This window comes from Polypterus senegalus, chromosome 15, assembly GCF_016835505.1.
Source record: "Polypterus senegalus isolate Bchr_013 chromosome 15, ASM1683550v1, whole genome shotgun sequence".
Classification (NCBI taxonomy): Eukaryota; Metazoa; Chordata; class Cladistia; order Polypteriformes; family Polypteridae; genus Polypterus; species Polypterus senegalus.
Window position 1 is genome coordinate 70848366 of NC_053168.1, and position 144179 is coordinate 70992544.

Consider the following 144179-nt stretch of genomic DNA (forward strand, 5'->3'; position numbering starts at 1 on the left):
ACCAAAAATGATTAGTCCTTCATGTGCTGTGTGGTAAATTACAGCCATCCTCTTTTCTGGGTATACAGCCTGCTGTGTATGGAAGCATTTGACTGTAAGTAATTATGTGATTTATTGCAGTGGTTATTGTCTAGTTATCTACAGGACAGAGACAGTAGCTAACATCTGGTATCAACTTTCAGTGATGCCAATAACAGAACCTGAAGATCATTTTATGAGGTGAAAAGTATAAGCTATAGAAGAACACTCCTGTGGGGCTAAAAGGTTGCTCTGGAGGAAGCACACAGTTTGTCTCCTTTTAAATTGGCTGTTTTTCTGCTTCCTTCTTCCTAAAATGGTACGGATACATTGTTTTGCCATATGTGTGAAATCCCAGTCAATAAACAATAAAACTCTTCGCTTAAGAAATTGGTGTATTTTTGAAGCTTAAGGCTTTTGTTTTCAACTTTGGACCCTGGTAGCCTTCATTTCCATTTTAAAGCACAAAAGGCATGCTAGGCTTTTTTTTACTTTATAAAAACATGTTTTGCTTTTACAATACCAAACTTTTCTTTTAATTACCAGAGAAAGAAAATCTTAATGCTACAGAGGCATATCTAGGTACAGAATTAATTTCTGTCCCAAGAACCTCAGAAGTAAATCCATCTTTCATACATTTTCTAATATTTACAGAGCATTATGAGCAGAGATTACCACTGTTATCTTTCTATTAGCAGCATTTTCATAACACAAATGACATAACTGCCATTTGTGACTTGCCAGGCATTAGATATTAAAAAGTAGGATGCTATAATAAGATAATGAAGTAGACAGCAGTGCCACTCAACAGCTTTCTTTGAACATTTCCATAAAGCAATCGGTTCAGTGCAAAAAGTCTTAAGTAGGTAAACACAATTAAAGGGACAAAGGGAAAAAAGTAAAATAGTAAAATAGTTCAATGCACTGTAGGCGTAACCAGAAATCAGAAAGGCCAGCAGTTTGGTGTAATGGCATTTGACTCTAAACACCAAGACTGCCTATTCACTACTCACCTCTGACACAGTGTGTGACCATAAGCATGTCACTTAACCTGCATGTGCGTTAATTGTAAAAGACAAAAAAATTTGTTCTAAACGACAAGTATACTATATTTCCAAAGTTATTAAGTGCTTTGCAGTGGTGTTTCAATATATAAAACAGTAAAAAGTTGTTTGAAGTTGCCAGAAGCTTTGAACAAAAGCATGCAGCTTGACAAAGTATGAATAACCCATTTTAGTAAAACTCATTATTACAAGATAATAAATAAAAATGGTATTTCTGTATAAGCTTTCAGCCTTGCAGCCTTTATACATGATTTGTATAATACATTATAAATCTATTGTGAATGTAAAGATTGCACAATATAGCAATCTGGTGAAAGGTCTGTATTAATTACAATAAGCTCACAATTAGTTATTAAATAAGTATTTCTTGAAATGTATGGTACGTTTTTAAACAATATTCATCAAACTCCGGTTTCCTCCCCACAGTCCAAAGACATGCAGGTTAGGTGCATGCGGGGTGTTTTTCCTGCCTTGCGCCCTGTGTTGGCTGGGATTGGCTCCAGCAGGTCCCCTTGACCCTGTAGTTAGGATATAGTGGGTTGGATAATGGATGGATGTTTTTGTATAAATGCCATGATTTTTGTGTTTTTTATTTGCTTACCACTATTCCACATGTTAATTGTAGTTGCACTTTCATATTTGTTGTGTGTTTAACCCTTTGGTGCCAAATGTTTTCTTCTACTGGAGTTGCAGTCCCCTTGTGGATTTTCACTCACCAGTCTCTCTAAAGTCATCCAAGCTGCAGAGAGCAGTTATTTTGAGCAGAATGGTCAACTTTCTTGGCTCTCTTTTGGTTTTGTTTGTTTCGGCTATACAGCAGTAGTATTGTGCTGTACTGTAGTCCTTATCATTTTTTTTTAGTTCTTTATTTGTCTAAACAGATGTTGAATTCAAACTGTTTTCATTTGTCTTCATGCCAGTCAATCCAAGTTTTGGTCTGCACAGCTGACCAGTCCCTCCAACTGTCAGCTGCCTATCTATCAGCCTACTGTTGGCTATTATAAGTAGTCCACTGATTTTATCCAGTATAATCCAGCTAGTTTTCAGTTTCTGGTGGCTAGCAGCTCTTTATCAGCAACAGTTTTTGTTTATTTCGCCTGTGGCACTGATTACAGAACTTCATTGAAAATTGAATGTAATAGTAATTGACAAAATAAAAGAAGATTTTTGTAAATGAAGGATACAAATTACATTGAAAGTGGGTCAATTTTCAAAGGCATGATCATTGATGCAATTAAGCATTTGATATCTGATTATGATTGAAGGCATGTAGGAAAATACTCATTATGTTGGTTACCATACCTGAAATGGTGATTTTGAAAAACGTGACTGGTTTGGCAGTAGTTTCAGTGGCTAACACTTCTTAAATCACTGATATTTTATGAGAACCAAAAGGAATGACAGAGAAAGGTATTGAGTAGGGATACATGTGGACTTTTAGGTGTGATAGCTGACTAATAGCTTTTGGGGTTCAAGATGCGCAAGACACATGGGGTGTCAATGTGGCAACTGACACGGCCTATGCATGTGTACATCCAAATCAACAAAGCAATGGCTTCATCAAAGGAGGATCAATGTTCTGGAAAGACTCAGCCAGAGCCCAGACCTTAATAACATTGAAAATCTGAGGGATGACCTGAAGAGAGCTGTGCACAGGAGTTACCATCGTAATCTGACAGATGTGGAAATCTTTTTCAAGGAGGAGTGGGCAAAAAATTGCCTCGTCCAGATGTGCCAAACTGATAAACTCTTACCCAAAAAGATTTGAGTGCTGTAATAAAATCAAAAGGTGCTTCAACTAAGTATTAGTTTAGGGGGTCTGTACACTAGTGCAGCCAGTTTTTTGTATGTTTTTTATTTTTTCCTTTTTTCACTAAACAGTTTCTTATTTGTTTTCCCTTTTTTATATAGATTGCAATTTTGCGAAGCAGTAGTGCTAATGTGTGCTATTGAGCTACCCATTGCAAAATATTCTTGACTTTTGCTTTTTTGTACTCACGTATTTCAGTTCAGAGCACTGGAGCTGGGGCCTATTCTAACAACATCAGACAGAAAGAAGATGTGAATACTGAAAGAGGCACCTTCCTTTTACTGACCCCATTCATGCAAATACCCACATGGTCCTACCATGCTAAATTGGAGTTCTTCATTAACTTATTTGGTGTGATATAAAAGGAAATACAAAAAAGCACAGGAAGAACATGCAACAAAAGAACACAGAAAGCTTCTTGAATGAAATGAAAACCTAGGCTCCTGGAACAGTGAGAGAGGTTCAATGATAATTGTGCCACAATGCTAAATAAAAATATTTTAAATGCAATTATTTGAAATGTTTTTTTGAAAATGATGGGTGTAAGACACAGTAATGGCTAAAATAATAACTTAAATGCTCCCCAGTCTTATCTGCACTAAAATTGATTGAAGCAGACCTTGCTAAATAACCCTTTGTTCTTTTTTGCTGCCCTTTTTTCCTGTCCCAATTTTAGATGACTAGCTTGTCATTTACATAGTCACTCTTTCCCTTTGTAAGAGCGAATTACTCTGTATGAGACAATAAAAGTGCCAAGTGTTAAATTGAAAAAAAAACCCCATAAAAATATTAGTCCTGTTTAAAGTATTTCCGTGTGAGAATATATTTGCACAGCAAATGTATGTGTAACATAATATAGTAACACATCCATTACTAACTAAAAATCAGACCAAACAAAATGTGCAAAAGCATTTCTTCAGAGCACTGAATCAATATCTTGAATCTCAAAACCCAAGTATTTACAGAATTACTTTTTTTTTGAGGTCTAACTATAATTGCCATCCCAGTTGGCAGCACTACTGGAAGATTCTGGATCAATTACCAATCTTTTTGCCTTTCTTTTAATGCAATGATAAATCTCTCTTTCCCTTCAGTGATTTGTCTTCACACCAGTCTTTTTTCACTGACCTGCCAAACCATCCAGGCACTGTGATAATAAAGTGTTGGGAATTTCCTATTGAATTGGCTCAAGAGAGGAAGTTATGGCCTTAAAGCATTCATCAATCATATGACTGACAGTAAACTGAGACACTGAAACCCTGTACCTATTTAGCACCAAATGCCTTACGACAATGGTGTGTAATGACAAGCTCATGAGGACTGCAGCATAATACTAAAGCTAGGATGTAAATAGTGTGTATATTTGCTCAGCTGTCTCTAGCATATCCACAATTTACTGTAAGCATATTAAAATGAGCTCCTAACGAGCATTGCAGGCACTGCCAAGAGACAAAAAAGTTATGTGTTTGTAAAGCTATAAGTCACATAGACATGACTTAGTGCTTGGCAGGTTTAGCAAACACCAACTCTGATTTTTCTCTGGCAGTTGAAAACAAATGAATCCTTGCAAAATAAGTCTATTTCAATATTGGTCTTTTAACACCAAAACAAAAACAGTGTTTCCAGCCTTAAAGAGCCTTTTAAATTAAAACAAATGCATTTATAATCTGTCAGGTGTTATACTTATTCTGTGTTTGATGATCAGTTCTACATTACATCCACTTTAATTGATAAAACATCTGAAAAACAATTTTTTTTAATAAAATGGATGTCTCTACTAGGATTGTGGCCTTGGCATGCTTGGGAGGACCTGTGAACCTCAATGTTGATCTGTGTTGCCTGTGGTCCTATTACAGTTACTCATGGTAAAAGGAGAGGGACCAAGAACTATCCATATGGACTCATCCTATACTGAGTTAGCGATACAGAGACAATATGTGAAATCACCACCCACAAGGCAAAGAGACAGGGTCAGGTAAGAGTGTAATAGAATCATATATATTAGGCATTGGTAATGGAATGTTACTTCTTATGGGAAAGGAGCCAAAGCTTATGCAGAAGGATGGAAAATAATGAACAAATATTAGGGGTGTTTCAAAAGTCCATTCATTTTAATAGAAATTCACACGTGTGAATGGGAGTCAGCTAACGGGCTTGAATGGTTGTAATTACATGCCAGACCAGGGGACGGCAGTGTTTTACTACCCATTTCTTTCCTCTGCAGACCAACTGAAGAAAATCCCACTTCAGTCTAAGGACTTCACTTACGGTTTTGGTACTAATGACATCACTTCCTAAACCCTTCTATGTACATCTTTTCTTGCCTCTGTTATCTCAGTTCTGTTGTTAACTTATGCCTGCAAAGACCTGCATTTTTGATCATTCATGGCTTATTTTCAGGTGTATAGGGTGGCTACCCCAAACCTTTTTCCGTTTTCTATGTCTTTATTCCAAAGTTGGCATAGTTAGTAGGATTTGCTCCCAAGTTGAGCCAAGAGCAAGACCTCAATACTATCCTAATGAATGATGCATCAGAGCTCCATACCCTGAAACTCCAGGTGGGAGAATACCGCACACAGTTTACTGAGTCTGAGCGCGGGCACAAGCACATGTGGTTGTACAACAGGACAAAATGCAAGTTCTGTCCCAAGTATTTTTACCTCTACATGATGTTGATATCAAGACTTACAGCCCATAGGCACCACTGGGGGTGTGCAGAATGGATGAACAAAATACCACCGTTCCTAAAGGAGGAGTGTAGAGGACTTATTATGTTCTCTCGGAGGAGAATGCCACTATTTAGGAGACCCTTAAGGCTGAGGTCTTAAATAGGTATGGCATCTCCCCGGATCAGCAAGTGAAGATCTGTCATGAGTTATATTTGACCCAGAGCAGTGAAATCTCTCACAGTAGTTTGATTTATGGGGAAAGACAGGGTGCTGGATAAGGCCAGATGTGAATGACTCTTGGCAAATTGTAGAACAGGTCGCTTGCAATCTACTCATAAACGCCCTCCTCAATTATCTCGCCAAGGCAGTCCTGTTGCAACCTTTTAAAAACATAGAAGCTAGACAACATAAAGCGACATAAAGCAGCTTCGCAATCTGATAGAGCAGAACGGTCCACTCACCAAACTTGGACAGGATGTGTTGCTAACCAAAAGCCTGTCTGCTGCAACACAAAGGCAGCAATGAGGCCGAAAAACAAACACATGGCTCCCCACACTTGAAACAGGGTACACCATCCCCCACTGTTTTCTGCTTGGCAAGCCCATGGATTGCAGCTGGGTGAAGGAAGAGAGGTGTTGTGCACTTGCTAACCATCTGTCTCTTCCCTGTGGAAGAATGGTACTTATTAATGGCCATAAGATGACGGCTTTGGTAGATTCTAGTAGCAACATTTCTATTGTTGCCCGCTAGTTTGTGTTATCACGGCAGTGGTTGGATAATAATACCAGTGTGACCTGTATCCACAGCGAAATCCGCTGGTATAAGTCTACCTCTTATTTCATCAATTACAAGGGCTCACTTAGAGCAATTACGGTGACAGTCCTCCAGAATCCCCCTTTTCTGGTGATACTGGTCTGACAGTAAAAGCGGTTTAACACAATTTACTCCTAAGATATGTTTGAGCCTAGTAATAGACAGATAATACATCCCAAGCTGTCTCCATGCTGTGTTTACAGCCAGCATTGAGGGGTCATATGGCCATCCAGTGTAACACAGTGCATCCCGAAACATCACAAGACACAACATCCTCAACTCAAGCATCGATGTCTTGGGATGAAAGAACATCCACTGAGGTCTGCCCTGACCCTCGTTTTGTATTACAATTTCCATTCCGGCAAACTCCGGCCTCCTTTAAACATGAGCAATGATTCCGTTAAGTCTGTGAAAACTTCAAAAATTCTGGTTAATGGCCAACTCACACAAACTTTCATGCCACAGAGCCCCCACTTTATCTTGAATAATGACCTTCTGTATCGGGTAGCAGAGCATGAAAGGAAGGTCTGTACATTGTTGTCTGTCCTGCAGTCCTACCGATGGCAGGCTTGCAAACTAGCACACACCCACTTTTTAGGTGCCCACTTGAGTACCAAAAAAACTCTTGAGCGCATTTAGCTCTTATTCTATTGGCCAGAGATTAATAAGTAGGTTCAACACGTTTGCACTTCTTTCCTGGAGTATCAACCGTGACAAAGTCCTAAGAAGGACCAGGCTCCTCTGGTTCCAACACCTCTTATTGGCATTCCCTTTAAACGGATCAGGGTTGATGCACTAGGGCCCCTAAAGCCCTCTGCTAGAGGACATAAGTATATCTTAGTTGTTGTTGATGACTTGATATCCTGTAGCACAAGAATTCATAGGGGTATTTGCGAAAGTCAGTATCCCTAAAGTAGTTTTAACAGACGAAGGCACACCTTTTATTTTGGAGACATTCACAAAATTGGCTGAATTTTTCAAGATAAAGCATTTAAAAACCTTGGTTTATTATCCTGAAATCAGTGGTTTAGTTGAGAGGTTTAACCAGACCATAAAACTATGCTGCACTAGGTTGTCAGCGAGGATGGGAGGAACAGGGACCTGTTACTTTCTCTCATTTTATTTGCCTATTGGGAAATTTCTCAAGTCTCTATGGATTTCTCACCATTTGAATCATTATATGGGCAATAACCCTGTGGCATATTACATCTAAAAAAAGGATGGGAGGAAGAGGCACTTACCTCCACAAACATATTCAAATATATTGCACAATTATGTCACAGATTCGGGAAAATTTGATTCATTCTTAAAGAAAACATTGAAAAGGCGCAAGCAGCACAGGCCTGTTATTACCACTGAGATACATCTCTTCGGGAGCTCCTACCAGGAGATTGTGTCATGGTCCTCCTCCCCACCTCCCACTCCAAATTATTGGCCCATTGGCAAGACACCTATGAAGTTAAGGAGAGCTGCTCGTTGATAATTTGGTGAGACAGCTTAATCGTTGATTGAGTGAATTATTATAGCATGTAAACCTGCTGAAACTTTGGAAGGATAGGGACCCTGGTCCTTCCCCCATACACCCTGATCATATTTTAAAATGAGGATGGGGTAATCCACACTCACCATGTACCTTCAAAGGTATTATTACTTTTCCTAATCAAAACATTCTATTGATGTACACTTCATCAGTTTTTTATTAAATTGCTTAGTAAACTTTTTATGCAGTTACAGGGTTGATATTTCTGCTCAAGAACAATAGAAAAGAAAAAAGAAAAATATAGACTTATTTTAAACAAAGCGGTTTTGTTCCTTTTAACAAAATAGCCTTAACATCTAAGAAAAAAATTAAGACAGTAAAATTAATTCACAAAAACTCTCATTGGTAGCAAAAAAATTATTCATTTTATTGAAACATTTTGAAAAATAAGGAAACAAGTTAAACATCATTATTTCACAAAGCAACAAAAACCCTTTTTCATCCAGAGGGATTTAGGATAAACATGAGCTTCTAATTCACTAGCGCTGCTATTCCTACTAACATGTATGTTCCAGCTCTATAGCTCTTTCTACTCATTGTCTCCATGTTGAAAAGATAGTTGTTTACTTTTTAAGTCACCGGTAAATTTCCATTTGCATTTGGTATTTAATCCTAATGTGGTTCTGCCATGTCTTCCTAGATGCTGGCTCTGTCAAATTGCATGCATTTCTTTAAACAAACGCCTCCACATTTCCTAGCAATATGTGATTTGCAGTACACACAATACCAAGTTACTCTGCATGCAAGTTCAAAACATCTAGCTGTAGTGAATGGAACAAAGAAAAACATGTAAGTGTATGTTTCTTTACACAGAACAGATAGCAAAAGAAAGATGGGAAGTAGTAGATATGTTTGAAAAATAAATTACATATAGTCATTGATAGTAATGAGATTAAGGATACCTGGAAAAAGTACACAGAGAAGATGCTGAATGAAGAGAAAAAATGGGATAATGATTCAAGATTCAAGGTTTATTCATCAAACACACAGCTTACAGGTACAATGTGCAGTGAAATGAAACACTAGCCTACTCCAAGATTTTTCAAAACAAAAGTAAACACACAATAAAATAAATAGGAAAATTAAGAAAAAATAATGAAATGAACTAAGTTGAATTCAATTAAGTTAAGTTAAACTAGATTAAAATTATGTTAAAATCTAAAATCTGAAACAGTAGAACGTATAAAGTGACTGTGCGGTTTTATAAGTTTTAGGTTTAAATTATTGTTGGCATGTCAGAGTTCTCAGTTATTGCTATTAGGCTGTGCAGCCACTTGCCTCAGTTGAACAGACTGAACAGTCCATTGCTGGACTAGGTAGAGCCCATAATTATTTATATTGCCCTAGTATTACAGTGTTTGGTGTAGATATGCTGCAGAGAAAGCAATGTTGAACTTAAGATGTGCTCTGCTGAGCGCACCACTCTCTGCAAGGCTTTGCAATCTTTGACTGAGCAATTCCCAACCATGATGTGCAGCCCTGTGTTAGGATGCGCTCTGTGGTGCTAGTGTAAAACGTTTTCAAAATATGGGTGGAGACTTTCAATTTCTTTGGCTGTGATAGTGGTTCTGTCATACCTTCCTGACCTGAGTTTGTGTGTGCTGGGTCCATGTCAGGTCCTCGGTGATATACACACCCAGGTATTTGAAGCCACTCACGCAAGTAATAAGGTTGGCAGATGACCATCAGATGTTCCAGTTGAGCATAACACAAGTACAAAAGAGTCAAGATGTTCCTGCGATTGCACCATTTATTGTTTATCATAAAACAGACAGCTCCACCCTTTACTGGATTCTGCTGTTCTGTCTATCTGAAAGAATGAGATATACTCAGATGGGGTTACTGCTCAGTCCAGTATTGCAGGTTAAAGACATATTTGAGTCAAACAAAAACATTGCAGTCCCTGATGTCCCTTTGGAATTTAATCTTGGCTCAGAGATCATCCATCTTGTTTTCAAGTAATTGGACATTTGTGACTAGGGTACTGGGCAGAGGAGGATGATGTGTTTTTTCCCTTAGTCTGTTCCGCACACCAGCTCTTTTGCTGTGGTGTTTCTTTCTCCATTTCCATGGTGTATCTCTTGTGGTGCCTTTGTTATTGTTCCCCTCATCATGTAATATCTCATGAAGAATGTCACCTGAACACAACAGGTCAATAGATAGATTGCCTCATAATAGGTGAGTAGATTGGTTCCAAATGTTTAAAAGTGTTCCCCTGTCATAAATAATCAAAGCAGTGATAGTTTGTGCAAGCATTGTGATGAAAAATAACCATAAAGTTATGTAAACGCACAATCTTAACAGTGACAGGACATCAGCCAAAGTCAGCAGCACCATCTTTTCTGTGGTTTCGTATTTAATTATAATGTGGTTCTGCCATGTCTTCCTAGCTTATCAGCTAAGTCAAACTGCAATGTTCATTTTTAAAAGAAGTTGCAAAACCCCTGAAAAAAGATGAAGACAGACAAAGCAACATGTCCAACTAGAGTGGTTTTGTAATTGCTGAATGTGTTGGACTTGAATAGTAGGGTGTTCAGGGAGAACAAAATCTTTCTAGGGATTCTAGTTTAACGTCTGCAATAATGTCGTATGAACCAACACAAATATGGGTCAGAACAGAATATGGTGGTAGGGAAAAAGCAACTGAGATCCGTTCTGTGTTCTTTCAGTCAATTATAGTTATGGACATGGTAACTACAGTAGTGTGCATGCATGAACATGCTTTGAGTTTGAGCTCAAACATAATGACCTTGTTTCTGCTTTGCTCTGTGGCCAGTAGGGGTCACTGTTGCTTCCAGGTACCTAAACCTTATATCACACATTAACCAGATTACTACAACTGCATTTTTTCAATTAAGGAATACAGGAAAAGTTAGACCTCTTATAACTTTACAAGGCACTGAAAAATGAATTCATGCTTTTGTTTTCAGTCGGATAGACTACTGTAATGCACTCCTAACAGGACTACCTAAGAAAGACATCAATCAATTGCATATAGCGACGAATGCAGCAGCCAGAATCTTAACTAGAAATATTCTGAGCACATCTCACCAGTTTTAGTGTTGTTGCATTGATTACCTGTGTTCTTTAAAACTGACTTTAAAATACTACTAATGGTATATAAAAGCCTTAAATAATATTGCACCTTCCTATATTTTGGATTGCCTGTCCCCTTCCACTTCAAGTCATAACCTTAGAACTTCTAATGGTGGTCTGCTTATAATTTGAAGAGCCAAGCTTAAAAGAAGTGATTGGGTGGCTTTTTGCTGTTATGCACCTAAAATCTGGAATTCTTTACCAATAAAGATATGCCAGGCTAATACTGTGGAACAATTTATAAAAACTACTAAAAACCCATTATTTTAATTTGATGTTTTTATAGCTACATTTTAGTTGTAGACATTTGCCTCTGAAAACTATACCATAATTTATTGGGTTATTGGTTTTTTTTTAGACAAATGAAACAAGTGACTTTAGGTTTTAATTTTCTGCCTTGTTCCACATTCCCTTTTCTGGTTATTCCCATTAACTCAGGTAGCTTTACAAGGTGCAAGACATAACACTGTCTTTTTAAAGATATCTCTAAATATATTTTAGATATCTTAAAATAAAATTCCTGATATCTTGAAATTCAAGATAATTCAGAGCAGAAACCCATTTTAAGAAACCAATTGTAAGATATCAGGAAATGAACTGAGATTTCTTAAAATGCATTTTAGATATTCTGAATGTGTGTCAATGTGAATATGCATAAGACACATCTCCAGTTATTTTAAAACAGATTCCTATACATTTTAAGATATCTTGAAATCTTGTGCAATTTTGAGATATTTGGAGTTAATTTCAAGAAGAATTAAAATTACTAGAATTCCAATTTAAAGCCGGAGCAATTTTAGAAGAAGTCATTTTAAAATATCTTAAATTACTACTCACAAAATGCACACAGTGACATTTTAAAATATCATGAAATATACTCAAAAGTATGTTAAGGGCAGAGGAACTTATATCACGACATCCAGAAATGTATTTGAAATATCTTAAAATACACTTCAAATATGTATACGACCAGGATGTCATTTTCTTGCATACATTATATGCATTTGAAATATTTGAACATATAGTTAAGATATATTGAAATGGATACATTCTCAGATACCCATAATTCTTTGTTATAATCTTAAAATACACTTTAAGATACCTATAAATGTTAATTTGGCCTGCCATAATGTCCACTCCTTTTTTAATATATGAATGATCTAGATAAGAATAATTCTTTACATTTATATAGCGCTGTTCTAGGTACTCAAAGCTTTACCACACAGGATGTACCCGGGACATGACCCAAGATCTCATTACTAGGAAGAAGCAGTGCTACCAATTTGCCACTGTGCTACCGGTATGGTAAGAATATTAGTTGGTGCCAACTAGGATCAGCAAGATCATTACAGGTTGAGCATTTTGAAGTTGGATAGATGTGAAGCAAATGTATTTTAATTAGGGAGGTTATGCTAAAGTGCTTAAGTTTGGTATGGTGTTTACCAGGAAGAAATTAAAATAAGTATGCTCTATATAAACTGTTACTTTACTATTATGTTGGGCTTTATTTTTCATTTACTAAGGACAGACTTGCCTAGTACCTTTACTCATTCAATGAATCAAACATTTAAGCTCCAGATTTCCATAAGGAAGACTAATATTAAACTCATAATAAAATACATGTATTCTGAAAACATTATTTTCATGATCAGCTTGAGAATGAGAATGTCAATAAGCATTTTAATAAGCTAGGAAGCAGATGTTAGGCCACATGGAATACACAACGATGTAAACACTGGGCCTGGCAAACACTACATTCTTTTGAAATTTATAATTTAATTTATACATTTCCACTAATTTTTTATGAGGGTAAAGACATGAAAATGTCAGACAAAATGGGCTGATTTGTTTCCACTGCACCTTGTGGCTTTTCAGTAATTATTGATAGGCCTATACTAACAAGCAATTAAACTCCCAGCCTACATTGCAGTCTACAAAAATCACAACGAAACAGGTCTGTCTCCACAAAATATTTTAAGTTAGTCGAACCTCATTCATTACCTTGTGATGTAGTCCTAAAGACGATCTCCTGCTTGTACGGTGCTATTCTTGGAACACCACAACTGATTTCTGGAGTCCTGACCACACACTGTTGGCTACACTACAAACCAATCTTGAATGGGCCACCATGTGTACAATCACACACATACAAAGGCATTTTAACCCAACATACATATCCTTCTGGTTTATGGGAGGAGAACCTGGAAAAACCCTTGCAGATTTGAGAAGATTCAAGATTAACAAGGCAAAGTGCTATCACATCATGCAATATAATGGTCAGATATTCCTAAATTCTAAAGCATAATAGTGACAGCATTTTATACATTGGAAGAAAGTTACATGTTCTTTAATATATGGGTTATGACTGTTTCTGTGATGCGACTCATGTAAAAGTCAGATTTTACATTTTATGTAAAGAATGTTATTTAAAATTGAATTTGAGTTGTGAATTTTTTCCCCCAAAGTTTTAGAAATAGAACCTAAATTTGAAATAGCCCCAGTCTTTTGAAAATTCTGTACTGTAAATTGAACCCTACTGTGTCACAGTCAAAGGATCCATGCAATACCTGAGGAATTTAGCTGAAAACAATTCACTTCTGCAGAAAAAAACCTACCATACAAAATTAAATTTGAATCACTCTGTTTGGGACATACACACAGATTTATAGCATAGACTGACAATATTATAATATTTCTTGATTAGCTGAACAGTTACTAAGTGTGGTCCCCGGCCGGGACGCCCAGGAGGACGTGAGGAGGGCTTGTGCCTCCTCCAGACCGCGAGGGGGCGTCCGTCCTGGTTCTGTTGGGAGCAACGGGTCGAGGGCATGGAAGCCCTACCCTGTAGGGGCCCATGGTCACCGCCAGGCGGCGCCCCGATGCCGGTTTACCCCGTGTGGTCTTTGGCCGGGGATGGAGCCCGGCCCGGACGCCTTGGAGGACCAGAGGAGGGCGTGTGCCTCCTCCAGACCGAGTGGGGGCGTCCGTCCTGGTTATGCAGGGGGCCTCGGGTAGGGGGCTTTGAAGCCCAGTCCTGTAGGGACCCGTGGCCACCGCCAGGCGGCGCCCCAGTGCCTGTTTATCCCGGGAGCCCGGCACTTCCGCCACACAGGGGTGTGGCCACCGTTAAGTGCCGGGAAGCAGCTGGAGCCCTTCCGGCTCCCCATAAAAGGGGCCGCCTCCCTCCAGTCAGCGGTGGAAGTCGGGAGGCAGTATTGACGGAGCTGGGGAGAGGACTGGAGGCGGCCAGGAACAAAGGCACAGTGACTGTGAGCCCTGGACTTTTGGGGAATCGGTGCAAGAGGCACTGGGGTTTTGTGAGTGCACGATAACTTGCTGTACATAGTGTAAATAAAAGTGTGATGGGTGAAAATATGTTGTCCGTCTGTCTGTGCCGGGGCCAGCGTTCACATAAGTCAAATGATTATTTTGACATTTATAGAAAGTTTAAGAGAATAAAACAATCCAGGGTGACTCTGATCACATACTTTCTCCTGATTGATTCTTTGCATCAGGATATTCAATTAAAATGTCTTAGAGCTTTTTGGTCAAGTCCTGGTGTTGTATTGTTACTTGTTTCATTTTCTGGAGATACCAGTGGATGGTGCCTTCCAGGTTGAACTACATGAGACAGTACTAGAAAAAAATGAGGGAAGGAGAAAAACATATTTTTGAACAAATAAGTTCAATTACATGACCTTTACCGTTTTCCTGTCTGAACTGAAAATAATCAAAGTCTGTCTGCTCTGTTCCTGGCTGATTTAAGCTGTTTACCAGAGAATGTGTTATGCCAGCTAATATCTTTAAAGATTTACTTTTCAAGTCTCAAGGTGTAGACTGAACTTACAGAAAGAGGAATGCATACCACTCTTTATAGCTGTTTCTTAAGTATTGCTACAGTATACCACATAATGGTATAAAAGATCAAAACATCTTAATTATCAGATGTGTAAATAAGTTCTATTACTTCTGATAACACTTTTTTTTTCTGAACACAATTTTCACTGTCTTTGCTAGCATTGGAGATGTGTAGGGCCATCTGACATGGATTAAATGCATCAGACTGATTAGGAATTTGCATTATCTAATGAGGAGCTTTTAATCTGGATCTGAGTTGGTAGTGTCAATGGGTCTGTTTCCTAACAATTACGGAAAACACTGTCTCCACTGGGTGTGAAAACAGATCATTTTGAAGTTTGGTGAAACACAACAAAGAAAAATAATAAATAACCAGCAAACCTTATTATAAACAAATGATACAACCTTTATTGTCAAAAGGGTGTGATCATTTAAATTTCTTGGCAGAACTGTTAGTCACAGCCTGAGCTGGAATGGAAACATAACTTATCCTATTACAAAAACATCTCAACAGCATATTTTTTCTCAGTTAACTTAAAAAGTCTAGTCAGTGCTGATCCAGTCATTGAAAGCTACCTCACTTTTTTCATAACAGTCTGGTTTAGTAATTTTTTGTTTTTGGACAGCAGAAAGGACTATAGGCCTAAAACTGAACCTTATACAGTCAATACAGTATGTATATCTCAGGTAATGAAGTAAGAAAGTAATATAAGTAAAGACCACGCTCACCTGGTAAACCATTTCTTTCAGTTATTACTATTGCAAAAACATTACCAGTCTCTCTGGACAAGAACTGTTCAAGAATAACTTTACCTTCACCTTTGTCTCCCTAGTGCCAGAATTTATCAAGTATCGCAGAGTAGGAAAATTGTCCTAAGTGGCTTAAAAATCTCAGAGTGATGCAAATTTGATCCTATTCTTAGGAGTACAAGTAATAGCATTTTAATAATTTTCCTAATTTATGAAACTACTCCTAACCTAAGCATGACTTAGGAACTCACAAGATGATGTCCGGACAGAGATCTGTATACACATTCCAGGAAAGGCAGAATGTTTTGGAAACAGCTTACAGCAATGAAAATGTAAAAAGATATCAGTTTTACATATTTTGTCTGTCACACGCTCGCTTCATCTATATATGGAGAATCCATGCCAACCAAAATGAAAGTGTTGGTAACATTATGCTTTTTGGCCATGGGAAAAATGCAACTTTGCATTGGGTATGGTGCAACCAACCATTCCTCTAGTTTTACAGCAAACTTTTAATGCCCTTACAACATTGGAAGTAATACACAGATTTATACATTGCCTCACCACTCCACTTGAGGTAATATTAAATCAAGCTACACTCATGCAAATTATTGGTATGAATGATGGCACACACATAAAGATCATTGCCCCAAGTGTGGATGAGCATGTTAATGTGAATCACAAGTGATAGCACAGTATCAACACACAGGTAGTCATGGATGCAAACTGTTATTATATAGATTGCATATTGCCCTTTAGATAGACAGGGCTGGTTGTGTGACTGACTGAAAAATGTAATGCAGCTATGCTGAGCTCTGCATTCTACAAACCCATGGAACATTTGTGTTATGTTTTGCAAACCTGGGAAGGTTCAAGAAGGCAGGAGGAGTCTCTCAAGGCATCTGATAAATTGAGCCCCACAGAAGATAAGGGGAAGTCATGGAGAAAGGCAAGGCATGTGAATCTGGAAGATGATCGGGAACAATGGAAGAGTGAATGTGACTTCAGAAACAGTGCCAGAATAGCCATGGCTAGTTTCAATAACTTATTTTATGAGGCACTTTCTGTGACCATAATATCAGGAAAGTGATTCTTCCAAAGGTATGGCTATGAATTATTAAAATAACATTATCATTATCAGGCTTTGTGTGTATTGCGGTCTTTCCATCTTGGTGCTTGATACAATATTATTCTTTTTTGTTTTCCTCCTTCTTATAATGTGAACACGCCCCCAAGGGGTCGCTTCTACAAAACTCCCTCTTAAACAGTGATTCAATGGGAAACAAACACCGCTTTTTATCTTCTCTTTCCGGGATCAGCTACTAGCCTGCCGCTTGCTGCCATGCCGCGCAATCTGCATCTCGCATAGGGCTCCGAGCATTTAAAAGACCGCGCTATGGCCATCCTAGTGTCTTACTGCCTTGTCTCTCTTCCCCCACACAGCCTCTGCTCCAGTTGGGGCTCTCGCCCCTTTAAAGAGGAAGATTTTGTGTTCTTTTGTCAAAGAGTGGCGACCAGTTTGACGGTTGTCCTTTGTGCAGCCAGATCACTCCTGAAAGAGACTTGTGTTTATTACGCCTGTACTGGAATAAAGTTTCTGTCTCTTGGAAAATGCTGAGTGGTCCTGTACAACTTTGTGATCCAAGCGTGACAAGCCTTATATGTCTTATAAGTCATATATATATATATATATATATATATATATATATATATATATATATATATATATATATATATATATATATATATATATATATATAATTCTTTTTTATATGGCTATTCTTAAAGCTGAAACCATATCTTTAAATGGAAGAATGTATCAGTCTATTAAACCTAATAAGAAAAATCCTAGTCATAGAAATCAACACAAATCAATGAATATACACAAGCCTGGTCTGCAAAAGAAATAAAATCTTGTTCTACTTCTTTATATGCACTATGTGCCCCAGAAAATACAAATTATCATCAATATACTAATAATCCAATTGTCCATCAGTCACTCAGAATATGGAACCAATGCAGGATGCACTTCAAGGCAGAGCTTTATTCTGTTGTACCTTTACATGATAATCACCTTTTGCAAGCCCACACAGTATGTAATCTTTAGTCCAGGATTAAAACACAGTAAAGAACTGTATATAGATAATGTTTTTGCATCTTATGAACAATTACGCTTCAAATTTAACTTTTCATCATTGTAATTTTACCACTACTGTACTTTCTAATGAGAAAAAAATGAACATGCCCAATTTTCCACACCTTCCACCAATTTCTATTCCAGAGACAATACTGATCAGTCTTGAACATTCAGACAGCATCTCAACAATATATAAAAACACGTTAACGTCTCTCCCTTTTAAAAGATTCCAGTGAGGAAAAGACCTTTCACTTAATATTTCAGAGAAGGAGTGGAAGGCCGCCATGTATAGAATACACTCTAGTACCATATGCACAAAGCTTTCAGTCATTCAATTTAAAATCTTTCATCAATCACATTTATCTTGTCTGAAATTCTCCAAAATGTATCCAGGCCAAGATCCAACCTGCGAGCAATGCAGTTGAGCTCCAGCCTCACTGAATCACATGTTTTGGGTGTGCACCAAACTAACATCATTTTGGACAAAAATCATTAAATGTCTATCAGACAGCCTTGGTGTCACAGTCCCTCCTGATCCATTACCGGCTGTGTTTGGTGTACTCCTGGATGGGCTTAAATTGGAGAAGAACAATTTGATTGTACTTGCCTTTACCACAATACTAGCATATAGACTTACCTTGCTCAACTGGAAGAATCCCAACCCACCTTTTATAATTCAGTGAGTAAATGATGTTTTATACTATATAAAATTGAAAAAACTCAAATGCATCTCTTACAGTTAGGAGCTAATATTTACTTAAGAAAGACGCAGGTTATAAGAGATTTTAAGCTGAATTGGACAATATCCCAAACAGACGTGTTTTTTGTGTAGGACTGACATTAATTCATTGTCTAAAAATTTAACTATAACATCCAGTTCCCTGAACTGTTTTCGATTATGTATAGATGCAAATCACAGAACTGTTTCACAAACCTAGTAAACAGTTCTAACTTTTGTATTCATTTATTTCCGTTTTTCAGCTGTTTTAAAGCACTTGTACTACTTTCACCAGCAGATGGCACCTGGGTTTGCAAGTAACATCAACATGCTTAAACAAAACTGCGTCATGGGAACCATGCATAGAAAGGTGTAATGCACATTGTGATTGCAGATTCAATAGAACTGGATTTGGACCATTTTAATATTAATATTAATACAGAGACCTTTTGTTGGGCAGTGGTTCAAAAGTGGATAATGGGCACCTTCTGGGGCAGATGTTATTTTAGATTAGAATGTTATAGACACAAATCTGTGCCTTCTTTCTACAGTAGTCCTGTTTTTTTTTAACAGATAGTTTGAATATAACGTCAGAGGAATTCTAATAATCACAACCCGATGTCTTCACAAGAATGGAAAGAAAACTTCAGCCTAAATGATAAAAACAAATTTGAAACCTAAACACGATTTGGTCAGTGTCCTTATTTGAAAGGAAGTAAACACACATGCATACACAAAAAGGATTCCAGATGTGGCATTGCTGTGCACTGCTGCTGGAAACCTACCAACAGATGCCAGGGCCCACATCCATAAGACTATTAACTTGATATCAGCTATTTGATGTTTATTTATGTGTGTACTCAAATACAGGGTGAAATGTGCAAAATCCATAAAACAGACAAAAGTGATAATACCAGTGGGAAGGAGGGGCTTCAGAGGCTTAATCCCTTAATATATTGTGCCAAGTCCCTGATGTTAAATTTATTTATTTCCCCTCCCTAGCTCTCCACAATAGTGCATTAATTTTACCACTCCTAAACGAAAGAGACAAATCTTTTTAAAACAATAAATGTGATGGACGGCCGGGGATCGTGCCCTGTTGGAAAGCCTGGGAAAGCAGGGGACCAAGAAAAGGGCAAGCCATTCCCCAGGACATGAAAGGACAACCACCCTGGGTTACATCGGGGCCATGAGCATGTGGCAGAAAAGCACAAGCCTGCTGGGTTACCTGGCCACCACCAGGGGTTGCTAGGATAATTCCAGAGTCACAGTCTGCAGCACTTCCGCCTCAACCGGTTTTTGTTCGATGAATCTTGAATGCACTGTATCATGTCTAACTTGGCTAATCATGTGAGTGTGTGCCAGGTCAAGGGTTCTCAACATGGGGCCATATGGCCTACTGGGGGACACACTCAGACAGTGGGCTACGACTCGCCTTTTCACGGGGACTTTTATATCTGACAACCTCTTTTTTATTTTGGGCACTGTGCAACTTTGTGAACTTGAGTTTTCGGGTTGCTCCGACACGCTATTTCACTCGATCAACTTCCTTTTGTTGTTTTTATTTTTGTGTTTATTTTTTCCTTGCCTGCACTTGGTATTTGCTGAAATTCTACTTTCCCTCGTGGTTTTGCCATTGCCTTTTCACAGAACACTGAGCTTAAGGGCTATTTATATTGATTTGCATATTCAAAGAGGCGTAATTCTGGGAGGAGTTGGGATGGGGCAACAGGCATGTTCATGTACGTTAATTTTCACATTGACTGGAATTTTTGTAGCTTAAGAACGTGGAAGCTGGCGTTCACACAGATTTATGCATCTGGATTTTTTTCTGCGTACGCACATTTCTGCTTTTGTGCTTACATCATGTTATAGTGCGAATTCTATGCATGAGGTCCCAAGTCTGTAAAAACTATGAACAGTTGTGTAGATCTGAACTCTTCCCCAATGCATCAATTAGGATGGACCTGAGATGAAGTGAAGTGCCCAAGCCCTTGTAAAGTCATACATATTGTCACAAAAAGCATTATGAGACATGAAAAGGTTTGGGGCAGCCACACATATATTATATCCTGGCTGCAAAGTTACTCATGCGAGTCCAAAACAGAACTGAATTGCTGCCTAAAGGTGTCAGCTTTTAAAGACAAGTGGAGGAAGTGACGCCATCAGGGCCGGAACCGGAAGTGACATCATTGGCAGTGCCAGGACTGAAAGTGATGTCATCGGCCACACCGGAACTGGAAGTGACGTCATCAGTGGCACCGGAACCGGGCAGGATTTCCCAAGAATAGTTTGTAAGGGATTGAGAGAGACAATTAGTGCACCTCGCCAACCCCTAGTCAGGTATGGAATTACTATTATTCAGGCTCTTTAGTTGTCTCCTAATCGCACATGTGTGACAATATGACATAATGAATTGGGTTCCCATACTTTATTTTTAGTCTTAGCAGTTAAGATTAATTGCATCTATGTACCATTTTTGTTTGCTCAGTATTGTTCTATTATGGGTGTGCACACTACAAAGACAGCATATTTATTGGTAGTGCAAAAGATGTAGGTCATTTGCTTGACATGGAAAATGTAGTATAATGTAGTTGCCCCATAGGTTACACAAATTATAACAATGCAATATAAAAATTACTCAGTTAATGGCCAAAAGTAGCCCATGCAAAAATAGTCAATTTAATTTTACCCATCATTTATTTTGTACATCTATTTATAACCCTGCTCATGAAGACATTGACAAAGCACAATACTTCTGCATTAAGAAACACATGACATAAATAAAAGTGAGCAGATTTTTCTCAGTTCCATCTACTGCATTCTGTGAATAGAAAAGAAATTGCAAAACAAACTAAGAACAGAGAATCTGCAACTGCAAAAAAGATTCTGACTTAACAATGTCATTGGTACTGTAACGCCACTATCCCATTGAAAAAAAGAGAAAGTGATAAAGAAACTTCTCTTGAAAATGTTATTGGAATGTTTAAAGGTCCCTTAGGGGTACAGAGATAGGAATTTCACTTCACCAGAAGAGAAAACAGAGAAAACAAGTAGAAATCCATTTTACCAAAAGTATATTCTCACTATGACAAATTCCAAAACATTAACACAGACTGAAATAATTACAGATGACATGTTGTTTCTAGAGTAAATAAGTACAGTAAACAGACATTATAAACTAAACTAATGAAGGTAGCCCTAAGATTTCTATGTAGAATGTGTATTTGAAAGTCAACAGTGCAGCACCTTAGCTCTTTTACCAGACAGTGCTGTTGCCATGTTAAATAATAACAGAGCCTGTTAATCAACAGAAAATTGTGACTGAAAATAGATCACTTTAAATTGTACAGATCCTTACAAAAATATAAGAGATCAATTCTCTCAAGTAGATGTTATACTAAAACATAACTGTGGACAAGTTCTTTCTTTAGATGTAATCTTTTAAACTAGTAGTCTGAAGGTTATAGAATATATCCTGAATGAAGTAGATTGTCATCTTGATTCACCTAATAGGAATCTCTTATAAGACACGTGTTTTAATCTGAATCAACAACACACTGAAATTATCCCAGCATTCCGTGAGCTTGCACAATCCTTGGAAAAACAGATTTAATTTGTTGGCACTTGTTAGGGAGTTTTTCTAGTTGGCAGCCTTTCTGAAGCTGCTGAATTACAGCCACAACGCTTATTTGAAAGGTATGTTTACAAAGTATACAGTGTAAGAGAAAGCTGCTGGAGCTTCACGGCACCTCCAAATCAGAAGGCACATAACCTTCCTTGTCAGACGCAACACATTTTGGCAGGCTGGATATATATTTCTATAAATTAGCAAAGCTTTCCAGTTGAGAGCCTTCTTGTTCAGATCTAATCATTCAAGACTTTGTCCTTCATTTCATCTGAATTTTGCCTATGGCTTTCCGTACTAGTTTGTAAGTGTTACATTTTTATTTGTATGTTTATTATTGTTCAGTTCCAATTATGGAATACTTGGATTGTTACCTGATGATAATTGAGAAGCTTTGAAACTGAGCCTTGTGTGAATTCATTGTTAGCTTTGTTATTAATTTGTATCTTTTTTTGCCAGAAAGACAGAAACACATATAAAAATACTCTACCTATAAACACCACATGCTTTGGACAGCTCAGGCTTTTAATGGCTTAATGGACCCATTTATTTTTAAAGAATTAGACAAGTAAACCAAATAAATTCATCCACTATCAAATGGAAAATATTTATCTTGTACAGATAAAAATAAAACTGTATATTAGAGTCTGTTGTCTGTTTCTGCCACATTCTGTTCTTTTTCATCTTATAGAAAAATTCATTGCTGATTAATCCATGTTAATGAAGATTATTTTTTATGTGAAGCTACATTTTATTTTATTTTTATTTTATTAAACACATTTCTTATTATCAATCCATTATCCGTCCATTAAGTGAACCCACTAAGCCTAATTTTTAGAGTCACAGAAGCCAGCAAATATTTTGCGAAACTCTACAGCCACCATTTAACCTAACACGTGCACATCTTTAGGATGCAGGAGAACAAAAGAAGTATCCAAAGTAAAAAACAATCCTGACACAGAGCAAACATACAGGCTCCTCAGAGATGGTGACCAGACCCGGGAATGAAGCTCAGTCTCTTGGAGTTATAAGGTGGAATCTCTGACTGACATGTCATTCATATATCATGCTAAATCAATGAAAAGTCTGATATTTCCACTTCAGTTTATTTTGTCACACATTGCCATTATGTCACATTAAGAGGTACAATAGCTAAAACCATTATAAAAGCAAAGAGGCATTAAGAAAAAAAAAGCAATTGAAATGCTATACTGTGTTTTCTACAGATAAACACATTATCCACATGGGCTCAAAAAATCAGCTTATTCAATCAATAATCTACATTACTACTTATCTTTTTGATTTGAAACCAAACGCGGTGAAGCCAGGATATGTTTGTGTATTAGGTAAGCCACTCTAAATCAATAGTCTGAGAATAGATGAGTTTTAAAACAACACTGGCCTCCTTTTGTGGTTGAGTGTTCCATTATGCATTGATAACAGTCATTTGTACTTCATTTGCAGATGACACTTCACTGTTGCCATTTTCCCCTGTAAGATCAAAATGTCCTTAGTGGCTCACTCTGTTTTGTAACAAATACTGAATCTAAATTTTTGTTAGGAGATGAAAGCATTCTTATGAGAATAAATCTGGCTGTTTGCTATTTATTTGATAAGGGGTTGCTTTCTGATTTTCTATTAAAGATGAGTTAATTCTTATGCAAATTAGACTGTCATTCTGTAGCATTTTAACAGTAATTACACTTTTTTATATTCCCAAGAAAATCTAAAAGAAAAATGAAACTGTCTGTTAAATTTTTTTTAAAGCTGTATAAGCCTTAGAATACTTCATTACTATAAAGATGGACTTTTCTGTTAATGGCAGTCATTTTTTTATTACTTCTTTAGAGACATGGAGGACGACTGCTTAAATATGTCACCTCTTGGACTTGAAGCACAAGACAAACTGGGTACAGTGTGCATTTTTGGAACAGGAGATTTTGGTCGCTCTCTGGGATTAAGATTGTTACAAGCTGGCTATCTTGTAGTATACGGAAGTCGCAATCCTGAAAATTCCAGCCTTCTCCCCAAAGGAGCCAAAGTCCTGTCTCATAAAGAAGCTGCAGAGTATTCACAGGTGATTTTTTTGGCTGTACATCGGGAACACTATGACTTTCTCTCAGACATCTCTAATCAAGTAGAAGGGAAGGTTTTGGTGGACATTAGCAATAACTTAAAGAAGAATCAGTACTCAGAATCCAATGCAGAATATCTCAGCAAATTGATGCCAAATGCCAATGTGGTAAAGGGTTTTAATACCGTGTCGGCCTGGGCTCTGCAGTCGGGAAACCTTGATGGAAGCAGACAGGTGAGACGATCAAAAACTTTGATTATACGTCACAGAAATTTTGGTAAAAAGAATAATAAACTGGATGAGTGTTATACCGACATTACATGAATTATAAAGTGTTCATTATCTACACGCAAAATATCAAACTAGTAATAATTAACTATGAAAAATAAGTGGTGCTTTCATAATGACCCCAAACCTAGAGTGAAGAGAATCGGGCTAAACTATTAAACAATAAAGTTCTTGTTACAAATAAGGAATGGAAACATGCAAAAGGCAAGTAAGTTAAACAGTAACAGAGAGAAAACAGTAAAGACCTACTGCCTCTTTGTTCTTTTCAAAAATGCATCTCCTTGGGCGCCCTGTCCACTTTCTAACACTTGAAAATCTATACTGATATACTAGGATGTGTGCCCATTTCTTCCTCCATCATTCTCTATGGCCTGAATTCTTCCTGTCAATAGAATGTTTTCCAACTGTTCACTCCCCTGGATTTTGTCTCTGAAGATGATTTTAAAGCCCTTCTTGGGGGCACTTCAACTCATGTTGTAGAATCAAGGATTGGCCAACTTTGTATTTGTTTCACAAACCCCAGGTTAGAGCTCCTTCGCTCTCACTTTGATTTCTGAATAGCAATTAGGCTTTGGTGCAATAGGTTTCATCTTCTTGGTTTTGACTATGTTTCATCTCCTGGTCCTATTCCAGTCTTCAGGAGAATACTAAGCCCTAGGAAACGTGTGCTTAATGCTACAACAATTTTCCTTCCCTCCTATGATACTGCCCCCGGATGTAGCCCTTCAGAGAGACCTCCAAAACAAATAAGGGACATAAACACACAAATGTTAATATGTATGATGCAAGAAATTTGTAAGTAAATTAGCAAAATATATGAGTAAAATAAAAAATCCTGCTGACATAAGTTTTCAAAGAAACAAACATCAAAAAGGTTTGGGGCAGCCACCCGTATATTGTGCCTTGGCTGCAAATGGATTGAATCGGTTGTGATGTTCACAGGTTTGAGTCCAAAATAGAACTGATTGTAAAATGAAAAGATGGTGGCTATAAAGCCCGAGACAGGATGTGACATCATCGGGACCGGGACTGGAAGTGACGTCACCCATGGTGCAGGGACCTAGCGAGATTTCCCGTAGATGGTTTGCAGAAGATTGAGAAAGAGAGTTAGTGCAGCTCAACACCTCCTTGTCTGGTGTGGTAGTACTATTCTTAAGGCCTTTCAACTGTCTCTCCCAATTGCACGTGTGTGACAGTATTAACAATCATCTTTGATCCTCAGTATATATTCTTCTGCACTAGTCTGGCAATTTCTAAAACTGTTCTAAATATTATGTCAGACCAACAAATTTTATGAAAAGTTAAAATACTGTAACATCATTAAACCAGACCTGAGAGAGAGAGAGAGACTGAGAAACAATATTCATACTGCTCATACACAGTATGGAAGGGGAGGATGGGAAGAGTATTACTTGTAAGGATGCCCTCTTTTACAAAAATTTAGCAGCCTTGGCACCTGAGGCCTGCTGTGTCTCAATCCTGGCATGGATCGGCTCAAGGAGATACAGAAGGTAAAGCACATGTGAGCAGTGGGAGACTTCAGATTGGTGTAGGGAAAAAGTTTGGAAGAGGAGAATGAGACCAGGTAGAAGAGACAAAAATGAAGCGTCCATGAGCACCATGAGATGAAGCAGTGGAATTGCAACAAAGACTCAAGTTTGGCTGCTGTATAACCAACAGTGCTTTTAAGGTCCACTATTTTCTCCACTTTTATTTGTGTTCTCTTACATACCACCAGTGATATACATACCACAGGTTGAAAACCACTGGTCTAGGCCGCAGCATAGACAAACAAAAGTCAAAGCAAGCAGAATTAAAAAATAGTATTAAAAGGGAAAATGAGAATATAATTTGAAAACCTGGAGAGGATTCAAGAGCTCAAAAGTGTGAGAGAGAGACAAGAAACAGAAATGCTTGAATACAAGATTCAACTAACCTTGAGTGTTGTTTAAAGCCTTAAATACATAGTCTAATAATCAATGACCCTAAGGTGAGTGGACCATGTATATCGTTGTTAAGCAGCAGAGCTGTCCATTTCAGAAAAAAAACCTATTGGCAGCAGGAGGGAAGGGAGACTCACATGTCTCCAAGTTTAACACTTCAGTACCACTTTATTTGCCTTTCAGTTTTTAATTTCTTCAAAGCTGCTAGAATACAATAACGGGAAGGAAATTATGTTTTCTGTGAAGTGTGTGTGATTAGTTTTTTAACACTGATTTTTCTTTATAGTGCTTTCTTGAAAAAAGCTAGCCTGCTGTCAATGTAAAAGGCCCAATTAGTAAAGAGAATTGACAGTCTTGTTGCAGTAGTGTGTTGGCTACCCTTGTTCATGGCAGCCCTACGGTTTCAGCACACTATAGCAATACATGGTGAAACTGGCAGATTATTTTCAGCCAAATATAAAGCAGTTTTTAATAAACATGCTGCAAGTAAAATAGGAGAAATCTTAGTGCAAGGCTAATAACAGATTTATCAGTACTGTCTGGCATCCCACGTGCCATTTCACCATATTCTGTATTTTCCATTCTGTTACATGGTTTCTTTGGACAATTTGAACCAGCAATAAAACACACAGTATATACTAAATATATACAGCTTTTATTGTTGCAATTAAAATGAAAATTATTTTAATTTAAAACAGGAATGCATCTATTCTCATTTTGTGTATAGTTAGATTAAGCAGAAGTTATTATCCCAGAGGGAAATTTGTTTGCAACAGGAAAGTACGAAACATAAGACATTGTCAGACAGATACAAGAAAATAGGCCAAGACACAACAACTGACATCCAGTGTTACTGTATATATACACACACTCAAGATTTAAAGAATATAAAGAAGAACAATTACAATGCACTAAATGATAAGTCAGAATTCAGCAGCATCTTTGCAATTAACAGAATTCAAAATCCTTCAAATTAAAGAGTTCTTAATCTGTTGCTCTTTACCCTAAGGAGCAAAAGTTTGCAGCCTGATGGCTACAGCTGAAATTTATGAAAATGGCTGTTGTGTGTCAAAACGAAGTCAGCTTTCTAACCTATCTGTAATGCAGCTCGGTGACAAAGGTCTGCTGCAAAGTAATAATTGTTTGTTGTTCAGATAGTTTCTGTGCATATTGTTGAAGGTGCCTAACCAACACATAAAAATAAATGGAACAACAGGCCATTCTGTTTCTTACACCTCTGTTAAATCTCAATCCCAGGTATTTTCTCTACTTCCATCAAACTAAACAAACCTTTATATGATATAGTACCTTTCTATAGTGAACAGCATTCTGAGGTATTATACAAGTACAGAGGCATGGTATACAATAGTTTATAATTTTTATGTTTTTTACAATTGTCAGGATGATTAAGAAATTTGATGAGCATCATAAAGTCAGACAGGGTTTTTGAAATGGTTAGAGGTTTTACCCACACATTTCTTCTAGGGAGTTATTCTTCTGTCTTTTACTCTGGCTAAAGTTTACTGATCCTGTGGCTAATGGCAGCATTTAACTGTCTGTGTTACTGACTGTCGTAATTAGTCAGGTGGTCAACACTTGTATGGGGTAAGTACATCATTCAGCATGGACCCCATGAAAGTGGAATGGGCTGTGGTGACTTAGATTCTGACAAAGTTTGTCGGAGAATTTAGGAAAGGTATTTTTCCAAGGGTATTATTATATTTTCTTTCTGGAAACATTTTATTTTTTTCTTTGATATGTAGATAATAATGAATTTATCACTTAAAACACAACACTCAACCAAATGTCATTCATATGTGTATCTCCCCAGAAAACTTTCATAAGGAGACAGTCCATTAAAAAATTCTGTTTTTATTCCTAATGCTGAAAAGAAACACTTCAAATGTTTACAATATAATATACAGTAATAGTAATAATATGATACAATTTCAAAGTACTGTATTTTTCTTTCGCTAGTTTCAAATTCTCATTCTTCATTTAATTATAATGTCTTTTTATACCGCCCTGCGGTGGGCTGGCGCCCTGCCTGGGGTTTGTTTCCTGCTTTGTGCCCTGTGTTGGCTGGGATTGGCTCCAGCAGAACCCCGTGACCCTGTAGTTTGGATATAGCGGGTTGGATAATGGATGGATGGATGGCTTTTTATGCCCCCCTATTAGAATTCTGGATTAGTCACTTGAGTTTTCTCATGTCTTCAAACATTTAAAAGTAGAACTTTGTTCTATGAAGTCACTTCATGTTGACTGCTCCTTTGAAAATCATTTCATTGGATTTTGTTTTTATATTCATCAGGCTGTTTAGGGGCTTTTTTTTGATTTCGGACCCCTACGTAAAAACTTGTATTGTCTGATTTTTGCCAGCCTTAACCTGTATTAATTCTGACATTTGTCTTTCTCGACCAATATGATCCTCTATCATCTGGATGGAATGCTTCAATGTGCTTTTTCCCAATGGCAGCATTTTTGTTAAATTCTTCCAAATTAAACATCATTTTTGCTTCTGTCTGTCAAAGAACAATTTTATTATGAGCAAATCCCTGTCACTACAACTTTCCTGTTACCAGAACTCAAAATATGACAATAGAATTTCTTGATTAAAGACTTACACTCTGAAGTGTAATGTGGCTGCAAAATAAAGTGTCAATCATAATTTAATCAAGTCATACTGAGCCATCCATCTACATCAAAGTTGATTAAATTTTTAACATCAAATTATCAAACTGAAATGATCTGTCAGACAAGAATGACTAACATCTCTGAACTATAATTGGTTCATATTACAACTTATCTATCCAATAAAACTCTTTTTTTGAGGTGGAATTTTGGAGCAATGATTAGGGCTGCTGCCACACACAGGTTTGGAGTACCAGGTTTGACCTGGGTGCTGCTTTTATGATGTTTCTATATTTGCCAGTTCAACCTATGGACCACTCATACATAAGCACATACCTTCACTTGACTAATTTATTGTAGATAAAAAAACAACTTAAAATGCAGAAGAAACTGTAGTGAAACCACACACAGAAATGAGGAGAACATACAGACACCTAGACAGCAAGTGAGCCTGGGAAATGAAATCGTGCTGCTTCTTATATGGTAAATGTATTATTTGATTAAAGGTGACATACCCTAGTATAGCCAGTAATTTAAAGGATTACATTTTCTTTCTGCGCCTTAATGTTATAACTAGTGAGTATATCCTTTTGCTGAATAATCAAAAAAATGAAAAAGCCTCTTTATTACAGAACAATAGAGCAGCATCCTGGGTTTTAACATAAGCCTGGATGAAGTCCATGTGGAGATTGTATGCTCTTATATATCTGCGTGAGTTTTCTCTGAAGTTTCATTGATTGCTGATTACAAAGTGGCCCCTTCATGAGTGTGAGTGGGCACTCTGGTGAACTGGAGCCTATTGGGCTCTTTCCAGCCTTGCACTCTGTATTGCTTGGCAGGCTTGGACCCCCTGTGACACTGCTTTAGATTAAGCATTTTTGCGATTGACTTGCCTTAATGTAGAAGGTTTTATTTGTTTAAGGTGAGGTGTTTTAAATGCTTCTACAGCAAAAAGAAAAAAAAAACTGACAGAATTACAGTATTGAATGTATCATAAAGAATTTCATAGTTGATAAAAAGTCATTAAGGTAGAGAAACTATTGTAGCTTATACAATACGGCTGATTTAATCAAGCCAGCATAACAGAGTAACCTACTGTTGCTGTACAGCAGTAGCTTTGAACATTTTTTTCTCACAACCCAGTTTTGTATTTTGTGTGTCTTTGCAAATCTCAGTCATTGTGAAGTGTTATCAAGGGGATCCATCCCCATTCTAGAATTGCCCGCAATTGCCCCTGGTGGTCCACAGTAGATAAAGTCCAAGACCATTAAAGTTAGACCTAGAGGGGTAGCAAAATTGTTGTTTGCCCTTCTATTTGTTTGCCAGGTTTTGTTCACCCAGTGCTAATTCCTCACTTGTATTCAATAAAAAGTGTAATTTTGCTAGACGTCTCACTGAATAAAGACCCAATTTTTGTGTACTTTCAAGCTTCATTTGTGTTATTCAGGCTATGGACAGACTGAGGGCCACTTTTAATCATAATATAAGGAAATGTTAAATCTACAATAAGTTTGGCAGCATCTCTTTAAACTGCTATTAAATTTGCTCTGTCTTTCTCTTTTATACTTGGAAACAGGACCATCTCCACCATCTATTTGAAAATAACACATTTATTTTATTGGGAATGAGTGACATCTTCAATGTTTTCAGCTAATATCAGTAAATTAAGCTAAATCTAACATACTTCATAATAACATTCAAGCATCTTAATTAAATGAAAAAAACTATCCACAAAGAAATTAAAAAAAGTGAATTTCAAACATTGATCTCTTTGTCTTTTTTCATAATAAAATAATTTACAATTCTATTAAAACACGGGGGTCTGTTAAGACATATTTAAAAATATTCTTTTGTTAACTACTTAAACTAATCTTTATTCTATACAAAATAAACTAGAGTGTTCTTTTTACACAATATAAAATATATACAATTGAACTTTTTCAAACAGAGAAATGGAGACACTGTGCAATGGATACACCAGACACTTATTACTATGCTATCTGTTATTTTTATTGTACAGTACTACTTCTCTATTTCTGTACTTTCTTGGTGATCTTTGGGTATTTAACCAGCTGCTCTCCAACTCTAGGCCTATTCTCATTAATATTATTCTCTTATTAACATCTTGCCATTGCCATGAAAACAGTTTTTATCTGCAAGCTTAAAAATGTACATTTATTTGCTTAGAAGACACTTTTATCCAAAGCAACTTACAAAAGAGGTCGACTTATTCAAATTAACATTAGTCTGGGGAATGTTTGGATACAAGTGACACAGGAAAAGGACACAAAACAAGTGAAGAGCTCAAAAAAAAACTAGCTGCAATTCCCAGATTACAAAACCTAAGAGTAAGTTTGGCTGAAAGTCACCAAACAAAATAATCTTCAAATGCATTTTAAACACATTGGGAGAGGCAGTATATCAAACAGAGGCTGGCAGTTCATTCCACGAGCTAGGAACTATACATGAAAAGAGTCTGAGACTGAGATTTGATACCACATAGAGGTGGCATCACCAGATGCCATTTATCTGCAGACCTTAGTGGCCGATAAGGAGCATAAGATCTGACAAGTGTCCATTTATATAGGTGCTGATCCACTGACTACTCTGTAGACAAGCATCAAGGATTTGAACTTAATTTATGCAGCTGCAGGGACCTCCTCTAAAGAGAGGAGTGACATGTGCCCACCTCAGCTGGTTGAACACCAGATGTGCAGCTGCATTTTCAATCATCTGCATCGGCTGCACTCTGGTACCCCCACCATCAGAGAGATGCAGGAGTCCAGGGGCCTCATGCATAATGCCGTGTGTAGAATTCGCACTATAACATGACGTAAGCACAAAAGCCGAAATGTGCTTATGCATAGAAAAATCCAGATGCAGAAATCTGTGAGTACTCCTATTTCCATGTTCTTCCGCAACATAAATCCCAGTCAGCTTGAAAAGTAACGCACATGCACGTGCCTGCTGTCTTGCCCCAATTCCTCCCAGAATTACACCTCTTTGAATATGCAAATCAATATAAATAGCCCTTAAGCTCAGCGTTCTGTGAAAAGACAATGGGAAAAGCATGGGGGAAAATAGAAGGATTTCAGCGAATACCAAGTGGAGGCAAAGGAAAAACATACTATTTGTTCAGATAAACCGTGGTATAATCAACAAAAGGGAGTTGATCGAGTGACATAACGTACAGCTCTCTGAATAATTACAATACTGAGATATATACGTAATATAATTTTCATGATGATTAGAATGAAAGCATGTTATTAAACATGGGAACACGATGGCGCAGTGGTTGTTCTTGTCTCACACAAGATGCTGCTGCGCCATGCGCAACTTTCGATGAAATTATTGTAGCAGTACTGTCTCTTTCAAATGTGCTAACTTCCAATTCCTGTCCTTACTTTTCTTTCCCCAAATACCCAATCGCCACACAATCAGCTCTGTTATGGACGTTAAGCCATCTGTAAGCTTACAACAACGATTCTTCAAAACTTTTAAGGAACTTTGAAATATCTTCATAGTACATGTTTAATTATTCTATCCATCTGTCCTTACAGTGTCGCGCCAGCCTCAGCAAATATGCAGCATGAGGCAGGAACAATTCGTGAACTTGCTAGCGCTGCGGCACTTTGTCCTCACATGTTTAATTATTAACAATACAGATTATTTAAATGAAGTTTAAGTTTTGTCTGTGTAATATAATCAACGTATTTTGCTGCATTTTATCTTAAAAATGATATCGTCATCATATGTAAATACACGCTTTATAAAGTGGCGCAGGTTGTGCAATATTATAACTGTAGTGCAAGTTTACAGTGGGTGATTGTACTTATAAGTACAAACAGTTCTACAAGGAGCAATTGATTGAGTGCATTTATAGTTCTTGGGATGAAACTGTTTCTGAACCGCGAGGTCCGTACAGGAAAGGCTTTGAAACGTTTTGCAGTGGCTGAGACAGCATGTGCTTGATGCTGTATACCAATAATTCTCTTTCCAATCGGCTGCTTCTGTGATTCCCCACTCAGATACAGTGATATAAATACTCCGAGTGGTGCAGTGAGAGTAATATGGAAAAAGATGATCCGCTGTGGCAACTCCTAACAGGAGGAGCTGAAAGAAGAAAAAGAAGAAGATGGTGCAGTGAGAGTAACAATGCTAAAGCAGTTATGGTATTTGAAATATTATGGCTATTCCCTAGACCATTATATTGTTACAGGTAATCTACAATCAGATGCAGTACACTAATAAACAATATGCGGTTAGTTTCAGTGTATTTATAAAGCCGCATCAGGAATGTGGATCTAAGCAATAAAGGGTAACCACACAGGAACAGTGCACTACTTTGATGCTGGGTGCCGCCAGTCTGCAAAACCGAGCGCAGAACTTGCGTATAACAGGGTATGAGGTACCGTGGAAATATGCGTGGCTTTACGCCAAGTTTAGGTTTTATACATTGCAATTTGAATGTGGAAACATTCTTACGCAACATTTCTGTGCGTACCCACCGTTTATACATGAGGCCCCAGATGTGACAAGGCCAAAGCCTGGATGAGGAGTTGTGCTGAATACTCTGCTAGATATGGTATGACCTTGTAGATATTGAGGAAAGAAGAAATAAACTTAATAATGCACAATGGCTTAAACTTCTTAAAAGAGCATTTTATATTGAAAAGACAGCTTGTTTTATAGATCACTGAGCACATTTTGAAGACGCATAGGCTCTTTTAATCAAACTTTTGAAAAGAACCGTAGGAGTCAGATAATGCAAAAGATAGGCTAATAGATAATCCACCACTACCAGTCAATACTTTGACGGATTTGATCTGAAATGTACTGTCAATTATTATTACAAACTCAATATGCTCCCAATACAAGGCACAAGCAAATCTGACCCTAAAACACATTATTGCTAGTCGTATTGTGGGTTCTGATATTAATAGATGATTTGAAAAATAGATATAGTAGAAGAAAACAAGACCCCACACAGAATATAGAATCCTGCATGATCCCATTTTTCAGAATCCCATATTAAACATTAATTGTCTCCTATCCAGATGTTTATTGCATTCAGAGATTTCTATATCATTTTGTAAACCACATTTTGAACTGTTTCTGCTTGCATTCATTATTAATGGAGACATTATTTTTCTAAAAGATTGTTGATAATCGTTTTAAATTTTGTAGTGCAATGAAGGACAAGGAGATGCCACCACCTGAAGTTCATCTAATAATTGAAACAGAGTAAAAAGTATAGGTATACATTTTGTTTAGAAAGTCACCCTCTTGAAACATGATTTCTAAAATTCTTATTTTGGCAGGAAATTCTATTTTTAAGTAGCACACAACCATTTGTAACCCATGAGTATTATACATTCTTGCATATACAACTAAAATTACATACAATGCAATATTCAACAAAACCATTAAACATTATGCAATATAAAGTTTTATATGCACAAAGATTGTACATGTCAAGTTCTTAAAGATTCCAAATATTATTCAGTAAATATTAACAAATAAATATCTTAAACTATTTCCTTTAATTTATTAATCTAATGATAATTGAACACATGTGAATTTTTAATATAACTCTTTCCTAAACTGAACCACTTTGTGTGTTTACATTTACAGAGAATAAAACTTCCTGAAACCTCTGGATCAATAGAAAGTCATGCAAAAAGGGGATGATTACTTGGCTGGTTTACAGTGGCGTACTAAATCAGTAAATTAGGTTAATTAAAACAATGAAATGAAAATCAAATTATTCCCCAGCTGCTTTCTAAAAATATTCCCAAATGCAATGAGCCAAAATGAACACTTGCTCTCCAGGGGAAATGAACGCATGGGAATAAATAATCCAGATCTTAAGTGGAAAATTTAATTGGAAAATTTGAAATAAACTGTCATTTATATTGTCTTCATAAACATTATTTTAATGATGTTCAGTATATGTGATAATGGTTTTACTGAGAAGATGAAATAAAGGGCCAGTAAATGAAACCAGGCAGGTACACTTTTCTCATCATGTTTTGCACTTATCAGTCATTTCCACTCAAGGTGCTAAAGACTTGTGAATTTCCCTATTGATAATCACAGTATGTAACATTTTTGCATTATAGCTTTCATTAACTTCCATTAATAAATCTTTACAAACCTTTGCAATGAATGAATGGTTTCAGCTTTAATTTAGGTACCGCAAAAGGATCTACAACTAATGAATACATGATCTGAAAAGATTTGAAGAAGCATTACATGGTGGGAGCTAATGAATTATTAAGGGAAGTTATTAGAAAGTGTTACCAGTATGTGAATTAATATATAATTACGTAACAATTTGAATGCACACGAACTAATCTGTAAAGCAGTATATAATGTTAATTAATGACTTATTAATGGAAGTTATCATAAAGTATTAGCAATAAATGAATGTCTTTCTAGAATGTATGTCTTTGAAGATGAAATGTAATTTGTTCATCTCTACTTTTACAAGTTTTTAAGTCCTACACATTTCCTTATTAGGTGTCACACACATGTATGCATTAAAGCAGGCTACCTAAATGAGTGTTTGGAAGCAGATCTTGTTCACGTAAAGGTTTTTAAACATAATCATTCCTTTCCTCCAGCAGAAGCCTTTTATAATATTCATAACAATTTAACATTACTTGAATGTTATTTGTAGTTGCCTATCCTAAATACTTAACTGCAAATTATGAGAGATAATGATATTTTATATCATAATGAGGCTCATGCTTTTGTACATTTATTCTGTAATATAGACTACTACACTCTTTTGGTTAAGCCCACAATAATAATAATAATAATAATAATAATAATAATAATAATAATAATAAGTTGCATTTATAGAGTGCCTCTCACAAATTCAAGGTTGCTTAAAAAATGTAATATAAAAACAATTAATTTATTACTTCTATGGTCCTAATTTACTAGGTGTGCTTGCATATGTCAATATATATATAGAAAGATAAATACAAATGCAATTAAAAAGTTTGCTAATCCCTTATTATATGACAAAATTAACTCAAGCTGCACCATGTACCATTTTACACTTGTAACAGCCATAATAAAACAAAGAGATCCAGTGATTTTAAAAACTCTTTCCAGTATTACATTGCAAATTACTGTAAAATAAAAATTAAAGGCAAGGCTGTTCCTTTTATGAATCTTAATTTGGTTTGCCCAGAATCCCATTTAGGTCATTTTTGTTCACTGCTATTATATATTTCTTACATGTATAAAATTATATTTCATTTGTAATGTCATCATGGTGCCATCTTTTTGTTGATTTTCTTTGTGGCTGGTGTTATTTTACCCTAGATTTCCATTGCCGCATGCTGTGTTTTTGTGTTTGACATTGTTTATGTGATGGCAGCACATCATAACCAATGTGCACATCATGGATTAAAAACAAACAAAAATCTTCAAGTGATTTAGTTTTTATAGGAAAGGATCTCTAGATACCCTGAGATCTTTGCTTTGTAATGTAGACTTCATCTTTTGTTTAGGATTTTCATAACAATCTATATTACTTGTATTGTGTCAGTTATTTGTATTTGTATCTGATTTGGAGATGCTTAATTCACTATTTTGTCAGGTTTTCGTGACTGCATATATTTTAGGTGTTTTCTACTAGATTATTAGACTTTTAATCAGAAAAGTGGTATTTTTAAATAGATCTCTAAGATGACTTTTTTTGTTTTCCATTGCACGGAAGAAGTTGGAGATTTAAAAAAGGGAAAAAATGCAAGATTATTCATTTAATTTTAGTGAGTCCTTCAAAGTGATTGTTGCCAAATGGAAAATTAATTTATTTATTTTGTTTTGTTTTTTTAAAAAATGGCCTCTGTGATTGAGTATTTTTTCAGGAGGCATTCAATGTGGTAAAAGTGGTGTTCCATAAGGGGTCAGTGCGAGAGACGCTGCTATTTTTAATATATGTATAAATGATTTGGAAAGGATTATAAGTAACAAACTGGTTAAGGTTGCAGACGATACCAAGATAGGTGGATTAGCAGATAATTTGGAGTCCATTAAATAATTACAATGGTACTGAGACAGCATATAGGCTTGGGCAGATTTGTGGCAGAAGTTTAATGTCAGTAAACGTAACGTATTATACCAATTAAGTAAAAATGTTTGGTTTGAATACACAATGGGAAGTCTGAAAAAACCTTATGAGACGGATTTAAGAGTCGTAGTGGACTCTGTGCTATCAACTTCCAGACAGTGTTCAGAAGCCATTAAGAAGGCAAACAGAATGTTAGGTTATATAGCACAGTGTGTGGAGTACAAGTCCAAGGAGGTTCTGCTCAAGCTGCTTATGTGTGCAGTTTTGGTCTCCAGTCTACAAAAAAGATATAGCAGTGCTGGAAAAAACCCAGAGAAGAGCAACTAGGCTGATTCCAGGGCTACAGGGGATGGATTATGAGGAAAGATTAAAAAAGCGTGATATAATTGAAGTGATTAAAATTATGAACGGAATTAGTACAGTGGATTGAGACTCTTATTTTAAAATGAGTTCATCAAGAAAACGGGGACACGGTTGGATACTTGTTCAGGGTAAATTTTGAGCAAACATTAGAAAGTCTTTACACAGAGATCTGTAGACACTTTGATTAATCTACCAAGTAGTGTGGTAGACAAGAGGACTTTGGGGATTTTCAAAGCTAGACTTGATGTTTATTTAGAAAAATTAAGTAGATAGGACTGGTGAGCTTTGTTGGGTTGAATGTCCTATTCTCATCTAGATTGTTCTAATGTTCTAATGCTATTCCCCAACATTGAATTTGACTTAAATTGTAAAGGTTAACCGCTGAAAAGTTTATTTTTTTTCTTTTGTCTTACTGGAACCACACTGATCCAACAACTTATCCTGTTATCCTCATAATTAACCAGTATTAACTCTGGATATATATACATTTAGAACAATATTGGAATTTTATTCTGACTTAAACCTTAAGTATAAATAACGTCTGTAATGCTACTTGTTTCTGGGTAATTGCCTTATATTATTTCTCATTGGTAAAATATTTTTAATGGAAATTATTTGTAATAAACAAAATAATTTATGCAAAATTGTATTTGCAATGAAATTCAGTGTTTCACTTTTCAAAAAAAAAAATTGTGAAATAAATTGCATTTCACTTCCAGACATTCACATATGAAGAGAAGCATTTAATTCCTGTCTGGAAGCATTTTCAGGAATTCTGCATGCGCCTAACTGTCATTTAGTATTTAAGCAAAGATTCCTTGTGGAAAAAACATCAAGGGAAGTATCCATTATGATAAGGCGGTTACTATGTCACGGCTGTAGAGTAAACACAGTAATGTGGAGAATATACATTTTGGTGTGTCTTTGTATGGAATATATGCTGAATGTTACATTTTTTAAAATGAACTCTGCGGTGATGTGAACAAGTGGCATGGGTAGAATTGCTTTTACTGGTGTGTTATGGATTCTCATAACATGTATTACACAGCAGAAAAGAACACAGATAAACATGGAAGTATTTAAAAGGCTTTAGGAAGATGTAATCCTTGTCTTCCAAATAAAAAACAGTTAACAGATTTTAGGATTGCAAGAGAAAATGAAAAGGAACCAGGAAGAGCTAAAGAAAGGTCTTTTGATGCAGCAAAACAAGGTTTATCAATCAAGTTTGGGTACCCCAGAAACATCATGAAAGTTCTTTGTATCGTTGCAAAACTGACACCACAAACAAGACAGCAGAAAAAGAAACCCAACTCAGCAGCACCAAAGCAAGAAACAAAGTACCACCGTAGAATTTGATTAAATAATGAACATTTTCAGGATAGATTCTAGCCAAAATTAAAAACCAAATCTGAATTCTTTGAGTATGAAAACTGTATAATCCGAATATAGATTAATAGAAACTGCACAGGAATTTACACAAAACAATGTATAAAAGGAGTAGATCATAACAAAACTGTTTTAGTGAGTTTTGCAGTTGTGAAATCATGTGTAAATCAAATGTTAAAGTCAATTTCACAAAATCGCATACGAATGGAAACTCAGCTCATTTGTTCATCACTGCCTATTCGATTTTTTGGTAAGAAATTTTTAATAAAGAGCAAGATTGGAGTTTTCTGGACAAGGACAAAGGTAGTGTGGTGCTAGTTGGTCAAGCACACAGATAAGAATGTAATTGTACTTTATAGGTGTGACAATAATCCTAAACTGAACTGGTGATACTACATATTTTATCATAGCAAAGCCTTACATTTTTGAAAAACCAAATGCTGTTTTACACCTGAATATCATTACTAAGTGAGACAAAGATAAGCCATGATGAAATAGAATGAAGCTTGATATTTTAGCACATGCAGGGTTACTGTTTTTCAGAATATGGTAGAAAGAGTAATAATGGCATTAGTAACATTAGTAACATTAATTGATTCTTGCTGGTAGATATTTATTTAAGTTCATCTAATGAGGAAGCAGTTATAGATTTAGGTTTTGATGCTAATACAGCGTCAAGATTTGTAACAATTTTAAATCAACTTTGAATCATCTATTGAATCATAAAGTTATTGAAAACCACCACTGGTGGAGTCTCCTGTAATAATACATAGTCCTGAAACAGTGTTTTTGAGCCCCCCAACCCTCCCACACACCCCCTCCTTACTCCAGATGTTTTACATGATCTGTCCTTCCTTATTCCTCCCCTTGGATTTATACAACATGCATGTAATAACCAAGGCATTTCAGTTTCAGTTTATGCCTTGAATATAAACTTAATAGAACTCCATTAGAGAGACATCATGTGTACTTAACGACAAGATAAGAAGACCAAGATCAGAGGGATTATGTTTCAACATACCACAGATGATAAAATAATGAAATAAAGCTCAAGCTCTCCATCTGTGCCCCACCCATTGCAGAAACAAACATTAACATTTTTTCGGTATTGAAATGTGTTCTTGTTAGAAATTTAAACTATGCTTAAATCATGAATTGAATATGACATCAGAGACAGTAAATCAGGCATTTCATTAAGAAGCTCTGAGATAATTAGCTGTCAGGAAATGATACAGTAACTAGTGACAATGCCCTTGCACCTACTGCTGTCTTCAATATTGAGACATTATACTATACCCTCACTATTTATTAGATTTCTTATAAATGAAGAAATCCCAATGGGTAACATTCATGCATAGCCTTAAATATGGTGGTTAATATGGTGGTTCTTGTGTCAGTGCTAGCAGTGTCGGTTGATGGCTAAAGCTCTTGCAAGACAGGACTGAGGTTGGCAATCGTTCTGTACTAGTCCTCCACAACTGATGTCTACCAAAAGCAACAAAGAAAATGAAAAGCTCAGCTCATCAGAAAGGCAATGGTGAGATAGCCAAATGCAGATTAGAATATGGCACCTTGCAGTCACAAGCCATGAACAATAATCACTTCACATTATTAAAATTCAAATCATTGTCAACTATTGTCTTGTGTTAAACAATGAACACATAAGTTAGGTAGGTGATATCATTTCTTAATCACATGTGAGTCTAGAGATGAAACTACTACTGTGTGTTTCAATATTGTTAGACATGTCAGGTGTAATCCAAAAATATTCTTTACTTTGGGCTGAGTCTCGCACAAATATATTTTCTAAACCCTTAATAGGGGTTTCTTTCCAAAACCATACCAAAATAGGCATATTAGAAGACTGGGTGGCTTAGCTAAAAGATGAACTCACATTTTTGTTGCTATGCCCTCTTCTCCAGAGATATGCGAAAGCAATTATTACTTTTTTCCTAATACAATATAAAGAAGTAAGGAAAAAAACTAAAGATGTGGTCTTACTAGTGCAATACTAGATGACAAATAAATATTTTCCTGCAGCTCAGCATCTTTCCTGTTGAACCCTCTGCCTTTCATATACAATAATCCATTTCATCTTTGTATTTAAAAGCATGCACTAAAAACTTCAGCACCCCATTCTTTTACAGAAGAGAAAGTGTCAAGTGGATGACAAATATAAAGTATAAGTTAATCTCTTGGCATTTTATATGCCTACTCATTTTTAATAATATGAAAAAAAAAACAATATTTTGTGCTTTCTTGGCTTGCTTCTTTAAAAGCTGAAAAAGTTGCCAATTTGGCATTGTTTCATTTACTTTGAATAATTTTTCATTTGCAACTGTCGTGTAAATGTAGCCAGGAGCATTATTGTCTTTTTTTGTCAAAGACTGCTGACCTAACCCTCTGCTTTCACAGAGAAATGCAACATTCAGATGCCCATGAAAAAAGAAGCACAGCATGAAAACGTGGAGCTGTGTCAAGCAGTATTCAGATCGTGACCATTTTTCTGTTAATAGCAAACGTGGGAGGCAAGGCAAACCTGATTAGATTCTGTTACATTGTGAAATGTTTTGGGCATAATCTGGCTTAAATAAATTGGCTTACCATTTTTCAGCCTAGAAGACCTCAAATTCACAAAGATCTAAAAAATTGCTGCACTTAGAAATACTCATCAGATTTCATTTTATAAGCAAAGGGAGCTTACACCATACTGTTCTACTAATTTTGTGCTGTTGACAGCTGAAAAAGAATGTCATTTTAATATAAAAATTAAATAAACTATGCTCGTTATTTCACTTTGAATTTTTAAGATATTTTTGCACATGTCTAAGAGCTACCACCTTAATGGCATTTTAACACTTATTCTACTTATATCTAGGTTCTCTTAATGCCATCTTAATATTTATTTCAAATGTGTTATAATTATATTAATTTACTCTTACTGTGTTGCTTAATAGTATCATACAACTTAATTTAATGCTTAAAGTCTCTATCTTGATTTCAATGACTGCATGCTCTGGCTTCCTCCCACAGCCTGTCCATTTTCAAAGCCCACTCTTAAAATAAAGGTTTCAAGATGGATAGAAACTATTTAAGCAGCATTGGGTTCAAGAAATGAACCAGTTCTGTATGGAATACTAGTCTATCAGCAGGTGCACACAAGTAAACATTCAAGCTCACTCACTTTAGAGACGAAAATTAAAGTTCCTTGCACGTGTTCGGACTGTTGGAGTAAAGCAATACCAATGGAGAACCACAGTAGACACAGAAAGGTAAGGTCAGGTCAGGTCAGGTTGGGAAGCATGCACTGGTACAGCACATTGCTGCACACACCATACTATGAATCAACTTGGGATCCTGGTTGGCAACCTTCTTAAGCAGATATGCAGTCCAGTCACATCCTCTGGAAATGACAATCTATCTGCCACAGCCAAGTGTTACATGGGTGTCCCTCATAGTGCAGGTAATGTGCCTCATTCAGGACTTCATGAGCAACCACTTGTTCGACGCAAATTCAAAGCAGCAATACCCAAGGATTCTCTGAAGAGACACAGCACCAAAGGAGTCCAGTCTTCATCTCAGGTAGTTGGATAGCATCCATTTCTTGCAACCATATAACAAAAAAGAAAGCACCTGGAATCTTAAGGCATTGTCCTTTTGCAGAGATTTCGTGAGTGCCACATACCTCTTTTTAGCAACCTCATGACAACCCATGCTCTCCCAGTCTGTATACCAACTTCATAGGAACAGTCACCAGAGACTTGAATGTCACTGACAAGGTAAGTAAACCTCTTGATGAGTTTGAAATTTTGTCCTCAGACAGACACACCGCTGATGGCTATGCCCAAGACGTCCTTAAAGGCCTGGATCAAAGTCAAGATTTTCTTCACCAACAGATAGATGCCTCACAGATGCTGGACCCCACGACCCTGCCCAATACCTATCCCTTTGCAAACACTGAACAGAGTAGGAGCAAGAACACATCCCTGCTGGACCCCAGAATCAACTGAGAAAAACACAGAGGTTTTGCCTGCACTGTGCACAGCACACACAATACCAGTGTACATTCCAGCTATGATATCCAGCAACTTCGGGAAGTTTCAGGATGTCCCAAAGGGCAGCTCAATCAAGTGAGTTGAACGCTTTACAAATATCAGCAAAGGCTGCAGAGAAACTCTCCAAAGATATGCTCAGTTAGAACCCTCATTGATAGCATGCGGTTGATGGTAGACTTCTTAGGTGTTAAACCAAACAGTCACTGGTAGGTGAACAAATGATCACAGAACCTATTGAGAATGACCTTAGCAAGAATCTTACCTGGCACCAAACGCAATATTATTCCCCTACAGTTGCTGTAAACCAGGCGATCACCCTTTCCTTTCCAGATAGGGATGAAATCATCCCAACTGACTGGAAAATAGGACGTGATCTATGAAAGCAGTACTAGCACTGCATTATTATGCCTCCCAACCTTAAAATGTTTTTCTTTAAATTCAAAGACAATGCATTCTATAAGAAACTAAACATGCACTCTAAAGTGAGAGCTCAGAGACTACCTACATATTGTAAAGCAAAAATGGCCATAAGCTAAGGTTGACATACTACTAATTTTCAAGATGGCAATATCATCTTTTCTCTCTTTTCAGAATATTTAAGATTTGCAAATTAAACACTAAAACTTTCTTGGATTAAAGAAGAATTGGGTTAATAAAAAAAAACAAGGCCTTCATTTAGCTACACTGTTACATGTCTAAACTCTAAAATCTTTGAATACTTCCTAAAGTTTAACTTCTTTAAGATAATAGACACTAACTAACATGAAATGTTTAAATCTGAAAACACAGAGGCAAAATGGCATGGCATAGCACTGAATTAGGCGCAGTTTTTGATATATATTTTATAATATATTAATATAAATGTTGTCACATACAGTGGTGTGAAAATCTATTTGCCCCCTTCCTGATTTCTTATTCTTTTGCATGTTTGTCACACAAAATGTTTCTGATCATCAAACACATTTAACCATTAGTCAAATATAACACAAGTAAACACAAAATGCAGTTTTTAAATGATGGTTTTATTATTTAGGAGAAAAAATCCAAACCTACATGGCCCTGTGTGAAAAGTAATTGCCCCTGAACCTAATAACTGGTTGGGCCACCCTTAGCAGCAATAACTGCAATCAAGCGTTTGCGATAACTTGCAATGAGTCTTTTACAACACTCTGGAGGAATTTTGGCCCACTCATCTTTGCAGAATTGTTGTAATTCAGCTTTATTTGAGGGTTTTCTAGCATGAACCGCCTTTTTAAGGTCATGCCATAGCATCTCAATTGGATTCAGGTCAGGACTTTGACTAGGCCACTCCAAAGTCTTCATTTTGTTTTTCTTCAGCCATTCAGAGGTGGATTTGCTGGTGTGTTTTGGGTCATTGTCCTGTTGCAGCACCCAAGATCGCTTCAGCTTGAGTTGACGAACAGATGGCCGGACATTCTCCTTCAGGATTTTTGGTAGACAGTAGAATTCATGGTTCCATCTATCACAGCAAGCCTTCCAGGTCCTGAAGCAGCAAAACAACCCCAGACCATCACACTACCACCACCATATTTTACTGTTGGTATGATGTTCTTTTCTGAAATGCTGTGTTCCTTTTACGCCAGATGTAATGGGACATTTGCCTTCCAAAAGTTCAACTTTTGTCTCATCAGTCCACAAGGTATTTTCCCAAAAGTCTTGGCAATCATTGAGATGTTTCTTAGCAAAATTGAGACGAGCCCTAATGTTCTTTTTGCTTAACAGTGGTTTGCGCCTTGGAAATCTGCCATGCAGGCCGTTTTTGCCCAGTCTCTTTCTTATGGTGGAGTCGTGAACACTGACCTTAATTGAAGCAAGTGAGGCCTGCAGTTCTTTAGACGTTGTCCTGGGGTCTTTGTGACCTCTCGGATGAGCGTTCTGCGCTCTTGGGGTAATTTTGGTCGGCCGCCACTCCTGGGAAGGTTCACCACTGTTCCATGTTTTTGCCATTTGTGGATAATGGCTCTCACTGTGGTTCGCTGGAGTCCCAAAGCTTTAGAAATGGCTTTATAACCTTTACCAGACTGATAGATCTCAATTACTTCTGTTCTCATTTGTTCCTGAATTTCTTTGGATCTTGGCATGATGTCTAGCTTTTGAGGTGCTTTTGGTCTACTTCTCTGTGTCAGGCAGCTCCTATTTAAGTGATTTCTTTATTGAAACAGGTGTGGCAGTAATCAGGCCTGGGGGTGGCTACGGAAATTGAACTCAGGTGTGATACACCACAGTTAGGTTATTTTTAACAAGGGGCAATTACTTTTTCACACAGGGCCATGTAGGTTTGGATTTTTTCTCCCTAAATGATAAAAACCATCATTTAAAAACTGCATTTTGTGTTTATTTGTGTTATATTTGACTAATGGTTAAATGTGCTTGATGATCAGAAACATTTTGTGTGACAAACATGCAAAAGAATAAGAAATCAGGAAGGGGGCAAATAGTTTTTCACACCACTGTATGTGCGCATGGGAGGCAACTTAAGGGCCTGAATGAGAGTAATTCCATGCCAGACCAGGGGGTGGCAGAGTGCACTAACTCTTTCTCTCAGTTCTCTGTAGACCAGTTATGGGAAATTCCGCCTGGCCCGATGATGTCACTTCCAGTCCCAGCCTCAATGACGCCACTTCTGTTTCTGCCCCCAGTGATGATGTCACTTCCAGTCCTGGCTTCAATGACTCCACTTCCGGTTTCCTGTCCCGATAATTATGTCACTTCCTCTGCTCTCCTTTAAAAGCCACCATCTTTGTACCAGCAAATTAATTCTGTCTTGGATTTAAACCTGTACACAACTGTACACTATTTAAACTAATTTTGCAGCCATGAAACAATATGCTGGTGGCTGCCACAAACCTTTTTATGACTCCAGCCTATTCTTGTGACAATGTAAATTGTAATATATAAAACTTTACGTGAAAAAAAATCTCATTTTATTCATGCTGCATAATTCACAAATCATGTCTTACACAATGTGCTAAAATACGGTTAAATAAACATGGGAACTGTTGTGATTGAAAGACAGAAACATGTGGAAATAGTGTGAGGCATTCCAAAATAAGGCACAAAAGCATTCTGTGTCTCTTCACTGGACAGCCAGAAAAGGCACATTCCTAAGGTGTAGTAATCCACTCACTTGAAATAGCTGAAGTGTGTTAGGTCTCCAAATTGGTCAGGAAAGCAGGCAGGAATCTCCACCATTCTGCCCAGAGGGGTGCACAAAAAGGCAAACTAAGATCCACCAACACTGGCTGACTTTGGCCAATACCAGGGCTAAATGCACTTCAAAATCAAAAATATATTCTTAGATATTCCAATTATATAAAAATTCTCAACTAGAAAAAAGATGACCGTAAACCCTTGTTGAGGAGTCAAAAAAGTCAAGCAAAGAATTTAAATACAAGACTTATTTAAAAAAAGTTCTGCATAACAAAGAAAAATAAAAGAGAAGAAAGGCACCAACGGAGTTTCCTGAAAAAAGACAATCCAGTAGCAAACAGAGTTCCCAAAACACAATATGAACAACTTGAATATAGTGATCAAAAACAGAGCAAGAAGATCAAAAATCCAACAATCTAATAAAAATAATAAGCAAAACACAAGCAAACTGGCCAAAACCAAGAGCATACAATGGGAGGCATTGGGGCTTTTCTGCAAACTTAAGTGTAAATATTAATAAAAGAGCCAATAAATCAATTTTCTGTTTATTCATTCATACAGTATGTGAACACCCAAAACATGTTACTTTATCACTTGAATATTTGTAAACCCGAAGTACACCCAATTTGGAAGTTACTTAGTGTTGTTTAATTTGTCGGAAAATGTAATTTTCAGATTACCCACACATAAACCTTTTTTTGCCTTTTTTGGTTTCTTATGAAGTATAGCTTTACTAATCTACTTAAACTACATTCTTACACAGTCATCGAGTCTTTTCTGATGTTTAAAGTAAAATGTGCTATAAAATGGTTTATAATCTGATTTTTAACAGTATAAATTAGATTTATGTGCATGTGTATATTTTCCCATTTTTATTGTGACAATAACTTTATGCTCTATGCTTATTCATCTCTTCAGATGAAGATGTCATGACTTGTACCATGCAGGTATATTTAGTACCTCTGACATCTACTGTTCCTGTACTTAGAAGCTGATACTTTTGCAACTCTAGATGTTATATTCTTTGTGACTTGATTAATCTTTCCAAAGATTGTGTTTAATGTCAAGGATCCCCAGAACGCTAAATGGAAAGTCAGAGAGAATCATTTTGGCTGAACTCTCAGCTGCTGAGAATTAATTTTCAGTGTGCGAATGCACTTTGTAATACCCTGTGGTGCCTGGGTAGAAACTCTTTTTCCAGCATCATCATTTTGCTAGTGATGTCAGCTAGTCCGCACCAGTCTGTTATAACCTCTTCATCTATGGCAATCTCCTGAGGTCATGAAGTTTATTATGTCGAAGTGCTACAAAACGTTTGTTCAGCAACCTTTGCACTTGCAGTTACTTTCTAACTTGTTGAGCATTTTGCACACATGTGTTACCTTACCAATTGCTTAAAACAAACCACCCTTCTTTTTAAATAAACCAGTTGGAGAGAGAAAAAATAACACGCAATGTTTTAGCCTCTATCAGTTATTATCACACATGTTCTTTCTCTGGCAGGTTTCTGTTTGTGGAAACGACTACAAATCCAAGCGCATCGTGATGGAGATTGCCCAGCATCTGGGACTTATAGCTCTCGACTATGGCTCACTCCGAGCAGCAAATGAATTAGAGAGCTACCCTCTGCAGCTCTTTCCTCTTTGGAGACTCCCACTATGCATTGCCACATGTCTGACAGCTGCTTTTTTCTGTTACTGTGTGATCAGAGATGTTGTCTATGCCTATGCCACAGAAGGAAAAGATGTTTCATTCCGGATCCTCATTTCTCTGGCCAATCAAGTTTTTCCAGTTGTGTCTTTGATCATGCTGGCCTTGTGTTATCTGCCTGGGGTGATTGCAGCCTTTCTTCAGCTGTACAATGGTACAAAATACAAGCGTTTCCCTGAATGGCTAGACAAATGGATGCTTTGCCGGAAACAACTTGGGCTAGTAGCCTTGGGCTTTGCTTTTCTTCATGTTTTATACTCGTTGATCATTCCTGTCAGATACTATGTGAGGCATAAGCAAAACTCCTACCTTGCCAAACAGGTAAGTAATCAGTTATTAAATACTTAACAATGCATTTCCCAGTAGCCTTACTTAAGTAGTATAAAGGCTTTTGTTTTATTTGTATGAGGTTTTTCTTACCATTAGGTGTAGCCAACAGTATGCTATTTTTTTTTTGTCATTACATTCTTGACACCCGAAGCCAGATTTTCTTCTGCAGTTGTGTCAGAAATGAGCTGCTCTTTTAACATGATACAAGTTGACTTTTTAGCCCCTCAGGTTCCAAGCATGTATATTCCTGACAGCCCTTCAATAAATATCAGGCAAACAACTCCTGCACTTTTAAACTGCTTTGAAAATGTAGCTACCAAGGTCACAACCAATAAATCTGAGACATTTAGACAATTCCAAGAGTAATGGTGCTGTCGGTCACCACCTTGACTTACCTCACTGGAAATCTTTATTGCACATCTCTGGACAAGAGTGCTAATGAGGAGTCTGAACTTGGTTTTAATGGTGTGTTACTAAAAATCAAGTTTCCCAAATTTAAAAGACCTCGATGCAAAAAGAACCCAATGAATTTGGCTAGACCATGACCTTCCACAATGGTGGCAACATGTATCCTACTTCAATATTGAATACCCCTTTATAATTTATTAGGATAATTTGTTGTCCATTTCATAAACCTGTATGCTCCTCTGTTGCCAGTCATCTTGTTACAGTATATAATGAACCTACCTCATTCCATCTAACAAAATTATAATCAATGGTCTGCAATGATTAAAAGTTGCAGCTGCCAGTTTATTCATGCATAGTTGAATATTTCTTGTATAATGAATTTAAATTAAGGACATTGTATAAATGACAAATTCTAATTAATATTTTATCTTTATGGTTCATCACCTCCTGTCTGTGCCAGCCTCAAACATTTCTGAAAGCTTTTATCATATAGTAAATAAAATAAAACGGGTGAAATTTATCATCTCAGAACAAGCATAAGTACAAGTTATTCATTATTTTTGGTTACAGTAATTTATAAATAAAAATTATTTAGAAAAAAAGGTCCCAAAAAGAACATGTAACTATTAGTTTTATTACCAATTGCATTTCTTCACTGTTCTGGGAAGGGTCACAATGGTAAGCAGGGTATAACAGATATCCTTTTTCCCCAGCAATAACTTCCATTTGTTCATGGTCCACAACCATCTGTTAACAGATAAAATTTGAGATAAAATCCATCATATTTTGCTGAATTCACCTTTGGTCTCCTTCTAGTGGCTTGTGATTGGTACACTTCCAACAAAAGGTGTCCAGAAAGCATAGTCAACCTTTGATTTATGGCCACTGTTTTGATTTTTCAACCTCTTTGCTTCAGTTATATATTATATGAAGTCCGGCTGTCTATGAATCCTATGAACTAAAGTTAGCAAGATTTTAAACTACCTTTATATTTCTTCTGTACACATTTCTTTTATTTGTGGCGTATGACAAATTTTAGACCATAAACTGAAAGGTGCACTTGACTGCTTTGTTAGGAAACTCCAGTATGGTAACCATAACACTGCAATTAATGTTCTAAATAGTGATGAGCTAGTGCTTTGCCGTGATTTTGAAGAAACCATGGAAATGTTCAGGAACTTCACCAAACTCTGTGAAATGCATTGTAGTAAATGACGAAGGAAGAACTGAATTTGGTTTCAGTTAATTATAGCAGTGCCAAGGTTTTAAAATTTTCCCAAGGGTTAGGAAAACACCTGCCAACTATGCTGGACCAATTATTGTGACTTAAAATATAATATGTACTGTGCTGTGAGGCAACAGTGCTAACCACTACACCACCGTGCCTCAAACAACAAAAGATGCAGACCGCAAACAAAATAAATAAATGGCCAAAACTTGCAATAACTTAATATTTATATAGTATATATATATATATATATATATATTATGGCGAATGGCTGGGGCTGCTACACAACCGGGATGCCCAAGAGGACCGGAGGAGGGCTTGCGCTTCCTCCAGACCACGTGGGGTGACCGCCCTGGTGGCTAGGGGGACCACGGGTACAGAGTTTTGAAGCTCAGCCCTGTAGGGTCCCATGGTCACTGCCAGGGGGTGCCCCAATGCCTTTGGAGCCCTGGACCTCAGCACTTCCGCCACACCCGGAAGTGCTGGGGGGAAGAGGATCAGGGACACCCGGAGTGCTTCGGCACTGGGGAGTAACGGTGGAAGATTGCCGGGAGGCACCTGGAGCACGCACATTCGGGTGTGGATAAAAGGGGCTACCTCCCTCCATTCGATGGCTGGAGTTGGGTAGAAGTGGACAGAGTCTTGGAGGAGAGGAGTGGAGGCAGTCAGGAGAAGAGAAAGGCATTTGGAAGAGGCCTGGACTTTGAGGTGTTTGGTGCTGCGGCACTGGGTTGTGTGTGTGTCACCGAGTTGTAAATAACTGTAACTGTCCACCTGTCTGTGTCCGGGCTGTTCCCCACAATATACTCACAGAGTACAAGTCTTGGGGGACACACTGGTCATGCACCATGAGAATGTCTCATTCCATTGTTTAAAGTTGCAGCCTTGGTCACAGCTGGATCATCTTTTTTTGTCCCATTTATCTGTGTGCTTTCTTGTTTCACCAAGAAGAAGAAAACTCCTTTTAAATAGTAAAAAAAAACTTGTGTTATTATTTCACAGGGTCTCCTGTATTTTCTGAAAGGAAGGGGCTCCTTGTTTTGGCATGTGCGTAATTTGTATGTGCTGACTGCACACAGAAATCATTGTTATATATCTGGTGACAGTACTCATGGTATTCTCATTAAGTCAGCTAATGTAGCCCTTAAAGAAATAATAATTTTTTTCTTTTAAATGCAAGTGGGGTGGAATGGTGGAGCATTTATTGGGTTGTGACATCATGCATGCGCGAAGCAGATTGGCAACAATCTGCAATAAATGCATACATGAAAGTTCTGCTGACCTCACAAAGCATCATGGGGCGCTGAGAAAAAATGTTTATCTAAGCCAGCTGCAAATTGAATTTCCAGGAAAATATTCAACAAACAAGGTCAACTGTGAGTACAATGTATTCATGGCAAAAAATGCTTTTCACCGATCAATACTAGTTCTAACGGTGTCTAAATGGGAAGACAAAATTAAAATAGTCTAATAATGTTGCCCATAGGTACATTTAATGGTTGAACAACTTCCAAAGTATCTGTTGTACCTGATGAGGCTACCACCATTTAGATATAACTAGTCGACAACACAAAAATATGGACGTTTGGGAAGATTAATATCAAACCTTACTGAGGATATTAACTTGCAGTATGTAGTCATTTCCTTAAAGAAAGAAAGCGAGAACCAAGTGGAACATATCTCAATATAACAGAGTGTTTCAGGGAGGCATGGCATAACAAGAATGTCCTCTTGCATTAGGCTCCTTTAAAAATTTTGTCTTTGTCTGTGGACTTGTATATGAACTACCATATATACTCACGGATAAGTTCTACCGCGGATAAGCCTGGACTTGATTTTACCATATAATTTCTGGTATTTTATAATGTTGGTCATATAAGTCAAATGCAGAAAACTCATGCTATCTGTCCACGAGATTATGATATGCTGATACCCACCTGAGAGAGTAACTACAGAGCACACTGCCTTTTTTTTCTATGTATTGTGCCTATGTGCCCACATGGTAAAACCTGAACTATTCCGAAGCAACGTTTGCACTGTTTTGTGTTTTTTGTATGTCACACCCTCATTCACCTTTATCTTAAGCGCATCCCTTGTCTACGATGGAGCGCTCGATCAGAAGGAAATATGAAGCTGGTTTTAAATTAAACGTCATTGAAATAGAGAAAGGAATTGGTAACTGCACTGCTGCAACAAAATTCGATGTGTCTGAAATACTGGTGCGAGATTGGAGAAGGCAAGATGATGTAAAAAAAAAAATCTAAGTATCGCATTTTTGAACGGGCGTATAAGTCAGGGTCTGATTTTATGGTCGATTTTTTTGGTTTCAAGACCCGACTTATACGTGAGTATATACTTTATGTATAATACTTATTTTAGGGGCTGATAAAAAAATGAAACTATATATAATGATAGGTGGTGTTGTACAGTACGCTGTGTTCTGAGTGCTTTTACACAAGCAAGACACATGTTTCGAATTTAGCTTCTTGATTAGCATATGCAAGTGTGAACTTCACTGTACTCTGTACACATAACAACAATGACCCTATAATTTAATTATGACTAATTTGAAATGGTCAGTCCTGTGGTTTGCATGTCTTTCATTGACCTGCAAAACTGTAAATGGTCCATGTTTATAATACTTTGTAAAGACTTAGGCATATTCACAGCAGGTTGTTTTAACCTCTTATGCATGAATTGTAAATTAAATTTCAAGATGATCTTACTGGACAGTTTTCCTCCATTTAGGCAGTAATTCTTATAACCAACATGATACTATGAAAATCTGTTTAATTATTAACTACAAGACATTAAGCCCATTACAATAATGGGCGCTAGAACAGTAGTGTATAAACATTAGTTGGAACAGTCTATATTAAATGGCAAGGACCTTGACCTCATTCTGTTTGTTGTCTTAATTTTTTTTTGTCAAAAATATTTTTGCAAGAAGCCTAAAGTAAAATAATAATAAAAATAAAATAGAAACGTATGACAATACAGTAAGTATAATTAATATTGCCTTAGTGTAAACCTTTGTAACAATATGTAATACACAATATCTGAAGAAGATATTTAGGAAAAATGTTTTATTTTTTTACCTCATGAAATTTTTCTATAAAATTTCATTATAGACAACATTTCTTGTAAATATTCTGTCTGAGTATGGCAAGAGTTTGCCTTGTTCAGGACCATCTACAACCTTGACAACAACATCGGTATAACTTCTAACTCTTGATAATGCAACATATAACTGACTATGGCTGAATACTGGTTCTGGCAAGTAAATGCCAACTTTTTGTAAGGTTTGCTCTTCTGAGTCTTTCTCTTTTAGCGTTTTTATGACGCTCATTTTCTTTTTCTTCAATTGATCTATTTGTTCGTATTTTTTTTTGTCTTTCAACCTTTCTTTTGTTGATGTTTACTTGTTGAGCTGACCGTTCTTCCAGGAGATGTTACTTATATAGGATTTGATTGTCTGTGTCTTTTGTCCTACTTGACGTGTCCTTTTTTTTTTGGTGGCATGTTGTTAGTAGATATGTCCGTAATAATTTCTCTTACAGTAATACTGGCTTGTATGAGGCTGTAATATGTGTCAGTGTATTGTGTGCCTTTAAATTTCTCTCGCAGTAATACTGGTTTGTATTTCCGTAAAATGCCTGTAATTTTCCTCTAACAGTAATACTGGCTTTGATGTCCGTAATATGACTTTAATTTTCTGTCACAACAGTGGGCAATCAGCAGAGTGTCCCCAGCAACTGATGTAATGTGTGGCGTGCAGCTGATAATCGTGACTGTGTCGTCTCCCCAGCAAGTACTGTGCAGTTCCCCAGCAAGTATTTTAATCTGTGCTGGCGTTTAGCTGATTATTGTATGTGTGGCGTCTCCCCAGCAACGGATTTTATGTGCGCGGCCGCGACTACCTAATCAGCACTCTCCCAGCAATTATGTCTTTTATTTGCTTATCATGCGCTGCAGTGGCAAGGCCATTCACTGTGTGCCCAGCTTTCAGTGTGTGTGCTTTATTTGCTTATTATGCGCTGCCGCGGATAGGCCATTCACTGTGTGCCCAGCTTCGAGTGTGTGTCTCATCAAGGTGCCGTGCGCATGGGCGGTGCACGGTGCGATGTGCGTCGCAGCCCCGCACATGCGCACTTCACCAGAAGACACACACACGGACACCTGGACGCACACAGGGCTTTTATTAAAGAGGATCATGCGCTGCCGCGGCAAGGCCATTCACTGTGTGCCCAGCTTCCAGTGTGTGTGCTTTATTTGCTTATTATGTGCTGCCGCGGATAGGCCATTCACTGTGTTCCCAGCTTCGAGTGTGTGTGCGACCAAGGTGCTGTGCGCATGGGCGGGCACGGTGCGATGTGCCGGCTCCGCACATGCGCACTTCACCAGAAGACACACATACACGGCCACCTGGATGCACACAGGGCTTTTATTAAAGAGGATTGTTGTTATTTATGGCTTTGACAATTGTCTGGAATGACTTTCTTGGGTGTTCCTTGGAGCCAACTAGTATTTTAAATATCAGTCACCTTTTTGTAACTTAGGTATAACCAACCAAACAATAAATGCTAAATTAATTACAAGTGTTTCTAAATGTGGTAGTTACTGTATTCGATACTGTATTTCATTCATGAAATGTTTTCATATATATGTATATATTTGCACATGTAAGAGATTGCCCAACAAAACCTCACATCTTATCCATGAACTCTGCTTTGAAACCAAATGTGATCACAATTGCCCGTGTAGGCTGAAGAATCACAATCAGTCGTAAATGGCCAGCACATTCATGTTATTACTCAGTTAGTATAAATCTAGCCCCTTCATCACCCACCTTATTATAGATATGGAGTTGGTGATTAATACGAACATTTGTGTGTAAAATGACCCAACAAAAGAATAGAAAAAAATTTCAGAGGCTGAGATATATTTTATTTTAGAAGAGGTTGATAAAAAAAGATAACATTTTATATTCTAGAGTCAGTAGCTGAATAAGTAAATCAAAAGGTTGTAAGAACATAACAAATGCTGCTAATTCTTTGTCATCCATTATATGAACTGTTCAAGAAGTCAAACACAAATTGCATCACTTGAAAATGGATACAAAAAAAACATGGCTGATTTTGTATATGCAGAAAATAAAACCTGAAAACATAATAATTATAGACCTATTAGCAGAAGTAACCCAGCATTGCCCGTGTATACTTTTGAATGAGTTAGGGAAAGAAAGCAAAGGTTTTTAGGTATTTTTAAATTGTGACCCTGTTGCTATTGCTAGCTGTGCCACCAGTCATCTATACTACCTTTCTAGCAATGTCTCTGCTCTCATAAGCTGAGAATTTGCTTGTGTTCCAACATAGTCTCTCATGTCTATAATCAAAGCAACTATGCAAAATTTCGCCCAGATCAGTCAAAAGGTGTAGGATTATAATAAAGTGGAACCTTGGTTCACGAACGTCTCGGTACACGTATAACTTGGTTTACGACCAAAAAGTTAGCCAAACTTTTGCCTCGGTTCACAACCACACACTCGGTATACGAACATGCCAGTTTCTCTTTAGGTTTGTACATGTTAAGTCTCTCCCTGTGCATTTCCTGTGCAGCAAGCGAGCGAGCAAAAGAGAGAGAGTGCGACACACACACACAAAGGCGCGTACGCGAGAGACACACACACACACAGAGGCGCGCGAGACAGAGGCACACACACACGAGACAGAGGAACACACACAGGCGCGCGAGACAGAGGCACACACACACAGGCGCGCGAGACAGAGGCACACACACAGGCGCTCCAGGCTTGCAAAAGAGACACACGCACACATGAAAGAGAAAGAGAGAGCGAGCAAGCGAGAGAGGGAAGGCTGGACTCATAAGGTAGAAAAGGCTTGTTTTTGTTTTCAGTTCTGTTTACATGATCGGTTCTTAGCGTCCGTTGTGGCAATGTTACTTTTCTTGGTGGTTTATAAAATTATGGATTTTTCAAATGTTCATTTTTTTCCCTGTGCTTAAAACTCATTAAAAAAAATTGTTTTTAGCGAGCGGTTCCTAGCACTATAGCGCGAACTATTGCAGTGTTAGTTTCCTTTGTTGTTCAAGGTGTTTTTACACTATATTTGTGCTTAAAAACTAAAAAAATATATATTTACATACAGTTTGTACGGTCTGGAACGGATTAATTGTATTTACATACAATCCTATGGTGGAAATTGCTTTGGTTCACGACCAAATCGGTTTACGACCAGAGTTTTGGAACAAATTATGGTCATGAACTGAGGTTCCACTGTATTTGCTTTGAACCAGCAGGTGGCACTGGTGTGCAAACTGTAGCACATGGGAAAAAAAAATGACTGGGACATCCAAGGTCAAACTTTTGGGATCCAATGTAATCTATCTTGTCTTGAGTATTTTAATTCTGAGGGTGTCAAGGCTAGGGGCTATCAAAAAAAGTCCATTGAGGCATTTCTTGTGTGATTTTGGGCTATGCAAGAAATAAATTATTGTTGTTGTTGTATAGTCCTAGGGAGCTACTATGCAAAATTTGGTCCCTATTGATCAAAAAGGTGTAGGTGAGTATAGAGAACATTCTCTTAAACTTAAAACTGCTGTTTGTCAATTTTTAAAAAAAAAAAAGTTCTTTCATTTCTCAAATTTTAAAGTTACTGAATACCAAAATGCACATAAATTTATCTCTACAGATTTTCTGCCCATTTTTCACAAATAAGACCCCCTTTGTATATGCTGTATTAAAAAGCATTACTTCATTCTGTAAAATGGTTAGATGTTAAAATTATAACTTATAAAATCTGCATATGACACTAATATTGGATGGGTAGCGAATTTTGAGGAGGCTGAAAAAGCAATCTAGGATAACCAGCAAATCTTTAAAACTGTGCAAGTATTTGAGAAATGTATTTCATTGCAAACAAGTGAAAGGAGCTACATGCAAATAAAAAGAGAATCAATCATTGATTCACAATAAGTAATATTGCCTTCTAAGAAATACACTCTTAACAAGATTGAAGGTTTCTATTGATGCAGTATTTTCATTTTCCATGGAATGATTACACCCCAAAACAATTAAAAAGGCTAAACAAATGTTAGTCTGTATCACATACATTGTTAAATGAAGCCATATACTTAAATTCCTACGTGTTCCAGATAGCCTGTATTTGGAGTACTTGTTGCATTTCTGACTACCACAATACGAAAAGAACCAAGCGGCACCAAACGTTTTGCATCTCTTGACAAAGGGCATGTTCCACATTGACTGAAAGAAGAGAAGAGAATCCACAACAAACACAAGTAAACTAATAACTTGACTAGTTAACACTCTAATGATGTTTAAAATCATTTTGATAATATATTTGTACAACTTAGTTATTAGCTTACCAAGTGAACTTGACTGACTAGGTGAATATCACTTCTTACAATTGCTGATTTTACATAACGAAACGTGGAACTTCTCAAAATCATAAACTTATAATAGTGCACTGTGCTAATATTAATGCTATTAAGGCATTAATTAACATTAACATATAAATGTGTTTTAAAGAGTGCGTAAACTGTACCTGATGAACAAATATCTGACAATAAGGGTGTTTTTTATCTACTAAACAGCAGTACTACACAGAAAATTGTGTCATCAGTCAACACTGACACCAGCAGGTCTAGTGGTAGATGCACAAAAAATAAATAGGAATAGAATTAATTGAATTCCGTTTTCTATAAAACAAAAATCACCTATTCACATATAAAAATACAAAGTGTATGCAAATATAATAACACAAGTTCATTAAATTAAATTATGTAAAATTGAATTGTGTAAAATTTAATTCTTTGTGAAACCATAAGTTTCCTCATTCTATAATTTATTTAGTAATGGTGATTAATATTCAATGTTTTTTAATGAAAATCTCAAATGAGTAATGTTACAATAACTGGATATAGTACATAATGATAGTGGCTCTAAACAGCACAAAAAACTTCATAATTTAAATTCTACCAAGTTCAAAATTAAAAAGAATTTTACAAAATTTACATCATTTTATAAAAACTAAAACCAGCCTAAACATTTATTGCCCACACAAATGTATCATATTCTGCGTACGAGTCTGTGCAGGTTTAAAAAGATTATCAGCACACCAGTATATTTCACTCACTTACTACAAATCACTTTTTTCACTTTTTTTACCACATAATTGTGTTTTTTTGTGTGTTTTTTTATCTCAGAAATTAACTATTGACCCAATTTTTCCAGACACACTCCTCAAAATAATAACAATTTATTGTTATAGTCCTAAATCACACAAAAAATGTCACAATGGGCTTCAACAGGCCCTATTTTTGACAGCCCCCCAGCGTTGACTCCTTAAAAAAAAACTCCCAAAAAACTTGTTAAATAAGAAATAGCAAAAATCTTGGGAAAGACAATTCACAGCGAAACCAACCTACCATGTAGGTTGGGCGTGCGATGGGAGTGAAAAAATGGGGTAAATATAATAAACAAAACAGAACATAAGTAATCGTCTTTGCAGAGCTAGATGACCGATCTATCATTGAAAACTCAGAAATAAAATACTACAAAGCAACTTGTTCTTGCACAGAACTTCTGACCAAGTACAGGTGCAAGCGCCATGACAATAGGCAAAGGAAGGGCAAAACACATTAGTAATAAATAGCATCCAGCTTGACTTGAAATACTAAAAAGTCTCAATTAGTGTAAGATACCCTAATTGGAGGTGTTCATAAGAAATGTACAATCATAATGAGGTAGAAGTACAGAATTAACAAGAATAGCTGTTTTAAATATTTAAAAAGTAAAATGTGTGCTTCAATTTCAATGTTCAAAGTCCAAGTGTAATTGGTTATAGTACAAATGCATCGCTGTTCTCCCTTTGATAGAGCTCCATGGAGGACTAGATCTTGTAAAGGATTAAAAATCAAAAATATTAACATATTCATAATCACTGAACTTGAAACAGTCTTAAATTATAGCCACATGCTTATGTTTGAAATTTATCATTTTTAACATTCTTGGAGTGGCTCTTAAAGGGCTAGTACCACTGTTAAATATTCTAATATTCATGATCAGCTATCTCGAAATACCATGAAATGACACTCCACATGCCTGTATCACTGATACCAATTTTTTCAAAGGTTTGTTAAAAGCAGTAACCTTGTCCCCTCTTATCCTATTAGGGGGTAAAGCCCTGGGTTTGGTTGATATGGCATACACAATTTCAAGTCATTCTGAATATGGTTGCTGAAGACACCTATTAATTTACTTTTTTTTATTTATTTTGCTTAGCAGATGTTTTTATCAGAAGCAACTTACAAAACAGGTCAACATAATCAAGTAACATCAGTTTGGGGACTCTTTGAGATCAAGTGTTACAGGACAAGGGTATAAAATTGATTTTGACAAGTGAAGAACAAAGTACAAGCTAGTTACTCCAAAATGTATAAAATTTAACATCGGCCACTTAGAAATTCACCAAACAAGAGTCTTCAAATCCTTCTTGAATACAATGAGGGAGTCGGAATTTCAAATGGAGGTGGGCAGTTTGTTCCACCAGCCGGGAACTACATATGAAAAGAGTCTGGACTGAGATTTGAAACCACACACAGCAGATCTAAGTGGTTGAGAAGCAGCATAGGCCCACACAAGTGTCTACATATATATATAGGTGTACTGTAGATCCACTGACTAGGCAAGCATACAGGATTTGAACTTAATATGTGCCAATATACTGTATGAAGCCAGTGTATCGATCTGAACAGAGTAGTAACATGTGTATGCCTCCCCATTTTGAATTATCTGCAGTGGCTTGGAGAAACATGCTGATGGTCCTGCCAGCAGAGAATTGTAGTAGTCCAACCGTGACAAGACCACAGCCTGGACCAAGAGTTGTTCTGCATATTCAGTCTGATGCAGGCTGATCTTGTGGGTACTGTACAGAGTAAATCTATAAGTCCGAAAGACCACAGCAACATGATCCTTAAAGGACAGCTGGCCATCAATCACCACCACAAGGTTGTATACTGACTTGGCAAGTGTTAGTGATAATAAACCAAGCTGAACTAAGACAGGGTGCTGAACAGACACACAAGCTGGAATAACAAGAAGGTTCTTTTTTGCCAGGTTGTGCTGGAGATGGTATTCATTCATCCAGATTGCAATATCAGTGAGACATACAGAGATTCTAGTTGATACCATGTGCTCCTCTGGAGAGAATGACAGGTTTACCTGTGTCACATTAGCATAGCATAAGAGAAACCGTGGGATTGGATGATATGATAAGGGTGTAATTTCCTGCACAAAGTATGGTCCAATAATTGCCTGGTCTAGAAGGATAAAATATAGGGTACCCTAAAAAGCTTGACATCTGGCAAAACTAGACATCACGACAAGTCGAACAGTATATTATATGTGGGAATTTTCTTATACTGGTGAGTGAAGAGGTGCCAGACATGAGTAATTTTTATGAACAAAATTTTGCTTCTGGAAGCATACATCTGTCAAAGTACAGAAAGGCATCACATCATCAGAAAAAGAGTCTCTGGTCCTAAAGGGAAAGCAAGTTCTGAAGAGAAGTTTTTGCTGAGTGTCTTGGTCTTCAGTTGAATGCAACTGGCATCGTTTCAGTGCCGAGGATGGCTTGATATATTCCAATAAGACAGCACTTAAATGTTAACTACCTATTATTATCATCCTATTGAAATATTTCCTGGAACAATTAGTACAATAAATGATGTGGTCTTCTAGAACTCCTTTTCTTGTCTCTGCTATCTGTGTAACCAGAACATTTAGACAAGTTCTTAAATGACTTTGTACTTTACCTTTAGCTCTATTTTATATTGTACTTTGTTTATTTAAAATGCACCTTATCTAACAGCAGCTAGTGATAATTCTAGTACAAAACAGTACTAGAATATAATAAGCTTTCTATCTATCTATCTATCTATCTATCTATCTATCTATCTATCTACTGTATAATTTTACATGATTGAATAAACACTTCTGTAACTATGCACATGCAGGAAAAAAATCATATATATATGATATACATACATACACATGTATGTTATGTATATCATACAGTGTATATATATGAAATGATACATTTGCCTCCTCCAGACCGCGAGGGGGCGACCGCCCTGGTTATGTTTAGGGTCACGGGTAGAGGCCCAGCCATGTAGGGGCCCGTGGCCACCGGCAAGCGGCGCCCCGGTGCCTGTAGAGGTCTGGAGCCCAGCACTTCCGCCACACCAGGAAGTGCTGGGGGGAAGAAGACAGGGGACACCTGGAGGGCTTCCGGATGCGCAGCCGGCACTTCTGCCACACTGGGGCGTGTCTTCGAAGGAATGCCGGGAAGCAGCTGAAGCCCATCCGGGTTCTTATTTAAGGGGCCGCCTCCCTTCAGTCGAGGGTCGGAAGTCGGGTGGAAGAGAGACGGAGCTGGAGAGAGGATTGGAGGCGGCCAGAAAGGCAATTTAACTGTGTGCCCTGGACATTGGGGGGAAGTGCACTGACATATATGTAAATATTGTAAAAAAAACGTGTGTTGGGTGAGATTATGATGTCCATCTGTCTGTGTCCGGGCCAGCATCCACAATATATATATATATATATATATATATATATATATATATATATATATATATATATATATATATATATATATATATATATATATGGAAAAGAGCCATACAAAAAAATGGTTTGGGGCAGCCACCTGTATATTGTTTCTGGCTGCAATGGATCATTTTTGGTACAGAATTGTACAGGTTCAAGTCCACAACTGAACTGCCTTGTTGTTACAAAGATGGCTGCTTTGAAGGAGAGTGGAGGAAGTGGTGTCATCAGTAGGGGTGGGGCCGGAAGTGACGCCTTCAGTGGGATTGGAAACTGGAGTGACGTCATCAGGGCCAGGAGGGATTTTCCGTAACTATTCTGCAGAGAAGTGAGAAAAAGAGTTAGTGCACTCCACCACCTCCTGGTCTGTCATGGAATTACTCTCATGCAGACCATTTAGCTGCCTCCCATACACATGTGTGTGACAATATATATATATATATATATATATATATATATATATATATATATATATATATATATAGTATAAATAATGCATAAGTCATAGACACTAATTATTTCACTTTAAAATACCAACAGACATTTCCTCTAAAAAGCATTCACCCTTTTGGAGGTTCCCACATTTAATTGTTATTTAACATTGAATCACAGCGGATTTAATTGGAGTTTTTTCACATTGATCAACAGAAAAAGACTGTTAATGTCAAAGTGAAAACAAATCTTTGTCCATAAAAACATATGAGCCTTGATGTATCCAGTCAAATCAACATCTTTCTCTGCTCAGCCTTTAAGGTCTCCACAGCCAGGGGAAGACATCCACTGGCAAATACAGTCATCCTTCAGTCTGGCTCAAGTTCTTACCACCATCCAACCTCTGCTCCTTAGGGACAAGCTGACAGAGATGGGAGTAGATTTATACCTGGTAGCATGGATCGTGGACTATCTTAAAGACAGACCTCAGTAGGTGCGTCTCCGGAACTGCAGGTCTGACATTGTGGTCAGCAACACAGGAGTGCCACAGGGGACTGTACTTTCTCCGGTCCTGTTCAGCCTATATACATCGGACTTCCAATACAACTCGGAGTCCTGCCACATGCAAAAGTTTGTAGACGACACTGCCATTGTGGGCTGCAGCAGGAGTGGGCAGGAGGAGGAGTATGGGAAACTAATCAAAGACTTTGTTAAATGGTGTGACTCAAACCACCTACAACTGAACACCAGCAAAACCAAGGAGCTGGTGGTGGATTTTAGGAGGCCTAGGCCCCTCATGGACCCCATGATCATCAGAGGTGACTGTGTGCAGAGGGTGCAGACCTATAAGTACCTGGGAGTGCAGCTGGATGATAAATTGGACTGGACTGCCATCACTGATGCTCTGTGTAAGAAAGGACAGAGCTGACTATACTTCCTTAGAAGGCTGGCGTCCTTCAACATCTGCAATAAGATGCTGCAGATGTTCTATCAGACAGTTGTGGTGAGCGCCCTCTTCTTTACGGTGGTGTGCTGGGAAGGCAGCATAAAGAAGAGGAATGCCTCATGCCTGGACAAACAGGTGAGGAAGGCAGGCTCTATTGTAGGCATGGAGCTGGACAGTTTGACATCCATGGCAGAGCGACGGGAACTGAGCAGGCTCCTGTCAAAAATGGAAAATCCACTGCATCCACTGAACAGGATCATCTTCAGACAGAGAAGCAGCTTCAGCGACATACTGCTGTCACTGTCTTGCTCCACTGACAGACTGAGGAGATCATTCCTCCCCCACACTATGCGACTCTTCAATTCCCCCCGGGGGGGCAAACGTTAATATTATATAAAATTATCATCTGTCCATTATACCTTCATTGTTATCACTCTTTAATATTGCTTTTTTATCAGTATGCTGCTGCTGGAGTATGTGAATTTCCCCTTGGGATTAATAAAGTATTTATCTATCTATCTATCTATCTCTAGGCATTCATTGGGGAAACCCACAAGACCGGCTACATTCTCCCACTGACATTCCTTGGCATTCAGTAGGAGTCGCTTGGAGCAGTTGGACACTTCTGCACCTTGAGTGACCCTTCCTCGAGAGCGCTTTCCATTTACTCTACCCAGGGCCACTTCTTGACCACCTGCCTCCTTACTTCAGCACCCACCCTGCCAGCACCCTGCTTCTTCTTCTTTCTTTCTTTCTTTCTTCTGTCTAATCTGCTGAGACTCTTTTATGCAAATGCGGTGTAGGTGCCTTTATTATGATCCCTAGCGCTAACAAGGAAACAGGTTGGGCTGACTGCATCTGCCCATGAATGTACATTTAGACAGTTTTCTCTTTAACACCCCAGGGCCCCCTGGCTACATAATCTGAGTGCCAAACCTCACAAAAAATGTTTAATCTTTTATATGCTATGAAGTAAATTACATTCATCCCCTTTTTTCCAGGTATATAGCATGCTATGCATGGAAACGCAAAGACTTTGAGTGGTCATGTGATGTTTTATCAATGATTATTGTTTAGTTGCCTGCAGAAAACAGGCTGCAAATCACATCTGGGTATCATCATTCAATAATGTCAATGACAGTGCTTGTTGACAATTTTTCTTGGTATATCATGGAGGAAATTGCATCCCTGGAGTTAAAAGGTTGCAGCAGAGGATGATGAGTAATGAAATGAAGCAACCCTTGAAGTCTACTTTTAAATAATGTAGCAATTCAAAACATAAAATCTTTTGTTTTTTGCTTTTTATCCTTCCTAAAATGACGTTCATATGCTATTTTGCATTAAGTATGCAATCTCAAGATGTGGATCAATACTTGACAACCCTTTTGGCTTGTAAAATTGATGTATTTTGTAGGTGTTAAGGATTTTGTTTTAAGTCATACCTGTCACCTCCATTGTAAAGTATTTTTTAAAACTCACAAAATTGTTTCACTTTAGAACACAATTTCATGTGGCAAATGAATATATTTATTTGTATTGAGAGGAGCCAATTTGAGATGGTTTGGGCATCTGATACAGAAGTTGTACGGGCATGAAAATGCTGGGAGGAGACCCTGGGGAAGACCCTGTGCTCGCTGAGAAGATTATATCTCCCACATGGCCTGGGAATATAATGGGATCCTACAGTAAGAGTTGGCAAGTGTGGCTGGGGAAAAGGATTTTTAGGCTTCACTGCTAAGACTGTTGCCCTTTTTGTGAATGATTGTGAAGAAATAACTTGAAAAATACTGAACTTATCATTCTAGGCTAGTTACGTATATCTCCGTGTTTAGTTATATCTCCGACTGTGTTTTTTATTGGGGCAAAAACTGAATGTGTTTGTTGAAACAATCTTTCTTTTTAAATTAGTACCAAAATAAGTCTGGTCATCTATGTAAATGAGGAATGGTGTAAAAGGGAGCACATTACAATTAAAACTACACTTTGTAATTCACACATTGAAATTCTGGCTGTTCCTCATTTGCCTGGGAGGATAAATTGTATCATCCTTATTAATGTTTATATTCCTTCAACTGTAAATGGGGACTCAGCAATGGAAATGATTTATTCTGTCACCAACACTTCACTGATGACTCATTCTGATCCCACATTTATAATATGTGGTGACTTCAACCATGTGACTTTGAAAGGAACTATGACAAATTTCTATCTGTTTGATTCGAGAAAATAAAAAGATGGACATGCTCTATTCAAATGTTAAGGATGCCTTTAAATTTTAACTACTGGGAACTTTGGGCAGATCTGACCACTGCCTGATTAATTTTATCTCCAGCTTCAAGCCTTTTATTAGACAGCAACCTGTTATTAACAGAAAAGTGATGAAGAGGAACCTGAAAGCTGAAATGCTCTAACTGACTGCTTTCAAATGATGGGGATGATATTGAGGGACTCAGTCACTGCATCACACACTGTATTAACTTTTCTGTCGACACTGTAGTACCCTCAGAGACAGTATGTTGCTTTCCAAACAACAAGCTCTGGCTAACTAAGGAGCTCAAAGGTCTCTTGAATGGGAAAAAAGAGAGCATTCAAAGACAGTTGACATAAAGGCCGTGAAGAATGCACAGTTAGTGCTAAAGAAAAAGCTGAGTGGAGGAAAGGAAGCTTACAAAGCTAAAATAGAAAACAAACTCACTTAGAGTTTGAGAGGCATGAAAGATGTCTGTAATGTACTGGGCATAATTACTGGACTCAAGCAAACCAGGTCTCAGGTGCAAGAATGGGATGTGGACAAAGCTAATGCCTTGAACCAATTTTTAATAGATTTTCCCCATCACTGCCACCTTTCTGCAATGACACCATACCTACTTCATCTACAACTCTTACCATGTCGATTGGAATAGCCAGTGGGCCAGTGAGTCTCAAGGACTGTCTTTCTGATAAGGATGTGAGCAATACTGGAACACCACAAAGAACAGTCCTTTCTCCTTTTCTCTTCACTCTATACATCTCCGACTACAGATATAACACCAGGTCATGTTACTTGCAGAAGTTCTCAGATGATTCTGCACTGAAGGGGTGTATTGATAAAGAGAATAAGGCAGAGTATAGGAGTCAGTTGGAGATCTTTGTGTTTTAGTGCAAAGAAAATTGTCTGCATCTTAACATCAGAAAAACCAAGGAACTGGTTATTGGCTATTGCCACACCAAAGAACCACTATCCAGGGAGAATATGTAGAGATGGTGTGCTCCTACAAGTACTTGAGGATCCATATTAATGACAGATTGGACTGGTCTCGGAATACAGAGAATCTATATCAGAAAGGGTAGAGCTGACTCTTTTTTCTTAGGAGACTGTGATCTTTAATGTAAGTAGTGACATTCTTCACATATTCTACAACTCTGTAATGGCCATTGCAATTTCCACACTCTGGTGAGCTCACCTGGTAACATCCTTTCAAGAGAGAACCAACAAGCTATTTGAAAGGGCAGACCCAGTTGTGGGATGCATTCAGGGCCCCCTGGAGGAACTAGAAATCATCTGCTTGGGGCAGCTGCTCACCCCTTACCAGAAACAAAAGATTCTCCATATTTGTCTGAGAGGTACTGGTAGGCATAAAAGGTACTAATTGTAAAGGTGACCAAAGCATAAGACTGTCAGAGGGTGGAGTTTGGTGAGACCAGGGGGAATGACATTTGGATGGCCGTGCTGAGCTTTAGCAATAAAAAGGCAGGCTCAGTTATGGGACACACTCGAGACCACTGGAGGTAGTAGCAAAGATGAGAATTAAAACAAAAGTGAGTGCCATTATGAGCAATGCTGCACATCTTCTCTGCGACACACTAACACTGAGTACTTTCAGGCAATGAATCATTCAGCAGAAGTGTGTCAAGAAAGGTGTTGGGGGATCCTTTATATTAACAGCAATACGCCTGCATGATGTCTCACTGGGACTGTGACTGCCAAATCAAAAATTTTCTTTCTGTGGCTGCGTTTATCAAAAATTACCAAAGTTCTGCAGCTTTTATTTTGTTTCATAGAAAAGTTCAGGCAATAGTGTGACATATGTTCAGATAATCCGACAATCCACATATCTTTGTTTTAAAAGTTTTAGTAAAATTCAAAGCGAAACACTTCATACAAAAATAGAGAAAAAATGATATTACAGAGAAATGAAATGTTCTTGTTTAAAGAAAGTTCTGTTTAAGGCTTACTTGTTTCACTTCTCTCTAAGTTTTGTCATACAGTCATATTATGTGTAGATTGGTCAGCCCAGTCAGAAAACTGTATTTGTAAACTAGTCTAACAGTCCATGCTAGCAATGAGAAAATTTAACCCTAACCCTAACCCTAATCTGTCTTAAATAACACTGTGTTTTACAGGAATAGCTAAGAAAGTTTTCCTTCCTGCTAACTTACAGGAGGTAAAAGATCATACCATAATCTAAGTAACTATGAGAAACTGATATTCTAGCGAAATTAAGCAGACACTTATGTGGATTTCAGATTAATATTAACTTTCTAAGATCTTGCACTTTCTTTTCAAATTTTCTTCCTTTTAGTCATTCTGGTGTGTGTTCAAACTATAGTGTGTATGTATGTGCGTGTTGTTACTTATCTGTCTACTCACATATTTTTTTAAAAAGCCACATTTTTCCCAATTTAGAAATTGCCTCAATGAGTGATCTCAATGCAAGGTGAGTTTTGATTTGTTTAGTAATGAGCAACAAAACATATTTATAAATTGTTTTTATTGAACACAGATTGAATACACAGCACAATTTGGATGTGGTATTGAATGGGACAATGGATGCTAAAATGTCAAAGTTATTTTAGCCATAGTTATTACTGCTAGGTGAGTTAAACACTGACTGGCAAGTGAGATGAACATCTGTCTCTCAACACTTAAGAAGATGTATTGCCTACATTCCTTTTATACTACAGTATATTAATCACAGTATTTTCTAATTATTAATATTCCATTCATGATGTAGCACTCTTTTTCCTTGTTTTAAGAAAGACTCTTTTAAGTAAATATTATTATGTGTACTTGCATGTGTCAGAATTGTACAAATTTTGTAGTATAACTGATTCTGTGGAAATGAAGAGGTTTATCAAAGACAGCTTTATATCATTAAGTAAAATGCTTCTTTTGTAATTTTTTTCTGTATATAATGCATTTTTGATTCCAGAGTGCAACATAAACAATACCTTGATTGATAATATTGTAGACTTGTAGGCATTGATATAGACTTAATTATAGAATAGCAGCCTGTTGCCTGCTGGTGTTTGAACAGTGATATATTACCTCGAAAAGCAAGGCTGAATTACAGCTGCTGCTAACACTTCAGGGTCTTTCCAAATGAGTTAGTATCAGTCGACAAATAGTGATTTTAAAGAGTATGGAGTCTACAGACTGCCAAGCTAAATTTAGCCCTGGGATCATCTTAATGTCTAGTTTTTAAGTTATAAAACTAACTGATACCTTCAAGTTATTCTTAACTTAAGGCCTTTTTACAGAAGCCAGGAAAGTTAATATTTTTATGTAACAATACACTAAACATTTTATTTTCTTAGACAAGTGAAATGCTTTGACTTTTAATCCACACTCTTCTATGAGTTCAGTTGCAAAGGACTTTCATATTTAGTTCCCTGCAGATGTTTACTTTCTTTTAAATCAGTGACATGGCAGAATGCCCCGAAGGGGATGGATCAAATTCCTGTGCCACGTCTCTTTAAATAACAAGCCTGTTGCTGGCAACGCATATTAAATCTTTGACGAGAAGTACATCTTGCTACATAGCAGAATATTTTACTCACCTTCCAGTCAATATTTGCTCACTGTGGAAAATAGAGCCAGTTGGGCCATTCATCATCATCTCATTTTTATAAACAAACATTTTAAACTTTAAACATTCAAATGTTTAAGATCTGAGATTTTAATTTGTTTTTGGTGTGTGGCAAGAAATCAAATAATTTTTAACTCATATTTACACAAGAAACAAAAGCTGTTACAGCTTAACAGCAGGAAGTTCAGTTAAGAAATGGAGGGATGCTGGAGATAATAAAGAGCCTTCATATATCTCATCCCCAGAGATCCTGAAAAGGTGCTGGCTGTGAAAGGAAAATATTTTTATCAAACCAGATGAGCTCATATTTGGAAAACTGTAGACACCCTTTTATGGCTGAGATGGCTCTGTGCATAATAAAGAGGGATGGTCAGATCTGAGGTATACGGTAAAAAGTGGTATTAAGGGGAAGCCAATCCTCTTACAGGCAGGGCTGTTTGGTTATTTAGCTTTACCATTAATTGATTTATATTGATTAATTATTTTCTAATGCTTTAATTCCTTGTTATGTATACATTTTTATTGTTTTATGCAGTGTATGTTAACAGATCAAAGATTTAATGTCTTCATTACATTATATTCCTTTATAAATATGTAACAAAGGTATGTTTTTTCTTCAGTCAGAAAACGATAATACTGACAGCAGGCCTAGCACAGGTAAACTGACTATGCAGCACTGATTGAAAGATATCAGGTTGTTAAATTTTTCATTTAATTAAGAACTGCTTGGTGTCTTAAAGATGATATCTCTAGATTAGCACCAGCTTGCCTCCCTTGGCATATGCTGAGGATCCTGACTTGAGCTCTTTTTTTCTCTAGACTTGATAGTACAGTCAGTCAGTCATTTTCCAACCTGCTATACAATGTGCTTAAAATTGAAACACATTTACTGACACCTTAGCAAAACACTAGTGCTCTATTCACCTGTTCTAATTATACCAATTTAATACCAAAAACAAAATTCCTCAATTGATAAGTTTATTATTGTATAAACTATTTTTTCACAAATATGTAAATATATACGATATGATTAACACCTACATTAACAATTTATACATACATACTTATGTATGTATATATACAGTGGAACCTCGGTATACGTCCTTAATCCGTTCCAGACCCTTTGACTAATACCAAACAGGATGTATACCAAACAAATTTTTCCCATAAGAAATAATGGGAAAATGATTAATCCGTTCCCATGAAAAAAAAAAAATCCTATTGCTATTGGCATATTATACATTGATGGGGTTGTATGAAATAATTTAAACACTGCTTAATACTAAAATACATAAATACAAAAGCAATTAGATGAAATAAATGAAAATTTTACCTCACTTTACTTTTTAATAACATCTTTGTTTTTCACAATCGTAGATACCGTCGTTCTCGGCAAACGGTATGCAACAGCCATGTCCCAGATACGCATGCCACCTTCATACTTTTCAACAATCAATTCAAATTTTCATGAAAAAAACACCACGTTGTGACGATGCAGGTTTGCTGTATGCTCCCATCTGCTGCCGGGGAGCCCTTGAATTCTACACCATCGGTAATGTGCCTCACTGCTAACCTCATCGGTAAAGCAATTGGATGGTGAAAAAGTGTAAAGTGCTTTTATTAAAACAATTAACAAAACAAGGTGTTCAAATTAAAGTGCAGTCTCCAAAGTTCCAATAAATAATCCATAAAGTCAGAAGTGAAACGTGGAGGTTAAAAACAATAGAAAAAAGTCTTCTTAAAAACAACGAAGTTAAAAGCAGGAAGCATTCTTTAAAAAAAAACAAGAAGCCCGGTTCCTGCTTCCCAACTGGGAGTCGCCCTACTTGCAGCTGACCTTCGCTCTGCCTGCTTCAGCCACTTCATCCATGCGCGCTCGCTCTCTCTCTCGCGTCCGTTCTTTCTTTTTACTCCCCTTCAAGCCAACTCGTGCTTCTGTTTATCAAGATAAGCAGCCCTCTCTCACTCACTCAACCTCCCGTCTTTTTTTTCTTTTTACTCCCCTTCTAGCTGACTCGCGCTTCTGTTTATCAAGATTAGCAGCCCCAGGAACAATCATGAATGTGGACGGTCCCTCACAAATGCATTTTGGTGAGAAACGCCCACATCCCTAATCGCCCTGACAACCTTCAGCTACATAACCACCACGCCCCTCACTAAGCTGCGTGCGCGGTGATTATTTATTTTAAAGTTGGACTTTGACAGGAGCTGTGGACCCGCTATATCACATACGTGAAAGTTCACAGAGAGTTATAGCATGGGTTGTTCACTGAATGCTAGCAACTGGCGCACTAACGCTCGTGGGCAGTCGTGGCTTTGTCTCGAGAGAGGTAAACAAGGTTAGCACGCGAGTCGTATTCCAAACAAAGGTCGTATACCAAGCAAAATTTTTTGTGTCCAAACAGGACGTATACCAAGTTGGACTTATTCCAAAGCAGACGTATACCGAGGTACCACTGTGTATATATATATATATATATATATATATATTATCACAGAAGGCTTGGGGACAGACCCAGCCAGGATGCCTTGAAGTGGCATATACATCCCCCATGCTACAAGGGGGTAACCGCCCTGGATCTTAAGAAGACCACGGGAGAGGAGCAAGGAGGCTCAAGCCCATTGGGGCCCGTGGCTACCGCCAGGGGGCGCCCCAAGCCTCAGAGAGCCAGGGAAACATTCACTTACGCCACCCCTGGGAAGATGGAGGCAGAGCCTTCCAGGGATGCCCTGAGTGCTTCTGGGTGCAGGAGCTGCACTTCCGCCACACCAGGAAGTACTGCCGGAAGAGCATCATCCAGCGCCTGGAGCACGTCCGGGTGAACATAAAAGGGCCTGCCTTCCTACAGTCTGGGAGCTAGAGTCAGGAGTGGGAGCAAGACAAAGATCCCATGGAGAGAGGAAAAGGCAGCCCACGGACAGTGTGAGAAAGGCCCGTAGTAGGGGTGATTGGTGCTGGGAGCACTGTGTGCTGTGCGGGACTGTGTTAAATAAACATGTGCTTTTTATAAAGATGTGGCCTTAGTTTGGTGGTGTCTGGGCGTGTCTCACACTATATATTGTGGCAAACGGCTGGGATGGAAGGACTTTTGAAGAGGACAGTTGCATGTTGCATGCAGTACCTCCCCCAGAACACAAGAGGTTGACCCCCATGAGTTGCCTCGGGGCCACGGGCTTGGAACTTGGAAGCTCAACTCTACTGGGGCCTGTGGTCACCACCAGGGGACACCTGGACAGTCCTGGAACCCTGGACTGCAGCACTTCTGTCAAAAGTTTGTGCTCCAGAGCCCCAGACTTCAAACACAAGTACAAAAACAATAGTTGGAGTATAGATCTACATTTTTTTCACTAAATATCTTTCTTAGGTTCTTGTTCCAACAAAAGTAATCTCAAGCCCAAACTAACACAGTACTTCCTCCATTCTCCTCCAGGCAAGCTTTGTCCTCTACTTCCCAACTCCAACTTCCTGATATGGAGCACTTCTGGTCTCACAGCATTGCATGGAAAAAGCACTTCTGGGTCACATAGATGCTGCTCGTAACCGGGAGGTCCTCTTCCAACAGTGCCCCCTGACAGGCACCCAAGAACCCTGTCAGGGTTGCCCTTCCCATACTACAAATCCCTGTCAACCCTGCAGGTAATACAAAACAAGACTAAGGTCAGAGGAGCACTGCCACCTCTTATTGTGGGGGACAAATTGCCTGTTCATAATTTCCCGAATGGGAAAGAAATGTAGGATCTTCCCAGCTGGGTTGTGCCTCAATTCTTGCACTCCTTTCATTCCGTTAGGAAGTTTTCCTCAAACCCAGTTGAAATGCCAGTCCAACCTACTTTCTGGACTTACAAATGTACGTACATACAGTATATATATTGTGAGACATGCCCGGACACCACCAGACTAAGACCACATCTTTATCCAAAATACATGTTTTATTTTGCACACAGTCCCACACAGTACACAGTGCTTCCCAGCACTAACCACCTTTACTCCGGGCCTCTCTTCAAATGTCCCTGGGCCAATTTTCCTCTCTCCGCAGGAGCTTCGTCCCACTTCCGCTCCCGACTCTAGCTCCCAGACTGTAAGAAGGCGGGCCCTTTTATTCTCACCCAGATGTGGTCCAGGTGTTCCATGTGGTCCTGGTGTGGTGGAAGTGTCAGGAGAGCACTCAGAAGCACTCCGGGCATCACTGGAGGGATCATCCTCCATCTCTGTGACTCGGGGAACCCCCTTGCAGTGGCCACGGGTACCAATGGGCTTGAGCTTCCTTGCTCTTCTCCCGTGGTCCTCCTCCGATCCAGGGTGGTGTGACGATGTGGGTTCAGCTCCATGCTCCCATCCGCTGTTCGGGAGCCCTTGAACCCTACACCATCGATAATGTCACCGAGATGAGCTAGACAGTGGAGGCATCAACATAGCAAGGGGATGGTTCAAAAAGTGCAAAAGTGCTTTTATTTAAAAGATCAAAACAAAAACAGTGTTGAAATAAAGTGCAGTGATCCAAAGTTCCATAAATAAATAATCCATTAGAGACACGTGGAGGTAAAAACAATAGAAAAAACAATCCTTTAAAATCAATGGGGTTCAAATGACGCTGGAAGCAGTCTTCTAAAAACCAATAACAAGCCTGGTGCTCTTCTATGCTAGCGTGAGACGCTCTCTGAAGCTGCCCTTTTCAACTCTCACACACAGGTCTGGAGACCTCCCGATCCTGGCTTTGGTCTGGCACTCATCCCAGACCTGAGACTTGGACTCCTTAGTCTCCAGGACGCTCACACCAAGGACTACAACACCAAGCCCTGCGACTCCCGCTGCCTTTCCGGTCTTCTGCGGCCAGTTGCCTTTCCCTGGTCACTCCAACTCCTGGGTGTCGGCCTAACACCCAGCTTCCTCGCAGCTGCCCATGAGCGCTCGCCCACACGTTCCTTGTCTCTCTCTCTCTCTCTTACTTCTGCACCAACTTGCTCCCTCGCTTCCTGTAATCTCCGTCTCCTTCTTTTCCTTTCCGTTCTTTCTCCTCTTTTTTCAACCGACTCTAGCTTCTTTTATATTGCGAGGGGTCATAGCAGCTGCAGCACATTAGCCATGGGAACAATCACGGATGTGGGCAGTTCCTCATCTGTGCACTAGGTGAGAAACGCCTACACCGCAGATCACCCCGTGGCTTGCTATGGCCACCACTCCCCCTCACTAAGCTGCCGCGAGTGCGGTGATTATTTATTTAAAAAAAAACGGCCTTTGCTAAGCGAGCTGTGGACCCATAACACCACAGGTGGTTGCCTCCTCATGGCCCGGAGGACGTACATGCCACCTCGCGGTCCTTCAAGGCGTCCCAGCTAGGTCTAGCCCCCAGCTGGTTGTGACAATATATGTATTGTGGAGGATTGCCGGCTTTCCATGCCGGTCCGCACCCCCAGGCCGCCAGGAGGAGCTCTCCCGACAGCAGGATCATGCCCTGAGGTCCAGCAGGGCATTATGGACCTTGTAGTATTTTTACACAACCCTGCTGGATACCTTGGGGGCCATCAGGAGTCGCTGTGGGGGGGCTTATGGGCTCTTTCATGCCCTATGACCCGGGAGTACGTCATGGTCACTTGACAGGAACGAACAACGTGCTCCCGGGTTAAAGAAAAGGACTGATTGCCCTGACCCGGAAGGAGTAAGGAACTATGGACTGTCGGGACAGGAATACCTCCGGGTCAGGGGCTATAAAAGGACGGTGCCTCAGTCCAGACACTGAGCTGTGCTGGGAGGTGGAGGAGCAAAGTGTCTGGGCGAGGAGGAGAGAGTGTTGTGTTTATTGTAGTGAGTTTATTGTATATGAGTAGTGTGGAGGGTGCTTGGTGCACTGAAGAAAATAATAAAAGGTCTTGGACTTTTACCTGGTGTTTGGAGTCATACCTGAGGGTTCAAGGGAGCACTAGCGCCCCCTACTGCCACAGTATATATCAATGACACATACAAATGTACCTTGTAAATATTGAATTCCTTAACATAGATTATACATGACCCAAAAGTTCTTTACAAAATGTACATAAAAACATTCCTATTTGAAAATACAGATAAATAAATAAATCCCTCTCAGCAAAAAGAAAACTGAAATGGAAATGCTACCACAAAAAATATTGCAGGCCTGTTTGACATTTGCAAGCAGTGCAGCCGAAACCAGCAGCTCCTTCACACCGGCACAGCACACTTGAGGTGATCCAAATGGCTGACGTTGTGTTAAAGGTATACTCAGCTCCAGCTGACAGTCAGCTACAGGTAAATTTGGTGCACCTCAAAATATCAAGTTTCACTTAAGTGCCAGTTTCTCCAGCTCCTAAGAGAAAGAGCTTGCACAGTTTGCCAGGCTGGCTCACTCAGTTCAGTCCTTGAAAACCATTACAACACCCTGTAGTCTTTCAAAGCAGTTAGTTTAGCATTAGAATAGGCTATTTATTAAATAAACATAAGGTTTTAAACTTTCCTGTCCTGTAACTTAACTTTAGATTTTTGGTCAACAACTTAATCTTTAATCACAGAATTTCTAAATGCATGCACTATCCATCTAGAAACTTCTTTTCTTTTTCCCTGTCTCTACCTCCATTTCTCTTTCCCATATACTTTTTCTCTACAACCTTTGCCCTGTCCCATCATTTGCAGCTTCTCTCTGTAGCTCAGTTTTTTAAGGGCTGCACTAGTATGCCTTGGTTTGTGTGTGCCTATATTTTTATGTGCCTGAGATGCGCAAATCTTGTGACAGCCAGTGGTGTCTTTCTTGGGAAGGTTTCTACTTGTTTAAGATTAATCTTTCCGTGACCCCAAAATAAAATTAGCTGTTAAGAAAACTATTTGTTTGAAGTTTGATTATTTACAAAAATTGCTTTCATTTTTATAAGGGCTTCTATATCTGGCCAGTTGGCAGATGAGGAATTTTACGCCTATATTTAATTGGTATTGCTTATCTTTTCACACGTATGGATATTGAATTCTAATAGCAGATATGACAGAATGATGGACCAATGAATGGAAGATTTTGAGGAGTCACTCAGTAGACTGTTTATATAGTTACAACAGCTAAGAGGCATTTTTCATAAGAGCCCAACACCCCTGAGTTGGGAATTTCCATTGCTATTTCACAAACCACATTATGGGTTTTCCAGTTATCGTCATGGAACATAATGTTTCTTTTTTAGAGATACATCAGACTGTGACTTTACCAGTGGCACTGTTTTTGGTGAAGGGAAATAGTGGATAACAGGGTTAGGAGTTCAATGTAAATTCTGCTTCTCTCAATAATGTGTGTAATGTTGTTACAATTATACTTCCCTCCCTATGAATAGAGATTGATGGCTTTATCTATGATAGAAAATATTACCTATAAACATATCGCCCTCTAGCTTAGGACTATCAGATAATTCTGGAATAACTTCCCAACGTTCATTTTTTAATTTCCAATTTGAACACCTGGCATATTTGGCTTTTGTTCATATGGATATACATCTCCTTTGAACCAAATTTATTGACATCTACCTCTTTTCTGCCTGAGCTTACAGAGATCAACTTAACCAAAAAATAAAGCAATTTAATTTGAAATACAGTAAACACTACTCTAGGTGAAACATTCACAAAATAAAATACATATGGGTGAACCTCTTTTGGGACTCTCCCACCTCATTGTTTCAGGCTTAGACTTACCAGAATTGTACTTTTATTACGTTCTGATTCTCAGTGCCGCCTACACTCATGCAATAGTATTAAAAATAAAGTGAACTGATGATCTCCTTTAATACACATTTAAAGGCTTCTTGTCTAATAGTATATAATAATCAAAATATTAAGCAAGTATCAATCACTAAAATATAGAGTGCTCTATAGAATTAAAAAGTGCAGTTATAATCAGCAAAGAGTATAAAACAAGATGCTTGAATTATTTGTAAATTATGATATGAGTTTACAACTGAACTGGACAAAACTGATTCAAATTGTATTCATTTTATTATATATCCATCCAGCTATATCCTAACTACAGGGTCACGGGGGTCTGCTGGAGCCAATCCAAGACAACACAGGGCGCAAGGCAGGAAACAAACCCCGGGCACACACACACCCTAACCTGCATGTCTTTGGACTGTGGGAGGAAACCAGAGCACCCGAAGCAAACCCACGCAGACAGGGGGAGAACATGCAAACTCCACGCAGGGTGGACCCAGGAAGTGAACCCGGGTCTCCTAACTGCAAGGAGGCAGTGCTACCACTGTGCCACTTTTTATTATATAATTTTATCTATTTAATATGCTGAACCACATTTTATGAAGGCTGAGACATACACATATAAATCCACTATCAAGTAAAAAGTTCTAACAAAAATTAAAGAAAAATATTACAGTTCCATAATATAAACTCTTTCAGAATATTAAAAATGCATATTTTCAGCTGTTCTGTAATGGTACTGGGAATTACACATTCAGATATGAATCAAAAATGAGTAAAGTGAATTTAACTATACTGTTGCTCCAGTTACACAGTAGTTGCATGGTAAATTATTAAGCAATTTTAAAGTACATATACTTTAATAAGGGACACTTGTCCAGTCTTTCTGAGAGTTATAGATCACACTTCTTTTTGTCTGTCAATTATTACAGAGCTTCTCTCTTAGTTTAAAACCACTCAGCATTTAAAGCCAGTCTTCCTAGATGGCCTGGTATGTTTTATTTTGGAGAGCTTCTTTTACATTCTGTAGGGCAGCCATCTCTGTTATACTGTTTTCTTATTTTCTTTCTTTCGCACTCTTCCAAAACGTTCGATTCAATTCTTCTACATTTAAGTACTCTGTGCCTAAATAGGAGAACACATTGTCTCTTTCCATTACATCATACAGTCTAGCGCTTTTCCATAAATGCTGAGTCACTTAACATTTAAACTCTATGTTTTTGAATTCTCAGGGCACTTTTCAATATGTGGTAATTATTTTACATGGGTGGGCCTGTCTCAATTAAAGAGCTTATGCATGTGGTTCTCTCAACAGAACAGTAAGTAAAAATTATTACAGACATTCTACAGCTACACACATTGGTGTAGACTTACTACATGGATGCTATGTTTGAAAAAGTATGGAAGGTAGTCACAACATGCATTTTCAATGGAACTACACAACACTGTATTATTAAATTATTTGCATGTTTTGAATAGATAATGCTAACTGTGCTCTCTTGGTTGAAGGTAGGATATGAACACATGAAAATAATTTTTAAATAAATGTATCTGTAAAAAGGGAACTGTATGGAGTTGTGATGGACGGCCGACAGCTTAACCCGGCACCCCAAGAAGAAAAAGATGGGGGAAGGCAGCAACTTTTGGACACTACCTCCACCAAGACAATAGATGGCAGCTCCCCTGGAGTATAGTGGTGCCCCGGATTCCCACAGGGCATCCTGGGACTTGGAGTGCGGTTTTAGAGTCCCGTTGGGTGACGCCAGGGGGAGATTTCGAAGGAAAGGGGGAGTCATACTTTCCCTATAACCCGGAAGTACTAATGGATCACATGGACAGGAGTGCTGAAGTACTTCCTGGCTATCTAAAGAATTGGATTTCTCCATCTGCTGGGAAGTCACATGGAAGGAAGAACAGAAGCACTTCTGGGTCGTTGACTATTTATAGGACTACTGAAAACCCAGTAGGTAAGCCGGATATGGGAGGTAGAAGAAAGAGCTTACTGGGAGGTGTGGAGGAGAGAATTATATTGATTTATTGTCTATTTAATTGTTTATGGTGGCTGTGGTGCTTGAAAGGTACTTTGAAGAAGAAAAAAAATTAAAAGAACTTCTTGCTTTTACTCTGTGTCTGCGTATCTGTCTGTTGGGTTAAAGGGGCAACAGTGACCCCTGGTGTTTACAAACTATAAAGTCAACAATGTAACATATACTTAAGTAAACAACACACACTTAAATGTTCAGTAATTATTATCATATTTAAGAAAACAAAGAGTTTGGCAAAAAGACCAATTCGTTTTTTGTTTAGCTTTTAGCTAAGATGTCCCAGTAAATCATCCAGATCAAATTATATTTCAGACTCCCAAAATTTTCTAAATTCCATCTGTCCTGAACAAGTGTCCATGAGTATGATATTGTAGCGACCCGTGGTCGAGTCTTGAAGATTTTCAAGCCGATTTCGCCGTGCACCTCTTCCAAGCTGTCGGCTAGCGGATTGCCAGCATTAGGCACGCAGCTGTACCCAGCTCTTTAAGTACGAGCGCTCGTGTCCCATACACCGCACGACTACGAGCGTCTCGGCAGCACGCAGCTGTACCCAGCTTCTTAAGTAACGAGCACTCGTGTCCCATACACCGCACGACTCGAAAGTGTCTCGGCATTAATTGCTTAGATGAAATCTTAGCAATGAATAACAGCTCTGTCCTGTTGTATCTCTTTATTCACAGATAGCCAGAAAGCAAAGCTCAAATTCATCCGCTTAACCACTGTCAAGGTCAACAACAAAACGACTTTTCTAAACGGCGGTATCTATTTACATTTTTTACAACCCCGGACGGCGATATCCCAACCCACCCCACCGGGCTGCGCACAAACACATATAACATTTACAACAGGAAAGACAATTACAAACTTAGTTAATCTTTACACACAATAACTTTCACATAAATTTCCCATAAATTCCCCACAACTATTTACATAATTTACCCACAAGGCGCCACTCCGCCAGCTGACTGCCGGGTTGCTACACAGCCCCCCCCAAGAGGGTTAGTGTCCCCACAACCCTAATTTTCACAAACAAAGTCTGATAAATGTCCTGGCCGGGCGGCGGACACGCTTGGGCCTGCCTGACTCTTCATCACCCGTGCCAGGCTCAGTCCTGAGACTGTCAAGTTCTGTCTCGCACCGAGGGTGGATGTTGGAGAGTTGCTTTGGTTCTCAAGTCTTTCTGGTGCTGGGGCCAATGGGTGGTATGGTGCCAAACGGTCTTTATGCAGCACCACCCGCCTGCCCGTCCAGGCATTCGGACTCGGAAAACCACGTCCAAATTGCATCCAAAATTTCTCCAGGTCCCTGCCAATGGTGCGCCAGTTTTGGGGACAACCCCGCTTCCTCTGGGGCAAAACACCCACACTTTGTCCCCTTGCTTCAGGGTTGGACCATGCGCCGAAGTGTCATATGCCCGCTTCTGGCGGGCTCCAGCTCCCTCTAGGGCCTCTCTGGCCAGTTGGTGTACAGTGTCCAGTCGCTCTTTCAATCGCCGGAGATAGTCCGCTTCGGACCGCCAGCAAGCTCAGGCTCAGGGGTGAGCCAAACACCAAGTCCACCGGCGCGGCGATCTCCCTTCCGAACATCAGCCCCGCCGGTGTGCACTGACTCGATTCCTGAACAGCCGCCCTATCGCCCACAAGACCAGAGGCAAATGTTGATCCCAGTCTCTGGTGTTGACTAGTGAGGATCGCAAGTTGGGCGCCAAGGTGCGGTTAAACCGTTCTACCAGTCCATCGCTTGCGGGTGAAGGGGTGGTCCGGTCTTCTTCACCCCATCCGCTGACACACCTCTTTAAACAACCGCTCTCAAAGTTCCGCCCTGGTCGCTGTGCAGTTCATTCGCACCCAATCGAAAGTGAACATTTCGTCCAGCAGTTTTGAGCGGCTGTGGAGGCACTTTGATCTGAATGGCGTATGCCTCCGCCATTTGGTAAAATAGTCCATCGCCACTAAAACAAAACGATTTCCGCCTCTGTGGTAGGGAAAGGACCCAGCACATCTACCCCAATCCTCTCCATGGGAGCCCCGACGAGATACTGTTGTAGTGGCGCGTGAGAGCGCTGACCAGGTCCTTTCTGCGCCGTGCAAACGCCACAGCAGTGGACGTGCATCTCCGCATCTTGTCGACATCCGGCCAATAGAATCGCTGCCGCAGCCGACGACTGTCTTTGCATTTCCAAAGTGCCCAGATCCAGCTGCTCCATGAACCCAACGGAGGACCGCAGCGTAAAGCCATGGGAACCAGAAGTTGCAAATGGTCAGTACCCCTCTTGGTGCCTGCCATCTTCGTAGATCACACCATCGCAACTCCAGGCTGCCCCACTGCGAATGTAACAACTTGAGTTCCGCCCTTGGGAAGATACGGTTTGCCAATCGGGCATTCCTGGGTCTCCAGCCAGCCCCTTACCTCCTTCAGCACTTGGTCGCCTGCTTGTAGTTGCCTTAACTGGTCGATGGTGAATGGTTCCTCTGCTCCATCCGTTTCTTCTAGTCCGCTGCTGATGATGATGGTCCCATACCCCTTTCCTCTTGCCGGCTGCAATATCGCAGTCATCGAGGACGATGGTCGCCTGGAGAGGGCATCAGCATTTGCATGCTGCCGCCCTGGTCGATGTTGCACCTCAAATCATACTCCTGAAGTATTTCTATCCACCTTGCCACCTGGCCCTCAGGTTGCCGGAAGTTTAACAGCCATGTAAGGCTAGCATGGTCAGTTCGAATCGTGAACTTAGTGCCCAAAAGGTAAGGCTTGAAGTGTCGCACTGCCAAGATCACTGCCAATAGTTCCCGCCGGTAACACAGTAGTTTTTCTCCGCCGACTGAGGCTGCAACTATAGTAGGCCACCACTCTTTCTCCGGTCTCCCCCTTTTGGGAGAGTACTGCGCCGACCCCCACATTACTGGCGCCCGTGTCCCAAAATAAAGGGTTGGTTGGGGTCAGGGTATGCCAGGACAGGTGCACTGGTAAGAGCAGCTTTGAGTTGTTGGAAGGCATCGGCGCAGTCCTCCGCCCACTCGAACTGTTGGCCCTTACTCGTTAGCTGGTGCAAGGGGTTAGCAATAGTTGCAAAGTTTTTCACGAATCTTCGGTAGTATGAGGCTAAGCCCAGAAAGCTCCGCAGCTCGGTGACGTTGGCTGGTGGGGCCAGTTGCTCACGGCAGTCACCTTTGTTGGGTCGGTAGCCACTCCACTCGCTAACCACATGTCCCAGAAACTGAGTCTGTTGGGAGAGGAGGTTACATTTTGCGGGTTCAACCGCAACCCGGCGCTCTGAATGGCCGCCAAGACTTCCGTAAGTTGTGGATAGCCTGATCAAAGTCTCTGGCATGGATTAACAAATCGTCCAGATAGACCACACACCGGGTTCGGGGAATGTCTTTCAGCACCCTCTCCATCAGTCTTTCAAAAGTGGCGGTGCGCTACACAGCCCAAACGGCATCACTTTGAATTGCCACAACCCTTGCCCTATGGTGAATGCGGTTTTGTGTCGGTCCTCTGGTGCTAGTTCCACTTGCCAATACCCACTGCGCAAGTCCAAGGTGCTGAACCAGCAGGATCCAGTCACATAATCCAGTGCATCATCGATGCGTGGCAGTGGGTACGAGTCTTTTCGAGTGACTTCGCTTAACCTTCGAAAGTCCACACAGGCGCCAACCCCCGCTTTCTTCCGTACCATGACCATTGGTGCAGCCCAGGGGCTGTCCGAAGGCTCAATGACGCCGTTGGCTGCCATCTCACAAATCATTTACTCGGCAGCTTGACGCTTCGCAAGAGGCAATCGGTGGGGGCGCAAACGAATGGGAGCGGCATGGCCAGTGTCTATGTGATGTTTCACTAAATTCGCTCTAGTACAGTCCTCCTCTCGAGCCGCAAAACGCCCACATAGTCTCTCAAAAGTTGTTGAAGTTGCTCCTGCTGTGTCGCTGCTCAGATGTTCCCCACTTCGACGGCCCAATTCCTCTACAGCGCGACGGTCTCAGCTGATGGGTGGTCGCGTGAGGAAGACCGCTGGGAAGCACTGGTCTGAGCTGCAACATTCTCCTGAGGATCCCCTTGAGCCTCTGCATCTCCTGAGCAACGATCGGGAGCCGGTGAGCCGCTGGATTCAGGCAAATCCAAGCCAGCAGCCCTTCCAGGACGGTTCCGCCCGCTTGGAGCGGCACAGTCTCATTACTTAAGCAAAGGACGGCCCTAGAGACATCAACACATGCTCCCCAGCGGCCAACAAGTCCAACCCGATAATGCACGGATCTTTTATATCTGCAAGCCAGAATTCGTGGTTGGTCTGGCTCGTCCCTACCATCACAGATAACAGTTTCTTTCCGGCATTACTGTCCGCTCACCCGTAACCGCGCGTAGTTCGCTATGTGTGGGGTCCAGCCCTCGGGAAGAAGACTAGCTGTTCCGGCAACACTCCTTTTCTCAGCAAACAAATAGTGGACCCCGTGTCCACTAAGGCACTGCATGGCCATCCATCAATAGTGCAGTCCAGGTATAGTCCAGTGGAAAATCCACAGCCCAACTTTGAAGCAGTCTTTGTTGAGGGGTGCTGAAAACGGAGCGAGGGCCCCTCACGGCCTCACCCGATGTCGCTTCCCGCGGTGATGCTGTACGAGGTAACGGACTTGGGGCGGGCAATCCCTGGCAAAGTGTCCTGGCTCTCCACATCGAAAACAGCAGTCCACTCGTTGTCTCTGTCGGGGGGTGGATGTTGATTGGGCGCGGCTGACCTCCATTACCTCAGACAGGGCCCCCTCCACCCTTCGTTCAACGGCTCTGGTTAATCGACTCGGTCGTGGTGTTCGTTTTGCCGGTGACTCCGCCTGTAGTATGTCTTCGACCCGCTCAGCCTCTCTCATTGCCTCGCTCAAATCTCGGGGTGATGATAGACAGACATGCTGGCGAAGACGTTCTGGTGTGAGGCCCCGCAGGAAAGCATGAAGTCCGAGTTCTTCCCTCACTGTTGTCGAGAAGGTAGGATAACCTTTTCGTGTCAATACCCTGACGTCAGCGGCAAAGGCTCCTATACTCTCACCCTCATGCCGACGCCGGCTAGTCAGCTTGTCTCTGTTGCATTCTGCTGAAGTTCTTTGTCCAAAGCGACTAGTGAGAGCAGCTGTGAGAGCCTGAAGATCACGACACTCTTCTGATGTCAGATCAATGAGTACCTGTAGTGCGGGACCCTCCAAGGCAAGGGCCAAGTGTGTCGCAGCTTCTTCGCGGTTCCACTCATTGTGTATCGCGGCCAGGTCCACTTGTGCAAGGTAGGGCTCTAAGGGCGTCAATCCGCTGTATCGCGGCAGCTTAGCAGGTGACCGAGAGAAGAGGACCGGCCGACTGGTAACCTGGGGTATCGCGGTGGCTGCCGACGACCCACTCTGGCCGTGCTTGGACGATCGCAACACTGTCCGGGGAACACTGGCACCATCAGGTCGGTCTGCCTCTTTTCTCCGCACAGCTCCGCTGATCAGGCGCTTTAACGTAACGCTGTTCTCTAAGATGGCACGCTCTACTTCTTCAAGACTCTGTTCCATGACGGCGTCTTCTAAACAGCCTGGTCTCCCACTTCTGACACCAATGTAGCGACCCGTGGTCGAGTCTTGAAGATTTTCGCCGATTTCGCGTGCACCTCTTCCAAGCTGTCGGCTAGCGGATTGCCAGCATTAGGCACGCAGCTGTACCCAGCTCTTTAAGTACGAGCCGTGTCCCATACACCGCACGACTACGAGCGCCTCGGCAGCACGCAGCTGTACCCAGCTTCTTAAGTAACGAGCACTCGTGTCCCATACACCGCACGACTCCGAGTGTCTCGGCATTAATTGCTTAGATGAAATCTTAGCAATGAATAACAGCTCTGTCCTGTTGTATCTCTTTATTCACAGATAGCCAGAAAGCAAAGCTCAAATTCATCCGCTTAACCACTGTCAAGGTCAACAACAAAACGACATTTCTAAACAGCAGTATCTATTTACATTTTTACAACCCCGGACGGCCATATACCAACCCACCCCACCGGGCTGCACAAACACATATAACATTTACAACAGGAAAGACAATTACAAACTTAGTTAATCTTTACACACAATAACTTTCACATAAATTTCCCATAAATTCCCCAACAACTATTTACATAATTTACCCACAAGGCGTCACTCCGCCAGCGCGGACTGCCGGGTTGCTACAATATTCATATGTAACTAAAGAATGTTGATGAAATAAAAATCTTGTACCTTGTCTCTCCACAGCTTCTAGAGCTGCCTTTGCACATAGGTAACCAGACCAGCACGCAACACTTCTCATGTAACTTCCCTAATACATTACTGAGTGAGAGCATAGTGCTTCCTTGGTTTTATGTTATGCACCCCTGCCCTGGTTGATTGGTGAATGACACCCTGTCCCCGCCCCTTCTTTAACCCAGCCTCTCCACCTGATTGGTGGATTTAAATGATGCACCTCCTCCCTCCACCTGATTGGCCATCCTTTGCGTCAAGAGCATTTTAATGGATGTCGGCCCCGCCCAGACTCCCACCCCTCCACCTGCTTGATCCTGCTTTGTGTCAAGAGCAGGTTTGATGGATGCTGCCTCTGTCTTGGCCCCCGGTCTGTCAACACCTGTTTTGTTGGCTGGCCCCCCACTTCCCTGCCCCTTCTCCCGAGGACATGCCCAGACATGATCCTGTCCATACACTGCCGGCCAGTCCTCGTTTATACAGTTGTGTATAAAAAAGCGGTTCATCTTCTTCAGCTCTAAAGACTCTGTGAAGAAATTGAATCTATTACCAATGCCCCAGCGAAGCGTCGGATCCGCAGGGTCTATTTGAAGGACCGTTTGAACGGGATTAAAAGACATTTATTGCCCGAGTTTCTTGAAGCTAAAGCGGCAGACGAGGGTCGGACTAAGTCATGTGAAACATGGATAGAATCAGGCGATGACAATAAGGAAAACTGCCCACCTCCTTTAGTATTCAAGGCATGAATTCTGCAAGATGAAACGGCGGCCGACTAATGGCCTAAGCTGTCTGAAACATAGGTAGAATCGCGCGATAATGAAATGGAAACCCCACCTTTATTCTATGCCATGCCCCTCCCTTTTACCATAAATATCATAAATACTTAGCCTATTATCAGCAGGAACCAGATCGAGGACCCAGCAATTTCAGAACTCATTGAAGCTTTTAAAGCTCTCCGCATATCGGCAGCTACAGACTCTGAAATGACGGAGGTCTGCATAACAACCTCAAGGGTCCCGCCTGAGGCTCCAAAGCCTGAATCTTACCAACTCTATAACTCGGACAGGGAGATCGAATGCATTCAGGACAACCAAGAATCTGACCTGTGGTTTTTTAGTGTACGATCTGATTACAGTCTCTGGTCTAGAGATGTTGAGGCAGACAGTGTATTCCAGTACTCAGGGCCGGTGATATCTTCCCCCGTCTCCACTAATGGTGATCAGACGGATACATCTCACCTAGCTCCAGGACAGCCGTAAGTGAACAGACAAGTTCCACAGGAACTGATGATGATCGGTCTTTCTAAGACAGATATGGATTGCCCTGGTGGTGTGCTGCCTGAAACCTGGAAAAAGGCCCAGCAGCTTGTTAAAGGGCTGATGACATCTCTGCTGGACATTATTGTCTACTAAGACCAGAAAAAAATGTCAAGGCTGCGATATAGATCATCCCAGCCAGAGAAGATATACCTGCCCCTTTGAACCTGAAATCGCCAACCATGTAGGATTCTTTCAGAAGATTCTGAAGATTTTCCGGAAGTCTTGGCTGAAATGAATGGTGGTGAAAGTTCTGGGGTATTATAATATTTTACTGCCAATTTACAAAATACACATAGTGATTGAAAAGACTGGATGAATTTGAAAATACCTGCTCTATCTATGATACTATATGACTACTGTGTAGTCGTTTTATGAAATGGCTGAATACAACAACAATAACATTTATTTATATAGCACATTTTCATACAAATAATGTAGCTCAATGTGCTTTACATGATGAAGAAAAGAGAAATAAAAGACAAAGTAAGAATTAAAATAAGACAACACTAATTAACATAGAATAAGAGTAAGGTCTGATAGCCAGGGAGGACAGAAAAAAAAAAAAAAACGAAAGAAGAGAAGAGAGAAAAAAATAAAATCTGCAGGGGTTCCAAACCATGAGACCGCCAGCCCCTTCTGGGCACTCTATCTATCATAAATGAAACAGTCCTCTTTGTATTTAGGGTTCTCATGGAAGGACTTGATGATGATGGTCATGTAGACTTCTGTCTTTTAATTCATCAATGTAGGAACATCACGGTGCTTTGATTAGGTGGTGGCTCAGGTCACCAGCACAGAAAAGAAACAGAAGAGAGAGTAGGGGTTAGTACGGATTTTAGAGCCACCATGAATAGTTATAATAATAAATTGAATATACAGAGTATCAGGATTAAATTAAAATAAAGTTATGAGAAGGCCATGTTAAAGTAATGAGTTTTTAGCAGTTTTTTAAAGTGCTCTACTGTATTAGCCTGGCAAATTCCTATTGGCAGGCTATTCCAGATTTTAGGTGCATAACAGCAGAAGGCTACCTCACCACTTCTTTTAAGTTTAGCTTTTGGAATTCTAAGCAGACACTCATTTGAGGATCTAAGGTTACGATTTGGAATATAAGGTGTCAGACATTCCGATATATAAGATGGAGTGAGATTATTTAAGGCTTTGTAAACCATAAACAGTATTCTCAGAATACTTCTACTCTGTAACCCACAGTATGGCAAATGAGTTTTGTAAGCGTAATCTTAATCATGAGGTTTGTATGAATCCGTGGGGTGAATATGACCTGGAATATGCTGATGTGGCAGAACTTGTTGGTAATTCTGAACCTGAAGATGTATCAGTCTGAATAATTCAGATGACTAAATAAATGTTTTCTAAGTTGTTAAGTTGTGTCAGTGTCTGTTTTATCACCGGCGATGGAACAGGTCTTAGAAAAAGCATATAACTCTGAGAATGCAGGGTCCTTTGGGGGTAAAGAATCCTTGAAAATAGCTCTCTTGCAATCAGGTCACAATATTAGGGACCAAGAGGTGACTGAGTGGTTATCGGAGAAATACACCTATACGATACATAAACTGGCCAGAATCCATTTAAAAAGGAATAAGGTGTATGTTTCCAATATAGACGGGCAATGGCAGATCGATCTTACAAGATATGACAATCCTGGCTGAGTATAACCAAGGTTACAAGTATCTACTGACTTGTATAGATATTCTTTCTAAATATGCCTAGGTCAGGACACTAAAAAACAAAATGGGTAAAGAAGTAATGAGGGCTTTTTGAAAAATTTTGGAGGAAGGTAGAGTTCCCATCAAACTTCAGACCAATAGCGGTAAAGAGTTTCTCAATCGGAAATTTCAAAGCCTACTCAATAAACAAGGGATAAAACATTTTACCACCGCTAGTGAATTAAAGGTTTCGGTGGTGGAGAGATTCAACCAAACTCTGAAGACCAAAATGTGGCGTTATGTTAGCTCCCGGAATACCTGATCCTATCTGCAAGGGCTACAGGATTTGATGAAATCTTATAATCTGAGCTATCACCGAGGCATAAAAATGGCCCCTGCCGAGGTGAATAGTTCCAATTCCAATGGAAAGTCTTTAAAACCTTATACGGCCTAACTAAACCCAAAAGGACCCTAAAATATAAATTCAAAGTTGGAGATATGGTGACAGTGTCAAAATCCCAGAATCCTTTTACCAAGGGCTATGAACAAACATTTTCAGATGAGGTATTTACTGTTTCAGAACTAGTCCCGAGGGATCCGCCTGCCTACAAGCTCAAAGATTATGATGGCAAAGACATTATAGGGTCCTTTTACGACACAGAGTTACAAAAGATCGAGGTACAGACGTCTTCAGAATTGAAAAGATTTTGGCAAAAAAAAATATCAATAGAAAAAAGCATATTTTGGTGAAATGGCTCGGATGGCCCGAAAATTTTAACAATTGGATCCCTGAAAGCTATGCACAAGACGTTAAATACTGAGAATCAAAAATAGTATTTCATTAACTGTGTGTTCACAATAGAGAGAAAAAGCTTTTATGTTGTTCTACCCAACAATTCTTCCCTGGATGTTTTCCCTACTAATACCATCACCAATTTTACCATCAAATTAGCCGCCCCAATCGATTTATAGGGCCCCTGGGAAGTTGAATTGGCCGAAATTCAGTATCCGCACACCTAGAACACTCTAGACAAACCAGATAATGACTTTATCGTGGTGTCCCCGCAAATAACCAGATTTTATACTATTCCTGCAGGCTATTATTCTAGCCTCGAGAAAGTTACATCCAAGATGAATGAAGTTGTGGCAAAAGAACCAAAAGCCATCGAGGCCGGTTCATCAGTCACTCCGATACCGGAAAACACCATGACCCTAGCCCTTATGTGAATTATTATGAATCCCAAGCGGGCAACGACCTCCCCAGGTTCTCTGGTGCCCCTGTGATGTACGGTTCTGGGATAAAAGGAATATTTCGCGGTCTGTTTAGAAGAGCTTTGCCTCTCTTGAAAAGAGAATTATAAATTGTCAAACCACACATTAAATCAGCCGCTAAGAATATTGTCAAAGACATGGTGGCTGGGGCCATGTCCGGAGCTATGACTCAAGGAAGCGATGAAAATCAAGAAGGATCAAGGGGTGATGAGGAAAACTAAGCGTAAGAGACCTCCTGGGTCACGCGCAGGCCCAATCATCAAAAAGATGTGCCATTCAGCTTTTACATCAGTCCTGCACCCGCAGAAAAAAGAAATCAAAAAACATTTTTTAACTCAAGATATCTTTCGTTCATCGAATGTCTCAAGAGTGTGTGAAATCCGAACTGGACTTGTTTACGGTACCCTATACTCAGAGTAGTGTAGAAAAAAGCATCTACGTCGAGGTACCTCTTCTTTCAACTCTATCTGAAGTCGCCCTGCTGGAGTTTCTGATTACTGGGAACGGTGAAGACTACTTGGACCTGAATAACACGCTTCTACACGTCAGATGCAAAATTGTCAATGCTGATGGAACTAATCCAGCCCCATGGCCAAGGTAGCCTTTGTTAATTATTCGATAGCCAGTTTATTTTCACAAGTGGATGTAACCCTGGGAGATCGCTTAATATCACAGAGTTCCAGCCTTTACCCGTACAGATCCCTTTTTGAGGGACTGCTAAATTACAGCAATGAAACTCTCAAGTTCCAATTTGCTGCGGGTCTTTTTTACAAAGACACGGCCAACGAACATGAAAACACAGCCTTGGACAGGCATAATGAGGGATTCAAAAAAAAAAAACTGTTATACAGCCCACGGTAGAACAGTAGAACTCCTCGGACCTATTCATTCCGACCTATTTTTTCAAGAAAAATAAATTCTAAATGGGGTGGACGTCAGAATAAAAATGGTACGGAGCAAAAATGAATTCTGTCTGATGTCCGGAGATGGCGAGCATTACAAAGTAAACTTTTCATCCTTTGCTCTTTTTGTCAAGAAAGTTAAAGTTTCAGCAGCGGTGAAAACAGGGCGCACACGCTCTCACATCCTCCAATGCCAAGTATCCCGTGGAAAGAGTGAATATGAAAGTTCTCAGTATGCCTGCCGGGATACAAGTGAGCAATCAGGAGAACCTGTTCTTGGGACAGCTACCCAAGTACGTGGTCATAGGCATGGTGGATAATGATGCCTTTTCAGGGGATTACGCCAGAAACCCCTTCAATTTCAAGCATAACAATGTGGAGTTCCTGGCCTTGTATTTGGACAGATAGCAGATTCCTGCCAAGCCATTTCAGCCCAATTTTGCTAATGACAACACCGCTCGAGAATATTACAACCTTGTATTGGCCTCCAGAAAGCATTTGAAAGACCTGCCTCTAGCCATCAGCCGTTCTGACTTCTCCCAGGGATACACCCTGTTTGCCTTTGATTAGACACCTGATCAAGAATGCGTAGACCATTTCTCATTGGTAAAAACCGGCAACATGAGATTTGAAATAGGATAGGATCGGGTATTCCGGGAGCTAACATAACGCCACATTTTGGTCTTCAGAGTTTGGTTGAATCTCTCCACCACAAAAGCCTTTAATTCACTAACGGTGGTAAAATGTTTTATCCCGTGTTTATTGTGCAGGCTTTGAAATTCCCGATTGAGAAACCCATGATTAAGGTTACGCTTATAAAACTCATTTGCCAAGTGGCGGGTTCATCCATTTCATAAAATGACTGCATTACAGTATCATAAATAGAGCAGGTATTTTCAAATTCATCCACAGTCTTTTTAACCACTATGTGTATTTTGTGAATCGGCAGTAAAATATTATAATACCCCAGAACTTTCACCGCCAGTTGTTTCAGCCAAGACTTGTGGAAAATCTTCAGAATCTTCTGAAAGCGTCCTACACAGTAGACGATTTCAGGTTCAAAGAGGCAGGTATGTCTTCTCTGGCTGGGATGATCTATATCTCATCTTTGACATTCTTTTTTCTGGTCGTAGTAGACAATAATGTCCAGCAGAGACGTCATCACATCACTTTTGCCACGTGCAAAAGTTCGCTGATGACACTGCTATTGTGGGCTGCATCAGGAGTGGGCAGGAGGAGGAGTACAGGAAGCTAATCAAAGACTTTGTTAAATGGTGCGACTCAAACCACTTACACCTGAACACCAGTAAGACCAAGGAACTGGTGGTGGATTTTAGGAGGCCCAGGTCCCTCTTGGACCCCGTGATCATCAGAGGAGACTGTGTGCAGAGGGTACAGATCTATAAATACCTGGGAGTGCAGCTGGAAGACAAATTGGACTGGACTGCCAATACTGATGCTCTGTGTAAGAAAGGTCAGAGCCGACTATACTTTCTTAGAAGGTTGGCGTCCTTCAACATCTGCAATAAGATGCTGCAGATGTTCTACCAGACGGTTGTGGCGAGTGCCCTCTTCTATGCGGTGGTGTGCTGGGGAGGCAGCATAAAGATGAAGTACGCCTCACGCCTGGACAAACTTGTTAAGAAGGCAGGCTCTATTGTAGGAGTAAAGTTGGACAGTTTAACATCTGTAGCAGAGCAAAGGGCACTAAGCAAACTCCTGTCAATCATGAAGAATCCACTGCATCCACTGAACAGTGTCATCTCCAGGCAGAGGCTTAGCTTCAGTGACAGAATTTTGTCACTGTCTTGCTCCAATGACAGACTGAGGAGATTGTTCCTCCCCCACACTATGCGACTCTTCAATTACACCCGGGGGAGTAAATGCTAACATTACTCAAAGTTATTGTCTGCTTTTACATGCATTTTTGTTACTATTTAATTTAATATTGTTTTTTTTTTGTATCAGAATACTGCCTGCTGGATTATGTTAATTTCCCTTTGGGATTAATAAAATATCTATCTATCTATTTATCTATCAGCCCTTTAACAAGCCGCTGGGCCTTTTTCCAGGTTTCAGACAACACACCATCAGGGCAATCCATATCTGTCTCAGAAAGACCGATTGACATCGGTTCCTGTGGAACTTGTCTGTTCACCCATGGCTGTCCTGGAGCTAGGTGAGATGTATCCATCTGATCACCATTAGCGGAAACGGGGAAAGACATCTCCGGCTCTGGATACTGAAATACACTGTCTGCCTCAATGTCTCTAGACCAGAGACTGTAATCAAATCATACACAAAAAAATCAATTCTTGGTTGTCCTGAATGCATTCGATCTCCCTGGCCGAGTTATAGAGTTGGTAAGATTCAGGCTTTGGAGCCTCTGGACCCCTGAGGTTGTTACGCCGACCTCCATCATTTCAGAGTCTGTAGCTGCCGATATGTGGAGACCTTTAAAAGCTTCAACGAGTTCTGAAATTGCTGGGTCCTCGATCTGGTTCCTGCTGATAATAGGCTGAGTATTTATGGTATTTATGGTAAAAGGGAGAGGCATGGCATAGAATAAAGGTTGGGTTTCCATTTCATTATCGCTCGATTCTACCTATGTTTCAGACAACTTAGGCCATTAGTCGGCCGCCGCTTCAGCTTGCAGAATTCATGCCTTGAATTCTAAAGGAAGCAGGCCATTTTCCTTATCGTCATCTGGTGATTCTACCCGTGTTTTGCACGACTTAGTCCGACCCTCATCTGTCGCTTCAGCTTCAAGAAACTCAGGCAACAAATGTCTTTTAATCTCATTCAAAACTCATCAATTATCTTTGATTGACAGTTTGACAGAAGGTCCCTGACATACTGAATCAGTTTGCATGTGTCAGTATTAAATTCTGTTTTGTAGATAGTCCAGGTCTTTTTAACTTTCATTTGTTACCTGCTTAGTATTTGCTATTTCTGTAGTTTTGCTGTTTTCTTCAAATTTCTCAAGTTTAGTAACTATATTAGAATATATCTCTTTATTATACATTAACAAGAGTAACTATCCTAAGCCAAATATCTGGGACTCCACTGATTTTCCTTAGCCCATGTGGACAATTCGCCTATCTGTACTCATAGTCTCTGGATTGTTATCTACAGTAGATTAAAACCTACCTTCATAAGTGCCATTATTTGGTAAAAATTCATATCACATATCATATGTTTTTATTTGTCTACTACTCCAATTACCCATTTAAAAATGAGAATAGCATGATATTACTTCTATTAAACTTATGCTGGCTGTTAAATATATATTTTGCACAGTTTTCCAGTAGTTTGGTTATATTTTCCGTAATCGTGCATGAGACTTATTGATTCAGAATTTCTAGGATACCTTTCGATCTCCTTTCTTATGAACTGAAGCAGACTATTTTTATCTATCCAGGTCTGTTTATCCCACATTATCCCACTCTGATCATAAAATTTACTGTTTTAATAGTCACAAAATGTAAAAATAATAATCACAAGGCACCTCTGGAATGAAGTAGTGAGCTGCACGTTTTTCTTTAAGATTGGAAATCTTGTAAGTTCGTCTGTTGTTTATGCCAGCAGAAATATACATTGTGATAATTTACCTGGGTATTATTGATGTGCAATGAATGAATGAACTAGTTCTTTTGTACTTGTCTTGGTATCTGTGCAAATCTACTGGTACAATGACATTAAAGAATGCATTCTGCGACACTCCAGAGCCATCACCTTAATTTCACTTAAATGGCTGCTGTCTTTGGGAAATAGTCTATCAGTAAGATGTTTCAGCAAAATGATCATGACATCAACTAGCCAAGGACTAGCTTGGTAGATGACACCATGCACCGGTTCACACTGGCTGAGTGACTATGACCATCTCCATATACTGACTGATTGAGTGAACCATTATATCTCTACTGGTCTGGAGAACAATTTCAAGTTCGCTCCCAAACTGCAGAAAAGAGAATCACAGTATGGTGCACTGAACTAGCTCACCAAAAGAGTCAGTTTGTTTACTGAACAGAGGAATGAACTGCAGACAAGAGATTTGCAGTACACTGAATCTCAGTTCACTTCCCTGGTGAAATATGTAATGCAGATTGCATCAAAAAGGACGGGATATAAAATAAGAAAATTGCGGGAGATTAATTAAAAAACTGAAATTAAATTTATTTAGTCATATTTCAATGTTCTCATAGTTTTATCGTGATGTATGCACTAGTCTAAGGTTCTGTTTGCTTGATTGTTTTATCTATTTATTGTTGAAATCTTATTTAAGAGGAATATTATTATTATTATTATTATTATGTGAGAATTACCTATTTTGCTGCTTACTTTTTATATTGCTTGTATTATTTGGTGGTTAAAGGTGTGACAGGCGGCACAGTGGTGCAGTGGTAGCGCTGCTGCCTCGCAGTTAGGAGACCCAGGTTCGCTTCCCGGGTCCTCCCTGCGTGGAGTTGGCATGTCTCCCTGTGTCTATGTGGGTTTCCTCCAGGCGCTGAAGTTTCCTCCCACAGTCCAAAGACATGCAGGTTAGGTGGATTGGCGATTCTAAATTGGCCCTAGTGTGTGCTTGGTGTGTGGGCGTGTTTGTGTGTGTCCTGCGGTGGGTTGGCACCCTGCCAGGGATTGGTTCCTGCCTTGTTGGCTGGGGTTGGCTCCAGCTGACCCCCGTGACCCTGTTTTCGGATTCAGCGGGTTGGAAAATGGATGGATGGAGTTGTTACACTGTTACGATACTATTCTATATTTTAAACTAGAATATAGCTTGTTTCTGAAGTGAAAGAATCAGTGATTCAAAGTTTTGAATCATTTTCGTTAACTGAACAAAATCAATTTAATCACTAAAAAGAATAATTTTGCACATCACTACTGGGTATTTTAGTTGTCCCATATACATATTCTTTACATTAAATATTGAAAAATGTGCATTTGCAGACTTAAAAGTGAACATGGTAAGATGATTTGACAATGGCTGTTTTTCTTTTTTGTTTCAAAAAACTTAAATGTTTACCTTCACTGGTGTTGCCTCTGGATGAGCAAATGGTCAATTACCCCCATCCTAAAATTGGAGGTACAATGCCCCCCATGCTAAAGAAAAGTCATACTGACTAAATTGAGTTGAAAAGTCCATACCAAATGCATTTGACAGTTATAAAAGTCAATCCGGACTTGACTTGTCATCCTAACCATTGGCTTAAAGAGAAGGTGATAGCAATATCATAATTTTACCAAAGCAATCCCAAATGCATACCAAACAAATACCTTTAATGTATGTCCCTGAAAAAATAAGTGAGTAGCTCCATATAATCACAAAATTTGATGCAGTCAAATTATTATAATTATCTTTAAACAGTGACATGTGATTTGTGTTTACTGTGTTCATACCAATACATGGAAAAAATGCAATATCACCCTCTGCTCAACACACAGCAAAAATGTCCAAGAGGGAGCTGACTATGGAGAACTTTTTTTGTGAAACAGCAGTGGACATTAGGTGTGTTATTTATCTGTTTATGGTAAAAAAAACTACCACATGGTAGTGAAGATGATATTTGTCAAGTTTTAACAAAAGTTTTAATGTAAACCTATTTGGGAGACTTTTCTATTTTGACTTGAAATTAAATCAGTCTTTAGCAATGCATGTAAAGCCTAGTGTTACAGTTACATTTTCATGTTAATTGTTTAATTTTATTTTGCAGTGTCTTTGTCTCCACTGCTACTCCAGGATTATTATTATTTTATTTAGTGACAGAATAATTAGGGTTAGGGTTAGGGTTGTTACTTGAGTTATTATTACTTGAGTTATTACTTGAGTTGAATGAAAAAGGAAACCCTAAAAATACAAGTTTTAAGCAAACAATTTACATTGATCTTGTTATTCTACATTGCACTAATATTTTCTTTAAATCAAAAATGAAAAAAAAAATTGAAAGTAGGTTACAATCCCTTCCAACAAGTATTCAAAACCTCAAGTCCACTGTGCATTGAAAACCAGGCTCCTGAAAGACGCCTGACATTTTAATCAGTGGCCCTCAAATGCTTAATCTTTCAATACCAAAATACATTTCTAAACTCAACCAATTGAATGCAGCCAAATTTAATTATTATTAATTATGTTGTAACCTATAATTTTTTGTCCCCAAATGTTTTTGTCACGTCTGTGCCAATTTTTATAAATTTATTTTTTCTTTCTTAATAGATCAAGAATAATGAAACAATAATATTTCAGAAATTCTATGCCTGGCGCAATGATTCATACTTGAGTGCAGGAATTCTAGGATTTGGATTCTACCTTTTATTGGGAATAACCTCTCTGCCCTCTGTCAGCAACGCAGTCAACTGGAGAGAATTTAGATTTGTGCAGGTATTTATTAACTGATTTTTTGCTTGAAACAAACGAATCTGACAAAAATTTTAATGGCATCAATTAAAAATGCAAAATGACACATTTGTATTTATCCTTCCATGCATAAAACTGTTTGATCCATTTCATGTTAATTTTGGACAATTTTGTATGTGAGAATAAAAAATATGTAACTATAATGAAAATGTACAGAGATCCCAGAAGAATGTGTAAACTCAATTCAAGGACAGAGGTCAAGGTTCATGCTAGCAACCATAGTACCCATTAGTCTTTATAGAAGTTAAAATAGCATGCAGTTTTAAAAACGTTTAAGAATTTAAGTATTATTGTACAGCTACTAATAAAGAAGTGTTAAAGACACAGGGTTAGAAAAGTTCTCAAATGGAAATATGGAAATATAGAGACAGAGGAATACCCGGACCAATAAGCTGATGAAAAGGAGATCAGTTCCACATGTCAGCTTGGATGGTCAATTGAGAATAACAAATCTGCAATGGATATAAACCTTATGCTAGCAACAGGATAAAAAAAATTAAATTGGACTTCTATACTTTAAACAAATACACATATCTTGAAATCAAAAATGATGTGTCATTCCTTCTCTAAATAATAGCTCAAAGATGTGGCTCCTTCAGTGGCTTAAAGTGATTCTTTTGAAAAAGAGAAAAGAATTAAACTTCAAAAGATGTACTTCTTTATACTAGGGTTAATCTCAATGAAGTTACTCATTCTGTAGCCTGGCTAAGTGGATTACAATTTAAGGTATGTCTTTAGCCACACATCTTTTTACTGCCAGTGTTATTAGGTGCTTGGAGATGGAGTACATAGCATATTCACTTCTACCCTACCTGACCTTAAGCAAAGGCTCTTCCGCTAATATTTATGACTTGATGCAATGGCGGTGGTAAGTACTACACTAGCACTAAACCCACATGCATTCTATTTGTTTACACATAATCGCTAGTTACTACATTAGGCTAGTGTATAATTGGGAAAGGTGTAATGGGGTGTCATCTGAATATGAGGGAAAATTAATGCCAAGTTCTCTAATGATAGTTTCCAATGGAAGAGTGTAAAATGAAAACAGTAAATGTCTCAGTAGCCTACTAAGCACTTTGGGACACCATATTTAACTTCTGAGTATAGTGATTTAGCACTGTCGGCACATTTCTATAAATACTGGTACATTCCTGTACTTTTCTAATACAGAGAAACTTGTCCATGCTTTTAGTACATGCCCAAATTGAATACTGTAACTGAGTGAAAACTGGGGCAGACAGAATTTCATTGTTGGCACGGCCAAAAGCCTGTGCATAGAAAATAGCAAACTGAAGCAGTAAACTCAAACTAATCTAATCTAATTAATATACAACCCACATAAAAGGTATGGATTCTTAAAAACAGTTGGAAGTAATGGTAGATATATTAGAATTATCAGCTGAATAACAAAGGAATCTTAGCAGACTATGTTAAAAATGCTATCACCAAGAAACCTTTGGGTTTTGGCACTAGTGTCCAGAGGTGTGACCAAAGGCTTATCTGTGCACATGGAGATAACCTTTATTATTTACCTAAAAAGATTTCACTTTGAGTTCTTGGGCCTAGATATGAGACTAGACTCACTGATTATTGATGTCATGCATGTAAAAAGCTTTGTGTTAATAAAAAACAAACAGCAAACTGTTACTGTGACCAAAAATAGTTAATCTTTAAAAGAGAATGATGAGAAAATGAAAGTAAGTAAAAAGATACATTTCCCATAACTAAGACTGAAGTTCTGTTCATTCTTCCTATATTATTGAAGTTCAATGCAAAAATATGGTTAATTTGGTAGGAAAGGATTATCTAGAAGTAATGCAGTAGTATTATGTCCATTTGCCTTGCACACAGTTTTCAAAACACAATCTTTCTTTCAAAAACCTCACTGCCAGTTATAACTTTACCTTGCTTAATCTCTAGATTCTAGCCTCTGATACGCTATCTCCTGGATGCCCTTTGTTGACCTCATGGGTCCCTATGCCTCTGATACCCTAAACTCAATTATATGGACATGTACCCAAGGCACCTTCTGCTGTGAGTTAACAGGTGTTATTATTTCTGAGTATCTATGGCACTGCCCTCCTGTGAGTCTGTTAGTTATGGCAACAGTAGGTCCAGCTCAGTGCCAGTCTCACAAGGGGTTCTTCAAGGCTCTGTCCTCTGCTCTATGCAGTTCTCTATCTACATGCTTCTCCTTTGCCATATCATTTGTAGCTTTGGACTGGGTTGCCACTTTTATGCAGGTGATACTTAGATCAATTTCAGTGTAAAAAGTGAAAGTTCATCAGAGTTTTTTCAGCTCATAACTTGCCTCAGTGAAACTAAAACCCAGGTGCCCCTTTTTACTCAGTTATCATAGCTCCAGCCTATTCAAAACTCTGCTGCATGAGTCTTTACACAGACCTGCAACAGTTAGCATATAACACCCATGCTGATTCACTGACTTCTTACAGGATTGTGTATAAAATTCCATTAATAACCTATAAGCTTTACATGGCCTTGATCCGGACTACAAAGGTAAGCTCTTCCATTACTATGCTTCTGTTTACCCATTAATGTTCACCAATTCTAGCAATCTTGTTAGGCTCCAAACTAACCAGTGCTCCATGGATGACAGATCCTTCAGCTCTATAGCTCACGGACTTTGGAATGACTTCTTTAAATTAATGAGATCAGCTAACTCAATTCATTCTTTTAAAAAACAACTTAAATCTCATTTGCTCAATAAGGAGTTTAAGTTTCCTTGACATTCTAACCCTTTACAGTATTCAGTATACCTTCTCTGTCGAGGAGCTCAGGATGATATCTGTTTGTACCACATATGTTGTTATTTGTTGTAGGTTTTTTTGTCATACTTTGTATTTTTATATTTTATTCTTGTTTATTGTCTTTTATTATGTTTTATTGCTTTGCATATCCCGTATTTAGTGTTTTAGGTGGATATTTCTTGTATCCAATGCTATATATGTTCTGTTGTTCTTTCTGAATTTCTGTAAAGTGCTTTGAGCACAGGAAAGGTACTATGTAAATAAAATGTATTATTATTATTATTATTATTATTATTATTATTATTATTATTATTACCTGTCCCACGTAGAACCCCTTTACTGCCACCAATTAGCCTGTAGGGATTTTAGTCTACCATTATTGGTTTCTTTTTTAAAAAGGCCTTCTTCTAAGAGCTTAGTAACATTTTCCCTCTGGAAACCAAAATACCATCAGGGATATTTACATCACCATTCATTTTCTGAAACAATTTGCAATACAAGGTTGTGGAGCATGAGAAAGAACTCTTCCAATACTGGGTCTAAGACTGAAACCAGCCCTGAAGAATATGTGATTAAAGGAGACATTGATGCACAAACTCATGAACACTAAACTACTTCAGGCCAATTTGAAGTCCACATCTAATCTAATTCTGTAGAGAAAAATGTAATATTGGCAATACACCATGGATTCTTACAAATTTAAATTAAATGAAATGACAAAATCCAAAGCAATTTCTTGTTATATTGTATAATAAATTTAAAAAAAAATAGCTACATTTGCCTTGGTAAAAGGCATACTCCAGACCAGTGTTTCTCAACCTCTGTGCGTCACAGATTGCTATTGTTAAGTGTGCTAGTGGGTGGCAGTGGGTCACCCTATGATATTTATCATATTCATCAATGATCTTCCCCACCTCCTGCTATTACATGTGCACTTTCCTAAAAACCCCAACCCCACTGTATGTCTGTGCTTGTGCTTCCCCTGTACTCTGACCCCCTTGTTGATTGAGAATATACAGTACTTAGAGAAAAAAAAACTTGGACATGATACCATTAAGGTTGAGAAACATTACTAAAGACAAACAGTAACCTGGCTGGAAGCCTATGTCTCTGATACCTTAACCCTAAGAGTGATAATTCTTCTGTGGTTGAGTTTTTTCAATGTCAATATTGACATTACTCACAAAGCACAAGAAAAACATCTAAACTTAGAAAGACAGTATGCAATTAACTAATAATAAACAAAATCAACAGAAATAACAAACAAATAAGAAAATGATTCAGCATGAACAAAAACAACAGCAAACACAAAACTGTAAGTAAATACACAACATCTCGATATTTAGCTTTGTACCCTTTGATCGCGACTTTTGTCAACACCCATCTTGAGTTAATCATCATACCACTATTGAGTCAGTCAGTCAGTCATTATCCAACCCGCTATATCCTAACACAGGGTCACAGGGGTCTGCTGGAGCCAATCCCAGCCAGCACAGGGCGCAAGGCAGGAACAAATCCCGGGCAGGTCGCCAGCCCACCGCAAGGCACACGCACACACACATACACACCAAGCACACACCAATGCACCTACCTTGCTTGTCTTTGGACTGTGGGAATAAACCGGAGCACCCGGAGGAAACGCACGCAGACACGGGGAGAACATGCAAACTCCAAAAGGGGAAGACCTGGGAAGCGAACCCAGGTCTCCTTACTGCGTGGCAGCAGCGCTACCATTATGCCACCGTACGGCCCCTATTCAGTCATGTCATGTAAAATTGGCCCTGCATGGGAGTGTACATGAGTTGGCTTGCAATGGATTTGCATCCAATGTAGCAAGGATAGACAGCCTCTCCTCACAACCCTGAACTGGATTAAGTATTTTTATGACAGTTATGTATGCAAAGGTATTTGTTTGTATGTAACAGTTACCTTGAAAATCACTAAAAATGGGAATGAAATCAGTTATGGTTTTACATTTGTAACACATTTTCAAACAAATATTATAAATAATGAATAACCTTTTGAAAAACCATTTATTTATAAATATATTGAAGTTATATCTTTAATTTGTGAAATTATAACAATGCAATCAGTGAAATAAATGTATTCCTTACACAGTAAATACATTACTTAAGTTTTTAGATGCAAATTACCTCCCAAATTTTACTATATTTTCTGTTAATTAAGGTTTACAGCTTAAAGGATGTAATTTTAGCATGTTTAATAATGATTTTTTTAAAATTAATGCCTTATGTTTATTGAAGTTCTGTATTTTTTCTTTGCAGTCCAAACTGGGTTACGTCACTCTTCTGCTTTGCACTCTTCATACCTTTCTGTACGGCTGGGACATGTTCTGCCATGCTCATAACTACAGGTGGTTTCTCCCACCAACATACATGTTCTCTCTCATTGTACCTTGTATTGTACTGATCCTTAAAGTTATTCTTGTTATTCCTTGTGTGGATACAGCAGTCATGAGAATTCGGCAAGGTTTTGAACGACATGCAGAGAAGACACCATATGCAAAGAAAGCAAGTATTAGGGGTACCTTAGCATTATAAATGCATTAATATGTTACTAAAAATTACTTTCATGAATTTGTAACTTTGTCCTTTTGTGCCAACTATCAGAAATAAAGTATTAAATTATAATGACCCAGCAGAACAGGAATAATGCTACCTTCTTTTTTTCCACAGGAAGACTGCTATACTTATAGGTAATATATTAGTATTAGCTTGAGTTTACTTTCAATTTACATGAGAATAAATTATTTATGTCCACGAGATTTTCAAGTTTTGAATAATTAATTAAAATCATATACGGTACATACTGTACCACAATCGAGCTTTTTTCCGCTAGTTTAATGTGAGGGCACATTAAATAATAATAATAAATATGTTAAATTGTAATGCAATTGCAACTTCCCATTTGTACTGTCTCAGTGTTCTTTATTGTCCGTGCATTGAAAATTACTATTGCAGGAAACACACTCCAATGGATACCCCATATGTCTTAGGTGAACTCAAGATTGGGTCACTGTTTTTTGCAGATGATGTTGTACTGTTTGCTTCATCAGGCCGTGATCTTCAGCTCCCTCTGGATCAGTTCTCAGCTGAGTGTGAAGCGGCTGGGATGGGAATCAGCACCTCCAAATCTGAGACCATGGTCCTCAGCCGGAAAAGGGTGGAGTGCCCTCTCAGGGTAGGAAGCGAGATCCTGCCCCAAGTGGAGGAGTTCAAGTATCTCAGGGTCTTGTTTAAAAGTGAGGGAAAAATGGAGCGTGAGATCGACAGGCGGATCGGTGCAGTGTCCGTAGTGATGCAGGCTCTGCATCAGTCTGTCATGGTGAAAAAGGAGCTGAGCCATAAGGCAAAGCTCTCATCTTACCAGTCGATCTATGTTCCTACTCTCACCTATGGTCATAAGCTATGGGTAGTGACCGAAAGAACGAGATCCCTCCTCCCTGGTGAGGTGTTCTGGGCACGTCTAACCGGGAGGAGGCCACGGGGAAGACCCAGGACACGCTGGAGGGACTATGTCTCCTGGCTGGCCTAGGAACGCCTCGGGAATTCCCCGGAAGAGCTAGAAGAAGTGGCCAGGGAGAGGGAAGTCTGGGCATCTTTGCTCAAGATGCTGCCCCCACGACCCGATCTCGGATAAGCGGAAGAGGATGGATGGATGGATGGATGAATGCCAACTTGTTATTAGTGATGAATGAAGCCCGGGGAGTTTGTTTCACCTTGAGTTCAGTGAAATCATGGAAATGTTTGGGAATTTTGCCAGTCTCCGTAAAATGCTTTGAAATCAATAGGGAGGAAGAAACTGAACAAGTTTTGAATGGAATATAATGTGAAATGGTCTCTTTGGTGTCCCAGGGATCTAAGGAAAAATCTGCCAGCTATGCTGAACCAGTTATTGTGGCAAAAGAGCTGAGCTGTGAGGCAGCAATGCTAACCACTGCACCACAGTGCAGACAAACTAGCAATAAGTAAATAAAATACAGATCAGTGCTCTCACAAAGTTCCAGTCCTGTGGCACACATCATGGTATCTTCAGATACTTTGCAAATTTTTTATCATCAAGAAGAAAGAAGCACCTTCTTTTGTTATGATTATTATTTAATGGGTTATCCTTATCATGCAAGAAGGGGAAGTGGGAGGGATCCTTTAACACTTGTTTTAAGATCTTAGCTGGTCACATGGCTAGGTATGCATGAAAATTAGCCATACAGTTCTGTGCTGCCAGCTCACAGGGATCAGTGTTATATATTCAGTGGCTGCACTCATAATATTCTCATTATTATCAGCTAATGCAGTGTTTCTGAACCTTTATGGTCTCACAGCACAGCTTTGCATTTTTAAATTCATTAGCAACTCAATCACAGCCAATGTAAATCACCTCCCTTTATGAAATAAACATAATCGGAAGAGTGTCCCCCTTTGTTAAACAAGTGTGATTGGAAGAGCAGGAGGATTAATATACCATTATGTTAAATGTGTTGTTTCTATTTCATTTATATATTTCATATTCTATTACAGAAAAAGGCACAATATTGTTCACTTAATAATGGAATTACTTTTAATTAAAAAGCTGGTGAAAGGAATTACTGTTTTTGGTGTGGTATCAAACAGGAATTAAGTATTATGAAATTTCACTGGTATTAGTATTGAACATAAAAATTATGGCATCATGACATCCCTAATAGGCACTACAGTTTAAAAGTTGTAGAATAATTTAAAAAAATATTTACATCGTTTGAAAACAATTCTTTGTAAAATACTTCTGATGACTTGAGAGGTAGAATTTTACATAGACAGTTACAAAATATACATGAATAACACTACAGCCCTAAAATTCAACCATTGTAATGGGTGGCATGCATGGACTGGCATGTCAGTCACGATGGGTTCCAATATCTTACCAGGAGAGGAGGCCAGTCTGATAAAGTACAGAGTAGACTACCTGGCAGGGATACATGCTCCACTGACATGGTAGGTAGCAGCATTCTAACATTACCTCCACAGACATCCGCAGGGCATGCTGGGAGCTGTAGTCCCATAGGGCAGCCTTATCAGGTTCCATAGGTGCAGTTTGGGGTGCTGAAGGCATACATGATTCCTACTTTGTGGAGATGGACCCAGAAGTGCTTCGAATAGGCTATGCTCTAGCACCAAAAGTATTTATGGGTCTAAGATAAAATACGCTGCTCATCCTCATCCAGAGAGTTGGAATCTGGAGTGGAGAATAGACAAAGCTTGTCTGGGAATTGTGGAGAAAGAAAAGAGAGAGAGAAAAAAGTATATTGTACTTGTGTATGCATTTGATAAACATGTTGCAGGTATTTTATATCAAATAAATTATTATTTGAACCTGGAACTTGTGTCTGTGGTGTTGTGTTTAGGGTCTGGGTGCTGCAATGTCTTCTAGACGCTATTAATGTTGAAGTGCTGCATTCAAGATGCTCTCTATTAATACTTATTCTTGCATAATGTTTGCTGGCATTTTAATGCTTTCATTCACTATTTGCATATCTTTAGGGTATATAATGAATGCATGGTGTACACAATTATGATATATTAAATTCACCCTTTAATATACTTTATAAATCAACAGCATACCTAAAAGTATCATCAACAATGTTACCTTGTAATGAATAAGTGTTTTGTTTTTTTATTACGAAACACTAGCTGGGGTATCTGCCTGGGGTGGAATAAATTGCAGGTGCAGTCACAAAATAAATTTCCTAGGGAAAATATTTTAACCCCCCGAGTACCAGAAGAATCTCTTGAGGGAACTTTTCAAATAAAGCAAAGGTGCGGACACTAAATAAAGTTTCCCAAGAAGAACAATTTTAGGCCAAAACATAGCCCGAACAAATGCTAAATCTGTGGTAGAGGTAGGTTAAACGTGTGGATTTGCATAGACAGATAAACACATTGAGCTTTATATACTGGATTTCCTCCAGGTAACCTACTCATCATTCTCTCTCCTTAAACCAATATTCTGAGGCTGTGTGCACTGTAATTTAAAACACCCAAAATGTTATTTTTGTGATGATTAGAATATGATAGTAAAGTGAGATAAATGCAAATGTAACATTTTTTTCTTTCAGTTACTAACATTTGAGTCTCTTGCTGCTCTTTCTTGTTAAATTTGAAGATCTCAATCATTCAATGAATTCTCTGACAATACTTCAGCAACATAGTGACTTGTGGCACTTTGATTGTCTGCTTGTAAATAATAGCTTTTTATTTCCTATGAACAAGTGTAAAGAGAAAAAAAGACCAAACAAGAACAAAAAACTGCACTAGAACTAGTACATTTAGCTGAAAAGTGTAATAATAATAATAATAATAATAATAATTATAAAAAAATCTATAACAATAAAGTAGAAATAATTCTATAAAATTAAGAAAAACACAAACTAGAAAAGTGATGTATCAGACAATAAGCCCAATTACTAAACTGTTGCTAAAAAGAAAGAAAATACAAATCAATGATATACTTATCTATGTATTAATTTTCTGAACCTGCTATTTTCAGTTTATGGGGATGGAGATAGAACATTTCCTAACAGAATTGGGAGCAAGGCAGAAATCCATGATTAAACCTAATATGCACATCTTTTAGAGGACATTGGAGACATCCCAAGAGAATGCAAGAAAATTGTACAAACTCCACAGAGACAGTGTCTGAACCTGGATTGGAACTCTGCCTTATCACTAATGACTCTTCAACCATGCATTCCTTGGTACACTTATGAAAAAAATGAACAACAAAATATTCAGTCATGTGTAAAGGGATGGTCAAAAAGTTTCTGCACTTTTTTTAACTATTTATTAAGAATTTCAAAAACAAAATACATCACTTTTCTACATAGTCAACTTCCTTTACAATACAATTTTCCCAGCATCGTACCAACATTTTAATCCCATTAGCAAGAAATTCTTCTGTTTTTGTGAATCAGTTCCAGGGTTCTTTCTTCACTCCTCGTAGTTGTGGCTGTAGCTGGACATCTGGAGTGCTCTACATTCGTCACACTAGTACAGCCATTTTCGAACATTTCAATCCAATCATAGATGATTCTACGAGACAGAACTTACTGAGCACACATGCGGAGATGAATTTGTGCTCCTAGCACACCTTCTGCCCACAAAAAGCGTATGACAGAATGCTGTTCCTCTTTAGGGCAAATTATATGTTTCGCAGCCATCTTCACCACAGGGTGACAACTCTTATACTAAACTGCCAGGGCAGCTGCCTTGCCAGATGGAACTAGTCACATGACACTCTCTGACATGACAAATTACTACTCATTCTGCATTCACTGTTTTCACGAAAACATAAAAGTGCTGAAACTTTTTGAACGTCCCTCGTATATATATGAAAATGTGAAATATTTCTTTTTCTCTTATGTCTGTAGTACTAGGGTGTTGTACCGCATTAGCCATTATGAATGTAGAGAAAAGCCAAGCAAAATGACACATCTTGCCTGAAGAAGGGGCCTGAGTTGCCTCAAAAGCTTGCATATTGTAATCTTTTTAGTTAGCCAATAAAAGGTGTCATTTTGCTTGCCTTTTCTTTTTCTCTTATGTATAAACGAAATCATTATCTTCCATGCAAGATATGCCACTGTATTCAGGTCATTTGAAAAAGGTACAGAAACATAAAAGTATCAATAATTTGAATTCATATTGTACGATTTTGCTGTCTTATTATGTATTTGTTGTCCTATTACTTAATTGAATTTTGAAATTGTTATATGTGTGACATTTCAGAACTCTAATACTTTTAGCATAAAGGCCTGAAAGCAAACATATTTAGTTTTTAAGCTGAAGAGATCTGCTTGATGGCTTGATTTTGTTTTTGTTGTTTTAACTGAAAATTTTTGGCTGGGTACCAAACTCATGGAAATATTATCCATCCATCCATTTTCTAACCCACTGAATCCGAATACAGGGTCACGGGGGTCTGCTGGAGCCAATCCCAGCTAACACAGGGCACAAGGCAGGAACCAATCCAGGGCAGGGTGCCAACCCACCGCAGGACACACACAAACACACCCACCAAGCACACACTAGTGCCAATTTAGAATCACCAATCCACCTAACCTGCATGTCTTTGGATTGTGGGAGGAAACCCACGCAGACACGGGGAGAACATGCAAACTCCATGCAGGGAGGACCCGGGAAGCGAACCCGGGTCTCCTAACTGCGAGGCAGCAGTGCTAACACTGCGCCACCGTGCCGCCCTGGAAATATTATATAAACATTAAATAAAACTTCACAATTAAAATATATACATGTAAGTCTTAATGTTGCTTTTTGAGTTTGAGGTACGATGGAGCTTAAACACGAGGACTGATAGAGAAGGAGTCTGAGCACACTGGGTATTCTTTACTAATATACTACTATTCCTGCTTTCAAGCTACAAGCACAGTATTTGTGAAGCACACTTTAAATCAGATTGTAATAACATAAAACATTAAATGGTATCAGAATGATTTAAATCTTTGTAGCTCCCTTAATGAGTTTAATTTGCAAATAAAGTGGTGAGCTAAAGTATGTATGATTTAATATTCATTTAGGATTTCAAGTTATACTGTATTAGAATGTATAAATACTTGCCTTTCTTTTAATGGAATGTGGAGATTTATATAACTGATTAACTGTATACTTGTTAATTAACTGTATGGTGCTCTTTGCCCACTAACCTCTACTCCTGAGACTAATGGAATGAATGAATCCTGCTTCTTGCAATTTACTGTAGATCAGTATTTGTAGAATTATGGGTAACAACACGATTGTGTAGTAAAATTAGTCAAGCTCATCCAAGCGCAAATTCTGTGCTGAGTGATGTACCGCCCTCACTTTAGCATAGTATGTATTATGAAAGAATGTGAAACAAAGCCATTTGACACATAAAAGAGAGCCTTCATCTCTGTGGAACAAGAATACAATAAACGCTCCCCACGACACCATCTTTGCTCTCATAGCCACTGAAACAATCAAAATGAAATGACTGACAAGTGAAGACGTATATAAGAATGTTTGAGAGACAAGAGCAATGACACTTACAGGTTTTAAAGATGAAGGCTCTAGATTGAAATACTGAAATGAAAATAACAGATGCGGCACAAAAATGTGACGATTTACTAGATGTTATGAAGTACAAATGTACAGTACAAGGTGGAGACATATATATTGTAGTGCCATGGCAGCGCTGAATACTAAAAGCAGTTTCAGTGACCATTCATCATTTATTCACTGTTACGGCATACATTCAATCTCAGCATGTAGCAAAGTCCAAAGAAGATATTGCATAAACAACAACAACATTTATTTATATAGCACATTTTCATACAAAAAGTAGCTCAAAGTGCTTTACATAATGAAGAAAAAAGAAAATTAAAAGGCAAATTAAGAAATTAAAATAAGACATCATAAGTTAACATAGACAAGGAGTAAGGTCCGATGGCTAGGGTGGACAGAAAAAGCAAAAAAAAACTCCAGACAGCTGGAGTAAAAAATAAAATCTGCAGGGGTTCCAGGCCACGGGACCGTCCAGTCCCCTCTAGGCATTCTACCTAACATAAATGAAATAGTCCTCTTTGTAGTTAGGGTTCTCAGGGAGTCACTTGATGTGGATGGTCAAACCAACTTGGCTTTTGATCCATCCATCATTGTTGGAGCATCACGGTGCTTTGAGTAGATGCGCCACCACCAAAAGGATACCGGAAAAGGAAACAGAAGAGAGAGTAGGGGTTAGTACAGATTTTAGAGTCACCATGAATAGTTATTATAATGAGTTGGACATACAGAGTATCAGGATTTTAATTACAGTGAAGTTATGAGAAGGTCAGGTTAAAGTAATGTGTTTTCAGCAGTGTTTTAAAGTGCTCCACTGTATCAGCCTGTTGAATTCTTATTGGCAGTCTATTCCAGATTTTAGGTGCATAACAGCAGAAGGCCGCCTCACCACTTCTTTTAAGTTTTGTTCTTGGAATTCTAAGGAGACACTCATTTGAGGATCTGAGGTTATGATTTGGAATATAAGGTGTCAGACATTCCGATATATAAGATGGGGCAAGATTATTTAAGGCTTTATAAACCATAAGCAGAATTTTATAGTCAATCCTGAATGACACAGGTAACCAGTGTAGTGACATCAAAACTGGAGAGATGTGCTCAGATTTTCTTTTTCTAGTTAGGATTCTAGCAGCTGCATTCTGCACTAGTTGCAAACGATTTATGTCTTTTTTGGGTAGTCCTGAGAGGAGTGCGTTACAGTAATCTTGTCGACTGAAAACAAACGTGTGAACTAATTTCTCAGCATCTTTCAATGATATAAGAGCTCTAACTTTTGCTATGGTTAAGTTTAACATGTTTCGGTAAGAAAGAATTCCTCCTCTTAACAATATTTCAAAGTGTGTTGGTGTAGTGAGAGGTCAAGTAAAATGACACCTTTATTGGCTAACTAAAAAAGATTACAATATGCAAGCTTTCAATGCAACTCAGGCCCCTTCTTCAGGCAAGATGTAATACAGAAACTGGAGTTCCCTGTGTTCATATGGACACCAGGGGCCTCATGAATAATGCCGTGCGTAGAACTCGCACTATAAAATGGCGTAAACACAAAAGTGAAAAAGTGCTTATGCACAAAAAAATCCAGATGCATAAATCTGTGCGAACGTCAACCTCCATGTTCTTCCGCTCCATAAATCCTGATCAGCATAAAAAGTAACGCACATGCATGCGCCTGCTGTATGCAAATCAATATAAATAGCCCTTAACCTCAGCGTTTTGTGAAAAGGCAATGGCAAAAGCACGGGGGGAAATAGAAGTAGTTCAGCGAATACCAAGAGGAGGCAAGTAAAAACGTACTATTTGTTAGTTTAAACAGTGGTATAAACAACAAAAGGAAGTTGATCGAGTGACATAGAGTGTCAGAGAAACTCAAAAGCTCAAGTTCATAAAGTTGCGCAGTGCCCGAAATAAAAAAGAAGTTGTCAGATATCAAAGTTGCCATGAAAAGGCGAGTCGTAGCCCACTGTCTGAGTGTCATATGAAACCTTATTAGGTTACAGGTAAATAAAATAGGCACACATTGAGGAAAAAGCACAAAATGTCAACTTTAATCTCGAAATTTCCACTTTAATCATATAGTTTATTTTGTCATTAAAGTAGAACATCATAAACTTCATCTTAAAATCGTTTAATTTACTAGTTTCTCAAATCCCATTGTAACTAAAGTAGCACGTTAAATGCTTTGTTTTGTATTTGATCTTCTATGTGTGTGAACCACTACAAGCTTCCGGGCTTTCTCTTCCTCCGACAGGACACAGAATCCATTACATTCATAATATTACACCTCTCTGAATAATTAAAATACTGAGATGTATACTTGATATAATTTTCATGATGATAGGAGTTTAAGCATATTATTAAACATGGGAACACGGTGGCGCAGTGATTGTGCGCGACCTTCAATGAAATAATTTATTGCAGCAGCACTGTCTCTTTCAAACGTACTAACCCCCAATTCCTGTCCTTACTCTTGTTTCTCCAAATACCCAATCGCCACACAATCAGCTCTGTAATAAACGTTAAGCCATCTGTAAGCTTAGAACGCCAATTCTTCAAAACTTTTAAGGAACATTGAAATATGTTTGTAGTACATGTTTAATTATTTTATCCTTCCAGTGTCACGCCAGTCCCAGCAAGCATACAGCACGAGGCAGGAATAATCCGTGAACGGAGTGCCAGATCATTGCTAGCGCAGTGACACCGTGTCCTCACATGTTTATTTATTAACAATATAGATTATTTAAATGAAGTTAAAGTTTTATCTGTATAATATAATAAACATTTTGCTGCATTTCATCTTAAAAATTATATTGTCATCATATGTAAATATGCGCTTTATAAAGTGGCTCAGGTTGTGAAATATTATAACTGTAGTGCAAGTTTACAGAGAGGTGATTGTAGTAATAAGTACAACTGTTACAACTGATAAGTTCTAGAAGGAGCACTTGTGGACTGATTGAGTGCATTTATAGTTTTTGGGATAAAATTGTTTCTGAACCGCGAGGTCCGTACAGGAAAGGTTTTGAAGCATTTGCCGTGTGAGAGCAGTTCAAATAGACATCAGGGACGTGGATCTAAAAAAGAAAGGGAAACCATACTGGAACAGTAGCACTGCTTTGACGCTGGGTACTGCCTGTCTGCAAAACTGAGCGCAGAACTTTCGTACGCCAGAGTATGAGCTACCGTGGAAATATGTGTGGATTAATCCCAAGTTTAGGTTTTATACAGGCGATTTGAACATGGAAACAGGCTTATGCAACATTTTTGTGCGTAAGCACCGTTTATACATGAGGCCCCAGGACAGATACAGCATTGGAAAACCTTTAAGTGAGACATCCTAAATATAAAAAATTAACAGACCTCTCCAAGTTAAGATTCATTAAGCAAGAGAGGAGAACAATGTATGGTCAAGATCTTTGGATAAGATAATTGTCCAACAAAGTCTTGAAGTTTCTGATAAGTTTTTCAATACAATGTGGGTCTGTAGACAGGTTGTCTGTGTCAGTCCAAGACATGCAAACAATCCTCATATCTGGCCATAAAACTCTTGTCTCTATTCAAACCATGTTGTAATTAGTCCTTTGGGCGCCCCCTGGCGGTGACCACGGATCCCTACAGGGTTGAGCCTTCCAGTTCCATGGCTCCCACACAATCCAGGATGGCTGCCCTCTTGCGTCCTGGGGAAGAAATTGCCCCTCTCCCAGTCCTCTGCTTCTCCAGGCTTCGCGGTGGGGCCAGATCTCCAGCCGTCTATCATAACAGGGAATTCCAGTTTCTGTATCACAGCTTGCCTGAAGAAGGGGTCTGTTGCCTCAAAAGCTCACATATTGTAATCTGTTTTAGTTAGTCAATAAATGGTGTCATTTTACTTGACTTCTCACTACATTCATAATGGCCAACATGGTACAACACCCTAGTACTTAATTGTGTTGATAAAATTCAATCTTTTGATAGTGAAAACATATGTTGGGACCATTGAGAACCATAAGAACATTGTAAAATAAAAACTGGTCTGTTTGCCAAATTATTCACGAAGATTTTTCTTATCACCTGTATAAATGAATAGCACATACATTTTTTAGGAATAATGTAACTACTTTTTTACTTAGGTTATTTATTAATCTGTTAAATGAAAACCAGAATATGAAATATTTGTGAACTCATTTATTAGAATCAGTCAGTCAGTAATTGTCTAATTGAACTGAATTCATCCTGATCATAGTTGTTCGTGTGGGTGCTGAAGCCTTTACCAGCCAAACCAGGACACAAGGCAGGTCAGGGCACCAGTCCATCACAGCACACATTTACAAAAATACATTGCTACAGTATATTAATGGTGGAGCTCATTTGAAAAATGTTATGTAAAAACATTATTAAACACAAAGTAAATATACTGCTTTTTTTGATTGCTTTATGTTTTACTTACTTCATAAGTTAAGTGGCCATACATACTATCCTTTCAAAAATCATCACATCTTTGCGTTGTGCAACAACAATTTAATTATGTAATGATATACCTAAGCTTGCACTAAGCATTTACAGTTGCTGTTACATCAGGAATCTATTCCTTGTTTTGAGTTATAATTATAATTTTATTAACAACATATTCATGTTTAGGGTGGCAAGATGGTAGCGCTACTGCCTTGTAATAGGGTTCATGTCCCAGGTCCTCTCTGCATGGAGTTTACATATTCTTCCCATGTTTGCCACGGTTTGATCTTTCAGTCCAAAGACATGCAGTTTAGGTAGATTGGTGTTACTAAATTGACCCTAGTGTGTGTTTGGTGTATATGTGTGTGTTTGCCCTACGATGGACTGGCACCCTGTACAGGGCTTGTTCCTGTCTTGCACCCTATGCTAGCTAGGATAGGCTCCAGCACCCCCTACGACCCTGGTCGAGACTAAATGACATGACACGATGTTTGCATATATTTTATTTGTTTTTTACATAATTTTATGGCCTATGTCATTTGTCTGTGTAGGGCTCAGTTGTCAGTAAAATAATCTTCTTCTTGGGTCGCAGTTAATTTCTGGTTCTTCAGATTACAAAGTTTAAGAACTCCTGCTGTAAATGATAGGAAATCATGATTACTCAGTCATTCCAATTATAAATCAAAGTTACATTGCAGTCAATTACTGACTTACTTCAATTACTACTTGCTGCCCTTTTGCAGCATTTTCTTTACATTAACAGAGTGGTAGAGGATAGATACCTTATATTTAACTTTCCATCTTTTTCTTCTGAAAAATGGCTTCACACTTTACTAGTAACCTGCTAACTTACAGTACATTACATGAAATGTCTAATAGTACACTGTGCACACTCTTACTGAACCAAATGAGAGTCACTGTTCTACTCAGTGCGCACATTTTTAGGAGGAGGGAGGAAAGCAGCTTTCTTGGTGAAGGTCAATGCAAATACAGGGAGACTGTGTAATTTCCATATTGACCATTACTGGGTCAGTTAGCATTAAATTTAAACCTGATAACGAGGCATTTATCAGTTTGCTATGAAAAGAGACTTCATAAAGTATATTCTGGTGTCTTTGCACTGTGCTTTTAATATTATGATAATAAAGTGGTGCTTGAAAGTTTGTGAACCCTTTAGAATTTTCTATATTTCTGCATAAATATGACCTAAAACATCATCAGATTTTCACTCAAGTCCTAAAAGTAGATAAAGAGAAACCAGTTAAACAAATGAGACAAAAATATTATACTTGGTCATTTATTTATTGAGGAAAATGATCGAATATTACATATTTGTGAGTGGCAAAAGTATGTGAACCTCTAGGATTAGCAGTTAGTTTGAAGGTAAAATTAGAGTCAGGTGTTTTCAATCAATGGGATGACAATCAGGTGTGAGTGGGCACCCTGTGTTATTTAAAGAACAGGGATCTATCAAAGTCTGGTCTTCACAACACATTTGTAGAAGTGGATCATGGCACAAACAAAGGAGATTTCTGAGGACCTCAGAAAAACAGTTGTTGATGCTCATCAGGCTGGAAAAGGTTACAAAACCATCTCCAAAGAGTTTGGACTTCACCAATCCACAGTCAGACAGATTGTGTACAAATGGAGGAAATTCAAGACCATTGTTACCCTCCCCAGGAGTGGTCGACCAACAAAGATCACTCCAAGAGCAAGGCGTGTAATAGTCGGCGAGGTCACAAAGGATCCCAGGGTAACATCTAAGCAACTGAAGGCCTCTCTCACATTGGCTAATGTTCATGTTCATGAGTCCACCACCAGAAGAACACTGAACAACAATGGTATGCATGGCACATTTGCAAAGAGAAAGCCACTGCTCTCCAAAAAAAAATTGCTGCTCGTCTGCAGTTTGCTAAAGATCAGGTGGACAAACCAGAAGGCTATTGGAAGAATGTTTTGTGGACGGATGAGACCAAAATAGAACTTTTTGGTTTAAATGAAAAGAGTTATGTTTGGAGAAAGGAAAACACTGCATTCCAGCTTAAGAACCTTATACCATCTGTGAAACATGGTGGTGGTCGTATCATGGTTTGGGCCTGTTTTGCTGCATCTAGGCATGGACGGCTTGCCTTCATTGATGGAACAATGAATTCTGAATTATATCAGAGAATTCTAAAGGAAAATGTCAGGACATCTGTCCATGAACTGAATCTCAAGACATGGTGGATCATGGAGCAAACAACAATCCTAAACACACAAGTCGTTCTACCAAAGAATGGTTAAAGAAGAATAAAGTTAATGTTTTGGAATGGCCCAGTCAAAGTCCTGGCCTTAATCCAATCGAAATGTTGTGGAAGGACTTGAAGTGAGCAGTTAATGTGAGAAAACCCACCAACATCCCAGAGTTGAAGCTGTTCTGTACAGAGGAATGGGCTAAAATTCCTCCAAGCTGGTATGCAGGAATGATCAAAAATTACCGGAAATGTTTAGTTGCAGTTATTGCTGCAAAGGGGGGTCACACCAGATACAGAAAGCAAAGATTCACATACTTTTGCCACTCACAAATATGTAATATTCGATCATTTTCCTTAATAAATAAATGACCAAGTATAACATTTTTGTCTCATTTGTTTAACTGGTTTCTCTTTATCTACTTTTAGGACTTGAGTGAAAATCTGATGATGTTTTAGGTCATATTTATGCATAAATATAGAAAATTCTAAACGGTTCACAAACTTTCAAGCCCCACTGTATATTACATAATGTAGTGTGAAATGTCTGTCTGTGTTTTATAGCCATTTTCATGCTTGTGTGACACAGGCCACAGCTTCCAAACTGCTGCTAGCACGGGCACTGTTTAGTTACTCTGTAACTCAAATGCATACTAAGTTGCATTTTTTAATTGCGTTTTAAATATTCACCAGACAAATGCATCAAGCTGGAAAAAACTGTTGGAGTGAAAGTCATCGTACAATCATTTAAACATCTAATTAGATATGTGTGGTGTCATGAACTAGAGAGCAGTGCAAAATCACTGTTTGCAGACTTTCTTCTCTACATCATGTTCATTGTACATTGAACACTTAAACAAAATAATAATAAAATATGAATTAATTACATGTATGTAGCACTTTGTATCGACAGTGAGGAACCACTTCAAACACCACCAATGTGTAGCATCCACCTGGATGATGCTGTTGTGAGTGCCATATGGCCTTCTCTTTAAAGGTATACTGTATCTAAGAAAATGGATTAAGAGTTTGCGTCATAATGGAAATTTGCAGGACAGCTAGCCTAAAGGGGATTAAACTCAAAAAGGTATGAGGAGAGAGACATTTGGAGGTGAAGCAAGAAGCAACAGGCACTAGCACAGGAAATCTGCAACTGGAGCCACCTACTGAAAGTTGGATTTTTTTGTCCAGAGTTATAAGCTAGATGCTTCTCAAATGACAAACTTTTTGTTTGTATTTGTTCCGGAGCACCCAACTGCTTTTCCAGTAGGACAGAATGTTTCTATTATTGGCACTGGCTGGCTGTTTATTCCATCTTGCTTGCGGTTTCCATCACCTTCTTGCAACCTTAAGGACAGTAAAACCAGACTTTGGTATTTTTGGGGAAACAAGTTAACTATAGGCATTACATCTCGCACCCTGATTTGCTAATTTTTGACTTTCTTCTGGCAAAGTTTTTGTTGTTTTGGGGTGTTTATATTAAAACATATTTGTGTTGTCACATTTTTTTTTTTTTTGCTGTTCATTGAGTGCTGGTTTGGGATTTGTGGTGATTGTAAACAAGGACAAGTGTTGGTTACTGAACCCTGAACAAATTTTATTTACGTAATTATCAAGTATTGCTGCTATTACTATAGCAGTGTTCTGATTGTGCGGCTGCACTAGTCTTTGTTAGTCTCCAGGGATAGTGGTACAATGTGACAGCAGCCATTCTTATGTTAGTACATTCACCATGCATTAACTATTAGGTGGTGAAAAGGTAAGAGAGATAGTTAGACCATATGAGACAAGGGAGGAATTGGTGGGCCAGAAAAATCTGTCCATGGTGGGCATCAGGAAACTACCTACTCTTTTTTGAAAGATGCCCAGGGATCTTTTATGACCACAGAGAGTCATAATCTCAGTTTTACATCTCATCTGAAGGCCAGTGCTAATTTTTACAGCACAGTGTCCCTGTCAGTGCACTGGGGCTTTTGGATCCACACACAACCACAGAGTAAGCACAAAAAACCCATCTGTTTCTTTTCGTTTGTATAAAAAAAATAAATACATATTAAGTGAAGTTTAAGGCTTTTTCCTCTGCCAGCGGAGGGGAGACACACTTCTTGCCATTTTAGTAATGAGAACAGGCCCCACTGCTGTCCTTTTAACTCTTCAAACAGCTTAAACAAATAGCCACTATAAACACTGAAAGAGAGGGGACTTTGTAATTTAATTTTGAAGGAATAGAACCCTGAAAGAATATTTGAATAGAACTGAGGGCAAAAGGTGAGCACCTGATCATTTGCCCAGCAAAGTCTACTAGATAGTTTTCTTAGTATAATTCATCTCAGACCTGTTTCACAAAGGTGCATTTTTCTTTTGTCTTGAAAGATCTTTTTTAGAGGCACTGAATCCACAGATGGTTTGATATTTATAGAAGCAGCAGGCTCTTGGCATACAATAAAAATGAGGCATGACAGACCTGTTACCAACTGATGGTAGGTGTGTCAAGAAGTAGGATTGCTATCTAAAAGAGATAACAACTTGATATGGACTTGAGAATAAGGATAACGGAGGTGGGGATATATTGTATATACAAGTAGAATGGTTGAGAGTTGAGATTATATATTGTACTTCTATGTAATGAGAGAAATGTTGTTTCAGTTATAAAGGAATAGTAAAGGTAGAGATATATTGTATTTACCGTATTTACTTGTGTACCACGTGCCCTCGTGTAAGACGCACACCCTAATTTTTACAAAGAAAATTACGAAAATCGTTTTGCCCCGTGTAAGACACGCGTTGTGATTGTATAGGAAGCGTTTATAGAGAGAGAGAGAACAAGTTCGAGAGAGAGAGAGAGAGAGAGAGAGCGCGAGTGGGCGAGGAAGAGGGAGAGAGAGAGCGAGCGAGCGAGAGAGAGCACGAATGCATGAGCGAGAGAGAGAGCTAGAGAGCACAAGCAAGCAAGCGGGAGAGAGAGCGTGAGTTCCTGAGCAAGCGAGCGAGAGAAAGAGTGCACAAGCAAGAGAGAGCTCGAGTGCGAGAGCAAACAAGCGAGTGAGTGAGCCCAAGCAGAAGAAGTAAACATTACAGAATTACATTTCCTCGTGTTTAACTCAAACCTGATTTTCTAATGCTAATTTTCGGGAAAAAATGTGTGCGTGGTACACGCGTAAATACGGTCGTATAAGAATCTTTGAGAGGTGAGAGTATATATTGCACTGTTAAGTAAAGAAAGAATCTTTGTAATGTTGTTTTATTTATATGAGTAAAACATACAGTGTAACATTTCCATAGAGAATAAAACATGTACTAGGTTGTGGACGGCCAGGGACCCTACCTGTCTGGGACACCTGCATTGTGGTAGAACCCTGATCATGCTCTCCCCCGGGACACTAGAGGGCAGCTACCCTTGGATGCTGGGGCACTACTGATTCCTGCAGGGCATACTTGGAGTTGGAGTTCGCTGCAGCCCGGTTGAGCTCCGTTGCTGCCACCAGGGGGAGCTGTAGAGGCTGAAGAGCCCAATTATGTCAGGCTTCCACCACACCTGGCAGCGATTCCAGACCTCCCTAACAAGCCACCTGGAGTACTCCGACGTGCATCTGCCTTCAATCAGGGATCCAGAGTTGGGTGGGAGAGAGACGAAGCTTGCAGCCACAGCCGCCGCAGCAGCAGGAGGAGGAGAACAAGAGAGAGAAGAGAATGAAGGAAGAAAGAAAAAGAAAGCACTGTGGTCATTTGAGCTTTGTTGTACTGTGCTCCAAGTGGGAACGAAAGGGAATTGTTCCCACTGATAATAAACGTGTGTTGTGTTTGGAACTTGGTGCCTGGTGTCTGTCTGTGTCGGATTTGGGCAGCTGATGCACTGTCTGCAGGCCACAACTCATTATCAAGAGCTATGGAACAGAAGCAGAGTACACATCTGGAAAATCTCATGGCATGGTCATTAAATATAATGCCTCCATTTATGTATTTCTCCTTTCCTGTGCCCTTTTAATACCTTTCCATCTCCTTTTCAAATGGTTTAAACATAAATCCATTAATGTATTCATTTTCATAACCTGCTTTGTATAGTATATTTCAGGATCATGGAGAATTGGAGCCTATCCTAGCAGGAGTAGGTGCAATAGGGGACAACCTTGGACTGCATGGCAGTCTGTTGAAGGGCACACTTCCATAATAATTGATAATGAACAAATTTAGAGATGCCAACTCATCTAAAATTTATTTCTTTCAACTTTAACTATAGCACCCAAGTAAAAAATCAAGGTTGATGTGGGAAGAAAATGCTGTACACAGGTCATGAACAACTGGAATCAAATCCAATTCAGTGTACACGTGAGACAGCACCATTTACCATTACAGTTTTTTACACTGTCAAACCACAGTTATATTTTACTATTTTCATCTTTCGTCATTTTCATTCTGATCAGGAAAATGTGATTAATAGTTGTCTCAGCAGCTGAAACTGTGAACAGAACTGGTCCCAGGATTGTGGTTGTAGATGCTCACTTCTCTGAATAAAATGTACCACTAAGAAGTATGATGTGTTTCAAATTTTGTGATGTTGAAGATTACATGTGTTTAAACTAGCTATATGGCATGTTAACCTTCTGTACAGAGATGAAAAAACTATTTGTTTTCATTCTGATTTACTGCATTATTGTCTAATTTTACTGTGAATTTGACTGGATGTTCATAGGGTATGCAGTCTTGTATAAGTATAAAGTCATAAAGGAAAAAGGCACTTGAATTTGGGGCTCCTTTGATTAATTTGGTGTGCAAGGTAATCTAACTTGTATTGTTTAAATGTAAAAAGGATATTGTTCCCTAGTTAATTTATTTCCAATAAAACAAATAATTAGCATTAGTTTTTTGAATGCTTAGGTTAACAATCAACAGTTATTTAGGCCAGCCCTTCCACTTATCAATTTGAATCACTTTTGCTTGTGTCAGCAGAGTGAAGTTGTCAGCATATGTGATCTAAAGGCATGTTATGGCTCAATTAAAAAAAATCCCAAAGACCTCAAGTTAAATACTGCTTATATCCATTGGTTTGAAAAGAGTTGCAAAGCCATTTCAAAGCTTGTGGTCGAGTTTTCCTGATAGGATTTCTCCCAGAGAAAATAGTCATTCTTTAATAAATTCACAAAAAACATCTAGGGATCTCTTGCCTCAACTAAAGTCAGAGTTTATAACTCCAGCGGAAACACACTGAGTGAAAATTGAATCTTTGCAGAGTAGCAAGGCAGAAGGAAGTCTTCACTAATAAGAATGTGTGTCTTTCAGTCAAGTTTGCTATAATGACCAGATGATCCTCTAGAAGTCTGGAACTGTATTCACGAGACAGGTGAGTATAAATTGGAAATGTTTGGCTCTCTAATGTATATCTGGAGAAGTGTTAATATGGATAAGAGATAAGTATGACAACAACAGAGTTATGGATTGGTTTACATTTCTTTGTGGATTCAAGACAGAAACAACTCATCATCTTTGTAGGAACCATGACCTGCTCTGCTTCAGGTGAATATCAGACAAACTGTTTGTCTTCTAGTGGTTAAGGCCTTGGACATCAGATCCTGAGGTTGTGGGCTCAAATCACACCATCGACACTGTGTGACCCCTGTGACTCAACCTGCCTGTGCTCCAGTTGAAAAACCAAAAGAAATGCAACCACTTGTATCATAAATGTTGTATGTCACCTTGGACAAAGGTGTCAGTCAAATAAGTAAATGTAAATCTATTTGTGAGCTAAAACAGAACTGCAAATGACTCACAGAAAAGAAGGGGAGAATAATCCAAAACAGTGAAGAAAATCTTCATCTCCAGGGAAAAAAACACTTTTGGAATGTGCTACTCAAAATCCAGAGGTAAACTTCATTGAGATGTTGATACAGAGCCAATTCAAGCTTGAAAAAATACAAATGTATCTGTAGTGCTTCTGTAAGGAAGAGTAAAGTCAAAATATACAACAGTATTGTGAGACTGATTAATAATTATTGAAAATGTCAATCACTGAGAACAAGCGATAAATACTCTTTCATGCATGTCATTGTGTACCTTTGGTTCCATGTTATCAAATATTTTATTTTGACTGAAGATCTGATAACATTCACTGTGGAAAATACACAATGATGTTCTGCAAAAATATGTTTTCACAGCACTGAATACTGATCTGTCTATCTACAGTATACCTCAACTTTTAAATATTCTGCCTAAGATTAAACTTTCTCCCAGATGAACATTTAGAAGTTACACTTTAATTCATCCATCCATTTTCCAACCCACTGAATCTGAACACAGGGTCACAGGGGTCTGCTGGAGCCAATCCCAGGGTACAAGGCAGGAACCAATCCCGGGCAGGGTGCCAACCCACTGCAGGACACACACAAACACACCAAAGGCCCAATTTAGAATCGCCAATCCACCTAACCTGCATGTCTTTGGACTGTGGGTGGAAACCGGAGCACCCGGAGGAAACCCATGCTGACACAGGGAGAACATGCAAACTCCATGCAGGGAGGACTCAGGAAGTGAACCCAGGCCCCCTAACTGCAAGGCAGCAGCGCCACCATGCCGCCCTCACTTTAATTTAATATGTTTATATTCTGGTTCCTTCAACAAAAGTACACAATGCAATATTTACTTAGAAATAGGCCACCCTGACTCCATATTGTATGACATGTTGACATCTATTTTCATAATGTATGCCATTTAAATATTTCCAGACTTCACTGCAGAGAATAATAATACAATAATCAGTAAGCATGCTGCTGTTTGTGGAAATTAAAATTGTCTCTATCCATTACATTTTCTGACATTCCCTTAATGAAATCTGCCTAACCTAATCCAGGGTCATGGGGAGCCAGAACCTCTACTAACAGCACTGGAAAGCAACCATGGACATTCACATTATTATTTGGTTAAATTTCTTATACAGTTCATTGTAAAAGTAAGCATCAGGTTAGATCAGATTTGGGAGCATGCAACGTGTTGCCGCATCCACTACATGATGAAAGAGCTTGGGGTCCTGGTTGGCAAAGCCCAAGACAGACATGTGGTCCAGTCCCACCCTCCGGAAATTACCATCTATCTGTTGCAGCCAGGTGTTACATGGGTGTCTTCTTGGCCTGGTCCAGCCACTCAAGTCCTTAACAGTGTGGATCTTATGACCCTTGGGGAATTGCACCACACGGCTGCAGTGCTGTAACTGATGCTCCCTCTCAATTCAGGTAATGTGCCTCATTCGGGACTCCATTAACAACCGCTAATTCGACACAAAGTCAAATCAGTGGTATTCTCCGAAAAAATACAGTACCAAAGGAGTCAGGTCCTTGTCTCAGGTCAGTGGATGGCATCTATGTCTCGCAACCATATAGCAAAATGGGAAGCCCCAGGACTCTAAAGGTTTGCACCTTCATTCTTGCAAAGATATCAGGAGCGCCACACACCCCTTTTCAATGACCTCATGACCCCCCATGCTCTCCCCATCCGTCTACTGACTTCATAGGAAGAGTCACCAGAGACATGAATGTCACTACCAAGGTAAGTAAACATCTAAATGAGGTCAACATTCTCTCCTCAGACGGACACACTGCTGATGGTTGTACCTAAGAGGTCATTAAAGGCCTGCATCTTGTTTTTTAAGCTCAGACATTCAGACTCCTTGCTCGGTCTTTCAAGAACCCTGATCACAGTGTCCATTGACTCTGCAAAGGTCATACCATCGTTGGCAAAGTCAAGATCAGAGAATATTTTTTTACCAACAGGTGCCCCACAGCTGCTGGACCCCATGACCTTGCCCAACACCCAGTCCATGCAAGCACTGAACAGAGTAGAAGCAAGAACACACCCATGATGAAACAACTGGGAAAAACATAGAGGTTCTGGCACCGCTCTGCACAGCACTCACAGTAGCAGTGTACAGGCCAGCCATGATATCCAGCAACTTTGATGGAACTATGAACTGTATAAAAAATATGACCCCATAATAACATGAATGTCCATGTACAGTGCTGGCTCTGAGGCTAGGGCTCTGTGTCAACAATCGTAAGGATGCTGTTTTGAATCCCTTGAATGCCAGAAGTGACTCCAGTCTGATGGGCATTTCAGCAAAGCCCTTAATATGCAATTTCTTCCTCCTGGATATGACATTAATCTGCATCCAGCCCTGCAAGCAGATCCTCCAACCTGCAAGGGAAAATCTGGGGTTTGGGGGCAGGATTTGCACTCCAGCCACTGTAAAAAACCTCAGACTGTTCCAGTGTGGTGCTCAGGTGTCACCCGCTGCACAGTTGCACTCGGGTACCAATCCAGGTGGTTTGTTGTGTGGTGGGTGTGACACCATGCTGTAATCAGTAAATGATCCCAACCTCTCTCCTCCTCTCATTGTAAAAGCAAAGAAATAGAATCTAATTTTTCGTTACAAACAATAGTAATAAGAGTAATGAGTTGATTCATACTCATTATAGAGATCTTAACAGAAATCAGGCAGACAAGAGATAAAAGCCTAATCGATAAGACTGAGATTTGTGAAATGTGAAAGAATAATCACCTTTCACATTCCATTAATTTACATTTCAAATGTTAATTGTAAAATGAAACATATACATATAAAAATGTACACATCCACTAATTCATAAATGTAAGAAAAAAATTAAAGTGCTTTCCTTTTGTGTCTAGGCTGAGCCCCATTAGCCTTTTTACTTTGATTATTCAAGTCACTTGCTTTTAGTTATTTTAAAATCATGCCACGAACTTGACCTCTGACTACCCTGGATTACAACACGCAAACAAAGGCAACTAATAGCACTTTGATTCTTCAAGACAAGAATAGCCAGACAAAAGTGATTGTGGTATAGTCCTTTTATTGTTATTGTAAGAAATCTGGCCCAAGGCCATATGAGTCTAGTCATTTTAAATACTATAAGAAGGTTAAATGTCCTTTATCAGCTTGCTTTGTCCTATTAAATTTTCTTATGACAAATGAAAAAAAAAATGCTCATGTCTGGGCGAACAAATGCTTTTTGACCTTTGAGTGCTGTTCATTTCAACTTATTTAAGTAAGTTTTCACTCTTTACTGTCAGATGAAGGGTGCAAATCATGTATAAATTCCTCACTGTGATCTTTCATAAACTCTGATTCATCTAATTGGTCCATAGGGCAGAATTTGTATTTCATGTCAAGTTTCATTTCACTTGAAAATGAAAAAAGGTATGAGGGAAATGTTGATCAAAACAGCAGCAGAAGTTTTTGAAAATTTTCATTTCTCCTTGCATAAAATACATAGATTGTTTACATACAGTATATTTTTATTTCCTTTTTGTTATTAGTCATGCTGAAAATAATAAAAAAAACAACTAGTAAATCATATTGTACTTAATGTACCCTTACATCTTGTCTGAAGAAGGGGCCTGAGTTGCCTTAAAACCTTGCATATTGTAATCTTTCTAGTTAGCCATTAAAAGGTGTCATTTTGCTTAACTTCTCACTGGTACACTAACATGAAACAATTAGCAGAGAAGACATGACAGATATAACAGAATGAAATTAACCTCAACACACTGGCATAGCACAACATTTTTACAATAAAAACATTTATGTCAAACCCACCTGCCTCTCCAATGCAGTCCAAAACTTTTCAAATAAATATTTTTGGAGACCAAATTAAATTAAACCTGTGCTATGCATGTCCAATTTGTAGCAATTCAGGGAGGAAACAGTTGTAATGTTAAAATAATAATTATAAAGTATTTTTGTTCAAATACTGCACATTTATTCCTACCTTTGACAGGGGCTGGCAGGTAGCTTGTCACATTTTTATTAATAGGCTTGTGGTCATATGCAATAGGAAGAACTGGGTAGAGAGGACAATGAGAAGACACCCTGCCTGTCGAGCTTACCACAATGCTAGATTTATCTGATTTGATCTTCTCCATTTATGACACTGGTAGATATCACCAACTTCACCATCTTATGTTTGGGGCTTGGCGGTGGCTTATTTTGCCAGTTGCTTGCTATTGTGATTTCGAGTACCATTTAGATGTCTTCTTTTTTTATCTTGATGGAACTCTTTGTTGCGTACAAGCTGACTTATGCAGATTTTAAGTATTATCACACCCACCTATCTGCAGGCAGTGATATCACACAATAAAAATATTTTTTTCTATTTTCAAAAAATTAAATATATTTCTTGTGGTTGGCTTTCTTAGAGTCTATTTAGGAACATCTTTGGGTCTTGCCTTGTGAGAGGTGAGGCATTTCCTCTGCCATTGCGTCAATAAAATTATTCTATCACCAGGGGCCTAATGCATAACGCCATGCATAGAACTCACATTATAACATGATGTAAGCACAAAAGCCGAAATGTGCTTACGCACAGAAAAATCCAGATGTAGGAATCTGTGCGTTCGCCAACTTCCGTGTTCTTCCGCTACATAAATCCCGGTCAGCGTGAAAAGTAACGCTCGTGCACGCGCCTGCTGTCCCACCCCAACTCCTCCCAGAATTATGCCTCTTTGAATATGCAAATCAATATGAATAGCCCTTAAGCTCAATGTTCTGTGAAAAGACAATGACAAAAGCAAGAGGGAAAATGGAAGAATTTTAGCGAATACCAAGTGGAGGCAAGGAAAAACGTACTATTTGTTGGTTTAAACAGTGGTATAAACAACAAAAGGAAGCTAATCGAGTGACATAGCGTGTCAGAGAAACTCGAAAGCTTAAGTTCACAGAATCGCACAGTAAAAAAGAAGTTGTCAGATATCAAAGGCGCCGTGAAAAGGCAAGTCGTAGCCCACTGTCTGAGTGTCATATGAAAGTTTATTAGGGTACAGAGAAGAAAAAAGGCACACAGTGGGGAAAAAAGCATGAAATGTCAACTTCAATCTCAAAATTTCCACTTTAATCACGTAGTTTATTTTGTCATTAAAGTAGAACATCATAAACTTCATCTTAAAATTGTTTAAATAACTAGTTTCTCCAATCACATCGTAAGTAAGGTAGCACGTTAAATGCTTTGTTTTGTATGTGTTCTTCTATGTGCTCTATGTGTGTGAATCACTAGTGCTTCTTAAATGGGCTTTTTCTACCACCGGCAGGGCACAAAATCCATTACATTCATGATATTACAGCTCTCTGAATAACTAAAATACTGAGATGTATATGTGATATCATTTTCATGATGATGGGAGTTAAAGCACGTTATTAAAAATGGGAACACGGTGGCCCAGTGATTGTGCGCGACCTTCGATGAAATAATTTATTGCAGCAGTACTCAGGGCGGCTCTAGGCTCGTGGTGGCCCTGGGCAGAGGAAGAATCGGTGGCTCCTTGCCCTCCAATGTCAATATGGTATCTTATGCACAGTGGATGGCCACATCCGTTGTGGACACTGCATAGCCGCCTCGTGCTTATGACACAAGCGTTTAACTTTTGCCGAAATTTGCCGCTGCGTTTTTAGCTGTGTCGTTATTTTCTCTTTCTGTTTTATATTCAATATATTTTGGTGTGGCGACCCCTGGGATTTGGCGGCCCTATGCAGGTGCACAGTTTGCGCCAGATCCTTGCTAGCGTAGCAACACCGTGTCCTTTAATTATTAGTAATATAGATTATTTAAATGAAGTTAAAGTTTTATCTGTATAATATAATCAACATATTTTGCTGCATTTCATCTTAAAAATGATATTGTCATCATATGTAAGTACACTCTTTACAAAGTGTCTCAGGTTTTGCAATATTATAACTGTACTGCAAGTTTACAGTGAGGTGATTGTACTTATAAGTACAAACAGTTCTACAAGGAGCAGTTGATGGATTGATTGAGTGCGTTTAGAGCTCTTGGGATGAAACTCTTTCTGAACTGCGAGGTCCGTACAGGAAAGGTTTGAAGCTTTGCCATGTGAGAAGCAGTTCAAATAGGAAGCATGGCTGAGGCAGCGTGTGCTTGATGCTGTATTCCAATAATTCTCTTTCCGCTCAGCTTCTCTGAGTGGTGCAGTGACAGTAATATGGAAAAAGATGATCCGTTGTGGCGACCCCTAATGGGAGCAGCTGTAAGATGAAAAAAAAAGTGCAGTGAGAGTAACAACGCTAAAGCAGCTATGGTATTTAGAATAGTTTGACCATTCTGTGGACCATTATATTGTTACTGGTTAATTACAATCAGATGCATTAAACTAATAAACAAAATGTGGTTAATTTCAGTGTATTTATAAAACTGCCTCAGGAAAAGAAAGGATAACCACACAGGAACAGTAGCACTGCTTTAACGCTGGGTGTTGCCAGTCTGCAAAACCGAGCGGAGAGCTTTATTCCAAGTTTAGGTTTTATACATCGCGATTTGAATGTGGGAACGTTCTTACGCAACATTTCTGTGCGTATACACCGTTTATACATGAGGCCCCAGGAATTTAAATTTACTTCTTTACCCACCAAAAATATTGTACATAGGGTTTTTTTAATGAGATGTTATAGATATTTGTGTGTGGGGTGGTGGTTGTGTGGGGTGTGTGTGTGCGAGACCTGTAGGGGGTGTCACTTAGCCCCCAAAACCCTCAAACACCAACACCGGGTTCAAACTTAATGTTTATTTTTCCACATACTTTACAAAGTCTTCTCACAAGTTGTACAATCACAAATGTTCCCTTTCTCTCTTCTCTCTCTCTTTCTTTCTTTCTTTTATTCCTCCTCTTCTCCCAGGTGAGTGTTGTCCAGCTCCTCTTCAACTCCTGACTCTAATTTGCCAGGATGGGGTCAAGCGACTTCTTTTATGCCAGACCTGGGAGTACTTCCGGTGTTACCACACTCCAGGTTGGAAGCACTTCTTGTGTCATGCGGAATATCCTTAAAGTGGGCACCCATGGAACATAGAAGGGCTGTAGCCCAGTGAGACTGATACCTATTGTTTTGAGGGTGCAGATAGTACATGAGATTAGTGTCCCCATGTTCTTTCATGAAACTGGCCTCCTGGAATGGTAAGCAACCCTGAACCATCCCAGCCAGAACTCTAGCCCATGCCTTCTGTCTATTACAGTGTGCATTTTAATTTGTCTTATGTACACCTCAAATTTTTTTTTTTTTTCACGGATTATTTTTTGTTGTATTAACAATTGTTGACTTGGTGGTGTAGCCAGCCTTCGAGTCCTGGTTGCTTCCTGTGTGGAGTTTGCGTGTTTCCTGTGTTTGTAAGGGCTTTGTCTCCAGTTTCTTCAACACAGAGAAAAGACACACAAGTTAGATGAATTAGTGGCCCTAGTGTGTGTGTTGAGGGTGTTGTGTATTCATGTGTGATGGACTGGTGCCCTGTGCCAAGATTGTTCCTATTGGGATAGACTGTAGCTGCCCCGTGATGGAAGAGCAGGTTAAGAAGATGAATGGATAGATGGACTAACAATGGATGCTTTGAAATGATGCTGAATAAAAATTAGAAAGCCTCAAAGTTTTATACTTTTTCTTTTCAAAAAATATACAGTTGACAGCTTGAATTTTCTGTGTTTCAGAGGGGGCATCTTCCCCTAAGATAGCAAAAAATAGGGCATTTTCTTGGCTATGGGGAATTTCATTGTGGGCCATGTACCTGATTATCTTATTATGTATATATACTAAGTTTATTCATTTACAGATACACTCTTTTAACTAAAAAACAGACAATGTTTTAAAACTAATACTCAAAAATTATGTCATTGTCACATAAATTAGTGAATATCAAAATAATTCAGGATATTTTTACTTGTACAAAATCTTTAAAGTTGCCATTATAAAAACAAACTTTTCAGAATCAGGTTTTTCAGAAAATCAGTGCATGAAAGATGCATTTGCTGGATAATAACACTAACTGAAAAGTAGTATTTAATCCAAAATCAGGACCAGGCTCCGGCATATAGGCAAACAAGACAGGTGCCAAGGGTAGCAAAGTTTTTGAGGGTGTTGTGGCAGAAACACGCTGCTCAAAGAAGGCACACGGAGTCTCAGAAAGGCAGACTTAAGTTTTATTGTGTGATGCATACATGGACCCAAATCAAATGAAATGAGCAATTAGGAAATTTAGCGAGCTTAGATTTTTTACAATTCTTATAATTTATGCAAAATACTCTTCTCCTTTTGGCTCTTCCCATCATTACCTAATGTTCAGGCCCACCATTACCTAATGTTCATCACTTGACTGAAACTGCCATCAATACTTCATACTCTGTGCAGGTGTCTGAAAATCATTTATTAATCAATTCCCATCAGTAAGTCGGAATCAGGCAGACCCACACATCATATATTGGGCTAGAGGTCTGGGCAGCTGCGCCCCTAAAACAATACCACTGTTTCTTATAAACTACATTTTCCTTGACTTGTCATCACTTGGATGTCCACAGGGATCCCCTCAAGGTTGAAGGATATCATGGCCGGCCTGTATACTGGTACTGTGAGTGCTGTGCAGACTGGAGGCAAAACCTCTGTGTTTTATTCCCAGTTGATTCGGTGGTTCGTCAGGGGTGTGTTCTTGCTCCTACTCTTTTCAATACTTGTATGGACTGGGTGTTGGGCAAAGTCGTGTGGTCCAGCGGATGTGGGACATTTGTTGGTGAGGAAAAATTCATAGATCTTGACTTTGCTGATAATGATGATCTTTACAGAGTAAATGGAGGCTCTAATAGGGGCTCTTGAGTGACTGAGCGAGGAGTCAGAGTGTCTGGGCTTGTGAATGTCCTGGCTAAAAACCAAGATCCAGGCCTTTAATGACCTCTTGGACACAACCATCAGCAGTGTGTCTGTTTGCGGAGAGAGTGTCGACCTTGTCGAGAGGTTTACTTACCTTGGCAGTGACATTCACGTCTCTGGTGACTCTTCCTATTAAGTCAGTAGATGGATTGGGAGAGCATGGGGGGTCATGAGGTCAATGGAAAGGTATATGTGGCGCTCCCGATATTTATGCAAAATGACGAAGGTCCAAGTCTTTAGAGTCCTGGTGCTTCCTGTCTTGCTTTATGGTTGCGAGACATGGATGCAATCCAGTGACCTGAGGCAAAGACTGGACTCCTTTGGTACTATGTCTCTCCGGAAAATCCTTGAGTACCATTGGTTTGACTTTGTGTCGAATGAGCGGTTGCTCATGCAGTCCTGAATGAGGCACATTCCTGCATTGTGAGGGAGCGTCAGTTATGGCACTACGGCCATGTGGCGCGTTTCCCCAAGGGTGATCCAGCTCGTAGGATCGTCATTGTTGGGGACCCGAGTGGCTGGACCAGGTCAAGGGGTCACCTATGTAACACCTGGCTGCGACAGATAGAAGGTAATTTCCAGAGGGTGGGACTGGACCGCGTGACTGCCTGGGGGGTTGCTAACTGGGGTCCCAAGCTGTTTCATCGTGTAGTGGGTGCGGCAAGACTTGACTTGACTGTCATCACCTGTCCAGGCAGGCAGACAGGGAGGCAGAGGCCCAGCTGCTGCAAGTGGAAGCAAACGGCCTATCTGGTTTTCTCTCAAGGCCAAAGTCTCAGTGACTGTATTTCCTAAAATAATTGGCCTGTTTAGCCCTCTAAAAGTACACAGTGTCCTTGACTAAAGTTTTTAAGCTTAGCAGGAAGATATTGATGGTTTGCAGCTGCAAAGAGACAATTAATAAAATATGCATTTAAGGGATTTTAATGGTTTAACCCTTACTATACTAGCATGCATTAGGATATAATACTTATTTTCATATATGCTTTTGATTCTCTTTTATATATACAAATCATCAACTTTAAGAATATTCTATTCTACAGGGGTTGCAGCATTTTGTCAAGTATAACAATGTTTGTCATTGGGCTTCAGGAGGTGGTGGCTTCAGGTGACCTTACCACTGATTTGACATCCACGTACGATTAGCTTGAAACTACAAGGGCCCTCTTCAGTCTATTATGAGTGCATGACTCCCGTGAAATGTGAAGGAGTCCCTCCTCCACTTTTCGATTCAACATCCATGTACAATTCACCTAAAACTCTTTGGGCACCCTAACCTCATATATAAAATTGTTTGATCTGTAATAATAAATGTAGCCATTGTCATTGCCTTCAATTACTCCATGGTGTGGATGCGACTATTGAACTGTTTGCATAGGGTAGCAAAAACGTTAGAGGACAGACTGTCCTCAGTTCAAATTTCAAATGTCATGCACCTGATGCTTTCATTTTCAGAAATTTTTCCCTCCTTATTTTAGACTGGTACCAAGTTTAAGGCTACACTTTTGATGCCATACTTGTTAATTAAAGTTCATAAAACTTTGTTTTCAAGTTACTTCACATGACTGAGAAGACTTTGCTGTTGTTTGTGCATGTTTATTAATTCAGAATTAATTACTGTAACTGCAGAAAGAAGTCACAACTGGAGACTGCATTCACTCTTCTATCATTCAAATATGTGTCATATGTGCTTTAGTAATAGTTTATTTCTTATACAAATAAAGTACTAAACTTTGGTTTCAAAATCACCAATGAACAATATAAATCCAAGGCCTGTTGATTCATTTTCATGAATTAAATATGCCATATTAGTAGACCAGCTAACTGCTTCTCAGAGATTATGCGTTTATGTTAACATACTGCATGTTGTATGATAGGAAAGGTTTGCCTTGTATTTCAGAATGTTAACAAATGACTGGCTAAGGTGGAACTTTTGAAACACTAATTAAATATGTGTTATTTTGGAATGATGTGTTGATGATGTATTTAGGGTTTGCCTACGCCACGCCCAAGGTTAAATCCTCTTTTACACCCAATTTCACCTAGGATATTTGCCAACTCTCAGCGATCCTGAACTAAATATTCCACTCAGAAAATGATGGATGGACAAGCATGTTTAGCAATGTTCATAACAAGCCAAGAATAAATTTGAAGTGTCTGTTCTTTTACCTCAGCTGTGCATAGTGCTAGATTAAAAAACAAATACTCTTGCTATTTGCTCAACCCTTATCAACAGACAGTTAATATTACACTTCCAAAGCATGGTCAAATTATATACCATATTTACTCGTGTACCATGCGCCCTTGTGTAAGACGCGTACCCTAATTTTTACAAAGAAAATTGCGAAAATCGTTTTGCCCCTTGTACGACGTGCGTTGTGATTTTATAGGAAGCATTTAGAGAGAGCGCGTGAGTGAGAAAGAGTGCGAGAGAAAGAGAGAGAGCGCGAGTGCGCGAGCGAGAGAGAGAGAGTGCGAGAGCAAGTAAGGCCCAAGCAGAAGAAGTAAACATTACAGAATTACATTTCCTCGTGTATGATGCGCACCTGATTTTCTAATGCTAATTTTCGGGAAAAAATGTGCATGTGGTACACGCGTAAATATGGTAGTTTTATTTCTAGTTCTATAATGGCATAAAAGAGACAATAATAGATGCCTTTTCTTACCTTAAAAGTGTTCCCTCATATACCACATGGTGATTCTTGGTCGAGATGCACTGGGTTAGAGAAGACCAAACGTTGTACCCTAGACAACGAAGGATAGTGAATCTCTGACCTTACTGTCCTTACCAATGGCATACTACTCCTTCCCATGCTGTCCATTATTGGAAGTGTCTCTCCTCCACCATCTAACCCTGTGGGAGAGAAATGACAATTAACATGTGCCCTGTATTTGCTTTATTTACTCAGTAATCCAGTATATGCAGACACAAAACAAAGCAGGGAGCAGTGTAACAACAATACATCTCCTGATAACAATACTCTCTGATAGCTGTTTCACACTGTTTTTTTCGTTTAACTCTTTAAGGGCTAACTTTTTTTTTCCTTTTCTCCCAGGGCTGAATATTTTTCCAAAAAACTCAGTTTTGTGAAAAGCACACAAAGCAATTGTTTTTCACATAAATCAACATAAAACGTTTGTCTACATGCAGATGCTGCACTGAAGTTATGTGTTCACTGTCTTTGACAGCAGTGACCACAACAGTAGCTGTACAGGGGCGGTGGCAACAGCAGATGCATGGTGGCAGTCGCAGTGTGATGCAATATGGTTTGTACCTATGTACCTTTGTCATTGTAAGTGGTGGTCTCCCCAGGCGAATGTTGCTGTAGGCACATCAGCTACACAATCAGCTTCAAACCAATCAGCTGAGGACTGATCAGCTGATGCCATTATCTCACTTTCGTTTTAGATCTCGAACTCCAGATCACTTGCACCAAAATCAGAATTTGGCAAGTCACAGTCTTATTAAAATATACGCAAAAACTTAGTCAACTGAGGGTTTTGTTTCTTGTATTGGCTTTGCTTGTTTTTGCCGTTGTTTGCTACTCAAGAACATATAAGGATTCAACGTCAAGTCAATGAGTCTAACATTCTTTCAAGCAAACAGAGCCTACTTTTACTCCAAGTTTTGTAGACGTTTACAGATTATAACCCTCTGCAGCTGGATTTTGACTTTAGTCAACCTCCACTCTCAACCACTTGTGTCGACAAAAATTGACATCTGCCCTAAAATAGTTAAAGAAAGTGTTGCTCTCATTGCCTTCTTCTATGCAGCCACTTCAGGATGGATTTATTTAAGTTTATTCATTGCTGAATACATCCTTGATGCTACTCACTGTAGCCAGTGTTCAGTTTCTATTATCCCCTAAATCATCTAACATGTACAGTGACATGCTTAAGAATCGAACTTCTCTTTTACTGTATGTTATGTAGCACAAGTGATTGACTGTCTAGCTCTCAAAGCACCATTTCTACTCACAAAAACAGTTTAGGATTAAATTATTAAAGGGATGCTAATGATTTTTTTCCCTCCAAAAAATAAGTGCTAGGTTGCACCTGATTTTTTTCTAAGATATTGAGAAATAGATAGTGTGACGAGTGAGGTTTGTGGTGTGACACATTTTAAACAAATATTTGTAAGTCCCGGAGTGTGCAGGCTCGGGGCAGGTGCATGTGCAAGTGCATGTGTGAATATGCACATGCTGCTCCAAGGTTGATTGGGATGTTTGGCTGATCACGCATTCATGTGCAAATGAGTGGTGGATGGTCAATTGCTTCAGTCACACCTCAGAGCGAGCAGACAACTCTACCTTCACCCAATCGGTGCTGTAAAGAGAAACTGTATGGTGAAATCAGGACAGACAATTGGATGAGGCAAAAAAAATCTTATGGATTATTTATTTGTTTTATGTTTTTTGTAAATAAAATCACTGAAGCACTTGTTCCTACCTCATCTCAGTTTACAACTATTGATGGTTCCAGGTTCAAGCTGCCTGGGATCATAGAGCAAACCCAGGATGTCAATGTCAATGTCAATTTATTTATATAGCACATTTAAAACAACATAGTAATGCTGTGGCCAAAGTGCTTTACAATAATAGAATAAAAGAAAAAACAATAAACAATAAAACATAAATAGTAATAAAATATATGAACATAAAATAAGATAGATAATAAATAGAAATAATGTTATAGGATCACAAAGAGGAAAACAATCAGTATTACTGAAGGTCACTGAATGCAAGTGAAAAGAAGTGAGTTTTTAATCTTGTTTTGAACTGTTCAATTATAGACAACTCCTTAATATGATGAGGTAGAGAGTTCCACAGGCGAGGGGCAGCAGCTACAAAGGCCCTGTCCCCCTTGGTTTTACATTTGGTACGAGGGACAACAAGAGACAACTGAGCAGAAGATCCAAGCACTCTGGATGGCTAGTGTAAAGCACACAATTCAGATAAATAGGCAGGAGCAAGCCCATGTAACGATTTAAAAACTAGCAGCAAGATTTTAAAATCAATTCGAAAACTGACAGGCAGCCAGTGTAAAGAAGCTAAAATAGGAGAAACAGAGTCATACTTCCTTGCCCCAACCAGAAAGCGAGCAGCAGCATTTTGGACCAGCTGTAACCTGTGCGTCAGAGATTTGTTAATCCCAGAATACAGCGAATTGCAGTAATCAAGGCGAGAAAAAATAAAAGCATGAGTAGCTTTCTCAAGATCTTTAGAAGATAAAAAAGGCTTTATCTTACCTAATAGACGAAGTTGGAAAAAGCAACTCTTGACTACAGAATTTACTTGTTTCTCAAAAGAGAGGTTACTATTAAAGGTAAGACCAAGATTGCGGACTTGAGGTTTGGAAAAGGCAAAGAAAGAGCCCAGAAGTCCAAGACCAATTTGGGCTTTAGCTGGTGGACCCACTATAAGCACCTCCATTTTATTTTGATTTAGATCAAGAAAATTATTGGCCATCCAGGATCTTAGTTCAGACAGACAGTTGTGGAGTTGATTTGTTGCAGAGTTGCAGACGGGAATATAAACCTGAGTATCATCAGCATAGCAGTGAAAAGAAATGTTAAATTTCCTAAAAATTGCTCCAATAGGGTGAAGGTATATAGAGAATAAAATAGGACCCAAAATGGATCCCTGAGGAACACCATATTTAAGAGGAACAGTAGAAGAAAAAGAGGAATTTAAAGTCACTGAAAAGTGTCTACCAGTTAAATATGACCTGAACCAGTTAAGAGCAGCCCCTTTAATCCCAACAAGATGTTCGAGCCTCATCAGTAATATTTCATGATCAATGGTGTCAAAGGCAGCAGACAGGTCAAGGAGGACAAGGACTGCCGCATCACCTGAGTCAGCAATAAGAGAGATGTCGTTGAACACTTTCAGGAATGCCGTTTCAACACCATGATAACGCCTAAAACCAAATTGGTAGGTCTCAAATAAATTATTGGAGTTAAGGTGATTGACCAATCGATTATAAATAATTTTTTCTAGTATTTTAGCCAGAAATGGGAGCTGGGAAATTGGACGAAAGTTAGTTAAAACTCCAGGATCTAATACTGCCTTTTTTAGATGGGGACGGACTGCAGCATGTTTAAAAAATGAGGGCACAACCCCCGAACTAATAGAATCATTTATAATGGCTAGTAAAGATGGGCCCAACACATTAAAGGCTTCCACTAAGAGACGTGGTGGTACAACATCGAGGGGGCTGGAAGCTGGTTTAAGGGTGTCAATAGTTCTTTTTAGAATTGAAAGTGAGACTTGATCAAAGGAATCTAGAACAATGTCATGATTAACAGTAGGAAGTTCATAGCCAGTTTGAACAATGCCACGGCGGATAGTATCGATTTTGCTGACAAAGAATGATAGAAACTGCTCACATGAATAAACAGTGCTATTTAACCCCATCGTAGAATGAGGGTGAATGGCCGCATTAATTGAATTAAATAAAACCCTAGGATTGTTTGAATGGCGGGATACTAAATCGGCAAAGAAGTCATGTTTCGATTTCTTAACTTCAGCCTGGAAATTGAAAAGAGAAGTCCTGAAAATCTCTTTAGAGATAGTCAGTCCATCTTTTTTCCAACGTCGTTCAGCAGTTCAACAGGCGCGGTGCAGTGATCACGTAGTTTCATTTAGCCAGGGAACAGATCTTACCTTATTACTGCGTATCTTGGGCGGAGCAATTGCGTCTAAAACCGTTTCACAGGAGGAATTAAATTTTACGACAGAGTCATCGATATCATTATTTTGGTCATGCATATAAAGACTAGAGAAAATGGTTTTAAAATCAGATATAGTAGAAGAATTTAAAAAGCGCAGGCAGCGTGAGCGACAGCTATTAGTCGGGAGATCAACAGTAATATTCAGATCCATAATCAGGATGTCACAGCACAAACATTATCTAATTAAAAACCTTCATTTCATATTCTTTGCCAAGGGTTATTTCCTGCCGGGATAGTTTTTGCTCCTGATGACCCTAAATTGAACATTGTACATTTGATGTTGAACATTTGAACATTTAATGGATGATAGAATAGAATATTCACAAAGATGGCACTTTATTGGAACTGACCATTCATGGTTATGTAGAAGTAACCCCTGAGGAAGAGAGGAATGGTTCAATCAATCAGTCTTTATTCAGTCTTTATTCAGGGACAGGTGAGTACACAGTATTCATGCATTGCAAGGCAGAAGAGAAAAGTTCTGCTTTTTCAGTCGGCTTTTTATTTTTTCCTTTATACCTCCCCCTTCCCCTTACTTATCAAAAAGCATAATATCGTTTACCCAAGTATTTCATCTTGTATTGTGTAAATCGGCCAACCGTTTCTGTTTTGTGTACGTTTCAGAGGGGCCCTAAATAAGGAAAGATAATCTTTTCTGTGTTTAACAGACGTGTTCCTTAAAGCAGAAGTTGTCCGAAGTTAGCTTACTGCACCCTGTCTTATGACAGACGCCTGTATGAATAACCTGCTAGCAAAACAGCTTTGTCAGTTTTAAACCATAAGTAGCTTGCAAGCAGTTACATTTTCTTTCACAGTTACATCATATACTGTTTATCACAAAGAAATGTTATTCTTAATCATCCACTGTCATGCATGCGTGTCAGAGAACTACCTTCCAGGTTTATCGGAAGTAAGTAATACCACCCCAGGGTGAGAGGGGGCACAGTCACAAACATTCTTGTCTCTTCTGTCACCCACAACAGCAAGAAGACACCCACTGAAGGCAATTGACTCCATTCCTAATGGCTGTAGGACTATAAAAGAATGGATGCCCCAGAGAATGGCGTCTCAGATCGGACCCACAACAGCACTGTACTCCTGATTGATTTCTTTTACAGAAAATAAAGATCTCTTTTAGTTTTTCCCTTTGTTTTGTGTTTCTATATATGCCATCAAGTGTTCTTTTTGTTTGTCTTTATTTATGTTTTGATTAAGAGGCAAGAGGCAGGCACCCTAACACTTTCTTGTCTTGACGCGTGTCTTTCCAATTGTGCCCACACTAATAAGCTTTTATGCTACTTATAATATTGAATTGTCAGTTCTCCTAGTGCTTAATGAAACGATTATCACCATTACTATTCAACAGAGCCTGATGAAGTGCCTTGCACCTCTTCCGTACAGCTTTAAGAACTGGGGTTCAGGCACTATGTGGAGCTTGCAAGGTCACCTCTGAATGATGCAGGTACTCTAGATTTCTTCTAAATTACAAAGACACTCAAAGGAAGATGACGGGTAGATTAAATGCTGTTATTTGGCCCATTGTGAACTCACATCCAGGCAAAGGTGGGTTTTTGCTTTGTGTCCATAATTTAGATTTTGATAGAACACTTTACAGCAAATTCACATTATTACACATTATTTAGTTCCTTTTAATAATATGAAGTGTTGTGAATAATTAAGAATAAATAAATCAATGATGTGTCAGCAGAATGGTACAGACACAGACCAATGGACTAAAAGGACATTTTGGTCAAGCAAAGTATTAATTTTCCACCATCAAATTAGGAGATAAAAATAAATGAAAAAGTGATTTAAAAATATTCAGAATGTGACTAATTAACTAAAATTAGATTTCGGTCACTGTGTACTTAATTTTCCGTACTTGATGCAAATGACTGTATTTATTTTTATCACTATTAAAATTCCACTTCTGAATTAAAACTAATTATTTTACATTATTATTAAATCTTGCAATATAAAAAATACATTGCAGACATCAAACCCTGAAATATTAAGCTTTATCTTCATTCTTTGAACATTTTTGAACACTGAACAAAAATCAAATTTGAAAAAAAATCTTTGCAGCTCCTGCCTCCCACACAGTCATTAAAAACCAGACTTTCCTTTATCCTGAAGAAAGCTTGAGATGAAAGTAATAGTTCATCATATTGTCCAGTGCCTTTGCGAGAACCAAAAAAAAAAATAAAAATTGAACAACTGAACAAATTTATTACATTCCACAAATAGATAGGGTTTGTTGCAAAGAGGTTATCTATCTTTTAATGTACGGAGAGTAGAGAGAATGAAGAAAAATGTAAGAGGCACTATATTATCTTTAAACTCTGAAGAAGCACTTGATCATTTTGATTGGAAAAATATTTTTTTTTGTTGCTTGAAGTGCTGAAGAGAGAATTTTTTTTTGTTAATAAGGACACCAGTGTTGCATCCGTCTTTAAATCCTAAATAAATCCAGCTATGTCAGCTAATGAAGATTCTTAGCCATCTAATATTCTGATTGTGCATCAATCCTGTTAAAATGCATTGATATTCTGAAAAATCCTCAAATCTTTCTGTAATATTGCACTAAAAGTTTACTAAAAGCTTTTCCACTCTAAATTGAAGATACCCAATTGATAGTATAGGAACAACTAAATGTTTTATAAAAAGAGCAATAAATAATGAATTCATTAATACAATGCTGAAACTAAAAGAAAAGGGTAGTGGCACAGTAGTTGAACCTTTGTGATCTTGACAAGGAGTTAAGAGAAAAATGAGAGAGAAGGAAACTGATGGGAAAGGCAGAGGAAACATGCTAAAGTGGAGACAATCTAAGGCTGTTTAAATAATATTTATTTTGTAGTAATATTTAGTATATCTACAAACAACTGCCATTGAAATAATTTTAAAACATGTAAATTAGTCTTAGTATTAGATGTATATTTACATCTAAACAAAATAAAATATTTCCTATTTTTCCCAATCCATGCATTTTTAAAACAGTTGCTAGATTATTGCTGCTTACCTTGGCAGCATTCAAGCACAAAGCAGGACCACCCAAGGATGCGGTGCCAATAGCACAAGTCTGATATAATACATACTTTATGATTCTCCTTTTTCTGCATTCTGTCAGTTCAACTTAGCAGTTTAAGACATAACTTTGTCTGACCCTCTTAAACTAATTCAGAGTCACGGCAGACAGAAGCGCATCCTGTCAGGACTGGGCGCAAAGTCAGAAACTAATAGATTTGAACTTGAACTAATATAGAAATATGCAAATGCACATGAAGGCTGACACTCACATTCATTAAATGATAAATGCATTAAGAGCTTTTTTTAAGTAGTGCTAAATTGCATATACTGCAGCTTTTCATTCCGGTGCATTCATTCCAGTGTTATAATTTAGACCATAAATTTGGAGTACATAATTTTCAATATAAATATAAAGACATTTTTAGAATGTCTTTTTTAGTAAAGTGTACAAATTTGGAGATCTTCAAAGCTGTTATTTTGAAGACATTATGTGAATAGAATTGTGAAGGTTGTGAGGCAGAGTGGTCTGTTCTCAACAAAGTTGGTCTAATAATGTAATATTCTAATTTGAAAAAATAAAATAATCTGACATTCATCATTTATATAAATGGATTATGCACTATTTACATATATATATACAGTATACTGTATATATATATATATATATATATATATATATGTATATATTGTGGACTTGAACCCGGACACAGACAGGCGGACATCTTATTTCACCCAACACACGTTTATTTACAGTTATATTCAGTGCACACAAACCCCAGTGCCTCCAGCACTGATCCCCCAATGTCCAGGCCACACAGTCCTTCGTGCCTCTCTCTTCTGGCCGCCTCCAGTCCTCTCTCCAGCTCTGTCCACTTCCACCCGACTTCCGCTATCGACTGAAGGGAGGCGGCCCCTTAAATAGAAACCCGGATAGGCTCCAGCTGCTTCCCGGCACTCCTCCGCAGACACGCCCCAGTGTGGCAGAAGTGCCGGCTGCGTACCTGGAAACCGTCCGGGTGTCCCCTGTCGTCTTCTCCCCAGCACTTCCTGGTGTGGCGGAAGTGCTGGGCTCCAGGGATATCCAGGCACCGGGGCGCCGCCTGGCGGTGGCCACGGGTCCCTACAGGGCTAGGCTTCCAAGCCCTTTACCCGAGGCCCCCAACATAACCAGGGCGGACGCCCCCTTGCGGCCTGGAGGAGGCAAAAGCCCTCCTCCGGTCCTCCTGGGCGTCCTGGCCGGGCTCCAGCCCCGGCCGGATGCCACAATATATATAGTGATAGATTGCCAAGGACCCTGCCCTGCCAGGATGCCTGGAGGAAGGATGGACTGGGAGAGTGGCACTATTCTTCCCTGGGTGCATGGAAGGTCCTTGAACCCTTAAGGACAGCGCTTCCAGTACACCAGGAAGTGCTAACGGACCAGGGATGGTGTATACCCGGAGTGCTTCCAGGTGCGAGGGCTGCACTTCCGCCACACTGGGGAGTGCAGCCGGCAGGTCGTCTTCGTGCACTTGGAGCACATCCGGGGCAAGATAAAAGGGGCTGCCTCACTCTAATCGGGGAGCCGGAGTCGGGTGGAAGAGGACGGAGCTTGCAAGAGGGGAGTGGAGGCAGGACTGAGAACAAGGACTGAGCTAAATTATTGTAAATATTTTACATAGCGTGAATAAAACATGTGTGTGTTTTGAACGTCCGGACTTGTATCTAGCTGTGGCCGGGCTATCTTTTGCATGATATATATATACTGTATATGTATATACTAATAAAAGGCAAAGCCCTCACTGACTGACTCATCACTAATTCTCCAACTTCCCGTGTAGGTAGAAGGCTGACATTTGGCAGGCTCATTCCTTACAGCTTACTTACAAAAGTTAGGCAGGTTTCATTTCGAAATTCTACGTGTAACTGTCATAACTGGAATCTACTTACGTACATATATACGGCCATAGCCTGCAGCTCAGTCGCCGTGTGAGGCGGAGTTGCGTCCCTCATCGTCACGCCTCCCATGTAATTGAGTGCCTGCCAATATAAGGCCGTCCGTCAGCAGCAATCAAATAGACACGCTGCCACTAAATATTCGCGGGTGAAGGACTGTGCTTATGCAATTGAAGATGAGATGGTCAAGGATAGACTAGTGTTTAGCACAAACTAAGCGAAAGTACGAGATAAACTTTTAAGTGCCGGATCTTAGCTAACATTAAATATAGCCGTGGAACCTTCCATGCATGTACTCCAAGCAGCTCACATGAACTGACTGTGAACGCAGTACGCAGAGAACAAGCAAGAGCTCCAAAGAGCGCTGAACAAAAAACGCATTACACAATTGAAAAGGCAGCAAAAGAATATGAAGCAAATGACGCATACAAGCATATTCATAAGTGCAGCTACTGTGGAAACAAAGCACGGTGTAAACCTTAAGTTTACATTAAGTTTATAAGCACGCTGCCACTGGCATTTGTCATGCCTACGACAAATACGATATTCGTGAGATACAAGTTTAATGAGAAGACGCAGGGTATAAATGAGACTTTTGATCACTTTGTAACGGAGTTAAAATTGCTGGTGAAGGACTGTGCTTATGCAAACAAAGATGAGATGGTCAGGGATAGAATAGTGTTTGGCACAAACTCAGCGAAAGTGCGAGATAAACTTTTAAGTGCCGGGTCTGAGCTAACATTAAATAAATCCGTGGACATCGCAAGATCGCACGAGATAGCACAAGCACAGCTGAGAACCTTCGATGCTTGAACTCCAAGCGGCTCTCGTGAATTGACTGTGAACGCAGTACGCACACAAAAAGCAAGAGCTCCAAAGAGCGCTGAACAAAAAACGCATTACACAATTGAGAAGGCAACAAAAGAATATGAAGCGTGTGACGCATACAAGCATATTCATAATCTCAGGTACTGTGGAAACAAAGCACACGGTGGAAAAAGTCAATGTCCTGCTAAAGACAGTGTAAAAAATGTGGTAAATTGAACCACTTCGCTAAAGTTTGCAGGACTGGGAAAGGTAGACCTGTGCATGCAGTGTGTGATGTCTCAGATAAAGAGAAAGACAAGCTGTTTATTGATGCAGTAAGAAAGGAACAACCCTTTGAATCTGAACAAGCCTTTGTAGACTCAGCGAAAGTGCGCGAGAAACTTTTAAGTGCTGGTTCTGAGCTAACATTAAATAAAGCCGTGGACATCGCAAGATCGCACAAGATATTTGCGAGATATAAGTTTAATGAGAAGACGCAGGGTATAAACGAGACTTTTCATCACTTTGTAATAGAGTTACAATGAATCTGAACAAGCCTTTGTAGACATATCAATAGGAAAGCAAGGTGTAAAGCTTACGTTTAAATTAAGTTCATAGACACGCTGCCGCTAAATACTCGCAGGTAAATCCACAACTTAATACCAGGAATGCCTGTTAAACATCTTAGATTCACAAGTACCGATTTTGGTAGTGAACATTTCGATGAATGAAACCTGTTATGTTTACAACGGCTGACAAACACGGAATGTAACTTGAACACAACACATCCTCCAAATACGAACCTGATTGAAAGAAATAATGATAATCAAATCCTTGATGACAGCAACACTCATAACAGTCACAAAACAATTACATTGACAATCAAGTTACGTTATTTTTAAAATGTTTCCTTTTCTTTTTCATAACTTCTTTAACACACTACTTCTCCGCTGCGAAGTGTGGGTATTTTTTAGTATATATATATATATATATATATATATATATATATATATATATATATATATATATATATATATATATACATATATATATATATATATAGTCAGGGATGCCAGGGCAACGACCCGGCCGGGATGCCGTGAGGGACCGGAAGAGGGTCAAAGCCCACCCTGGATCATGTGGGGGCCGCCTTTCTGGTTGCGCTGGGGGCCACGGGTACAGGGCATGGAAGCTCCACCCTGTAGGGGCCCGTGGTCACCGCCAGGAGGCGCCCCAATGCCTTGGGGACCTGTTACCCCAGCACTTCCGCCACACCAAGAAGTGCTGGGGGGAAGATTTAGGATGGCACCTGGAGAGCTGCCGGGAGGACAGCCGGCACTTCTGCCACACTGGGACATGGCCAAGGGAGGAATGCCGGGAACACCTGGGGCTCATCCGGGGTCTGCATAAAAGGGGCCGTCTCCATTCATTCAGCGCTGGAGTTGGGTGGAGGCAGGACAAGGCAAGAGAGAGGAGAATGGAGGCGGCCCGAAGAAAGGCATATTGTGGCCAGGACTGTGTTTGGGGTTTGTGCACTTGACTTTTGTAAATAGTTATTATTGTAAATAAACGTGTGGTGGTGATTAAGAGCATGTCCGCCTGTCTGTGTCCGGGTCGGCTCCACTATATATATATATATATATATATATATATATATATATATATATATATATATTGTCACACATGTGTGATTAGGAGGCAGTCAAAGAGCCTAAAGGTGAGTGAAACATCGCGAGATAGAGGGTTATCACGTGGTACTTACCCAAATCTCTTTTGGTCAACAGAACACCTGAAGAAAAATAGTTCCTCCACTTCCAGGTTCCAAAATGGCGTGACGACGTCACTTCCGCCAACCATGATGATGTCACTTCCGCTCCATCAATCCACCTCACTTCCGTCCAATCATGATGACGTTGTTTCCGGTTCCTGTTTCCAACGTCACTTCCTGCCAACCATTTCCTGTACCATAATCCTGTTCTGTATAAAGCCGCCATTTTGTCAAAGAAAGTTGTTCACTGTTTTACTTTTGGAAACTCTGAATCATTTACATTCTTTATTGTCTGGATGACAATATATGGGGACGGTCCCCAAAACTTTGTTTTTGTTTGTGCTGTCTTCTTTGGGGAAGAATAAACACCACAATTGGCGTAGTCGGCAGGATTGTTTTTCGTCTGCTTCAAGATGTCGGAGGAACAGGACCTGAATACCGTTCTCAACACCATCATGGGCGATCTTCAAACCCTGAAATTACAGATGGGAA

General features: G+C 39.0%; 1 protein-coding gene across 1 annotated transcript; it reads left to right on the forward strand.

Moving 5' to 3' along the window:
• The first annotated feature begins 22132 nt into the window (after nucleotides 1–22132).
• steap4 (STEAP family member 4) lies at nucleotides 22133–101877 on the forward strand. Its single transcript, XM_039737018.1, has 5 exons — nucleotides 22133–22405; nucleotides 23950–24409; nucleotides 47605–48132; nucleotides 95997–96161; nucleotides 101254–101877. The coding sequence occupies exons 1-5, from the start codon at nucleotides 22386–22388 to the stop codon at nucleotides 101527–101529; spliced, it is 1449 nt and encodes a 482-aa protein (XP_039592952.1). The 5' UTR covers nucleotides 22133–22385; the 3' UTR covers nucleotides 101530–101877.
• The last annotated feature ends 42302 nt before the right edge of the window (nucleotides 101878–144179 follow it).

What these genes read in the sequence shown, in the direction of transcription:
- steap4 (XM_039737018.1), top strand. Translation starts at nt 22,386, where the DNA reads ATGGCTTTCCGTACTAGTTT. An exon ending in ACTCCTACCTTGCCAAACAG is followed by an intron (nt 48,133 to 95,996) that starts GTAAGTAATCAG and finishes CTTTCTTAATAG; the next exon opens with ATCAAGAATAATGAAACAAT. An exon ending in GAGAATTTAGATTTGTGCAG is followed by an intron (nt 96,162 to 101,253) that starts GTATTTATTAAC and finishes TTTTCTTTGCAG; the next exon opens with TCCAAACTGGGTTACGTCAC.